General features: G+C 38.6%; 3 protein-coding genes across 5 annotated transcripts; all 3 read right to left on the bottom strand.

The window, feature by feature from the left end:
- Positions 1–35,298: 35,298 nt before the first annotated feature.
- On the bottom strand, positions 35,299–51,529 carry stk33 (serine/threonine kinase 33). Of its 2 annotated transcripts, none has more exons than XM_023331983.1 (13): positions 51,473–51,529; positions 46,243–46,357; positions 45,228–45,341; positions 45,014–45,118; positions 44,746–44,884; positions 43,663–43,745; positions 43,152–43,239; positions 42,178–42,253; positions 41,988–42,100; positions 41,823–41,908; positions 41,669–41,741; positions 40,381–40,562; positions 35,299–37,110 (listed from the first exon to the last, which is right to left on the bottom strand). In XM_023331983.1, exons 2-13 carry the CDS (start codon positions 46,327–46,329, stop codon positions 36,850–36,852), a joined length of 1,407 nt encoding a protein of 468 aa, XP_023187751.1. In that variant the 5' UTR covers positions 46,330–46,357; positions 51,473–51,529; the 3' UTR covers positions 35,299–36,849. The 2 variants fall into 2 exon arrangements, with proteins under 2 accessions (XP_023187751.1, XP_023187752.1); XM_023331984.1 differs by having other exon boundaries at positions 40,381–40,559.
- Positions 51,530–58,171: 6,642 nt separating this feature from the next.
- On the bottom strand, positions 58,172–81,272 carry LOC102236924 (tripartite motif-containing protein 66-like). Its single transcript, XM_023332527.1, has 18 exons — positions 81,166–81,272; positions 77,656–77,891; positions 76,801–77,014; positions 74,035–74,164; positions 73,577–73,693; positions 73,317–73,431; positions 72,897–73,043; positions 68,994–69,111; positions 68,143–68,891; positions 64,933–65,142; positions 62,789–62,909; positions 62,619–62,700; positions 62,334–62,508; positions 60,604–61,478; positions 60,382–60,502; positions 60,195–60,269; positions 59,137–59,289; positions 58,172–59,027 (listed from the first exon to the last, which is right to left on the bottom strand). The coding sequence occupies exons 2-18, from the start codon at positions 77,662–77,664 to the stop codon at positions 58,791–58,793; spliced, it is 3,648 nt and encodes a 1,215-aa protein (XP_023188295.1). The 5' UTR covers positions 77,665–77,891; positions 81,166–81,272; the 3' UTR covers positions 58,172–58,790.
- Positions 81,273–83,679: 2,407 nt separating this feature from the next.
- On the bottom strand, positions 83,680–143,252 carry st5 (suppression of tumorigenicity 5). 2 transcript variants are annotated; one of them, XM_023332569.1, is made up of 20 exons: positions 143,093–143,252; positions 125,604–125,702; positions 118,906–120,183; positions 117,937–118,082; positions 111,238–111,359; positions 109,151–109,366; positions 108,659–108,755; positions 108,409–108,453; positions 108,049–108,233; positions 106,852–106,961; positions 105,535–105,604; positions 102,030–102,107; positions 101,231–101,371; positions 100,917–101,065; positions 90,122–90,299; positions 89,244–89,285; positions 87,403–87,514; positions 85,975–86,214; positions 85,643–85,729; positions 83,680–84,139 (listed from the first exon to the last, which is right to left on the bottom strand). In XM_023332569.1, exons 2-20 carry the CDS (start codon positions 125,675–125,677, stop codon positions 84,105–84,107), a joined length of 3,405 nt encoding a protein of 1,134 aa, XP_023188337.1. In that variant the 5' UTR covers positions 125,678–125,702; positions 143,093–143,252; the 3' UTR covers positions 83,680–84,104. The 2 variants fall into 2 exon arrangements, with proteins under 2 accessions (XP_023188337.1, XP_023188336.1); XM_023332568.1 differs by lacking the exon at positions 143,093–143,252 and adding an exon at positions 136,021–136,222.
- Positions 143,253–144,179: the final 927 nt, after the last annotated feature.

Raw genomic sequence — 144,179 nt, 5'->3', positions numbered from 1 at the left:
CCAGGTACGCGGCTTTGATTGGGCCTTCTGTGGCTGCGCTGTTTGCCGCAGCACCGCTTTGATTAGTACCTCCATGAAAATGTATGCCCTAGCCTCAAAGAAAACTGGGGGAGTAACTACCTGTCAGGAAATTCACAAACAAGGCTACTTAGAGCACGGAGAACTGTATATTTTAAAGTCTGCTTCTTTTCATTTCATTGGAGCAGGGGGAGTTTGCCAAATCCCCACTGATACCCCACCCCAATACACCCCGCGAAAGGTCCCCCGATTAGGAGGAGGTACCGGATAAGGAGGTTACCCCCAGCCTGTCTTACACACCCACACACACGCACGCCCACGCACACACACACAAGCATACAGAAGGAAAGAAAGATACATGTGCGGCAAGGCACACAACAAAGGCTCACTGCCAGATGCTGTGAATACCAAAAATCCCCGTGACAGAAAATATATAAATTAATCAGAGTGCAGGTAAATAAATAAATAATGTATATGAGAAGCTAATTAAATGTGTTTATTCCTGTTATCATATGCTGCCCTCATTTCCACCACTTGAAGTCATGAATCATTAAGTGGCTGCTAAATTGGTCTCTGGGGCTGTCCTAGTGGCAGGGGGCGGTCAGATCCTGTCTGGCAGGAGGCAGGTGTGTGGCGGACGGACGGATGGCCTGTGCTCCTGTAGTCCTCGGACAGTGGAGCCTGACAGGGGAGAAACGGGCGTCATGCTGGGAGGTGAGCGGCCGGAGGAGAGCCTGTAGCGGCGCGGCTGACAGGGCCGGCCGACAGCGGGTCGGCTCCGCTTTGATTAATGAGGGCATTTGAAAGACAATTAGTGGGAGCAGATTTGCCTTCAACTACCTTATCAATCAGAACTCTTTTAATTCAATGTGTAGCGCGCTCTGCAGCGAAATGAGAGTGTGTAAGCATTGTGCATCAGAGCAGGAGCAGCTTGCCAGTCAACAAGAGGCGAGGCTATGAAACACAAATATCATTTCTCTGAAGACTAAAGATATTAAAATTGTTGACCTGGTAGATATTTAATTAAAAGTGGCAATTATTACCCTTTATTTTCCTATAAAGGCTGCGTACCCTTATATTTTTCAAAAATTTTTTTCAAATCACAATAACTTGTTAAAGTAAAAAAAGAACAGAGCTGCACTTTAAATTTTTCAGATATAAGTAAAATAAATAAATAATTGAAAACACATTATTTTTCTTTCACTTCTATTGTGCTCGACTTTGTATTGGTTTATCACATAAAATTTCTGCAAAATACACTGTAATTCCAGGTGGTGTAACAAATGCAACTAAGTTCCAGGGGTATGAATGTTTGTTCAGATAGTTTTTAAAAAAAAAAAAAAATTCCCTGCCATTAATGTTTTTTTGTCTGTGAGTATTGGTGTAAAAATACTTTGTGATGGCTTCCAGTCAATTATTTTCTTTACTACAGCAGCATCACAGAATGATTTAGTTTAAGTCCTGTAATTGTAACATTCATCTTCCTTATCGTTCAAAAGTTTTAAAATTGAGAAGCCAACCATGTCTTTTTTTTATCAGCCAAATTTCAGAGCTTGTTTCCTTATTCAGACATGAAAAAGTATATTCAGTTTGTTTAGTCACTGAGGGTTAAATTATCTTGTCAGTAATTCTGTGAAAATCTCTGCTACTGCTGAAAAATGAGAGCTGAGAATTTACCCATAAAGATAAAAATGCCACTTAGAAAAACAGTTTCACCTGGTTTTAGAATTTTAATGATTTTTAGACATCAACCATAAAAAGATCAAATTTATTTCAACGAGAAATTCAGAATCTCTAAATAAGCCTGTAAACAAGAGGCAGAAGCTCTTCTGTCTCATATGTACCGTCCTAATATTCGCAGCGGGGTATTTCTGAGTGAAAAACTGAAAGCATAACCATTTTCATATTTAATATACGATACTACGGAGAAGACACTAGTCAAGATGCTTGATGGCCTCAACCAAGTTCAGCTAATAATAATTGAGACTGTCTGAGACATAAAGGTCTTCGAAGCACATTTTACAACTTTCTTTTAGGAACTGACAGCTGCAAAGGTCAATATTCAGGAGATGGTTTTCAAGTTCATGACAGCTCTGAGGAGAAATGAACAAATATACAGTTTTCACTTTACTGCTGCAGCTTTTCATCTTGCTCTTTAAGCCACCTTTTTTTTCTTTTTGCACAATTTCACCTGTCCATCATGTCGGCTCTGATTACTAGCACTTCATTGAAATGATGTAGATCTGCGTGTGTGCTTAAGAGACTGAGAGACGTGTTTTCATGAAGCTGGAACAGGAGTGAGGAAGTGTCTCCATTGATCCTTCAGCCTGTAAATAAAACAGGGGCGGTGGGCAAAAAAGAAACAAACAGCTCTGGCAGAGAGAACATGGGGGGGGGGAAATCAATAGATACCCTCAGCAGTGGGTCTTCTCTGGTCAGACTATTCTCTGCGGGTTTGGCTTTGTGCAGACAGTGAGGGAGACAGAGGGCTGCAGGGAGGCACTCAGTCAACATCATCCTGATTCCCAAATTTCCTTCCTAATGAAACTGGAACAGGAAACACTGCTTATATTCAATTAATTTAAAGACACTGGTGAAGAAAAAAACTCACCAAATTGAGTAAATTTTGTAAGCTATATGATGCAGATGGTTACTTTGTTTAGTTTGGGTTCTTGAGCAATTTTGCATGCCAGTCTGTTTTTGAGCAGCACTCCTGTTCCGTAAGGCTTAACATATTAATAAAAGGATAAAATATTGTTTAGCGTAGACACTTTTCCATTTTAAACTCCTAAATGGAAGTATTTTAAGTCTCAAGACATTTTCCCTAATATTTGCTTGTCTTGAGGTGCAATAGTCAACAAAAGAACAGGTCATACTGTGCTTTGTTATCATATATTGATAAATCAATAAGACAATATGCGTGTCAGCTAAGTGCACCTCAAAATCAATAGTGCTTATAAGCTGAAGGTATTATCTTTTTGAACTTATTTGCTTCAGAAATGAAAATAAAGGAACTCTGTCCTTTTATTCTCTTTTTTTGTACTTTTCTCAATGTCAGAAGTTTACATACTCTCTCTTCCACTGTTTCACTTTGCCTTTCAAATTTGGAAAACATTTGAGTGAACTTAAAACAGATATCTGGATGTATTCCAAGGCAATACCTCAAACATGCAGTTTCCTTCTGTGAAATCAATTGAAAATGAAAACAACAGCTCAGGGAAGATATCAAGAACAGAGATGTGGACCTCCACAAATGTGCCTAATTCTTTTGGATATTTTCCAGCTAACTCAAAGTTCATGTCTTCAAGCAATTGTATACAAAACCAAGGCAATGTAAATCCATCAAACTATTCTAAAAGGAGTCTCAGAGATGAACAGGCTGTGGTGTGAAAATGTGTGTCTGCTTGCCCACTATACCCACTTGGCCATGCCCCTAAGTGTCGTCCCTTTGTTGTTACTTTCTGAATCAGCTGCTTGTGCTACACTGCCTGGTATGTCAACAGGAAATAGACATGTGGTTTTACTGATTTTCCTGTCCTTTACGAGAGAGTGCTACAGTTAATGACATGGTCAGCAGCATCTCTACAATAAAGCAATGTAAATTTCCTTGCTGCTGCTTGTGTAAAACATTTGTTTCCATGTCCCTTAACTACTGGGAAGTGAGCTGCAACCGTGGAAGTCCATCTACTTATTACATCATTGGGCTCTTGAACAAAGTTCAGTAATTTATAGAGAGGTTCATGGCTCAATCAGCAACTCCAAAGGGTTAAGTTCCTGTTGCCACCACACCTTAAAAATAAAACCATACTTGTTCTGCTTCTTTTTCTAAGTGCTAAATTAAGCTCTGTCGAATGTTTTCCACAGATTAATACATTTTTTATCACTCAAGCGTTGTTGGGATTGTAAATTGTTTTCAGACTGTCTTATTTTCTAGATTGATGGGCCGCACCACTGACTTTTCTAAGATTACCGTTGATGTCTTTTCTCATTGCATTAACACACACCTGAATGGCCTAGAGCATTAAACATCTGCTCTTAAACACTTGCTTATGATAAGTTAATCATATGCATTTGATTAACAGCACCTGGCTGACGCTCGCCCTCTTACTTCCTTTGAAAGCAAGATGTTTGATGTGCTTATTTGATTGTCTCTTTGTCTGCATTACACATGTGCACTCTTAAAGGTCAGAGAGGAATTGAACAAATGAAATTAATTTCAAACATAGACATATAATATTGTCAAATATTTTAAAAACCAAGCACTCGATTTGGTCTTACTCAAGATCAGAAGTCGTACAATCTGTTTTATTTTGCACTTATGATTCAATTGGCTCCTGTTCGGTCACACCAGGCCAGTTGTAGACATTTGGTTCTGCCTTTTTGTGTGTGTTTCAGCTTTGTGTGTGCAATAAGGAATGTTGCCTGTCCCCCTCCGTTTCCCATTAACTGTTTTATTTCACGGGAAATTTGCTTCCTGCTTGCTGTAATTGGTATGTAGCTACCTCCTGATGTGGGCATTACGATTTTTAATACAATCTTACACACAGGTGAGAGTGTGCATATATTACCCTTTTGGGAGCACATTATTTGATTGCCATTCACAATTATTTACCCATACTCTGCGTGAAAAAAGTCAAAGATTGTGGTTGATGTTATGAGCTAATGTTATTTGGGCAGGCTCACTGCCCGAAGGTGAGAAATATCTGAAAACTCCACAAACTTTGATGTGAATGTTTCTCTAGGAGCAGTTTTATTGGTTCAAATATTTGCAGAGTGAGAATTTGCACAAGCTACAAGACCAAGAAAGAGTTAATTCAAACGGCAACAGTAATTAACTCCACCAATGTCCTTTGAAGTCATGACATTTTTAAGACTTTCACTGCTGCAAACTCTTAGTCAACCAAGTGTTTGGAATTCAAGACACATGCTGGCAAAACTGCGTCAAGTCTTTCTCCAGAAGAGGCCAGAACTGAGTGCCATAATGATATTCATTTTCAAACAGGAGAACATTCTAATGGGCAATTAAGATGATCAAGCCTGCCAAGATACACGTGAGGAGTGCTGGTGCCAGCGATTACGTGTCCTCCGCCCCTGCCTGCTTCCTGTGCTGGCCCCGGACTTTGTCTTATGTGTGTGCATAAGTAGGAAGGAGGGGAAAATGGGAAAAGGCTCCAAAAGCACAATATAATTGAACTTTCCACATTATTTCTCGCTAATATGTGCTGCCACTTGGTCTCATTAGTGGAATGATGTGCTCTGCCATTCCAGAGTGAACTCTTTGCCCGAGTAATTAAGGCTCCTAAAGTTTCCAGTCCTTTGTTTAAAGAATTCGTCCTTGTGCTCTCCATGCCCCATCAGCTGCCTAATTAGCAGGGCCTTTGTGTGATTAAAAATTCTCACAGAGATTCCGTTGGATATTTTCCTCTGTTAATGAGTGTTTGTGGACAGCTGGGAACGGGCACCGGCTCCCTCCTCGTTGGACCTCCTGTGCGTCAGGCAGACCTCTGTCAAGGCCCAAGAGTGAGAGCTGTCATTTTCGTAATGGGGATGGAAATTGGTCAAAACCCACCAAGGCCCCCGCAGGAATGGGAATGCCTTGAAATATAAATGAGGATGAATATTCATATTTCTTCCACTTCAATAAGAAAAAAAAAAGTGCTGAGTATTAATATACATGTCTGTCAGTTAAGGCAGTGCTAGGAGCCACTGTGTGTGCCCATTAAAGCAGCCTTTGGCTTCATTTGCTATTATCCTCAGGTTCTTTTCCTCCCTAAAGTTGGGGTCACCCTCTCCACTGAGAATTACACATTGGAGGCTTTCCCTTTGTTCCAGTTCCTCCATTTAGTGTCTCAGAGAGAGAAAGAGAGACGGCGTAAGAGAAGGCCCTGAAAGAAACAGAAAGACATTTAATGAAGCCCACTCGGAAGGAAGGTAGGAAGGGGTCAAACCCGAATGAAACGAATGAGCAGAAATCCAAAGGGAGAAAAGCAGTAATGCAGAGAGGAAATGGGGTAAAGAAGAGGAAGCAGTCCACATGGGTTTGGACCCTTTAGCCTCGCAGCCAAAGCCCTGCTTTAACTATGCTGTCTTTTGTCTTGTGGCAAAGTAACAGCAAACAAAAAAAAATGTTTAGCCACTGCCGTATATCTGCGGTATATTTTAAGACTGAACTTATTTTTGCTTTATGTGTACTGCTACAGTAAAATTAAATACGTTCAAGGATGACTCAAGCAGAAACCCATCTTTAAATATAACATTTTAGATTCGAGTTATACTTTTCTCTGGCGATTCTCTAAAATAGCAACGTTTTAAAGGCCGACTGCATTAATTAAACGAGAGGAATTCACAGGACAGTCTCTGTCAATTCAAATAGATTTCTGTTTGATAATCCGCAAGTGCATGAGCTTCAAAAGGGATTTTTTTTGGACCTACTTAAGGGAGATATGTGTACGCTCAGCATCTCTTGTGAATCAGCCAGGGGAAGACTGTCAGAAATCATTGTGAGTTAAAGCTTATTATTTTTATGAAAAGCATTTGGTCTGTTGTTTTGGTGAGGCTGGAGCCAGATAATTTAACTAATAACCAAAGCAACAAGAAACACAGAGACATACTGTGTATGGATTATATTTTATTGACCTTATAAAGTCAAGTGTATAATTGGTTAATTTTGTTCAGAGACAAAGAAAAAAAATCAAATAAAGAAATCTGAAATTTCTAATTAAGACCACTAACAACATTATTAACCTTTATTTGATATTATTTATTGTGGGAATATTAAGGTGCCCACTATGAAGGTTAAAGCGATTAGACAGATTATCAAATAATAAATCAGCTAATCAGTTTGCTGGGCATATAAAATATATTTGCTGATATTTAGAGCCAGTCGCCTAATCATATAATGGACATCTTATCACAGATTATTTGCATATTTTTTGAACTGTAAACTCCTTTGATGTATTAAACCCCCTCTCAGCATTAATAAATATTTTGTGTATCTGCAAACCTCTCACAGGAACCATTCCGCTGTTAAAAGTTGGGTTCTATTTGGATGGAGTTAAATTTCCTGGATGCATAAAGCTCTGGGTAATTTGTTTGTTTTTAATTAAAATCTAATGCAGCTTTCTCGGGGCCTGGCAGCTCTGCAGCTCTGCCCAGTGACTGGGGGATATTTAATAAGCTGCAGTGCTGAAAGTTGTTTCATTAGGTGTGAAAAGGGCTGATAACTCAATAGCCAACAGCCAAACATCCTCTCAATGTCGGTTTCCTGCCTCTTTAATCTGTTTTTCATTCTGCCTGGCATGCTGCAGCAGTGAAGGGGACTTCACAAAAAAAGGAAAAAGGCATTCATCACCATCGGGCCTCCACCAAACTGGGGTGACAGAGACCCAGAGTGTTTGGCTGAGAAAAGAGGTGATCAGACTGCTGAGCACGAAGTAAACAGTCCCTCATATAAACAGATGATTGCATGATTTAATTTATCTCTATGTTTAGTGCCATTAGGCTAATCAATAATTGCTTCACTTCTGAGTTTTCCGAAGCTGAATATTTTTCAATAAGAGTTTCATATTTTATTTTCAATTATTTATTTGACATCAAATCTTTCAGCATCCTCATTGCTGTTAGATCCAACCTGTCTGACCCATGAATCTTCAATCCTTGTAGGTATCAAATATACATAAAATAAGGTATGGTAATGTCGTTAGCATTATATCTCCCTGACATTTTTGTTTTGATTTGGTCAAATTGTCCCAATGGTTTGCTGGCACTTGTTTATTGTAACTGAAAAAGTCCATTATGGTAAAAGTTGTGTTTCCGTTGACAAAAAGTTATCAAAATATCTCAGTCAAAATGTTATTGTGACATTCTCCAGTGTTCAGTTATTTGGGCCAAGTTCTCCTTCTTAATTTCCCTGTTAATTTTGAATTGGATAAAAGGTAAGTGGATAATGCTTTTCCACTTACTTTTTGGTGTTGCAGAGGTGTTTTCAAGTTTTTGAACAAATAATACATCCTTGTCAATTTCTAAATATAAATGCTTTCCACTTGGAAGGCTGGAAATATTTTTATTTGTCCAAGAATGGCAGCAAATCATGTATAAAACAAAATAATTTATAAAACCAGAGGTCAGAAATAGACTGTGATCTGCATTAATATCTGTATAATTATCCCTTTTCCAATGACCAAATATGTCAGAAATTTAAAAATTCGATAAATTCACAAATTCACTTTAAAAGTAACAATTTACTTTTAAAGCAAAGCTTTTAAGACTTTTCCGTTTGTAGCTTCCTGGATCAGCTTTCTTTGTTAACATTATCCTTTATTTAGTCAAGAACAAGTGGAGTTTCACTTTTATTCAACTTTATATTTGTCCTCATTTGTAGCAGTATCTCCAGGCAACATTTTTGTTTTCTTTATTACAGAAGAAAAATTACATTTTTCTTTGGCATTTCTTGTCAATGTGCTCGTAAAGAAAAAACAAAACAAAACAAAAAGCACTGTACATGACCAAACAGGTATCTACAGTCTCTTCTTCCCACTCTGAATAAAGAACATGGCTCCTCATTTGCTGCAAGAGATCTGTGGCACACTTGAGTTCCCCTTCATTCACTCCTTTGGGGAGGACTTCTAAAGCTCTTACAGTAATAAGGTGACAAGTATACCTTCGCATGTTGAACTACATCAAGCCCACTAATCCAGAGTGAAGCCGCCCACTGATTTAGTCTGTCATTATGTGTTTCATAAACGTTCCACTCCGAGGTGTTATATTGCAAAAATCTGGAAAGGTGGAGATGGAATAGGCGGCATAAATGGCCCTTCATTAGTGTTCATCCCTCTGTACGCAGAGTTTAAACAGGGCAACATAAACGTGTTGGCTCAATGGCTCTGTTCCACCTGAGATAAAAGGCTATTTACATCCTGAGATGATGATGACGATGGCTGTGGGAGCCAGCATCATTTCCAGACGACTGCGGCTCGCCATCATTTGAAAGGCTTTAAGGGGGAAAGCTGCGGGAGCCATGCAGGCTCTGTGACCATCACACCTAATTAAGCAGCGAGGCTGCGCCTAAAGTGAAACATAACTACAAAAATGAGTTAAAAATGAATCTCCTTCTCTGCAGATAGACGCGACATTGCAGAGTAATCGCAGGTCACTTCTTGATAGGTGTGATATCATATAATTTTCTAATTTGAGATTGACTTTCAAATGCAAAAACTTCAGAAAACTGGACCACAAGATAGAATCCAAACCCAGAAGGAATCTTTTTTTTCTTATTTTTTTTTCTGGTGCTGGCTGCTACTTTCTGTTTCATGCAGCGCTGATAAGTTGATCAATGATAAGTGTTATTCATTACAATGAGTAAGCCAATTAAAAAGGCAGTTTTATCTAATTTGATAGTTAGACGTAATTTGCAAAAGAGTTTAGACTGAAAACTCCCAGCTAATAGTATGGTATAATTCAATTTTACACTTTTTTTTGTGGAGCATTGGATTAAAGGATTGAAATTTTGTCTACTACTTGCACAACTCTATTGGCCTATTTAATTAGCCATTTTGCTGCTCAGACGTGTGCATAAAGCAAAATCCCGACCGTAACCCAGAAAATAAATGAATAATTAAAATAAATGTATGCTTAAAGGCAATTAAACCATTTCAGCAGCTACATTAGTACCACTTGTGTCTGTGAGGAGAGGAAATGTGCATGGCGCAGCACTGACTCTTAGCCTCGTGTAGGTGGAAAATGACTCCACAGCTAACCTGAAGTAAGGAAATGGAGCAAGAGAAACGGGCCCTTCTATTTTTCATGAATAAGGTCACTTATCAGTGAATGTAATGTCACCAAGTTCTCTTCATCAATTCAATAACACACTGTGTGAGGGAAAAAAATAGTTGGGTCATTTCTTTGTAAAACACCCCTGGGCTTTTTATTATGACTTCATTTCCCCTTGTAATATTGGAACGTCTCTATAATTGTAAAAGTGTAATAGACTCTAATATAATTTCATTTTGAACCCTGAATGGTCTATGCCATCTCTGCTCAATTTGAGTAGAATAATGATTTTTAATGTCCACACATGGCTTCCTGTGACCTTATTCAATCTCTGGGCTGATCAGGAAATATATTGATTCAATTACAGTGCTGATGACAAGCGAACAGAGGAGAGGAGGGAAAAAAAGGTCAGCATATATTTGAAAATGTAAATCTTAAGAATGTCTTTTGGGTTTGCTGGGGGAAAAAGCCATTATCAAATGCCATTTGGCTCTAGTGGCATGCAGCCTGCTGCCTCTTCCCCCTCACACCAATGGGAATAGTTGGAATATTTAGAAAATCCAGAGTGGATTTTTCAGTTGTCAGCATGTGAGTTATATTCAGAGCATGCGTCTCTCTGTTGCTGTGATTGTGTAGAACATAATGGTTGCATTATTTCTTGAACATTACATGTCCAAAACTGGCCTTTAAAGGAACTACCTAATGACCTTAAGTTAATGACTTTACATTGTTTTATATTAACCGCACTAGTCCTTTTCCTCCATAAGCTGCAGTATAAGTAAATTAGCCTTTCTGTAGTCTGAACAAAGCTCTTGAGCTCATTTCTTCTCAAATTGCATGCACACCGCAGCAGGCACTGCTAATTATTTGTTTGGTCATTAAAAACTCATTAAATTTAAACTGTTCATTTGCATACCACTGTGTGTTGCATCGTAAATTATTAATTGGAGATAAATAAATGAATTCAATTAGAAAAATAAGTAATGTAACATATGCGCCAACAGAGATCCCGTGTTTGCCTTTGTTTTTGACATTGAGATTTGGCTTTGGATAAACAGCATATCAGAGTTGATTTTTGCAGCTTTCAGTAAAAACTGGGTACAATAAAATGGATGCTTGGAAAAAATGAACTGTGTGAACAAAGTAAAGGTTTTAGGACTGCAAAGTCTTAATGCAGACAAAAGTGCTTTTTTTTGCCATTTCCCTCTCTCATTTACACATTCAGCTGATTAACCAACACATGTTTTCTCTCATTGCCGAATAAAAAATTATCAATGTCCTCAAGAATACTCATTACCCCACATCTGTGTTTACTTAAATGTTCCAGAGTTCTGGTTCCAGAGTTGGAATATTTTTGCATTCTCACAACTCTTCTGTTTTTCCTTAAGACTGCAGGTATGGCCCTCATTGTTTTGCCCTCTTTACATGCACTATTTTCTTATTCCAGGAATTGGTAAATGTTCACCCTTTTTCAAATCACTTCATTAATTAAATGGGATTGAGAAAGGTTGCGAGCTAATGGATTAGACTGGGGCTGGCTTGTCCGGGCCTTTTACCAGAGGTCACATTTCATTTGCTGCCTATGTCAAGCGACCAGCAGCAGGGCCTCAGAGGCAATCTAATCAATGTCTGCGTGCCGTAGCCCTTGAATGAATCCATTAAAGTTATGTGGATGCATCCTGCTCATGGAGGGGAGGGAGGAAAGTCCCCCGATACCTCAGATAGAAATTAGCCATGAATTAGGAGAAAGGCTGGACTCGTTCTGGATTCCAGCCAAAGCAAAATTAATAGGCCATCAGAGCCTCTTGTGTGTTAAATCCCATTTGTCCACCGGTGGTTTATGAAAGCACCTCATCCGTCACTCCATGCCTGGTGTGAGACCCCCAGAACTCCCACCACAAAACTTTACTCATTAAATAATTTTCTGTGGGGTGGGAAAGAGGAAGAGAAGTCAAGGAGGGCTTTAGATCAGGGACAGAGCTGCAATTTAGGCTTGTGTTGTAAGAGATGATTATTGCACTGAGCTTGGTGTGTGATTGCATTTGAGGTTTGGGTGGGCTTAGAATGGAGCTGTAACAGGACTTTAGTGGGACACCCGGGAGAGAGGAGGACAATAGTCATATGGGCTGCAGCAGTACCAACTTCATCTCAACAGTGTCCACTAATCCCACAAACTGATCCATCCAAATTATGTGTTCAAGTCCAAAAAAAGGTACACTGTAAAAAAAAAAAAAAATCTGTAGAAAATGGATAAATATGCTGTAGAAAACTGAAGGAATTTTCAGTTATAATTTTTATTAGGTGTTTCTCCTATATTTTCAACTGTACGCATTGCATCGTGGGAACAAGAACCATTGCGAAGCACGGAAACTGGCTTTACAGAATCAGACGTAGTTTCTCACTCTATCATCTTTTTCAGTCTCTGAAAACATTAAGAGGGCTGGGGGGCTTACAACATATTTGTGACTTTTAAACATGAGCAGTTACTGATCTTCTAATGCTAAGTATATGCAATGCAGATCTGCTCATAACATACATAGTCTGCCCACATTTGAGGCATCATTAATGCATTTACTGGAAAACCACGCGTAATCATATATGATTTGTATAAATTAATGCGAGACCTAAAAGCATTGCACTCTGAAAGATGAGACTTGTGTGATTTGTGCAGAAAAAATACCACCAGCTAACAGCTGGTGTTAATTTTGGTGAAAGAAAATTAGAAATTAGAAAGAGAAAACAGCTACCTATTTTAATCCTGGGAGGTCAGATAAGATTCAGAACAAAGCCTGCATTCCTCTAGTAATTTAAACAATAACAGAAAATTTCTCTCTTTGTTCACATCAGCATCTAAGAGTCATGAATTGACTCAAAAAAGGTGTAAATTGCAACCAAGTTGTTAGCAACTTGGTGACTTGCGTGTGTGAAAGCACAACTGAGGTTGTGCTTTCCCACAACATGGCATGAAACATGATTATGAGAAACAGGACAAGGGTCTCACTAAAGGATTAAATGAATCCAGCGGGTGTTTATTCTGAGTCAAAATAATGGCTGAAACAGACATGTAGAGTGGAAAAACCAAAACCAATCTGAAAAACAAAAAAGACAAACACAGAGCATCAAAGAAATCAAAAAGAAATACTAAAAACAGGATTATCTCAACAAAGCCAAACAGAGAACCCTAAAGACAAAACGAAACACAAAACCACAAAACCAAAGTCACATCAAAACCACAGGAATACGACAGGAGATGCAATGGAAGACGAGGTATTATGGCAGCCATAATATCCTGTCTAACTGAGTCATGTATAGCTCAAGCGATTTTTTTTTTTTTTAAATATTCTATGAACCTAACACTGAGAAGATTTAGTCTCACAAAGAAGGACCTTCACAGTGAGCTTGCAAACTGAAACTACTTGCTGCTCTGAGGAAATAGGAATAATGGTGAGTGACACCAATTTTCTAGCCGGGCAAAAAAATGTATTAGAACTTATCAAGTGCAAAAAAAACAAATCATTTCTTTTAATTAAACAAATTATTTTTGACATCTTATTTAATTTAAATTGGGATTTTTTGGATTGTGTAGGTAGGAGATGTAGTAATTGTCTGACTCCTCAGTAACATAGCATCTGATTCCTGTTTGGTGATGGCAATGCCTTGATCCGAGGTCAATCCAGAATATAGCTGTTAACACGATGAACATCCAGAACAACAACAATTACACCAAGAAAAAAATATACTCATATACCGCTTCCCATATGACAAGACACAGGATGAAGTCTTTCACTTGTAAACTTAAATGGCATGGCTTGTTATGTAAATAAAAGAATAACTGGTAAAATACTGCCTGAACAGTAAAGCATTTGCTGTCAGGGAAGCAGCAGTAATATAATTTTACTCTTGTCTTTCAACAGCTACAATGTGTCTCCCTGCAGAGATTGTTATCCGTATGCCAGACTACTTTAAATGCCTGCAACACAACTCAAGCAAACTGTTAAACAAGACTCTGTACACAACAATAAGACTCGACAATAAGTATTTTGATTTTTGTGGAGAGATGTGCAAAGAACAGATGAGCAGACAAAGTAATAATCAGCTCCAGTCCTCAGAGTAGTATGTAATATAACCTGAATGAAAAATCACCTCAAAGTTTTGTCTTTTTTTTTTGGAAATAGAAAATCCTTTTGCTTACATCATGTGATATCTTATGGGAAATGAGCAGGAATGACAACAAAACAAAAATCTACTGAACTTTCACCATTTAGCAAATCTCATGCACATGCACTCATCCATACTTTCATCATCTTTTTTAGTGATGCACCCGTGACTCAAGTAGGGATAGAACTAACCAAATGTCCACCAATCACCTCTTACTGGTCAGTGGAAAACTAAAAGAATCAGAATTTCAGATCTATAGCTGCTCCTTCAACTTTCAAAGATTGGGAGGAAAACCTCGAGAAACAGCCTCTGACATTTCATTCTTACACGACTGGCTGCTTCTTCAATTACATTTTCTAAAAATAATTGTATGCAGACCTGGTGTTTTCCATACAGTAAGTTATTTTTGTGTTTAACTATTTTGTAGGGGAAACTGTGAGTTCGAGAATGTGTTCAGTGTCTGTAAAGGCATAACTACTTAATTCATTATATAACAAACCAATCATAACAGATCTAGTTTCAGAAGCTGATGTGTTTTTGTGTGGCGAAGTCAAACCCCTTCTGGTGGTTGCTGTTTAGATTTGGGTTCTCATTTTTTTGGTAAGGAATAACCAATTTTAGGAACCATCCTGTTTCACTTTGTGTGCATGTTCAGCACTCACTTGTTGAAGCAATAAGTAGAGCTTTGTCCGATTATCAGTGCAGACCCAAGCAGCACCAAATGTATCAGCTCTTCAAGGGACAAGTAAGGTTGTGATTATCAAAACAGACAAAATATATATATTCAGCCAAACAATTAGCTGAAAAATAAAGCTTGTTTCATTTGATTAGCTACGAAAACAAACTACTTTACTGCAAGACCCATTGCATTCACACTCAATTGATGCTACAGCAACACTGCCATTAATGAGGTGGATAGTGTTTTGTATTGTTTGGTAGACCTTGTTTGCTTGCCTTGTTTTGAGTCTTTCTCTTGTGCTTGCAGTGGAGCTTAGCTCCCACTAGAGTGTCAGACGAGGCTTCTGTTTGCAATAACACCACCTAAAGCTCGTTGTCTCTACCACCCTTATTTCATTTAAGCCTGGGATTTTTAACTGCCTTTGTCAGATCCCATTATACCATGGTTGATTAACCTGGGAGTACCTTGTTATAGTTTTTTACATTTCTGTTCAATTATTCTGATTAAAGTCACCCTGCCGGCTGCCTGCCTGCCTTTATGGCCCTTTAGACCATGGTTTCATGACCAATAATCAGAAACAGCAGGTCCGATCAAAGTAAACTAACGTCTACATCATCCAGAAAACACCTTAAAGGGTTAATTTCTACTTTTGTACATATAAATGAGCTGAAATACTAAAGTAACTTGCAAAAGAAAGAGCTTGTGATGTTTTTACCACCCATGACGATCTTCTGTCTGAGCATCTTTGTCTCATATTTAGCATAACATTGCTTCAAATGCCTGTCAGTTTAGTATAAATATTGGAGGTTGTGTTTGACTCTGTGACTGAAAGGAGCTCAAATATTGTGGTTTTCAAGACAATAAATGCAGAATATAAGTTCTGATGTGTTGCTTCTCCAAACATGAAACTGGATTCACATCAGATCGTGATGAAGCTTCCTCCACTGTGTCGTGTAGAAACATCCTGTCATCCCTGCAACAAGAAGCTTCACAGCTGAGAGTAAAACTTTCTTTCACCTTTAAGTGTCCCATATTTGGACAAGTTTTTAACAAGGAAGGAGGCGTGGCAATTTAACGTGTTTTTTGTTTTTTATGCCTTTTTTTAATCACAGATTCCATTTTATGGTAATTAATTTGCAGTCAGCATCAATAAGAGCCTAAATTTGGGTTAAGGCACTTGGGTTGTCTTCTCAGACAGTTTGTCATCAGGTTCAGTCTAACCATCAGGATCTTTCAATAAATTTCCAACAATTCCATTTAACCTGTGCAGTTGGAGGTCTTGCCGTTTAACTGTGTTCAAAAACAGAAAGCCTTTGTGCTTTTTTTCATCTGTGGGTCATGAGTCTATGAATGATTACAAGAAATTACATGAAAGCCATTTTGCTTTGAGATATGATAAATATGGTTTTATGGTCTTTTTAATTTTTCAAAGCTCTTTGCAGTCATCTGAGGTGAACTTCACCTTTTCTTGTGGCTGGGTGAATGACTGCCTTAAGTCTTTTCACACATGTGAATAACCTTTTCAGAGTTGAATGATGAGCTCTAAATTGGTAATGGCCTTTTAACCCTACCGAGATTGATGGGCTCTAACAACTGCTTTTCGAAAATAATTGATAATGCCTTTTTTTTTTCTTACCATACATGATTGCACCAGACAAACAAAATGCTCAAACTTTTTAGCTCCATGAAGCTGGTTTTATTTCATATTTAAGAACTGGTTTAACATTTCTTTCTCAATTTTGTGCTGAAGGATTTTAATTAATACCACAACAAGAAAAAGGGTAAGAAAAGTTTCCTCTTAACTTCATTGGAACCGGTGAGTGCAGCAAAAACATACTGATTCACCTTGACAGAACAGCGATAACCTCTAAATGAACTGGTCCCAAACTAATCAAGCAGCCAACTGAAATAACACAGGGATGTGCAGCTCAGAGGGGAGGCCCCAGAGTTGCTGCTCTGTGAAGTTTGCACACTGAAGCTTTGCAGCTTCTTTTCTCTGCGCTGATAAACAACAATTCCCAGAGTCTCTGAGTCATCGACTGTCCAAATTTACTTGAGGGGTTACAAGCTCCAAAACATATGACTGTCGGAGGTCAGAGCAAGGCATTCAGATAAACACACAACACAGGTAAACATAACTTTCTCTCAAATGAAAGCTGGAATACCACATTTTTGGTGAAATACTTCAATAAAGCGCCTGAATATACTGCAAAAGTTATTTCTGCACATAAGTGAGATGTGGACATTGCATCTCTGCGTCCACACAAATAGGATCTCAATTATTATCATGTCATTATAGAAAAAGCCTATGTAAATGCAATCCAAAGCGATTCTCATGCGTGCCCTCTTCCTCCAGTGCCAGAGTCACGCATCATTGTCAGCAGCCGGCAAAACAAGATGAAATAAAATTCTAAGCCGTCCTGGCAGTCAAGGACACCATTCCCTCACCGTAATAGCCTGTATCGCCTCGCCACTCCATGTGTAGCTTTTCCTTATTGCTCCGGGCTTTTATTCCTGGCAATAAGCTCTTTATCACTCCTCAACACAATTCTTTTAAAACCACCGTCAAGAAGCAATCAGACCTTAAGTAAGAGGATTCAAAGTCAGTGTGTTATTGTTAAGCAAAGCGGTATTACTTCATTTCCATAATGTACCCAGACAGAGATGCCAAATAGGTAATAATAAAGAAAGAAAAGCATGCAGGCAAATAAACAGTTAATACATTTTGTTTCCAGTTTTTTCCAAAGAAAATAAAAAATTCAAACCCAATCCCATCTACACTCTTGTTTCCTCGTTCTTCTTGCAGTTGCTTCCTTTTCTGCCTTCAGAATGACATTGTGTTTGGGTTGGTTGTCTTTGTGCTTCAAACACCTATGATTTAGCAGTTCTTGACATATCCATTACACCTCATAGATTGGCTGTTCACTTTTCCCTGTGTCTTGGAAACCTAAAGAAATGACATGTAACCTTCCTTTTTTTTCCCCTCCCTCAGATGTCCTCGATTCACAGGTGGTGCGTTCAAAAAGAAGTGGATTCTAATTTCAGAAGTGTTCCCCTACTATTAACCATAGCTACATGAGGGACATCAATCTTGACAAGGACTTTTTGAACCACGTCTGAAAATGCAATACTGTTGTGTATTTTTCACCTAGTCTCCACAGGCTAACCGTAGATGGGCATTTAAACTGCAGGCTCTATGATTTATTATCTGCGTTATTTTTTTTGTTTGTTTGTTTCTATAACTGTGCTTGGAAAATTGTTCATATCTCATCATCATGTATTTTCTAGATGTAGACTGTTCTTTAAAACTGAAAGTGGCAGCATCACAATCATGGTTAAAAATGGCACGTTTTATGTTAACACAAATTTTGTATTTTATCTCCAGGCCCTAAGTCATCTTTTTCAAATTTTGAGTTGAATATTGAACCTGAACCCCACAAATTAGTTTACATTTGCTGCTGTAAAGAGTAATTGAACTAGAGGCAGAAGAAGTCCATCGGCCGCAGCCACATCAGTGTGTAGACAGATTCTTCAAAACCACAATGATCAAAAGGTCACAATGTAACAATCTGCAATCCATATTAATTATGCTGCAATTTCCAATACAAATAACTTTCTAGTCTTTTGTTATGCCAGGAACAGTCAGAACTCGATGTTAAATTAAACTCAGCATATTAAATTCTGAGCAGCTTTTCCAGAAATCCATTAAAGTGGTTTGTTGTTGACGTCAGAACATTCAGATATCACTCAATTAGGTCTCAGCACAATCATATAAACAACGTTTTACTTATTAGATTTTATTAAGGAGATTAAAAACACTTCTGAAAATATTTTCAGTATATCATTTATGTACACATTTTTTGCTACCTCAAGTAAAAATGTGTGAAAAATTTAAAATTCAAATGTAAAAAACTAAAACTTGAGAAAATCTTGACCTTGGACCATTTAACATTTAATTAGTGGAGGGGAAATCATATATTAGGAAATAATAACAAACCCCTGGTGGAACATTTCTTAGCATCTATTTCTTACAAAAGAACAGCAACTAGATAATTTTTTGTGATTTTTGCTAAGCTGATCAAAGTGTTGGTGAGTTTTCATTTAGCAATCGGTAAATGTGACAGAGAAGTCCATATTTCTTAGTCAAACTTCAAAATGGGAAAAAGAAGAGACCATGTCCATTTCCATGTTCTGATTTCTAGAAGTCAGAAGATGGCTATAGGAACCGCATGCAGTCTGCACCGAGTTACAAAAATTTAGAGACGCATGACCAGCTATCATGACAGCGCACAAGACCAACCCACAGGCACGGACGGTGCGTTGGTCTTGTGCAAAACACACAAGGGGGCGATTGGCACAAAGGTTCAATGCATCAACTATAAAACTAGTTGACCCAGTTCAGTAGGTTAACTGTATACCTAGCTTTACTCACCATAGCTTTAGATCTAAAACATTTCTGTATAAATTTTTGTCCTTATGTGGTGACCCCACTGAAAAACTCTGGCACCCCCTAGGGGAAGCACATCCCATACTTCTGTGGTGCCCAAATCTGGTCCTGAAATACTCCAACCCTACATTAATTTAAGTCAAATGTTTGGAAGAGATGAGACACAAAACATGCAGGGTAAAGGTACTTCAGGACCAGGTTTGGGAACCACTGACAAAGCAGTGGTCTCCAATAGCCTTATGGGTCAATAAATTCAAGCTGAAAATACTACTGGAACCACAAAATTTATATATTTTTTTCAAAATCTTTTTTAAAAAAATGCAATAAATATCTTCTTGTCAGTTTTTATTTTCACTTTTACCTGATCAACAATTAATCAGACATTGAAAATTTTATGAAAACATATAAAATAGTCAGTTTTTAGAAGAAAAGTTAAGGACTGTAAATCCAAAGCATCAGTCACAAATTTGCACCACTTTTAAATTGTTTTTTTAGACTGCACAAAGTCATTCAGAGTACCGCAAATCTCCACACTATGAGCTTAAAAAAAATTACTTTAGGATAAGATAACTTTTTCAGCTTAAGATCTAAAGCTTTTTAGAAACTTGCAAAATCATCCACTTGTAGGCCTCACATGTGACTGGACACATCATTTGTGGAGTGGTGTGGGCTATTTGTCATTTTCCCATCGAGAAAAGCAGGTAAAAGGTCTGGAATTGATTTGAGACGCTTTTATTGTATTTGCATTTTTAAGCTGTTGTGAACTCACTACATGCAGTCAAAAGAGTTTTCAGCGAAAGTGAGACAGGCGATTTTGGCTGCAGCAGCACATCCATTAGAAAAGGAGTGGGGACAAGGTGAGTGGCCAAATTAGTAGTTTGGCACATTCCGAAGAAAAGCAAATGTATGGCTAAAAACTTAGAATAACTGAGTATCCTGTACGTATTAGAGTATTGGCATTTGCCCATGTGAGGAATACAATCACCGATTGGTTTTCCATGTTGAGACTACTGAAAGACTTTACAAAAGCTAAGACCAAGAGTTTTTTAAACCACAAAGTATCAAGAAAACAATATCTTTTATAATACATGTCAAGATGTTATAGACACGTGTGTTTTGTGGATTTCAGTAACAGCGGGTCACCTGTGTTTATTGGTAATGTGAAAGACAACAAAAGCAGATCAATTCTGTGCAAGTTTACTCTTTGTTCATATCAAGTTGATCCTATAATGGCAAATGGATTGTACTTCAAAGTACGGATGGACAATGCACCAAACTGCCACAATACAACTGAGAAACCTAAATAGTCCCAAAACATTCAATTTCAATCCCTACATCTCAGTCCAACAGAAACAAAACTGAAAACTGAAAGGACTTAAAGTAAAGACATCCTAAACTGTGTCAGACTCGAGGTCTTTGGGCCAAATCCGCCCGCCATAGCTCTTTATTAAGACCTCTATCATCGAGGGCCACATAAATACAACCTTGAAGACAACAATTGTGTGCTTAAATATTTTTTATCAATCAAATCTTGTTGGAATGGAAATGTCGTTGAATTCTGTTCAATGACAATAAATGCTATCTATCTTTTTATGTGGCACTAAATGAAGATGAATTTGACACCTCTGTCTGAACCAGTCACCTAATAAGAAATCTGTTTCTTGGAGATCCTGCAGTGTTTCAGAACATTAAGCAGTTACTGGTGATTACTGGTGGTTTTTAATCACAAAATAAATGTATTTTGTTGGGATTTTATATAAGAGAACAAAGAAGTTTTGCAATAAAACAATAATTGCAAGCAGGTACGAAAAAGAAATGGTTTCCAAAAGGTTTTACAAATGTAACTCAGAAAAGTGATGACTATTCTACTTACGTTTCATTCATTCACAGATTTTAGGGTTTGTTTCTATAGGCTTTGTTCATCCAGTGACTAAATTCATTAAATACACTCAAAATTAATGGAGGTATAAATTCTCTATTGGACACAAGTTTGGATCTTTAACACAAAAATGTGTTTTGACATAAACCATTCCTATTTCTTCCATTCCCTGCTGAAGAAGTCACTCAAATCTGATGTTACCGACACCATGTGATACTGTGGAGGTGGTGTGTTCAGGCTCATGCGCACTTAGTTTCGCCATGTCCAACATGTCCACTTTTTTCCTCCCTCTTGTCCTTCCCATTTAATACATTAATTTCACACCAGGGAGATTGAAACCAACGCCTAAAGGAGCAAAGACCAAAATTGAAATGAATTAACTGTAATTAGCATGCTAACAAATGGCATTATAAACGCAATTGTTATATATTTGCCTGAAAATTTGTATTACTCTTGAGGGCCTTTTTAAAATATTGGTGATTTTGGGTTGAAAGATCTAAATATTTAATCAATGCATAGTAGGAAATAGACACAGTAACAGATGGAAGTTTAAAACACTGAAATGTTTCTCAATAGATTAAAGTACCACTGAAAAATTCATGCATTATACTCTGTGTTAACCAAATAAATATACAGTCCAACTTTTACTTTTTAATTTTAATTACTGAACTGTTCAACAAACCATAAATGTTAAATTGTTCTTTCAATCAAGCTTCCAAAAGCAGTAACTCCACTGTCATAGTTTTATACTTATGTTCTGATCATCTGTTTGAGATGATCAGAATGTTCTACATTCCCAAAAAAGCCTGGTGAAATATTGTACTAATTTATGTCCTCCCCAAATTCAATCCAAATAAACCTTGTTAGATTCAGGCTTGGACAGCCAATTTGATCAGTCGTATTAATGTTCAGTTTACTTCTTTATGTGAATGGCTTTGCACTTTCCAACAATATTAAAACATGTTTTACAAGGACGTAAAATATTGTTTTAATGTGTTTCTTTGCACTCAGATTGTTTGTGCCATGACGCTTTTTGCATTTTTCTCTCCTTGTGTTTTTCTTCAAGGCCACATAAGCAATGCGACAATCTGCAAGCCAGCCATCGCAGACAGACAGCTAGTAGTGAATTGGATTTATTGGCTCTGATAGTTATTGGATGGAGAATTTTTTTTTCCCCCCCATGCTTTCCCACCTTCTGCTTGTTGTTGTTACTATCCTCAGAAGGATCTTTCCACCCTGACAGTAATGAAAATAATAATAATGGTGAGAATAGCATCACTTCAATCTCACTTTCAGTGATTACATTGTTCCACCCGTTTCCGTTTCTGCTTAAATTATATTTAACTTCATCTGCCGTGGTCCGCAAACAGGATTACTGGTACTTATCTGAAATGAAAGTGCATTTTTAACGCAGTTTAATAACGAGAGTGGAAAATCCAGTCCACAGCAATAAAGCTGAAACTAATTCATTCCAATGGCTGTTGGCGCAGTATGGGAGGAGGGGGCTCAATTCTTCCCCACATGGCTCAAAACTTTAGAAGAAAGACGACAGCCATTTGTATGTAATCTGCTGCGGCTTGACACGAACATGGTGATCAGAGAAATGCTAAAGATTTTCCATCCGGTTTTTTAAGAGCTTCTTCAAAGAGGAACTACAAGTCCAGATTTAAAGCAACCGTGTCAAACTCTAACTTTCCGTAGGAGTTTTGAGCAGAGGCAAGGTTGAGCTAGCAGGAAGGAGGAGGGAGAAACTTCCACATGCCCTCATGCATCTAAAGTTGTCAGCAGTTTGAACCTGTCCATGCCTCCTGTTCCATTATGGAATAGTAGCACAGGAGCCTGTTTGTTCGCCAAACACAATTAACAAGGTTTCTGCTGCACATCAATACTGCTATTTGCATAAGGTATCGATCTGAAGTCCTTATAATCACAAAATGTTAATTGCTCCAATTAATTCTCAATCTGTTTGTGCCCTTGTCTGGCTGCCTTGAGCCCTGAAGGTCAGTGTGAAAATGAACTGCTCTTTGATTCTCCTCCAGGAAAAGATTTTTTCCCAAGACAACACAGTTCGCTACTCTCACCATCAAAAGGCCTCACCATCCGTTATCATTATTATCATTCAGTGTGAGTAGCAGCTAATGGGTTTGAAATCTTGTGATCTGATTTGTCCTTTTAAACAAGGTTTTTCTTGTCTCGTTCATTAACTAGGGCAGCCTCCTCCTCTCCGCAGGGCCATGGCTATTTAAACTCAAAGACACAGTATCCCCCCCTCTTATTGACTAATAAGTCATTTTCAGAGACAATGCCTTGCCTGTTTGATTCATGGCTCATATGTGCTGTGTGTGTTTTCCTGTGTCTCTTTTCCTGCTGCTACAACGTGTTATTGCACGCTGAAGCATGACCTCCTGGTTTATTGTCTGTTTGAGATGATCAGAATAATAAGTCAGAGCTGTCTATTTGCTGCTCCTTTGGCTGTGATATGTGGGTGGCCTAACTCCTCTGCTGTGTGTTGATGCTTCATACATTTCCTTCATAAACAGACTGTAATTTTAACAAATGTATGGATGCTGCAGTTATAAATGCTTTTGCTATCTCAATACAATCAATAACAGTTTTAACCGTAGTTTGTGACATAGGTGATATAGCTCTTCTTTCTGGGCACCATGTTCGGTGGGCACGTAAAAAACGTTTTTGGTCAGTTGAGTCAAAACTTTATATCAATGATTTTCAAGTCTATTTATTAGGGAGTTCATACAGTTTAGGTCTGATGTCTTATTTCAGACTCATTTGTTCAAAATCTTAAATACCTTGAATGAGCATACCTAAACTGGATTGTTGTACACCTGGGATGCCCAAGTCCAATCCTTCAGAGCCACCAGCCTGAAACGTTTAGATGCTTTCCTTCTCTAACACACTTGGATCAAATGGATGGCTCGTTAGCAGGGCTCTGCAGAGCAGAGTTACTGCTAGTCAGCAAAGTCAGGCTTTTGACTCAGGTGTGTTGGAGCAGGAGGAACAAGTGGCAGGATGGTAGCTCTCGAGGACTGGGCTTGAGCCCCCCTGACCTACAGTAAACTGAGATTCTTCAAAAGACTGTTTGAACCAAAAGAAACATTCAACATTCAGTTTTTTCCCCATTGTTTTCTGTGTTTTGGTATTAAAACGGCTTTAGACTAAGATAAGTGCAAAAATGCAATAAGGGAATCACGTGAGAATGAATTTGCTAATTACAAATAGTTTGGAACACACTTATTATTAACCTACTTGAGTTAATAAAAACTAATTGAAGAAGAGATATGTATTTCTCAAATTTGTTTAATCTCTCATCTTACAACTGGACTGGGGGTAGTTTGTAAAAACGAATTAAAAATGCCTATGTCTGTACACCATTACACCTTTGCACTTGAAGCATCTTCTGACTCAGTTTTTTTTATAAACTCTTACTAAGTTCACATCTACCATGAATTGGGTGAAATATGGTGAAACTACAACAAAGTTCTGCTTGGATTGTTATGATTTCTCTGCATTTGCATCCTTTAGTTAAATCCAAGTTGGCAGACAGTTTATAAAGGTCTCAGTCAGGAGAAAGGAATAAAGAAGTACAGTATCATATACATATACATACACACTGACTGTTGAGACTGAATCCAGAGATGCCTCAACAAGTTTAGTAAACATTGTGACTTTTTCATTCTAACAATATTTTTGTTCCGCCTGTCTACATTATACACGTGAAAGTATGTGTAGTGTGTATGTGGATGTGCTTGCTAGAGGGCCATCACCATCATCATCATCATCATCATCATCATCAACAATATGGGAACGTTTCCTGGTTCTAGGTTTAGTGACATGTTCCTCTCATATCTGCACTCAGCATTACAAAAGGATCTTTCCTTCTGTACATCCCAACCATCCATGTCTGAACACGGCCAAATGAAAAATGAGCCTCCCTGTGTGAAAGATGAATTTCAATCCACTACACCTGTGCCACCCCAGCAAATGAAAGGACTGATTGCCTCCAATTGCATATTTAAAATGCTTAATTCCTCCATTAAGGAACCTATTTACATGAATTAGGGACAATTAGCATTTTCAGACCCACTTCAACTTTGTTCGCCCCCATCCATTAACATTTGAAAGTGTCGGCAGGCAGACACAAAAAAGCACCTCCATCTGATTTCTGCTGACCCTCCCTCCTCCCCCCATGACTGCATGGATGGACTTTTTTATCAGCAGCACCTCAGCAAGAAAAGAATAGGAAGAGGGGGAGGAAAGGGATAAACTAAGGGACTATAGTAGGTCACCTCATTATGGTTAATCAACAAAAGCCAGTGGAAGTAAGACAACAGAGTGAAGGGCAAAGGAATGTCTAATCTAAAGAAGCAAAGGTGAAAGTCTTCGACCTCACACACCTTTTATCTAATGGATATTACATTCATTTCATGTGGCAGAGCTCTTGTGTTGTCCCTCTAATAGTGTGTTGCACACTGAACAGTCGAGGAAAAACGAAAAGGAAAATCTGTGGCCTCTGAGCTGTCAGCAGTTAAGTGGAAATAATGAGGGGAAAAGTTGATAAAAGAGAGTAAGATGATTTTCAGGGTGTGCACCTGTCAAGTTTCTGGAGTTATTGGGCCTTGTAGCAAAATCTAGTCAACACAATTAAAACGAGGCCTCTGTGAGGACTTTGCACAGCCTTGAATATTCTCATTGGTCAGCAATTACAGTCACTGTGATTCAAAGCGCTTACACATCCTTATGATGAGCTTTTTGATGGAGAAAAGCTGTCATCTTGTAATGAAGATGACAGAGGCTGTCACACTCTCCAGAGAATTTATTAGAAAAAAGGGGCCTCACATCATGTGAGTCATGTGTAATGCTTTTTATTGCTGCACTCACAGGCGAGAGAGGAAGAGAGAGGAAGAGAGAGGACTTGTTTGGATGATTATATTCACTCTAGGAAGTATATTAATATCTCTTTGAGCTGCATAATCTCTGTGTGTTTGTTCATACTTATGCAATCAAAGAAGGAAAATGCTACCTTTAAGTGAATGATATATTTTTTTTAGGAAGTTGTCTTTTTAATGGGTTACACAACAAAGAAATGCTAGTTAACAGAAATGGTGGAGGTCAAGTTAAAGTTTACAAGATCTAAAATAGTTTTTAACAGAGGTAACAGGATTCTTGGAAACAAAATCCTTGAAGCAAATATGGAGTGTGCTTACTAAAATGAATCAATACTTACTGCTTAGCACAAAATGAGTTACTCATGGCAGATTTATTTAAACCATTTTCAATTTGAACACATTTTTTCTAACTGGAAGAGGCCCAGTTACAGTTCTGACCACAGCTTTGGAGGGCGCTAAAGATTAGGGTGATGGCAAGGAGGATTTTCGACTTCAAGGACTCCAGAGCTCATTAAAAACAAAACACTGTGGAAACATACAAAAATGTAAGTATAAGATTTAATTAATTACTGAGAAGGATATAAGTAATTGTTGAACATGATTTTTTTTAAATCAGTGTGATCAAGATTAATGCTTCCTTTTCATTGTTTTACCTTCTGACAGATGTCTATTTTTCACTTCAAATAAAAAAAAACTTCTTGGTTGAATTAAAATAATTTTAAAAACAAATCATCCAGGAATATGAATAATTTTGGACTATAGTAGAAAAAACTTTTTAGTAATCATAACTTAAATAAAAGTTTGTTTCAAAATATCTTACAAAACGAAAGTCGGGAAAAGAGCAGAAGGATGACTAGCATTTTTGCTTGTCATTTAAACTTTGCCTTAAGAATTCAAGTCAGTTTTTATTTACTTAGAATTTCCCAAGGATGGAAAGTGTGTCAAATGATTATTTTTTTTATTATTACTTTGGAGGGGGGACTTATCGTATTTGTTACTGACACTTTACTCAGCAGGTTTATGCATCACAGTGCCACACTCTGCTTTTTTCCCTTATTGCTTTGGGTCATTTGCATATTGAATTATATGTCAAGACACAGATGGATGCAGACAATTAGCATAGTCAGAGAAAATAAGGAAGAAATTTCTTGATAAATTACATTTGTATATAACCAAACTCAATGCAGACCTGAGGCCTGAAACTTTGTCAGGCGGTATTGACTTTAGGTCAAATGGCAGGGCTCTATCTGCTACATGCAGGAACCTGGTACAGCAAAACATTGTGGATGTGAGGAGGTTAGCTAATACCCCTGCAAAACATACATACATAAGGAAAGCTTAAAAACTCATGCATGGAGATGATAATGCATTTAGGATTATAGACCTTGCATATTTTTGGATGGAGGGGGAAAGTCAGGATACCCGGAAAAAACCCACGCATACACAAAGAGAACATCTAACTCGACAGAGAAACAACACAACTGTGATTCATACCTTGGACCGTTTAGCTGCTAGGCAACAGTGGTAACAATAGCACCACCCTGCAGCCCCTAGTGTTATTTCTGCTGAGTAATTTTCAGGAAAAATATCTGTTGTCTCTGGCAAGAAGTTTCACTTTCTGTAGATTGTCTGTTGAACTGAAATGGCTTCCTCGTGGGCTCAAACACCATTTGTACATTGAAAGGTAACAGTAGAATGGATGACACCCGATCCTGAAACAGTACGATCTGCTCTACCACTGCACCACAGAAGAAGAAAATAAATAAACTAGCAGATGAGGATGGATGCAAAATGTCTCTATTAGTTTTGTTTGTAACACCTCTTATCATGCATCACATCAGAAATCAGAATTAATAATTCTCTTTCTACAGAAGCTACAGCTGTAATAAAAATACTGTCTGTTGAAAAGACTTCACTTTCTGTATTGTAGAGAAGAGAGCCCTATGAACAATCATAATTGGGCTATTGATTACACATAACTCACTTTGTCTGATTATGATTACAGTTTAATATTGACTTTCCATGCACGACGAAGTCACCCTCCTGGTGTCACTCTTGTTGACTTGTATGATCTATGATTCATCAATACCATTGATCCTTCCAAAGTTCATCCATCCATATGTGACTGGCACACCAGTATTTTACATAAAAGAGATTGAGGGGAGGCAATCTGCATGTCAGCAAAATGTCACCATAATTGAGCTTGGCTGATGTTATTGTCCTTTAACGAAGTTCTGACTGTTTTATAAACAGGCCTGGGACAAGACGTATCAGTCACAAGGGAGACCGGTAACGTACCAAGGACAAGAGGAGGGCTCATTTGAAAGGAGCAGCTGATATTCTGACTATATGTATTTCTATCCATATATCAAAAATGTCCTGAGAAAATAGAGAAAACAGAAATGTTATTTAATTTAAGAGGGAAAAGAAGCGGTGAAAATTAACCTTGTCTTATGTAAAAAAGTAACTCTCCATTGGCCCACTCTTTGTTTCACAGTTGTTTTAATTCTGCAACATTGGAGGGCCAGGAGCCTGAATGCCTTGTCAGATTTCAGTCTAGACTTTGACTAGTTCACCCCAAGTCTCTTTTTATAATTATCCTGCTCCATAACCAAAATGCTCATGGTCAATAAATTTATGTTGGACATTCTCCATCAACAGTTTATGTTAGAAAACAGAAGTCAGGTTTTCATCAACAATGGAAAGTCATCTAGATCCTGAAGCAGCAAAGCAGACCCAGACCATCACACTACAACCACCTGTCATGTGTTGTTACGGAGATGGATCCACAGGCACACAGCAGAGCAAGAGTCTCTTGTGAAGATTTATTTACAAAGAACTTGGAAATGGAAAAAAACAAAGAGGAACAAGAGAAACTCTGGTGATGACAATAAACAGGATAAACAAAAGTAAACAGGTGAGAGAAGAGGTACACATGAAAATAGACATGTTATGTAATAGATGTGATGAGGAGGTAAGAAACTGACTGGCTAATAACTGTATATCTAAAATTTGACTTAATATTAGGTAAAAGTGCATCATCATCTCAGAAATTGAAAATCATATTATAATCCACATAGTGATCTAGTCCAAGCCTTTGTTTCTTGTACTTTAGATGATTATGGCCCATGGATTATGGAAACTCATGGTGTCACAACCTAATCAACTAATTAACCCAAAACACTTGCAAATGCTTCCTGAGCCTTTAAACATTCTCTCCATTTGAGTCAGTCATCAACATCAATCACAAGGAGGGAAAGCCACAAAAGATCATTCCTGAAAGAAGCTGGTTGTTCACAGCATTTTGTTTCCAAGCATATTTACAGAAAATTGAAGGGATGGAAGAAGCGTGGTAGGAAAAGGTGTAAAAGGAAGATTTGAGAGGACGGTGATGCAAGATCCATTACAGAAGAGCCACCACACAGACACAAATTCTAAACATGGGCTACAAATGTTGCATTCCCCATGTCAAGCCACTCCTTAACCAGAGACGTCTTACCTGAGTTAAGGAGAAATGGAACTGGTCTGTTTCTCAATGGTCCAGAGTCTTTCTTTCAAATGAAAGTAGATTTTGCATTTCATTTGTAAATCAAGGTCCGAGGGCCTGGAGGAAGAGTGGAGAGGCACAAAGTCCACGTTAGGTTTCCACAGTCAGTGATAGTTTGGGGTAACATGTCATCTGGTGGTGGTCCAGTGTGTTTTCTAAAGTCCACAGTCACTGCAGCCGTCTACTAGAAAATTATAGAGCATTTCATGCTTCTCTCTGCTGACAAGCTTCATGGTGATGCAAGTTTTATTTTCTAGCAGGACGTGGCACCTGCCCACACTACCGAAGGTACCAAAAGCTGGTTCAGTGATCATGATGTTCCTGTCCCTCTCTAGAACCCCATAGAAAATCTATGAGCTAAGGGAACAATGAGACTCCAGACCCAACGAAGCAGATAATGACCTGAAAGAAAATATTTCACTGTTATGGAATATTCTAACAATGAAATATTCCATTCCAAATATGGGTTGTGCAAAAGTACAACCACCTGTTGGTGTGGAGATGAGTGACATGGAAACCAGGTGAGTCTATTCAACAGAATGAACTCCACTATAGATGGGTGATGAACTAAGAAGTTAGGAGAAAATGAGTTCTGAACACAGAAAGGATTACACAAGGATCTTTCCAAATCAAAAGCTGAAGACTAATCCTAAAATATTAATAAGCCCAATACACATTGTATCAAACTGATGCAAGAACCAAGAAACTCAAAATAACAGCATGTACAAGTACAGCATCTTTGACAGCATGTCAAAGATCAATGTGAACACAAAGTAATCCAACTAGAAAACCAAAAAGACAATCAAAATATGAAAAGCCATGGATAATCACAGCACCATCTTTGATAGGCTGATCAAACTTTATTTAAATTCGTACTTATATTGACAACACTAGCCACCCATATGTGCAAAAGTCTTGTACTAGTCTTCTCACACAGCTTCTTTGAATATTAGCTAGCTTTTAGCTCATTTTCAGCCCAGTACTCAAGCATTCTTAGAATTTTTTTTATTTATTTTAATCAAGCCACTTAGCTTTGACCTATAAATCAATTCGATGTCAATCAAGAATTGAACCATTTAACATAATGCAGACAGTTTAACAAAGAACCTGTTCTTAATGGGATCTTTAGGCATTTAGTTACCACCCTATCAAGAAGTCCCAGCTTGCTGCCATTTCCTCAGCTTTGTTTGAATATGAAAGAATAACAGATTAAAAGCACCAGCAGAGTAATTCACTAAACTACGACTAATGCAGTTGATTAATAAAAGGACAATGCGTTCTTCAGGTATTGTGTCAGGTCTTTGATGTTCTGGCACTTCTTTGTCCATCACTTGTCCAATATTCTCACATTTTAAGCTCAACCTGTACAAGATCTGATATTGACCTGGTAAGAGTACTGGCCAGAAAAACAATACAATAAAATCTGACAAAGTCCAAAGAAGAACTTCAGCAGAAAGCCAAGAAAAACTTTGATCAGAACAACTTTAAGAGGTTAAAGGAATGTCTGGCGGCTTGCAACAAATCATAACTTAATTAGGGGGCAATTTACTTTTGTGCACAGTCTATCTGTCCGTGTCAAACCGACAGTAGACGTGTCCTGACACCTAAAATAACCCCTTAAACTAAATCAAAAAGAATAACAGCACATACAGGCTAATTGGAAAAAGTGTGTCAATGATTGAAGACAAACTTGTGCTCTATGTGTGTGCCTTGCATGTGTGCACAGCTGTTCAGTCTGCACACACCTGCACATTCCTTGCAATTGCTCTGCTGCTGGACACCACAATGACAGTGAGCTGCCCTCAGAGGTCTTTGGATATCCAGTGTAAATCCAACCTAGTGGATCAGGGGGGCGGGGGAAGCTAATAATATGTTATTGCAGACTAGGTCCCCCCTGTCGCCCCTCCATCAGAGCACCACTGTCACCTTACACATGGACCACGGTGTGATAATGGACAATAATGTGGAGGAGCTGAGAGTGAGAACTCCAATCTGCCTCCTGAGTGGTAAAAGTGCTGAGAGGAAAGTACAGGCCGGATGCTGCGGACCAGCTTCTGACTGTGAGGCTGCGTGTCATCCTGTCATGAACCGCTGGGCCCCTCTTCCACTGGCTGATCATACCACTGTCTATTTTCATCAATTGTAAAAGTTCAGTCTTGAGTGAAGAGGGAGGGGGGCTTTGTGGTCTTTCTTTGCAAATTACATTTCTTTTCCACAGAGAAGTACGCTTAATTGATGAAACCTACTCTGCAGCTTTGTTTTTGTTATTACCATTTTCTTGGCATCCAGAAATGTAAACCAGCTACACACTGAGGACCATTGCCTAATTGTTTCATCATGATGTGTTTATTCATATTTAATGTAGAGGCATTTTCTCCTGCAAAACATGGTCATTAGTGGGAGAATCAAGAAGAAATAAATACCTAAGTCTTCTGTTGAATCTCTCAAAGAGAATCTCAAATCATGACTGACTTCAGGCATGTTTGCAGTTAGTTAAAGCACCGCTGCACACAAACCCATGAACTATTGTTATGGTTTCTTTGCTTAGAACAAAGTTTTGTAAAATATCTTAACTGTAACAACTCGGTTTTCCAACCTAAACATATTAAATATGCTTCCTTTGATCAGCCTGGTGTTTATGGATTCCCTGCAGAGAAATGTTAAAACACTCACAACAAGAGCAGGAGAAAAACAGTGCAAATGTAAAAAGAAAACTTTAAGCCAGAGTGAGGCCTCTACTGGCAGATAAGTGCAACATCACTCCTTTGAACATGAGCTTATTAGCAAAGACGAATTGTTGCATATCTTCATCCTCCGAGGTGTTCTAAAGGAGTTTGCACATACCGTAGATATACATTTTACATTTACTTTAGGGCAAATATAATTAAATTTTCCAGCAGCTCCACATCATTAATAAAAGCTTTGTGATTAACATTAAGAAAAAGTTATCACATTAAGCATCACAGCAGCTTCTACATTCATCAGATTAAAGTATGTTTACTTCTGCAAATTACATTCTGCCTTTCTAATTGTAATTACTGTACGACTGAAAGGGCACAGGGGCATTTTATTTTCTGTCTGATGATTGAATTCTTGACTCCTTAGAGTTGTTTTTCTGGTGCACGGCCACAAGCTTTGTGATTTCTCGAGCCTCGTGGGACCAATTCCCATTATTTACTTGACTATGACCCCGTATCATGACCTCTCGAGTCTCTCATTCTGGAGGAACCTACTTTCAAATCGCTCATCTAATGGCGACCTGCATTTTTTTTTCTTTACTGGACTGTAATGAATGTTCCAATTATGCTGAAGGTGATGAAGGCGATTTTCTTATAATAGAGAAGGTGATTGGATCTCACACACTCCATTTCACTGTCTCTTTTCCTCCCCTGCTTTTCAGGCATTCCCACGGACCCATGGTCACTAACTTGCTTTTGGGGCGGAAGTGAAGCCTCCTCTTGTGGTAATGCCTCCTCTCAGAGCCCTGCCGAGCCATGCAATGGTCAGGTTCCTGTGAAATTAAGTGCTTGAAATAAATGTATTCTTTTTGGGGCAAAAATGTGTCAAATGACCTTTCCGCTTCTCGCAACATTTGGTACATGTTACTAAGGAGAGACAGCCCTGTTGTAAATACTTGTCAAAGAAAAATGGTAGCTAATTGAAATCATTTGCATATGTAAGGGTGAAGCAAATCCTTCTTACTGTGTCATAGCCTATGATAGGGGTCGATAGATATTTGGAGAATAAAGAAGAGTCAGGTGATAAGAACTCCGGTCATACTGTGCTAAATGACTGCCAAAACTCCATAAAACCAATTCAAGGGCAGATGAGTATGAGGGCAAGGAGAAGTGGAAAGAGATGAGGGGGAAAAAGGCATTGTCCCCAGTGAGCTGCATTCTCACAGCAGTAACGACAGTCACTATCCTTAGAAATTGCGCTGTTTTGGATCATTCAAGGCTGGGCACATTTTTCATTTTTCCACTTCCCCTGAGCCCCCCTTACTCCTTCTGATTAAAAGGTTGTTTGTGGGAAACTCAAGAGTCTCCTTGGAGGTGGCATCCTCCTGCTTGACTGAATGTGGGGCATTTCACCCAGCTCGCCGCGGCTCAAGAGAAGGGAGCTTATCCGACGGCAGAGGCTTGCTTGTCTGCCTGCCAGGGAGGGATGTGGCTTTAAGAGGGCCATACATGCCGTTGATTAGTTTCACCAAGCTCGTATGCAGAGACCAATAAATTAAATATGAATAAATTAAAAATGTACTCTAGCAGAAAATTGCTTGGAAAACAACCACCTCCCTATTAAAATATGTATAGTAATGCCTTTTATGTGAAGTAACTTGGGATTAGATATCACTGTAAATTAACACACCACCCAACCGTAGTCGAGGACTTTTCACTTTTAACAAGGACTTATAAAAGAGGTATTTACTCCAGTGTGTTCAGTAATTAATTTGATATTCAAATGAGGTTACAGTATGCATTATAATTGCAAATATCCTAAATAAGAGTAGTTTAAAAAAGGGGTAGTGTCAACAAAGATTGATGAGGCTTGCTTTGAAATCGCCATCTGTTTCAAATATTTGCTTGACGTAAACGCAGCCCCTCCCTTTTTCTTTTTCTTTGGGAAAAAAAATGCTTTGTGGATAGTAGCCATGTTTATATTTAGTTGTTTTGTTTTTAGAGAAGAGGAGGTCCCAAACTGCAAGGCGTTTCTGCCGCTGACGAGATCAGCAACATCAGGGTATATGATTGATAATGTCTCTGCAACGTTTCCATGACATTGTAGCCATGTTAGCTCATTACCACAATGTCATAGCAGCAGTGTGAGGATGTTGTGTTGGGGTGACGGTAGTCGATGGTGAGAAGGGGAGGGTGTGTCTGGGTATGTGTGTGGGTGGAGAGGGGGGTCAGCTGCAGGTATCGGGCCTGTGCAGATGAGCTGATTAATTAAAGAGAGCTCTATTAGGTTATGGAGATGCACTCCCCCTCCTCCTACTTGCCGCCTTCAAGCAGTTCAGTACTCACTGGATAAAAGTGGAGGAAGCCGAGAGGGGTGCACAACAAAGGGAGGGGAAGCATCCTTGCTTCTTTTGACATTAGCTTGTGCACACTCATTTCCACAACTGTGCGACTCTAGCCACAAGTGCCCCTCTGCTCCCCACCTTTGCAGGGAGTGACACTGTGTTCAGGCTCCAAAATAGGGCTGCAGAGTTTTAATCCCTTCACCCCGTCAATCCACCCACCCATACCTCCATCTGGCAGGGGCTCTGCTAGAGGAAAAGAGTGGGAGGGCTTTTAGGGGTGTGGGTGAAGGGTGGCGCCGGGATTGGGGGGAGCAATCGCATCCCTCGTTGCATCCCGACGAATTTTCTAATTTTCTTTGCCTCCGTGCATTGTCCTAAATTCACGCCCCTAACCTATCCCACCATACAGCCTCTCATGTGGCCCCCCTTGTTATCTCCCACCTCTGTTGTTGTTTTGCCACACTGAGGAACCAAATAACTGGAAGCTAATGTTTACCTGCTTCAATATGCGCAGACAGATTTTTGAATCTTTACAATTTTGAAGTTAGCACAAAAAAGCTAAAATATTCCCATATCATCTTAGAATTGCCCAACCCTAACACACACATACACACAAGTATTGTTTGGATTTGTTGTATGCACATTTTGCTTTGAAAAAAAAAGAATTAATATAGGTGAGCATGTGGAGAAATGCCATCTCCACTAGAACACAATTGGCCCAACAAGCAACTATGTAAATAGATTTTATGCAAATGTGAGGTATGTTTAACTAACTACACAAATCATTATTTGTGTGCTTTTTGTTAAATTCTCAAATTATTTAAAAACAAAATTACAAGACAGCACTCGACAGGAGTCACGTCTTAACAATTTTATTTTAACTACATGGACCGTCGAGGTATAAGCATACAACATATTAATTAGAGACAGATTACATGGAAATCACATATTTTAATGGGCAGTGGCTCAAGCACTCAATTCTAATTACACATCCTCATGCTGAAAATTAGGTAGCTTTAGGTACAGCTCAAATTAATGAATTCAGCAACTAACTACAGCTCCATCTGCTGTTTTATAGCAATCTGAGTAAACCAGAGACATTCAGCATGTCAGTAATTCTGCAGTAGCAGAGCATTCCTTTTTTTGTTGTTTTTTGGCAAGCAGCTTTTATCAACAATCGCTTGTGTCCTAAAAACAAATATAAAACTGATCAGGCTACATTCTCACATGTGCACTAAAACATAAAGCCTGTGGAGGAACACGGGCCCATTGTTGGCACTCATTCACTTCAAGATGCAAATGGGTGGATTTGAAATTCACCCTCTGTGTGTTATGCTTGGATACGTTAATGTTGTATCTGTGCTGGGGATTATTCTCTCTGCAGCGGGGGGAAAAACCTGTGCTTGAATGGCAGTGCCCTCAAAGTAGCTGCTGCTGCTTTCAGTGGCCTCCAAACGAGATTAGACCCGTGGCTGCCCTCAGTCCCAATCCTCTGCATTTAGATGGAGCGGAACCAGCCTGTGTGACAGTTTCTCTGTTTTGACACTGAGTGGGTGCAGTCACTGCATATGCAACGCTTTGGGATTGAGAGGTCAGAGCACAAAGGGAGCAAAATCCCTTTTGCTTAGATCAGTGTTGTGAAATGATATCCAAACTAATCGTTTGTATTCTGTTTTAGTGTCTCTGCAGTTAAATATGTAATTCTTAAAACACAAATCAAACCCTGGATGTGTACATGTGCCACAGTAGCATGCGCATATGTAAAATAAAATTCACACACTACATTTAGCCTAGTGCCAAATCTGTTTCGGTTTTGGTTCATTTCAATCTTTTTATTCCCTATCTGTGCATGTAGCAGTGAAACAAGATAAGAATACAATATAAAAAGGGAAATATTAGCAGAGAGTAAAGGTAAAAAGATAACATTTATATTATTTGCTAGCAGCAATAAACAGATGACTACTGCATTCACTTTGTGTAAGTTTCCAAGGTAACTTTTTTTCACTGAATCTGTCTTTCTGTAAGGTAATTGTATCGGTAGACCCTGATAAGAAAGTATTTATTCTCCCATGTTAACGTCTCTTGAAAAAACAAAAAAAAAACAACATGTTTTACCTGTCTGATGATTTTACTTTTGTCTAGCTGGAAAAACAGCTCAGAGTAGAGCCTTCGCATTGGCACAAGGTAGCACTGCTTAGGCTGCACACCCAAAGTGCAATGGGTTTAGGCATATTGAACTATTGTCACATTACATGTGAGGCCCGTTCCTTTGACACTACAGCCCCTGCTTCTTCCCCAGCCAGCACAGTTGGGGTAGCACCACATCTGCTAAAAAATCAAAAATAAAAAAAACAGAAATGCATAAATATTAAAATTATCAAAACACTACAATTCCCTTCTACATTTTCTCATATGATTGATTCGACTCATTTTTTCCCCTTTATTTCTTTATCTTTCGTTTTGCTTTTTTGCTCTGATGAGGTGGATTTATCCTTTTTTTTCTTTTTTTTTCTGTGTTGCTTTTTTGCTTTGCCATGTGGCAGAGGTGTTTCTGTTTTACGGCTAGATGAATGGCCCTTCTCCTCTGACTTTGTTGAGAGACTGGTCAGCTTCTGTGTTGTATCCGTCTTGTCTGAAGATTTTTCCGATATTGCACTCAGCTGGGTTGAACTTTTTCTACTAAGATGCTGTAAAAATCAGATACATATTCATCTCAGACAGCTCAGACATCAACATAAAACAACTAAAAGTCTCTACTTTTAACACCATCTTTTTAAGAGGAAAATCTGGCACCATCTAGTGGTGATTCGGTGTCAAATGCAATATGACAGAATAAAGCAATTGAGGACAATTACATATCAGAAGATATTGGCAGTCTTAAGCTAAAAATCAAATATGTGACATAATAAGAACGTAACAATGAAGACTTAAATAGAAATTGAACTGAAAGGATCTGGAAGTTCAACAAACCTTTGCAGTGTGTGGCAGTGCTGTTGTCTCAGAGCTATCAAGGTAAATTATAATGCCTCACAAAAGTATTCATATCCGTTAAAAACGCTGACATCCAGGGCTGCCAAGTGAGGAGCAGCTGTTAGCTCTGTTGCCTGGGTTTGAATCCTGGCTTGGGGTCTTTCTATATGGAGTTTGCACGTTCTGCATGTGTTTGTTCGCCCAAAGTACAAAACAGGTCTCTCTAAATTGTCCTTAGATGTGAGTGTGCATGTTATTTTTGTTGTGTGTGGGTGTGTATGTGCGGAGGTGGGTGTGTGTGTGTGGGTGGGGGGGCGGGGGGGGGGTGTTTGTATTGCCCTGTGACCGACTGGCGACCTGTCCAGGGTTTACCCCACCTCTCAGCCAATGATGACTGGAGATAGGCACCAGTCCCCCTGTGACCCACGATGAATGAATGAATGGATGGATGGATGGACTTTAACATTATACAACCATTAAATTTAATTTATTTCAATGGGACACTAGGCTTTCAAACATTTTTAACCAATAAAAGAACTCTTGCATTTAGTTGTTCATCCCCCACCGTAGGTATACCCCTAAAAAAATCAGGGGCAACTAAGAAGCTGTATTCACCTTCTTAGTGAATACAGCCAACCACAGCCAAATTGAGTCTCAGTAGAAGTAAAGGTATTTTGTGAAGGCCTAAATGCTTTGCTAGAGAACATTAGTGAACAAATTGCATCCTGGAGAACAAGCGACACACCACACAGGGCTAGGATAAAGCTGCAGAGAACCTTAAAGCAGGGCTAGGTTTTAGAATAACATCTAAAGTTTTGAACACAGAGGGCTATTCATTCCGATCATCTAAAAATGGAAAGAGTATGCCCCTGGTGTAAGCCTACAAAATCATGACAGTGCATCTAAACTATAAAGACAAGCATTAATCAGAGAGAGCTGCACAGATCCACAGCTCAGGTGGAAGAATCTGTTAAACCATGAGAAATCCACAAGTCTGACCTCAACAGAAGTGTGGCTTTTAAAAAAAAGAAGAAAGTGTCTGGTCAGTTCAAATTTGAAATTGAACAGTGTGATATGGTGTTGGCAGTATCATGCTGAGGGGATGCTTATTTTCAGATGGAACAGCACAGTTGGTCAGAGTTAGTGAAAAGATGAGATAAACGTAGACCAAGCCTAGAAGAGCAATAGAGTAATATATGCTGCCAAAGATGTTTTAAAATGGCCCAGTCAAAGTCTACACATTAATCAAATTGAGACAACAGAAAATGACATTGGTGCTTGTGCTGGTTTGCATTAAAGCACAAAATTGGGCAAAATTGGGCAATAATAAGTCCCAAAACCAGCAAAACTGGTACAAGGGTATCTGAAAAATATTTTTGTTCACTAACGTTCTCTATAAACATTTTTCAGTATTAGTTAAAAAAAGGTAACATTTTTCTTTCACTTTGCAAATATTCACTACTTTGTGTTGGTCTATCACAGGGGTCGGCAAACCGCGGCTCTAGTGCTGCATGCGGCTCTTTAGCGCTGCCCTAGTGGCTCTCTGGAGCTTTTTCAAAAAATTTTTGAAAGTGGAAAAAGATGGGGGTGGGAAATATATTTTTTGTTTTAATACGGTTTCTGTAGGAGGACAAACGTGACACAATCATTCACAACATTTTCCAATGCTATAAAAATGTGTCAAATAAATATTAAATTTCAACATTTCTGTCAACGAAGATTTGCGTCATAGCCTGTGACACACATTTCTTTCAGTTGGGCGGGGTGCGAGGCATGTGGCTGTTGTAAACAACCTGACGGGTATGTGGTGGGCCCATGGAGAGCAAAGGGGAAAAGAAAAATATAGCTGAGGAGAGATTCTACAATTCTTGGACCAAATCATTTGTATTCATTGTCAATGCGAAAGGATTACCTGAACGTTTGCTCTGTAGCGAGAAGTTGTCAAATAACCAAAAGAGTATCGTACTTTCCAAACTATACAGCGCACCTTACTATAAGCCGCACCTACAATTTTTTTTGAAAATCACTGAAACGTACATACATAAGCCGCACCTGGCAATAAGCCGCATGGTTCAAAGCGTGGGGACAAAGTAGTGGCTAATAGTCTGAAAAATATGGTAATGTGGAAAGACATTTCCAGGGAAGGCGCTACATTAGCTGCCGCGTCAGGATTAAAGTTGCATCTTACATGCCCGATGTTGAGAAGCTGTCCAGTGATGTCCGTAAACAGAAGTCACATTAAACACTTAAGAACACAATCCTGCTATAGGCACATATATTGAGTAACAAAGTGCTTGTTTTTATAAATGATTAGTGATTTTTGTCAGTATATATTTAGAATGACATAATGCGATATTACTGTGTTTTGTTGCTCAGGTCCGAGGATGGTTGCGTGTCAAAAGAGAAGAGGATGCTGCTATGTTTTACCCTTTCACTGACTTGCTTGGCATTTGCACAGAAATCAAACTTAAACTGTATTAATTTAATTTTATATACGTTACCTTTTCAAATGGCTGCTGTTTTATATTATAACTGCAGGTTGTGTTTTATTGCACTCCGTTTGTTGCCCAGATAAGGGGAATGTTATGCACTTCCGTTTTGTTGTTTTTTCGATCACACACTTAACGGCGATTATTTACAAAGAGCGATCGTTACGCAAACTGCATTTTGGAGCAGATTTTCCGAGTTACAAAATTATTATAAACCTTAGATAAGGCTTTTAATTTTTTGTGGCTCCATACAGATTTTTTTTTTTGGTTTTTTTTTTTGGTCCAAAATGGCTCTTTCAACATGTAGGGTTGCCGACGCCTGGTCTACTACATAAAATCCCAAATCTAATCTAAAAGAGTATAAGAGGTATGAATACTTTGCAAAGCACTGTATATGAGAGCAGAAACAACATTAGCTATCACAAACAGCCCTTGAACACATGAGAGGTTTCTTAGATGGACAGTATTGCAGAGTTGTGTTAAACAGACAAACAGTACCAGGTTGGTAGATGTGGATGGTCTGGAGGTGCTTCTCTCAGGGGAACCCTGAGCTGTTGCAACCTTTGGGGACTCACAAAGGCTGCCTTTCGTTGAGGGCAAGCAGATAATGTCCAGGCATTGCTCTTCAGCTTCCTCCGAAGAGGTGGACAGTGAGTCATTCTCAGTCTCACTTCCTTCTTCTGAAAAAGATATTAATCAGCAATAGGACACCTAAACTGCAAAAACACAAAATCTCATCAAGTATGTTTGATCTAGTTTTGAGTAAAAATATCTTACTACACTCGAAATTAGACAAAACTGACTTGTAAGTAACTTTCCAGCAAGATATATGAGCTTGTTTTCAGTAAATAAATATTAAGGATGAATCCTTAATATTGACCAAAAGTACTAGTTCCACAGTCAGATGTTATAAGTGACATAATCTGCCAGTGGAACTAGTACATTTTATAAATATAAAGAAATTACTGACTTCAAACAAACTCTTATGTCTTGATAGAAAGTTTATTGTAAGTTAGTTTTGTCTTATGTCAAGAGTACTAAGGTATCTGCACTAGAAACTAGACCAGAAATACTAATAATTTTGTGTTTTCGCAGTGCAATTTTCATACCAAGCTATTTGAGAACATAAAGGTTTCCTGTATATTTATATAATAGTTACATTTCATATTTTATTTGGGCAAGTAGTAAGATCAGCTTTTTAACTGTACGTACAGTACAGACCAAAGGTTTGGACACACCTTCTCATTGAATTCAATGAGAAGGTGTGTCCAAACCTTTGGTCTGTATTGAGTACAGACCAAAAGTTTGGACACACCGTTGTGTCCAAACTTTTGGTCTGTACTCTATATCCAAACAAATCAGTCATCATTTTTGCTATGACATTTTTAGAATTTTTAATCGTTTTTATTTTTATAAAAAAAGGAAAAATACAAATCCACAGAAGGATCTAGTTCAACTCTGTGTCTAACCCTATCAATATTGTTCATATTATTAAAGGTGAACTTTGGGATTTAAGTTCACCTTTAAGCCTTAAACGTTTAGTATTATGACTGAAATTTGTGATTATGAATTTGAGAATTTATGCTCTGCTGATTGCTTAACGCTTATGAAGCCTTCAAAATTAATTGTGCTCCAGGATTATTTCATCTTCCACACACTAGAAATACACTGATATGCATGTTTTGTCCATTCTGCTCCATTCAGCAACATTTACCTAATGTCAGTTACTGGAAGATTTTGATCATAGCTTGGAAAGAACAACATTTGAATTCATCTTCATTTTTACCTTCTTCATTTCCCAGGTAGTGACTCATCATCTCCAACACGTTGCTCGGGCCCAAAGGCACAGTTGTATCGCCCTGTTGGAAAAGTCTCCCATAAGACCTCCTTGTGTCGGCCATTTAAAGTTCAGAAATGCAGAAGAGGAGCCGGTGCCCTACTGTAATCCAGGGATGATCAAGCAGTTGATGAGCAGACATGCGGTAAGCAGGGTCAGCCTTTAGAAGGCAAGTCAGGAGATATTTTCCTGTTAAGACAGAAACCAGTTGGCTAAAGTGGGTATTGTTTAACCATTGTTAACAGTGAGGTTTAAGAAAAAATTTCACCTCCATCACTAACTGTGGCCCAAATGGGTTGAGTAAATTGTACTTCCTTGTGCATAATTTTCTTGAGCAGTCTCTCCTTTGATTTGGAATGAAATGGAGGCTCTCCACAAAGCCTACATGGAGAGATATTGCAGTCATGTCTACTTCTAATTCAAGGTGATTAGGAAGTAGTTGAAGTGTGCCTACTTACAGCATAAACATAATGACTCCGATGCTCCAAACATCACACCAATGGCTGTAACCGCGGCTACTCATCATCTCAGGGGCTGAAAATCACACACGAATGGCTTTTTTTTTCAGTTACAGAAACCTTGGGACCAAAACATACACGTTAAAACACTTCTGAGTAGTAATGATCCTTTGAAGCTGCTTCTAGAAAACACACAAAGCTGTAGTTCTAGACGTTTGAACAGCCACCTTGATGTGGTAAAACTACAACAGAATTGCAGAATTTGACAAATCAGATAAAATTCAGTGTATCCACTGGAATGTGGTGAAATTTGTACACTTTGTCGGACGTCTCTTTGATTTCCTTAAAAATTTGAGTGTTTTATCTTTCACACTGACATTCACAGTCAGTCTGGGACAGACTAGTGCAGGGGTGGGCAATCCTGGTCCTCGAGGGCCGGTGTCCTGCAACTCTTATATGTCTTCCTGGTCCAACACACTTGAATCCAACAGCTGAATCACCTCCTAAGTGCAGTGAAGTTCTCCAGAGTCCTGTTAACGACCTCATTATTTGACTCAGGTGTGTTGAAGTAGAGATAAATCTAAAAGTTGCAGGAGACCGGCCCTCGAGGCCTGGAGTTGCCCACCCCTGGACTAGTGTCTGCTATAACACTAGTAAAAAATGATTACAAAGTTCAAAGCCTACAACTTAGTTTATGAAGTAGGCAAACAACTCCTGTAAGTCCTGTCTGGACACAAATAGGTGGAAATCCAAAGAAAAATTATTTCGAGCCAATTTATCAACAAGTCATATGACCTGTTGATACATTACGCATATGTACACTTGCAAATAGCCATATACAAGTAAATAAAAAAATATGACTTTGTTTCAATATCATCCAAACAACTTTGTAAAAAAGTCTTCAGCAGTGGTTGTATATATTCAACTTAATTTATTGAGCATAATATGGTAAATATTACTTATAGAGAGAATACCCATATAGAGAAGCGTCCCACAGGCATCCGTCAATACCTTCCTAATCCCAACACCGTCTGCCTTCACTGACAGTCCAAAGTCTGCCACCTAGGTGCACAACAGCACTTAAGAAAAAGACTTTCAATAAATGTCTCAGGTCTCCTGTTTTGGTACTACAGCATGCAGAACTTATAAATAAAATACATTCAGACACACTTCCTATTCTTAATGTGTTTATAATTACGTACTTGAGCAGAAAAAATAGACTAAGAAACTACCTCCTTTTTGCCTCTGATATCAACTGTATGTTTTATGAGTTCAGACAAAATAATGTTATTTGATGACTATGTGCTGGGAAACAACTTAATCTTTGCGAGAATATGGGTATCAAAAAAGACATTAAATCAGGCCTTTACCTATATTAAGATTAATTAAATAAAATGGGTTCTAATGAGGCTTTCTTTAAATTCATGGAGAGAAAGGAAACCACGTGATGAAACATTTAATTACATGTTTATATCACAACTTTACCTTAATGTCAAACCAGTTGTCATTATCATCAGGACAATTCTTCACAAGAATGTTTTCAAGTTTCAGGTCCCGGTGCACTATATCTGCAAAGGAAAACTAAAGATTAGAAAGAAGGAACCTCTTTTTATTAAATGTCAACCTTATTTAGTTATTGTACCACTCTAATGCAAATACTTAGCATGAATAATAAATACAAAAAACATGTAAAAAAGAAAAAATAATAATCACTTGTAAGTGTTCTGATGAATATTTTTCACCACTTTCTAAATTGCTTTGAGACGGCTACACTTTAATTGGTGTATGTGAAAATGTATTATTTATAAAGTTAGTGAATGAGAACAATATTTTCAATACAAAGGTGGTGGATGTGACGAGTTCTGGATTAGTATAAAAATAAGAGAAAACCAAATCAACACTTAAGAATATTCAAAACTTTGATAAGTCATTTGCAAATAAGGGATTTGGTTCAAAGCTAACAACCAACATAAGTACAAATATCAGTGAAGGTGAGAAAAGTCAGCCATGCAGACAAGGAACAGGGATCAGGACAATAGCAAGTAGTCACTTACAACAACGCAAAGATTTAATCATAAGGTAAAACATTTTCTTCTTTTTTTTTTGCAATATTATGTCACATGGCTAAAGACACTAATTCTCAAACCTTTCTTAATGAGGAACGAATGATCTCTACATGAAGCATAACATTTTCATTAATCAACATAATAAGTACTTCTTATAATTTATTTTCTATAAAATATGTTGTTAGAGCTCACTGCCTTAATAGAACCATCTTGGACCAGAACCTTTCAGACTGATTATTGATAGACTTGTGGCTATTAGTTTATTTCATGAGATAATGAGGTGGCCTTCTCAACTACTTTATTTAATATTGAACTGATCATTATTGTTTGCTATAAGGACTAGTTTCTTATATTTCTGGTGGTTTTCGAATATAAAGATACCAACTAAGCAAATGGAATGATCAAAATACACTTTGCATTTTCTGTCTATTACATTATCTGTCTAAGTCATGTCCGTAAACTATATTCACACACTACTGTTAGTCTGCTAAATATACATCACCTCTTTTATGAAGGTAGACGACTGCATCAGCTAAATAATATATAATTTTTCTTGTTTCATCCTCTGTAAAGAATTTTTTTTGATGGAGCTGCTGCTTCAGGGTGCCTCCTCTGCAGAGCTCAGTGACCAGACAAATCTTCTGGGAACAAAATGGGAAACAAGGTAATTTCAGTTCAGTAAGACTTAGTAGTAAAAGATAAGTATTATCAATCGTACATTTGATGAGAATTTATGTTGAGCTCGAGACCCAAGGAAAAGCAGTCATTACCGTAGGTGTATTGTAGGTTACTTCAAGATGTATTATGTGAGCATGGTCTACTTGCTTGAGGATGTTTAATTCGTTATCCAACATCTTAAACTTTGAACTTCCTGCCTGTGACAAAAGTTGTGGCAGAATAAAAAAGTATAGAAGACTTGATTGCTCTTGTTACATGGGCTTCTTTAACAGGTGTAGCTTTTTAATCAGTAAAAGCAGGACTCACCGCTGGTTTGCGAACCTCCTTTATCGCCCATTTTGTTTGTGTCGCGATGTGAGTGGCTTCATAAACAATTCCAAAACTTCCTTGACCCAATGTCTTTCCAAATTCATAAATTTTCTGAGTGGAATAAAAAAAAGGAAAACATTAATGCATTTGTAGCAAATTGTCAATAGCTCAGTCTGTGATTAGGACTCTGCAAACCAAACACTTTCACCTTAACTTTGATACATGGCCTAATTTGAGGTAAACATGCCAGATTTCTAGTTTCTAGCGCTGCAGCATATAGTATTTTTAATCAACTCACAAATGATTAAGTTGCTGCTGCAGTTCATTCAATCTCAGGTCTAATTAACTTGATTATTATCTGTGTGCATGCAAGACTGAGCACTGGCTGCTTTGCATGTGGCAAACAGAGCGGTCAAATTCCCCAAAGAAAGCGGCCTCGGCAAAAGAAAGTAGAGATTGAACTTCTTCTGGAGCAATTCAAGTTAATTATTTCAGTGACACAAACACACACAACCATTAGAGCTACACAATATGTCACACATTTATCATCATTGCGGTATCAGTGCATGAAATATCAGTATTGTAACAACTAATATGCTCATAATAAATATTTCTTTTTCATACCACACATTCATGCATTAAATAACTAGAAATATGTTTAATAGTATTTATTGTTTAATGCAGCAAAATAAGATATTCTGCAAAAGTCCAAAAGAAAATACATTGCAGCAGCTGCAGACAGATTCAAGTTTTCAATAAAAAGATTTTGCTGAAATTAAAATAACTAATTTAATTTTCTTTCAGTACCTGGATAAACTCCCAGTTATCAAAGGTATGTTTGCAAAGAACTCAAAGCACAACGGCTTCAACACTATAAATTCCACATTGGATTAATTATCACAAATCATATTGTCATTGCAATGTGGCCTACTATATCACATGTCACATTTTTTCCAGATATCATGCAGCTCTTACCAGGTCATTAAGACTTCTAAACAGAAACTTTCCTTACCCACAGTTCTGAATCCGATTGGAGGCGTATAACAGGAACCTCCCTTTTAGATGTAGCACCAGGGGTCGCTGTCGACTGATGCTTCATGCCTTCCTTAATAACATCTGCTTATATCCTACATTAAAAAAACAAGAAGGTATGAAGTAAAATGTTATGTTCAAATGACTAAATTCAATGTTTTTCCAAAAACAATGAATACCTGTTTAAATAATTGTGTTTTCAAATTTAACCAAATGCCAACAGCAGCATGACTGGACAACAGATAAGAAATACCATCTTTAGTCTTTATTTCCCTGAAAACCTGACTGTTGCCTCTGCTTAAGCCTATATTCACTTTAAGCCCAATTTAGCCAGCTTGAAAAACAGTCTCTGAAGCCAAATTAAATGTAAAGCAATTATCAAGTGACGACTAGGAGCGATGAAGTGGATCCACCACACGCACAGCAATTAATTATTAACAAGGAAGCAGTGTCTTTAACCTCCTCACTCCGACGCATTATTTTAGCCCTGACAGGGCTCTCATAACAGGCCTGTCTCTCCCATTATTTTATGTCTATTTTCCAATCAAAATGATTGTGACAGCCTCTGGAAATTCCAATCATCTCAATCAGAGCTCATTTGTGGAAGACAGAGGAATGTGATGAGTGTATCACTGAGAAACCGAAGTGACTCCAACAGGGTCTTATGTGCCTCAGGTGTCTTTTGAGACAGAGGTGAATGATCCTTGCCCCTCTAATCTCTGATGCAAAGGAAATGGGACACCAAGGTCAACGTAGGGTGAGAAGTTGGACGTTAAAAGGGGTCACAAATTGCTTTAAGTCTCGAGTGCCAAGCTGCAATCTTCAGACCTGTCTCCCGGTAGCCACAGCTCAAACTACTGGTTAAAAATGCAAAACTAATTACTTACTTAGCTTTTTTGTTGTTCTTGTGTATAATATTAGTATGAACTTGCAACATTTGCAAGAAACCTAACCATAATCTAAAAATCATACTGACCAAAACAGCTATTTTTATTCTATCTGTCATGATTTGGAGTAAAAGACAGAAATCCAGTGGACTATTATCTATAAAGAATGCAAGTACTCTGCAAAGATAAAAGTTTTCACAGTATTAAAGTAAAGCTGGTAAAAGGAACACTAAAGAATTGTTAATGAAGACACAATCAGTGATATGCAAGGCTTCAACAAAAGAGCATTTTGGATGACCAGATTGCTAAATGTACAACTGGGATTTAGACCACTAAGCAGTCATGGTTAAGAACTATGCCCTAGTGCCACATGTGGACCTAAATGCTTCCCATTAAGAATGCACTTTGTACTCATATTGTGAGATTTAAAACACTCCCAGAAGGACCAACTCCAAGGACCCTGTTTCACTTCATTAAGTCAGCACAGCCAAATTCTTTGTGTGCCCTTTCTTTCTGTCATTTACGTAAAAAGATAATGAGCCTATTTAAAAAAACTACAGAACTAGGTCATATATTGATGACATAGATGACAAAGATTAGTAAAACATTTAAGCCACAATAGTTTGTCTTCACTCTCGCTCACAATTAGAGACAAGTAAACACGAGTACACACCTTAAGCCCAGGAGACACACACTGCCATCAACCTTTTACACTGTGTTCACCTCATCTCCAGTTTCAACAGGAAGTAATTAGAGCCGACAGACCATCACAGGTCAAGTGCATACTTCCCTTACCTCTCCATCATTTAAGGGAGAAATTTCCACCTTTCTTTCATTAGCACAAAATGAACATGCACAATGGCTGCAAATAGCAAGTTCTTTAATGATTTTCACACAAACTAAAGATATTTTCCAACAAAATAAACCATGATCACAAGGAATAGATGACTCTCATTTTTGTAAGCTTTCTCTCTTCAGATCTGCTTGTGTTTCATTTGCTGAAGGTAATGTATATTTATCATGCCTCACACCCTCAGTGTCAATAACACTGCAACAGGGACTCTAAAAGCCAAAGTCAAACCATACATTTTTCATTGCCAATGGATTGTTGTAGAGTGCACAGCACATAAGATGGCTATGCCCCATATGGGTGCTAGTCCATACGGTACGGTTCTTGTACGAAATCTGATGCAGTTACAGGGTTCAGAACAAAATAGGATCTATGCACTTTGACAAATTTTACAAAATTTTGTAGCAAAATACAATGGACATTCGAGGCATATAGTGTCAAGTAACTATTGTGACTTCAGTTGTTATAGAAATGCTGCATATATCACCTCTAACTTAAAAGAAATTTGACACCTTAAAATGAGGCTTTTGTCTCTTTAAGAAGCTCCTGCTTTCAACATGACATTACAATTCAGCCATTATGCCGTTGACAGCCGTTCTTTGCAATGTCGAACTGCAAAGTGTTTTGTATGAGAAGCTGCCGCTAATTTGGGACAGCTAGGTGAAGAAGCTAAGGGGGATGGGTGGTCTCTGAGGCGGAAGCTTAGCTGGATAGTGCAGCTGAAAGGAACTTTGTGGGAGCAAGCGTTTAGGCACCTCCAAATGGCTGCTACAGGAAATTTAAGGATTCCTCAAGCATGCATGAAAGAATCAAAGCAAGACTCCAGGTATGTTTTTGATGAGGGAATAACATTATAGCATGATATAGTGTTGATTTCACATAAAACCCCTTCTTTGACAAATGTTATAATGGTTGGTGCCAATGAAATCAAAATGTCACAACAAATTTATTTCTGTGATTTTGTTTTTTTGAGAGTGTTTATTTGTATTTTTGAACATGTTTATTTTTTATTATTTGTTTAATAAAATCTTTCCTGTTTTGTTGTGTGATACTTGGTACTAAAGGATCACTGTACCAATGCTGTGAATTAATCTGTTGAGGTATGCAAGACTACAGGTAAGATATACATTAAAAAGGCAGTTAAAAAGTAGTTACTCTTTGCATAAGATACATTTAAATTATTGTATTGAGGCTTGCTTCCTATGAAGACCATGAGGATTAAAGCTATGTAATGTTTTCCTGCTGTAACACAAAGCTGCAAAAATATATCCTGGAAAATCAAACAAAAACTAAATTGCTGCAAATGTAATCAAAATATGCACTATTATCTATTTTACTCAAGCCCTAATATTATATTTGACTCATGTGAAACTTAATCATTTATTGACAGCTTGGCTTTTATGACTAATGATAAACTTCACAGTCCTAATGAAGCGTGGAATTACGTTACCTGATGAGGCAAGAAATTGCATGTTTAGAATGCAAATGTCCCATCTACTTCAATAAGTTCTGGAGGGAAACCTAATATTATGCAGCTAGATTATCAGAGCTTGTGGGCTAAATATGATATACCAATAACACATCAGGATTAAGGCATTAAAGCTGCCAACTCACTAAAGAGCTGTAGAAGTATATTGTAATTGACAGCTCAAAAACAATAGAGGAGATTCTTTAGGATAAAATCAGAAAAATATTGTCATACAGTAATATGGCATATTCAGACCACTCTCAGTTCTTTTTCAGCCTCTAAGAGGTTTTATCTCAGGATCTAATCAGCTTCTTCAGTCCCTTCTGAATAAAACCATGGCCATGGTATACTGCCGTCAATACTGTCTTCAACCATGGAGAAGGTTTGGTGTTAGGCAAAGTGTTAATTTTTCTGCACAATTCTTCTCCACAACTATATTACTGACTTTTCTGCTGTGTTCCTCTGTGCAGTCTCTAACAAACCAGAGGCCTTCATAGAACAACCATATTTTTACTGAGATTACTGAAATACAGTAATTTGTAGACACTGCCTACAAATTATATGACTTTGGAGGGGAGTTGCTTGCTCTGGATTTTAAGAAATCATCTAAACATTCTCTGCCATATCAGTGTTTTGGTAATGCGTATTGGTGTAAAAATGCATAAAATGGAAAATACAAATAGAACTGTACAGGAGTTTCAAATCAACTTTTTTTTCTTGTTTGGATGTCTGATGTTCCCTCCTGGAACAGTGGATGGATGGACAGATGGATGCTATTCCTTCCACCTTTTACGTTAAAACCCAGTAAAATACCACAATGTTTGTGATTGTACAGTGGCAAAATATAAAACAAAGTCAAAGGTATGAGAATAGGTTGCAAAGCACTGTGATTTTCGCTTGTATCCAAATGTTTTAAACTATATGGTAGGCATATCTAATTGAAGACTAAACTATCTGTTGATCAACAAACTTCTCAGACAAATAGCACCAGTGCACTGTTTTTAGGCTCCTATTAGAAGGATGTCAAGGGGTTAAGCTGTAATTCTGATGCAGCAAACAAGTGCATGTTGTTTCCTTATAAACAAACCATTTAAAAGCCCCTCCCACCCCTCCTGTCTTCAATGGTCAAGTATGATAAGTGTCTACTGGGGGGGGAAACACATGCTTTGCTATTGGGAAGCAAAAGATCAAATTCTGCCATTCGCTTAGGGCACTCCACATGTTGCTAGAAGATAAGGGCCAACAAATTCAAATTTTCCTCATTGGTTTAATCCTGGTTAAAGCTAATCTCTGCCCTTGCTGGGCTCAGCCTTGGGAAGCGAGGAGAAGAGACGGGTAAAAAAAAAAAATTTAGGCCACTGCAGAAACAAGAGCAAATCAAATTCATTTCCAAAGGTAACTTGGAGGAAAATACAGTCCATAAATAAGACTGCAATGCGCCACAGACATTGTCCTACTAACGCAAATGATCATTTTTACGAATGGACAAAAATAATATAGGTCTTCAAAAACTCTGAGGAGACATTTACATGTGAAGTAACTTTAACACGTTGTGGAACTATTTTGGGGCCGTTTAAGTGTTTTTTGTGACTTTAAAATGTTTTTTTTTTTTTTTTTTTAGCAGAGTACATAACAGGGAAATGCCAAAAACAGCTTGCGCTAGCTAGTAGTAAACATTGCATGATTAGTTTAATAAAATAAGAACAACTAAAAAGAGGTTATTAATCAAACATCACTGCCGTCCGGTTTTTTGTGTCGTTAGAATAAGTGGCTCCGACTCATAGCCACTATTATTTTGGCATAAAACAATCTAAACGCCTTAGTTTTATGTTAGGAGGGCATTCCCTATAGTTGCCATGGAGACGGAATGTGAACATTCCCGGATGATTTTAGCTTTTATAAATAAGACTAAAAACTAATTGGAACAAAAGTGACACACATACGGAATAAGTATTTTTTTTTTCAGTGACAGCTGCTTCTTATAAAATTCACCAAGTGCTCTTACCTCTTCGAAGTAATCATTTTAGCTCACTACGTTGCTCATCAGGCAAACTTTTCCGCCGGTGGATGACTAAGGAAAGCGAAAAGGGACAAAAGTCCTAAAGGTAATCCACTCTGCTCAATACCTGACACCTGTTAAGTATATGCCCAAATATTGACCTAAAGTAATTTGCTAGATTTCTAGACATTTAGCTTAGTACAACAACTAACCTTCAATATCTAAATATGAAACCAGTTATTCTCTGTGGCACCTGGATTTATCTTGATGTTTGTCGCCACCTGGTGGACAAATATTATAATAGCGCCTTAGATCTTCGGACTGCTTGTCTGAAACAAGAAGCCAGAAGATGTTATAGTTTGGTTTTGTAAATACAAGCTTCACCGACATTGTGGGTTGTCTAATTAGAAATAAAACTTGTAAGAAGAAAGATTGAGAAGCTGCAATCAGATTAGACCCAGTGTGTTGTGTGATTCTGGGGCTTCACTTCTAGGAAATATCATGACCCATACCAAATCGCCACTGGTATCTCATTTAATTTATCCGTATAAGGTTTTTTCACACAACAACGCATTGTGTTGCATAGTTAGTTGCATAATTAGTTATACCACAAAATTTTAAATGTATTTTATGACTGAATAAGTTACTATTTTTAGAGCACCTAAGATAAATCCTATTGTAATTGTAATTTATTTTTGCACAAACAATAAGAACAATACGACAGATTAAAAAGCAGCTGTGCGGGATAGGCTAAGAAGACTAAAAAATCTTAAAAGACCATGTCTTTTAATTTTAATAGATTGTAGAATTCATAGCAAGCAGGTATAAATAAAAGTAAAACATAACACAAATCTATAAGAAACAACATAGTTACAGAAAGAAGAAAGTGATTTTAGTTATCGAACTACATTATGGTAACCTGATCTGTTATATTTCACATCAGGTTGTAAAATCACTTTTGGATTTAAGTTTCTGTCATTCTGCACTGAAAAGAGAAAAGATAAATGTCAGTCTATAGCAAGGTTAAGCTACCCAGAAACCCAATAAAAATGTATTTAAGGTTAACACAAGTCCAGCTTTGTTCAGAGAGATAAACAGCATTCTTTGTGACATGACTTCAACAGTGATTAGAATCTAAAACCACAGATTTCTCCCATCAGACAGGCTTTTGCCTTTTACCAAAACCATTATTGATTAGTTTGGCCATTGACTTGGCGCCACTGTTTGTCTGCCACAAGAGGAGTATTTCAGGCACTCCATCACATGACAAATGAGGTTTGTCAGGAGGCTGGAAGTTGTAAGCTACTTGTCTGCAACAGATGAAAAGCAAAACAGAGGAGCTCACATTTTTTTTTTTTTTTCTTTTTGTTCCCAGGAAGAAGATCATATACTTCCCCCTGCCTGTCATGAAATTGTGAAGCTGAGTGGTACATGAGCTGCTGCATTATTCTAGCAGTTCAAATTTATAGCAGTTAACCGTGTAAGGCAAGCTATCTAAAACATTTCCTTCAGAAAGTTGTTCTGACAACATAGCACTGACAGTCTGACACAGAAAGGAATAAAATATATCTATTTTAACCTCAAAACTGATTTTTCACAACATTTAGCAAATACTTATTCCCCAGCTATCTAGGTGCAAGCGAGGATTGTACAAAGGGGTTGGCTCCCTGTCCTTTTTGTTATGATGAGATTGGACTTGAGGTCTAAACTGGACCCAGCCACCAAGATTAATATGAATCAATCTTTTTGATTCATATCCTCATTTCAGTCGGTGATCATGGTCTTTTGCCTGTACTCCATAAAGAAAACATGCCTTAAACACCCACGTAGCAAGTCTATAATGTTGCAATTACCAAATTACAGCATAAACTATACAGTTAAAACTAGCAGCATGACAAAAATGCTGCCTCCTTGTGTGACCTTGCGTAAAAACAACATTTTAAACAATTATGTTGGACCTGCAAAAGTGTGGTTTATGTTTGGGTGTCATGCCCATAAGTTCAAACAGTTTACAGGAAAATCACCAGGGGACTGTCCATGGTGGTAAGAACCACTTAAGAGGATGACCTAATCCACAGTGAAATGGGTGTTGGATGACAAAGAAACCCTTACTTTAAAATAAACAGAAAATAGACAATGCAATTTTCAGACGCACTCAGAGAGAATGACTTCAGTTTTTTGAGACATGTCCCGTAGTCTTATGAAGCTAATATAGAGGAGTTTAGCCATAATGACCATCTTGAAATCTGGAGACAAAAAAACACTTTGAAATAATTATCCTCTGTATCTTTTACTGCAGGAGACAATGGGGCACTTCACAAAATGGTTGGCAGATAGAAGAAAGAGCTTTATGTGGAAATGATGCAAAGTCCCAAACATTTAAACATTAAGCAAAAGCTTGGGCACAATTGTTTGCTCTCCATTTGACCACAGAGTTAAACTGAACTTTATATAAGTCGGCTTTATTTAAAATGCAATCCGTTGTAACTTTTATGAAAACATGTTTTTCTTCTTAAAACTTTCACAACATAGTATGAAATGAGACAGATAATCTGTGAAAAAAATCAAGCTCCTTTCCCTCCTCAGTCTGGTCCTACTGCCATCTGCAGAAATTCAATGCTCTCTGTCAGAAACAACCAATCAGAGCAAGGTGGAGGGTCTTAGTGCTATCTATCAAACTTGGGCAGTTGGGCTAATTTTGTAACACAACCTTTTGAGGCACTCCAATCAAAGGATTTCTGTAACTGGTAATTTGACATTTCCGCACCTGTCCACAAGTAACTTGGCCCACTCCTCATGGGCAAACTGCTCCAGCTGTTTCAGGTTTGCAGGGTATCTTTTCCAGACAGCATGTTTCAGATCCTTTCACAAATGTTCAATAGGCTTTCAATCCAAGCTCGCAGATGGCCAGTTCAGAATAGTCCAATGTTTTGCTCTTAGCCAATGTTGGGTGTCTTTAGCAGTGTGTTTTTGGTCATTATACTGCAGGAAAGCCCATGACCTGCGACTGAGACCAATATTTCTGACAGTAGACAGCACATTTCTCTCGAGAATGCCTTGATAGTCTTGAGATTTCTTCGTAACCTGCACAGATTCAAGACATGTTGTGTCATGAGTAGAAAAGCAGCCCAGAACACCAGTGGAGTGGCCAACATTTTTGAAGGAGGCGCTACTGCCTATTTGGGCGTTTCTATCACTAACAGAAGGGCATTGACAATTTTTTGTTATTTGTTATTTGTCTGTACATGGACAAATAAACAATGACTGTTTTTAATACAGAAAATTAAAGACTACTATGTGACCAGAAGAAAGAAAAGGAAAAACATGTTTTAATGGTAAGTAACACTCTGTTGTAAGGTATGTTCTAATAAAATAAATGCATAACAATGACCACCTTATTAACTATGGCATATAATTGCTCAAAGAAGGCAAACAAACATATGTTGAGTGCAGCCTGCACTATAAACCCTGAGCGACGGTAAAATGTGCACACTATTGATTGACTGCAAAGAAGGTTTTCTGGACTCCCATTTAACTGATAAAATGTAATTACTTTCAGGGGGGAAAAAACCCTGCAAAATCCACAAGAGTAATATCCAATATATGAGATAACAGTGTTACAGTTGCATTTACGTTGCTCACTTATTAACTTGGACAGGTAGCATACTCACCTATTGATTGTATTGTTGGGGATCATTGCAGAAACCTGAAACAATATAAAGAATGTAGGAAAGATTCCTTATTATCTCAGCTTAAATTTGAAATTGTAAACCCAGTACGTATCTTTATGCAGCAAACTAATGCGCAAAGAGAAGGCATCAGTTTACCAGATTGCAGTAAATCATTTAAATCCTGCAGCAGAATAACCTGCACTGCAGTCCGGCACAAACAATGTAAAAATTTATTCCTGTTCTCTGCAACAAGCAGAGACTGCCTCCTCCTCATTGATCTCACATGAATAAAAACTTGTTCAAAGTAAAACTGACAGATAAGCTGTAATCTTTTATCTCCTGTCTTTCAAACCCCACCCAGGGCATCTGCTCACATGGCCCATACCAAAAACCACAACTGCATCAGTAGCTAAATACCAGTTTAAGAATAAGTTCGACACAAAGACAATCCTTATTAGGAGTAGTTAGATGTTGCTGAATTTTAATGAATGAATATTAAGTTCTGTGCATTTCATAAAAGAAATACAAATTATTACTAAGCATTCATATGTTGATGAAGTGTGGAAATTATTCCACACTTTGCTGATATATATCAAGTAATTTCCTTTGCTTCATTTTGTTGGAAACTTCTTATTAATTTCACTTTATCACTTTGAAGCAATTCTTGTCAGAAGTTTTGTCAAGCAAGTAATTTCCTTTTCTATTTATGCTCACACATGATGCAATATGGAGAAAAATAATTATGTAATAAATGTACTCCAAAATTTATCAAATAAGACCTTTCCTCAACGGGTAAAGCTGAATTCTTGTATTCAGAATGTTGCGGGCTTGATTCCAACTGTGCCCTTGGGCAAGGCATCTAACCTCAAGTTGCCTAACAATCTGCATGTTCTGGTTTGTGGGTATGAACGGGTGAATGTGGCTCTAGTGTAAAGTGCTTTGAGTGGTCAACACGATTAGGAACGTGCTATTAGCTCAGTCCATTACCATTTAGAAGTTTCTGCCTGAAATCCTTTCTGCCTGAGAGCTTTTCTGGCACAAAACATTCCAGCGCCTGATTAACGTAAGATGCTCTGTGTGACCAAAACTTTTATCTCTTTAGGAAGCAATTAATTTTGTGGCCAAACTGAAACTAAAGACCATGATGTAAAGGAATAAAAATCTATCTCAAACCAATCTCAATCAAACATAATAATTTTCATCTTTTTATTATGTGAAAATATCTTAGCAATATATACATATATATATTGTATATATGAATATATACAATATATACATATATATTGTATGTATATATAGAGAGAGTTTTGGGGGGTTTTTTATATTGTCCATGATGATTACACATGTGTATTTCACATCATAGCACATCATAATCAACAAGCAATGCCTGTCAGATTAGATGTAACTTTTAAGAAGGTACTTTTTTTTTTAAAGTTCAAAATGTTGCTAACTTCATAAGACTCTTGTGCATTAAAGAAAATACCATAATTTAATTTCATTTTTTTACCTCATCTCTCCAGGTACTCCAGTTTCTTTCCCACAGTTCAAAAAGTCTTACCTAAATTGCAACAGCCTCTGTGTATGCTTGTTTGTCCTCCCAGAGTCTGTGGTAGGCTGCTAACATTTCCAGGTTTTATAACACACTTCACCTACTGACTGCTGGAGATCGGCATCGTGTTCTCATTTACGTCACAATTTGAAGAGCAGCGAGAAAAATTGGTCTCTGGATGGTACCACGATTATAATGCAGGAATTTAGTAAATGTGTTTATCAAATAATGTTTCTAGACATTTTGATTTTTCTAAAAATGCTTCAATAATTTAATTCAGTTGAATTCTTTGTAAGAGAATGTTGGGTTTATTCATTTTATAAAAGTTGCTTAAGCTGCCATTTACTGTTGAAATTTTTCGGGGAAAAAAGATGACAAAATATTTTTATCCTTCATGCTAAAGCTTGAATTTATTTTTATATAGTTTATATTTATTTTTTCATTTTGTATGTATATCTTTACCAGAGTTGACAATAACAGTGGATGTTTCTTAAGGCTTTTATTTACTTTCTAAATATTCGTCCAGGTACAAATCCTGAAGTCAGTTGCTGCTCAGGTTTAATTTCTGAAACTCTTGTTAAATTAACTCAAGGTCTAATGGGAGCATTACATCATAAAAATTTAATCTCTCTTAAATGTTTAAAATATTTTTGGGAGAAACAAGAGAATATACAAGGTAACCATATGCAAACATATTTGATAGGGAACTATATTGTTTTGTGGCTCTTCATAGATAGTGTTGCCCCACAAATAAAATAAAAATATTTTATTTGAAGTTACCCAACACTGGCAAGAGTCGTAAAACAAGTTTTCAAATATCCCATTTATTGTAGAAATGATGACACTTGTAATGGGTCTATATTTCAACAAGCTAGTATATTCTGTATGCATTCAGTTGAAGCTTTTACAGTTAAAAATAATGAAAAAAAAAATCAAACATAGATTTTAAGTAAAGTTTGTCCGCCTTCCTCAAAACAAAAAGAAATACTATTTTTAATACATTTCTCTATGAAGTCTATAAATAAAAACAGGCTATGTCTAGTTTGAGATGCACTACAGTGAAGTACTTGTAAACAGGGAGTGATCTGAGGAGTTATAAATTTCCATGTCCTTATAAACAGAATTTGTTGTACAAATATTGCTGGCGTTTTAGAACTATGAATAATGTATTTTTTTTATTCAGCCTGAGGTATTTAAATAGGAAAGGTTCACACGTTTTTGTGGAACATGGATGGATCCTGTTTCACGTCTTTATGATTCAAGAAAAAGCTCATTTTTATTGTTTAACACATAAAATCCTATGTCAATATTCTTATCCTTGTAGCTTTAACAGAACGTATATTTCTTACTCTTTCACCCTTTATTTCTTTCTGATCAAAAAGATAAAATGAGAGACTTTTTTGTTGTTTTTGAGTGACAAACTAAAACTCAGGTCATGTCAAGAAGCAAACGTTCTTTTTGTAACTGGAAGCAACAGCAAAAGTGTTTCTATGCAGGCAAACATTTATATTATGTAGAACATATATGAGTAAAAACATTACAGAATTTGCTAGCATTAACATTTTAACATTTCTTTTATACTGAGGACCATGTCACTTAAAAAATGTCCACGTATTACAAGGTTTCAAAAACATCCAGCTACAGCATCCTGTTTGTACAATACAGCAAAAGGCAGAAAGCGTGCACCGATTACATATCTACATGTAAATAAAGCAATAAGCAATGCAGTGCATCAGAGGGTTATGTGGTGATATGATAAAGAAGCTCTTACAGTAAGTAATACATAGAACATGTTTATGGGTACAAGAGGAACTCTGTACACTCTGCTGCGTTCCCTCTGCCAACGAAACTATTTTTACACATTCAGCTTCTTTGATTAGCTGCCTGCAGGAAGAATAACTAAAGAAGATATGTTCAGCTGCCATCGGATGGTAGCACTGACAATTTACAACAAACCACAACATTGGTCATCGAAAGATGAATCAGGGAATAAAATCTCCGTTGTCACTCCACAGGCTGTCACTTCTAAATGGACAAATTACAAAAAAAAAAATTTAAATAAATAAAAATTCGTGAGCACAGTTTCTTTCTGATCGCCATCCAGTTAGAAGTGATGCCTCCTCGACTTGAGCGACTGCCTCCTCTTCCTTTTCCTGTGACACTGCTCCCTCCTCTCTGGCCAGAGGAAGCCGCCATTAGCGGCCCTGCAGGTCTCGTCATACTCATCGCTGTCAGAATCGAGCTCAGCCATCGGGAAATCTCTATCTGGGAAAACTTCTTTCAGTTTTGACATGAAGAACACCTCAAGGCTGTGGCCTGCTTGGGCCACCTCGGAGTCAGGCTGCGGTCAGAGTAAAAAGAAGGCCTTTTAGAATGATGCCAACTTTAGTTAGCACTTTTATATGTTTTTAGAGATCAATTTAATATGGTTTAAAAATTGTTTAACTCACGTAATTAAATTTTGCACAGTTGCGGAACATGAGACAGACATCAGCAACAAACTGGTCCGGGCAGCTGTAATGCCTGGGATTCCCTTTACTGAGCTTGGCTCTGATCACAGACAGATCCATTGGCCTCTTGATGATCTGGTAGTAATGACGAGCCTGGAAGATAAAGCAGTGTTATGAACTTCAACCTACACACTCAATCTTTGTGAAACAGGGCTGCCAAAGTGCGGCGCTGGAGCCATTTAATTTTGTTCGGCTCCCCAAATGCATTAGAAGGATGACGCAAATTTGCCCCGCTATCGCAGGTGATTAATACAGATGGACAAAATGTTTTTACCAACAAATTAAAATTTTCTTGAAATGAAAAAAATATAGTTGCAACACACAATATCTTTTTTTATTTAGGCACAATTCTGGAAATTTAGGAAATGCAAAACAATTTTTGTTTTACTGATCAATAGAAATGACAGCCATTGAACAATCAGTTTGTCCACTTTATGAAATCGTTGCATTTTTAGTTTATTTTAAGGAAAAGGAAAAAAAATTACAATGAATTTACTATTTTGTTTGGTACTTGTAAAAAAAAAAAAATCAGACTTTAATGACGCTCACACTTCCAACTTGACAAAATTGGCCCACATGGCAAAACATTTGAGCACCTCTGGTGTACACCCAAAAAGGAAACAACTTCTTGACTTGTATTGAGATCTGTTGTATTGTGTTAGAAATCTGCTTCAGTCTATTAAAACATACTTGCCAAAATGTAAAGCAAATCATCCCTCCTGAAATTTAGCACAGGAAGCAGGGGGTTAGTAAGGATAAAAAGAAAGAAAACTAGCACAGCTCCATATAATGTTGCTGGTTCTGTTTTGTTTTTGTAAAAAGAAATCCATAGGGGGGAACCTCCAAGAATCAAAAACAGCTGGAATAAAAGCATGTTTGTGCATCCAGAGCCCCGACGTAACCTCCTGAGGGCATATCCGTCTGCCTACCACTATGATGAAAGACGAATAACATGAGCTTCATTGTAACTGGGTTGTAGGAACATGATGATCACTTACAAGTGGACTGACGGGCTCGTGGAAAGGAGCACTCAAGATGTTGCTGAGAATCAGAAGAGCCAGTCGCTCACATTTCTGCAGCCAAACAAAACATGAAATGTGTTAGACATTAAAAGAGAAAAATCTATAAACAAGACAGAAACTGTGAATTATTGATCTGAATCATGTAGCTGGGAGAAAATCATACTCTCTGATCGCAAGCAGAGAGTCCGTGCGCAGTGTTCGCTGCAGATGATCTCTCATTCTCACAGTCATATTCGACTTCAGGCTGTAAAACATCTCTGCAGACACTGCACACCCAGTCTCCTCTGAACAAGGTAAAACACAGCTTAATATTACCACAAGTCTGCTACAAAATAAAAATGAAAGAGGACGTGAGAGCTGTAGAGTGTATACAGAAGCAGCTTACGTGGGGAAGCTCAGAAGAGGTGGCACATGGCATGATAAGTGGAAGACCTTTGGACAGCGATCACAGCACAGCAGCTCCCCTCCAATCAGGCAGACTGCACAGAAGTCCTCACTCTCCATCTCATCCACGTCCTGCTCTGTCTGAATGTCCTCTTCGTCCCTCTGAGCTGCAGGGTTTGCGATCAAAAGCTGCCTCGGACCAGGACCCATCTGCGGTTCCTCCTCCAGGTCAGAACGTAGCGGCTGGGGGTCGTCAGTTGTCGGTTCGAGTTCAGACTCCAAGTCGAGATCGGACTCCCCGGAGCCCTGAGAGTCTGGAGGCTGACCGGATACAGCATCAGAGTCGGTTTCAGCCTGAAAACTGGGATCATATTCAGGCTGGTTGTCAGACTCGGTCTCAGCATCCCCTGATTCTGTATCAGCATCCAACCCCTGACCGTCCTCTGATCCTGCTCCTGCATCCGTGTCTGGCTCCGCTTCGTACTCAAGGCTCGGTTCTGAATCCACATTCTGTCTCACCTTACCTGAACCTGCTGACTCCCTTGCAGCAACAAGTTCAAACTCAGCCTCGGAAGAAGATGCTACATTTGGATCAGAATCCAGTGATCCATCAGAGTTTAGCGGTGGATCTGGGTCACTCGGATAACAGATGACGTCCTCCGAAACTGACCTGGGATCAGAGTCGGTGTCCAAATCGGGTGCAAAGTAACTTTCTGGCACATATTTGGAGTCAGTAGGAAACTGTGTGGATGCTGTGTGGGTGCTGAGTCTCCGGCTAAAGTCACAGGTGTCAGAGTAGGCAGCAGATGGGCTGCGAGTGGATCGCTCTGTGAGTGAGCGGGTGGTCCTTCTGGTGTCAGACCCCCTGGCTGTCCCCTGTTGTTAAAAAAGAAAGGCTTCGTTACAATTTTTAAAAGCTCACACGTACATTGTTGTCAATATATATATACATACTTTATTCCAGATATTTAAAGTATGAGCATTCCTTTTACTTGCTTAGATTGTATAATACCTGAACAAGTAAAGCATGAATAAAGCAATTACTACAACAACAGAGATGTAGTTACCAGAAGCTGTTTGGCTTTGTTTGCAAAAACAGCTCGAAAATTATGAAAAACAACAAACCTCATTTGGTTCAAAACTGAAAATATCTGGTTTTAATCTAATCTAGAACTTAAGTCTAACAACAACAAATATATCAACAGGTTTGGGTAAGTTTGGTAAGTTATTGGTATTGGGATAACTGCAAACTCTCAATCTGTGGTGCAGTTACCAATGGACATGACTTGATTACCTTCAGTCATACTTAGACTTGTGTTCATTACGTGTGAGGTTAATATGAATGCATTAAGAAACTCCAAAAGTCAAAGCAGTAAATTGTTCAGACACAGATGACAACCAATAAATTTTACTTCTCTGATTTGTTTTTTTAAGTTGCACATTGTTCTTTAGATTCAAATCATTGCCATAAAAAACTTATCGCCCCCTAAATGAAAAATAAGTAAAATAATTAATAATAAACTTTTTTTTAGCATTCAATGTGAAACCTCACTTTTTGTGCTGCATCTGTGAGAGATGCATCATCTCTCCTATACAGTGAATTTTTTTTACAGAATATCACAAAAGTCATGCAAACATTTGTGATCGGAAGTTGTATTTTGATGTGATTTTAAAAATATGAATTTGTAACAGTTTGGGATGAAAAGAAGTTTGTCAAACGTGTTGCATTACTGTGTGCCATGTGCTGTGCTGGGGAAGGCCTTCACTCTTCTCTGTCTCACTGGCAGGCAAAGGGTCACTTTGTCTTCGTCCATGTGGGGGGAGCTGTGACACGAGGATTTTGAGACGCTCTAAGCAAACCACTGGAACCCTGGATCTCCCCGAATCTTTCAGAGCTTCTCCATTACTTCACAGGGAAGCAAAGGATGGATGATTTAAAAAAGAAAAAAGAAAAACTTTGTTGCCATGAAACATGCTGGAAATCTGAAGTCATTTTTGACTGAAGACACTACTCACCTTGTGATGCTGTTTTGTGGTAGCCTGTGCTTCTCCTTGGCTCTGTATTCAACCTCTTCATATACAAAAGCAGTTGGGTGATCTGAAGAGAGTAGGCGGTAGGCATTCAGTTTTTCCATATTAAATAATTCATTTAAACTTCATGAAAGTAACAGATGTAAATTCAGCACCTGGTTCTGTCTTATAGGGAGGTGAAGGAGACAATCCTTTGGATTGGATCGAGTCGGTTTCGTTGACGACACAAAGTCCTCCATCTGAAGCTCTCCTTTGTTTTAGATCTATCATGTCAGACTGAAAACAAAACAAGGAGATTCTTACACTGAGTTACAAGCTTCTCTGACTGAAAAACTGCTTTTCACCTGCTTTCTAAATGTAAGTAACATGACAATAGATTCTAAGTCGTCTGGATTAATCCTTTTTTATGGTCGACAACAGAGCAAGGCATGTTTACCTACATAGAGCACCATTCATACATAAAATAATTCACAGTGTTTTCCAGGAAAACTAACAAATAGAGAATCAAAGCAGGATCTCATGCAGTCATTTAAGGAATAGGGTGATATGATATGTTTTCCTGATGTTGGTCAGGACTCTAGAAGCATCATTCTGAATGAGCAGCAGCTGTAGTTTTTTCTGTATTCTGTTTTAATAAGAACCCCTTTATTCTGGCAATGTCTTGAAGGTGACAATAGACATATTTATTTATATACTTTATGTGGTAGTTAAAGTTCAGGACCCAGTCAATGATAACATCTAAGTTTTTTGTTTTTTTCTGTCATTTTTAGGTCAATAGAACTTAGTTAAGTTTTGATTCCTTAACATAGATGAGACAAAGTTCCAGTACACTCATTAAATCAAATGTTTCAAACGCGAAGCATACACCACAACTGTCATCCAAGAGCTTCCTACAATACATTGCTTCCTCCAGCAGATGACATGCTGTGCAGTCTAGTCTGAGTCGTTTATTGTGTTCTCACCATTTTAGTACACTTAGTACCAGCTTCATTCAGAGGCAAACATTTTAAACTGAAGTCAAAATCGCGTATGCTGCAAAAACAGAATAACAACCAGAAATGTGACCAGAGGTTCCACGTTTGCTCCTGTTTGTAGACAGCTTTACATTTCCTGTTTGCTCAGACTCATAATAGGCCATGCTTTCAGCATGTATGCAAGAAGAAATATGTTTTAGCAAGAGAAGCGAAACAAGAACGAAGCATCAGCAGTTTGTTTGCAGCAGTTTGTAGCCATGGGACAAGTTGATGTCAGCAGATCATTTATTTCTTCTTAATACAAATCTGATTCCAAGCTAAAATTAATCTTGTACAGTGCTATTTCTTAACCAAGTGGAGTGATGCTTGAGCTGACTCAAAATAAAAGTAAATCACTGAAAAATCTGGCCATACCTTATAAGTAAGCAAAAGAAAGTGTGAAAAATCTGTATACTACAGTAAAATATTTTTAAAAAAGAGTAGAAAAATGTCAAGTAAGTACCCTCTTTGCAACATATAAATATGAACTTCAACAGTAGCATTAAGAGATGCGTCAACATCTTTCCAGAAGTTACTCATTTTAGAAACAACAAAAATAGAAATCAATCTGGAGTTCAACTCACACACTTCAACTCTCACCTTTCCTCAAGGTATAAACTCAGACCTTAATAAATGAATAACAACTAAGTTATTTCCTACTGATCAATGTGTACACTATTTTTAAATAATTGCATACATTATTAGAATTATAAGCCTTATGTGGACACCAATAAAGTTTTAATTGTCTTTGTCAAATTCATCCTTCTTCCAATAGAGGTCATTTGTAATCTAATCTAATCGATCCTATGCACTCTCTGTGTGAGGTTTTGACTGAATAAAACTCAAATACGATTTTTTTTTTTTTTGCTTTCTTAAGAAACAGGAATTGAGACTCTGTTTAACAGTTCTCTCATCTTTCTCACTAACTTTAGGTCAGTGTGAACTGGAGTTCATATTACTCACCAGGCCACAAACCTGAGCTTCATAATCTTAGGCTGAATAAGGTCTTCCACAGAACGATAAGCAGGCTCTGCACATTTATCATGCAGTCACTTCTTGTGTTGTATCGTTGCTGCTATAATATTTGTTGCTTATTATGTTAAAAAGGGAAGAGTGATTCCATGATAGAATACACTGTACATACATAGTCTATACATGTTGAGGTGTGATGGGAAACTAAGCTTGTACTACGTTAATGATTTATAAATTGCTGACTAACTGTGCAGGAGGACTGCTTCTCTGCAAAAGTTAAAGACGAAACTGAAAGATCCTCATGCAGGGGTCACCTTCTTCGCTGCTCCTGCCTCCTGGCTGTTTGTGCATCCTGCAGCAGGCCTTTCAGTGTAAGGGCTGGAGGGCGGGGCCACCAGCTCGGTTGGGATGCTCCGGGAGCGACGCTTCCTCGTTGTACACACCAAACTGGGGCTGAGCCTGCTGCTCTGCACATCAGATGCCCGCTCGTGGGCTCTGGCGGACACCTCCAGGGACGTGGACCTCTGTTGGAAACGGTGAGAGAATAGAATTTCAAGTTAAATCAAATACAGAGATGCACCTGTTCACACCATTAGCAGCTGAAAGGAAAAGGAGTGGGATGTGTGTTGTGCACAAATGAATAAAACACAGCTGAGAATCTATTTGGGGAGCCAAAAAAACTCAGTCTTTACAAACACACTGCATGAATTAGTGTTATAATACAGGGAATGAAAGGTTTGGCTACCACACCAATTATCAAATGTAAATTCAGCAGCAGGTTTAGTGCTGCTCTTTGATTAAACTAGACCTGCTGAGCACTTATTACCCCTCTGTTTTACATTTCAGTTTAACAAATGCACAGATTTCCTTAAACCCCTCAGCTGTGTCTCAGAAAGTACGAGGAGGAAAGCCGGCGAATCGTTTAGCACCAGTTTTTCTTCCCTTTTTTTTTTTACCATCATACATATTCAGGCCAGACTAAAAACGGTGCACACGCTCCCAAGTATCATGCGATTAAAACACTTACCTGATCTCCACCCCCTGGGAGCAGGATGCAGGATTTAGACTGTGGAGAAAAAAAAGACTCTAATCCCTCTCTTTGGAAGCTGGGGAGCAGGAATTCATCTTTGTACAAACCGGGGCTAAAATCAAACTGGCAGCTCCCACTATTCCCACAGTGGCTCATTACTGATAGGTTAAGTACATAAATGAGTGAGCCCAAGTGGTTTTATATCATTTTCAGATGCAGTGAGTTGAAAAACGTAAAAATAACATGTGTCTTTGTGCTCATAACCATCTATCTCAGAGAGAGAGGTGATTATGCGGCTGCTAACACTTCTGGCATTAAGCATGAGGTTGATGATGATGAGTGCACTACTGCAATTTTAGGAATGCGTTATTTTAATTGTCAGAGCAGCTCTTTGTTTTTTCATAATTTCTTCATGAAAAGCAAGAGCAGCTTTATGGTGTGCCATCTGTTAATAGCAAGCTGTCAACTTTCACAAGTCAGTCCTCTGATTTAAACTGAGAGCTTTGGTCATAAACTACTGATATCTGAAGCTGAAAGCTGCCTCATATTCAGCACAACTTCATTTAAACTTTTTTCAATATTTAACAAATTCTCTTGCTGCCTTTAAATATTGATAGCAATGCTTTCTTTATTGTGCTTTGTTGCCTCTAATTTCTTTCTTTGGTTGTCTGCATAGCCGCTGAACAACTCTGCTTTTACAGGAAATGAGCTTGACTTGACCGATCAGTGGTGACTTTCGAAAAGTGCGTCTCAACGGCTTTGTGTGGCTTACCATGTTGTGATCTGAGACTGAGCCCAAATGGATTTATTTTGAGCTTATGTCGCCTAGCCAGAACCACGTGTGAAACAAAAATGAGAAGACAGACGTGCAAAAACACACAAAAAAGTCCCGCCACACACTTTGCTTTGATGTCTTCGCAAACTTGAAAACATATTCACCTTTACCTCATAAAGTTATGAAGTCATTTCCAACCAGAAATAGGTAAATATTTTAAGATGTATTGAACCTGTGGACTGTAAAATGTAACACTGAATTGTTTTTTTGTTTTTTTAAAGGTGAGTGGATATGACTTGACTTCAGACCTCCGGGTGTATTGTGAAGCTAAAATAGTGAATTTAATGGACTGAATCAATTAAATAGCTTTAAATTACTTTTTCAAGTACTTATAATTAGCACTCAATTTAAACAAGTTGAGAGCCCCTTGAGGAAAAAACGTTTTAAAAATTGATTTAGTTCATTTGAAGTATGTGGATGTTGTGTGACAGGAAGGATTGGCCAACAAGTTATCCCAGAATGCATTGCACCACCAGTGGCAGGAAGCGTACAAGGTTAGTGTAGAAAGTTTTCACTTCTTGAAACACGTTTGCTTTGTCACAAAAATTGGTTTTAATGTGTTTTTAAAAGTAGATTCAAGTAAAAGAATAGTGAGTTTTCAGAAAGCTTTAGTTTTTTTGCATATGCTAATTAAAGAAATATGTTTTCAGAGCCACTTGAATAATTAGAATATATTTAGATTTATTTAGTTAAATTAAAACTGCACATGTTAGCGCTACTCAGTCAGTTAATTTAATGAAAACTAAAACTTTTTGAACTGATTTTACAGTTACTGGCCTGAGATGTTGCTACTGGCGCTGTAAGACGCAGCACTGGATGAGCTCATTTCCCCCATACCTATTTATTGGGCTATGAAAAAGCTGACTTGCTGGTTGTCATGGTGCTTTGCAAAAATCCTCTAATCTCTTGAACATTTCCTCATTTGTCAGGTAACCAAAAATATCCCCTTATTATTTTTGGATTGTATGTCATAGACCAACACAAAGTACTGCAAAACTGTGAAGTGGAGTTTGATACATTAGTTCTAATGTTTTTTTCTAATAGAAATATAATGATTTCTATTAGAATTGCCTGTAGGGCGTACAGTAATTGCATACAGACAATTCCTATTGCCTGTATGCCCTACATACAGGCAATAGGAATAGGGTGTCTTAAAGTCGCTGCCCATTTAATAACATTCTGTATCAAACCTCAGCGGCCACAGAATATTTGTGTTTCTGCAGGTCGACTCTACTTACAAATTAGATGTCTCCTAAAGATAATCTGCTATTACCTTTAGGAGACATTATATTTACCGTTATTGGAACAAAGGGGACTGCATGCACATAAACATGGTCAAACTATTATTTGTAAAGAAAAAAACAAAGTTTGAAAACTGTGTACCTGTTTTCTTTAAATTCACAATAATTCTGTACTTTTTAATTGAAGTGATGTTTGCGGTTACTGATTACTTTGTGTGACTTACTGACCAAGGAAAAAATATTTAACTCCAAATAGTTACATTTAAACAACTGTGCTAACCCTTGTTGTCACTTTAGTTTGACTTTTACTCTTAATTTGCTTAAACTGCTATGTAGTTCACACACTGTAAAGCAAGTGCATATATTTACATTATTGTAAATTCTTGTCAGTAAGGTCTAATATAATAAAGTCTCTCACCTTGCCATTTCTATGCATTCTGAGGTTGAGAGCTGGTCTGGTCCTCTGCTGGTCAGCAGCTAAACACGCCTGAAGCTGGACCAGACTCTGCTCCCTTCTGTCTGCCTCCAGATCCTCATCCAGCTCTCTGCTTTCATCTTCTGCCGACTGTCCACAAGTCTCCCCCCTACACCTCTCCTCATCTTTGTCCCTCACATTGTGGCTGATCTCTTGCTGCAGAGCCGGGCTCGTAGACAACTTCGCCTTACACTGACCCAGAGCACCACGGTCGGCACTGAGGTGAGTCTGGCTGTCTGGAGCGATTTCCTTCTGACGTTGGTGACAGGAGACGTACGTTAAAGACTGAGGATCTTGGGATGCGGATCCTTGGCTGCAGCCGAGCTGGATGGGTCCTGGCAGAGGAGATGTAGGAGGAGGACACTGAAGGGAGCTCTCCGTCTCCCAAAACCTCTGGAGCTGCTGACTCTGGTGCAGTGAAGCAGAGAAATGAGCAGGCTGAGTACAGCTGGAGTTAAACAGAGTGCTCTCCATCTGGCTTTTGTCCAGAGTGGCCAACTCCTGCTGAGGGGGCATGCCATGCAGGCAACATATCTGAGGCTCGCAGCAGGTCTGGTAGCCGCAGCCTGGCTCTCGGCCTCGGTGAAACATGGCGGGCAGAGTCAAGCAGGCGACGGGTTGGGGCCTCAAAATACTGGAACAGGCCAATCCCGAAGGATAAGCGCAATTTCCCCCATCGACAGTTAGCTGACCTGAAAAAAAAACAAGTTATTTCGACATTAAATTCTATCTTTTTTGAAAAGCTTTAACATTTTAGTACAGATTCTTCACTGCCTATATACAGCAGGGTTTACCGAAAGAGGAAATCTGCTTTGTCCAGTAACTGGCATCCCAGTTAAACTTGATCTTGACAGGACTCCAGGAGTTTGTGTGGAGAGACGACTCCAGCAGCTGCTGCATCTGAAGAGAAATCTGAAGGACAAACACAAACACGATTTCTATAAAAACAACTGAACATACACATGCTTCTCAGAAGATGATTAAAAGTCTATTTATTTAGTAATTTAGTTCAAAAGGGGAACTCATGCATGCATAGATTCATCACACACATTGATGAGTCAGCGAACTTGTTTATTTCATCCATCCATCTATTGTTTATACCCGCTTAATCTTGTGGGGGGGCTGTTGCATGTCTCCAGAAGTCACTGAATAAGAGGCAGGAAACACCCTGGACAGGTCCAACTTATTTATTGTTAATATTGTGATATTTTTAGAATAGAATAGAATAGAATTACTTTATTCATCCCAGCAGGGAAATTATTTCGCAGTTACAGCAGCATAGAGACAAGACACACAACATCCACCACTGAGTAGCAATTGTAGACAAGATAAAATAAGAATTAAAGCTGCAAGCAGCCTCGGGCGGCCCTCGCAGCAAGCGCCGCTCCGGCCTATTGGCCACCGCGGGGGTTCCGGCCACCGCAGAAGCTCTCGCTCGGTTTCCAGAGCCGCAGCCCGCTCCCCACCGCGGAAGCTCCGCCGCAGTTTCCAGCACCGCCGCACGCCAGCCGCCGCAGGAGCTGTCGCGCGTTTTCCCCGCCCGTCCACCGGGCGACACGCGTGAATGCGTTCGGCGGCGCTCCCCGACGACTGTCGAAAAATCTGGCGCAGATCGGTCGATGCGTCGAGGAGATACGGCCGATGTATCAACTTAGGGGGCGCAGTGGAGTCAAATTACATCTCAAATCCGTCGGGCTCTTTAGAGGTGAACAAAGGTCATACATATCCAGTTTGGCGCCAATCGGATGATCCATGCGTGAATAAGAGCCAAACGTATGCATATGGCGAGGGACTGATATTCGCCCTTTGGCCACGCCCACACGGTTCAGCCAGAAGCGAGCATTGACAGAGCTCATCATCTGAATTACCTTGATTAGGTCAAGAGAGCCATAAACGGAGCTTTCCAAGGAAAAAAAAGACACTTCCTGTTCTGAGGGGGCGGGGCTTAGATGACGTCATAATATGATGACACAGGGTCGTCAGGGATCCCACCAGGGTCACTCGTGCAAAGTTTGGTGCAGAAGCTATCGACCGTTCACAGTAAAATACAAGACTTCCTGTTGTCAGGGGGCGTGGCCTACGTGATGTCATCATTTAACCATTGGATATTATTGGACACAAGATAATGATCAATAACTGAAGGTTTGGTGTCTCTGTCAGTTTTTGTGTTAGAATTACAAATTATTTAATTTTTTCCTCTTTAATTCAACATTGAACTGTCATTCCGTAGGGCAATGCTGCCCTCTGGTGTCGAATTACTGAAATAATGAAACTATTTCAGTGGGCAGCAGAGGGCAGCATTGCCCTACAAACAACGAACATGGACTGTTTATTATGTAATTACACAGAAGATCTCTCTAATTCATTCTGAGGGGCGGGGCTTAGATGACGTCATAATATGATGACAAAGCATTGTCAGGCATCACACCAGGATGAGTCAGGCCAAGTTTGGTGCAGCTCGGTCGAAACATGTGGAATCTAGAAGCAAACGTATGGCATCGGCGTTACAGGTCACTTCGCCACGCCGCCACACCCAGCTGCTTCATCGCAGCCGGTCAGGGCTTGGATCCACAACACACCAACATGTCTTCTGTCTCTGGACACAGTTTCATGTTGATTAGGTCAAAGGGCTAAGATAGCGACCGTTCACAGTAAAACATGACACTTCCTGTTCTCAGGGGGCGTGGCCTAAGCGATGTCATAATTTCACCACAGGGTATTTTAGGACACCTATTGATGATCAATAACAGAAAGTTTGGTCCCTCTATGTGTTTTTATATAGGAAATATAAGAGTTTCGTGTTTCATGGCGAGTAGGTGAACTTTGACCCCTGGTAACCCCCCTTCAGCAAGCTCATACAGTCACCAATTTGATAACTTTAAATCAGACATGCCTTATGATCAGACTGACCGAGTTTGAAGCCGATCAATCGAAAACCCTAGGAGGAGTTCGATCAAATGCAAAGGCTGTAAACGTCAAAATCGAGGTCAAATGAACTTCAATCTAAAATGGCCGACTTCCTGTTGGGTTTAGAGCATGGCTCTAAGAGACTTTTTTGTACGTCCCGACAAGATACACATGTGTACCAAGTTTCGTAATTCTAGGTTTAAGCATGGCTTGGGGCTGTTCATTTAAAATACTCTAGGGGTCGCTATAGAAAAATTAGGCCACGCCCACCAAATATCGCTATGGATTCCTGTTCGGGGATGGATAAGGATCCATCCTAGTGAGTTTGGAGCAGCTCACCCCGAAACTGTGGAATTCAGAGCCAAACGAAATTCGATGGCGTTCGCAACGCCGCCACGCCCACCTGCTTCATCGCAGCCGGTCGGGGTTGGAATCCACAACACACCAACATGTCTTCTGTCTCTGGACACAGTTTCATGTTGATTAGGTCAAAGGGCTAAGATAGCGACCGTTCACAGTAAAACATTACACTTCCTGCTCTCAGGGGGCGTGGCCTACATAAAAAAAAAATTTCACTGCAGGGTATTTTAGGACACCTGATGTCGATCAATCACTGAAAGTTTGGTCCCTCTATGTGTTTTTGTATAGGAAATATAAGAGGTTTTTGTTTCATGGCGTGTAGGTGAACTTTGACCCCTGCTAACCCCCCTTCAACATGCTCCAAAACTCACCAATTTGATAACTTTAAATCAGACATGCCTTATGATCAGACTGACCGAGTTTGAAGCCGATCAATCGAAATCCCTAGGAGGAGTTCGATCAAATACGAAGGCTGTAAACGTCAAAATCGAGGTCCAAAATGGACCTTCAATACAAAATGGCCGACTTCCTGCGATACTTGCACTATGACATTACTTGTAAATTCTGAGCGTCTTAGTGCGCTCTACAACTGTACCGAATTTCAAGTCTCTACGATGAAGTAAGTGAATAGCAATGGGTCTTTTGAAAATTGCTAGTTGCCGCCGTTGAGCAATTTTTTTTGCGATTTTTGCGGCGACCTTAAAATTCAAAATTTTTAAACCGCCTAGTCGCTTCCGCCAAGTTTGGTGAGTTTTTGAATATGATAAAGCCCCCAAATGGGCCCACGAAATGGGTGGAAGAATAATAATAAAACAGTACAGATACAATAGGCCTTCGCAGCGCTTTGCTGCTCGGGCCTAATAAAATATGACATGCTGTCAATATAAAAATATAAAAAGCAGCTTAGAGCAGTCCTTGCAAGGATTCAAAATGCAGAACAGAATGTATATGTAAATATATGTACAGCAAGTGTGAATATACAGCATCTGGTCTATTTTTAGACATGCTAGAATAATGGTAACATCTCCGTCCTTCAAACTTGTTGCTCCAGCTAACAAATGCTATTTGGAGTTTCTGGCCCTTTTGCTGAACTTAGTCAACTTTCCTTAAGCTTAATGTCATGCATACTCTTCATACACCCAAAGGACACTATGAACTACAAATGTTCCCACAGGGTGATCTGCCATTACTGACACCGGCATAATTATTGCTTTACTTCTAATAAAGATGTGGCAGAGGAGTTTCTTCTTCCCTTTCTTGTTGTTTTGTTTGCACATTTTAATATTCCACATGTGTGTGTGTGTGTGTGTGTGTGTGTGTGTGTGTGTGTGTGTGTGTGTGTGTGTGTGTGTGTGTGTGTGTGTGTGTGTGTGTGTGTGTGTGTGTGTGTGTGTTACAGTGGTACTCTGGACATCTGCTTATTGTCTCACCAGAGCCCTGCTGAAGAGCACGGGACCTCTGCAGTGATGGGTTGTGGCCCAGGTGATGAACTTCTGAATGTGGTCCAGCTGGCCACAGATCTCTATTGCCCCCTGCAGCTGGTCCTCCAGACGCTGCTGGAACTCCTCCGTAATCTTCTGCACAAATAAAATGAAAGGAAACAGGCACAAAGTTATGAGTATTTACTGGAAGACAGCTTTGTTGTGCCAGCAGTGTAGTCTACTGTATAATCAACAGATGCTTTTGCTTTTAGAAGCCCAAGATATCGGTTTTGGGAACACCGGCAGGTTCTAATGGGCTCCTGTTGGATCTGTTTTGGGGGCTGATTAAATCAAGGCTGCTATGGATTCTATGTATGAACACTCACAGCTATCTGAACGATAAGAGGGAAAGAAAGAGAAAGTAATTACCTCCAGTTGCTCTATTAATAGGTTGGCTCGTTTGTTAAGCTCGTTCATCATAATCATCTTTGCCATTTTAATCTGGTTCTCTGCCTTCCTGTGTGCGATCTTTACTCCATGCAGTCTGCAATCAGAGACAGAAATAGGGGTTTCATTACTTTTACAATGCACAAAAAATTTACATTTCAAGCAATATTTCATTTGTTATTACAGCAATATTCATGCTCTTTGACTGTCTGCTAATTAAAACCGTGTGGGTTGAAACTAACCTGTCTTCTATTTGTTTTGCACTGTTTTCCACTGAAGACCGCCTCTCTTCCACTTGCATCATCAGGTTTTCGAACAGCCACTGCTGATCCTGCAGGGCCTTGCCAATCTGCACCACCCTAATCACATGCACACAGTACACAGAAGGTTCTCTAATTTATTCCTCAGCAGGGCCAAAATAAAACCAGAATTTCATGCATTTTCCCCGAGGATGGCTTATTATGCATGTGACCTTGCAGACAGCAAATGCACTTTAATGTCACAGAAAACAAACAGGTATGAATAGCTAATGAGCGTCCGAACGCCAAGGGTAGTGTATGCAGATGCCTGAGATAAAAATGACAGGGCAGTTAACGAGTTCTTCAGCTCAGAGGAAGTGTTTAACCTGTGGTTAGCCCCCTTTGAGTCCCGCTCCCCTCTCTCTCTGCAGTGCCCTTGTGCTACATGGTTGAGGACTAACCTGTGGTTTTTGTGGGAGGACAGGTGACAGCTGCTGCAGCACAAAAGGTCACATGACTCACAAAAAAGTTCCAAGGGCTCCTGTCGGTGAGTGTGGCACATGAGGAGAGAGCAAGGATACGAACCGGGGCCTGAAATGCATGGAGAGGGAGGGGAAAGGGACGACACATCAAAATCAGAAACAGTCAACAAGCACAACACAGCTAGAGACAGAGCAGCACAGCACGCTGCATCGTTGTGAAAGCTGCTTAGAAATTCATTAGAATGAGAAAAACATTCATTGTTTCAAAGTGGTGTCGACTTGAAAAAGGCAGAAAAGTGCAAAGGTTAATACTAAATTCCTCTTATATTAAGATCCAGAAAATGTCATATTTTCTTTAGAAAAATCCCTTTATGCTCATAGGATGGGGAATAGGCTGATGAATTAAGCTATGTGAGGCATTCCTGCTGCCAGCCAGAAGCTCTGATGGCAGAAAACGCCGCAGAATGGAGACAGAAGTTCACTTATTGATAAAGATGTCAAAAGCACACCACCATCCTCATCATTACAGTCCTGGCTGATAGTTAACAGAAGCTGAAGGTCTGCAGAGACATCACCTGAATCATTGTAGGAAGCAAGAATTTATGCATTTTCTTTTAGATTCTCTGCTTGTTAAAATGCCAGAAACAAGACGATGTGAGTTGCAATCTATGATCATCACAATTAAAGAGAAAATAAAAGCATCACATTTTATAAACCGTGGGGAAAAAATCTATAGCAACGTGCAACTTCCTGTTTTGTTGCAGGCAGCTAATCTGTTCTTTGAACTACTGCTTATAAAACAGCAAGATTATACAGTAAAGCCTAAAATTATCTGTGTCACACACCTCTGCTGGTGGGATTTAACTGAGGGAATTTGCCACACAAAATTATTTCTCAAACTCCCTGCAGGCTACCTTAGACACCCCTGTTTCAGTCATCAAAAATACTTTAATATCATAGTCAATCTATGTAAATGCAGAAAACTGATTTCTAATTATTGTTTTACTGATAAATGTCTAAAAAAAAGGCAATTCAAATTAACTTTGCCCTATTAGGAAAAGTAATTGCTCCCTAAATCTACAGCTGGTTCTTCTAGCCTCTGTTGCAACAACTGCCATCAAGTGTTTAAGATAGCTGACAATGTCTCCTTAACATTGCTGTGGAGGAATGCTCTTTGCATAATTGCTTTAACGGCATCAGATTGAACATTTCTGAGCATGTACGGCTTCACCTTGATTGGATCTAAGTTCAGACTTTGACTGGGCCTCTCAAAAAGATTTTGCTTTGTGCCATTCAGAGCTGGACTTCCTGGTGTTCTTCGGATCATTTTTCCTGCTGTGTAACTGATGGTCAGAGATACTCCTTCATATTTTACTACAGAGCAGAATTCATGGTTGCACCTATTTGGGTAATTTTGTCCTGGTCAATGGTGGGGATGTTTCTCACCATTCTATGTTTTCTTATTTGAGAATAATGACTCTCACTTGCCTACTTGTGCACTTTACTCTGTCAAACAGGTTTTATTAATATGATTCCTATTTTTTTAAGTTAGGCATTAATCAGTCTCAGTTGTAGACAGCTAAACAAAAGAAAAATTCATGAATTATCAATGGGAGTATTTACATATAACCCACAGAAACAAGTTGATTTGGATTGATTTTTTTTAAATTAAAAAAATCAACATTTGAAAATACATGAAAAAAAAATTGTAGTCAGGTAGCACTCCTGCAGAAAAAAACTGAGATTATTTCTTTGGGCTAGAAAGGCAGTAGATTACACCATGTGTTGTATATTAAACAGCACAATTGTCTAAAAATGACATGGACAATATAATAAACTGCTACATGGTGCTACAGCTGGGCCCTTCAGTAGCTATCAACTTAATCTGAATCAAGTTAAAAGTACTTGTTATGTTAAAGCTGGGCTGCATCTGCACTATGATACAGAAACAATAATACAGATGTGGTAAATAGGTTGAAGCAAAAGGAAGTTGAGGTTAAACTAGGTCTTGTGTTGAGCGACAGAGGAGGTAAATAAACAAAGTGTCGGCGCAGGGCCTTTGAAGTTCCATCAAATATGAAATATGCCAAAATACGTCTGACACACGTTTAAACAAGCCAGCAAATAAACGTTTGGCCCACAGAACCTGTGCCTAACAATAACTCAAAGGCTGTAAAACCAAAGCCCTGCTGCTCTCTGCTGGCCAGCTCACCTCATCCATACATCCCCCCCTCCACCCCCACCCCACCCTCCTCCTGCTCCCCGGAGCCTGCAGATCATCACAGATCTCTGTGGCAGAGAGCTGAGCATCACCTCGGGTGCATCAGCCTGATCTGACTGACCACATCCTGTCTGTCAGCACATTCACACGTCTTTTCTCACAAATACACAAACCAAAGAGAAACACTCTCTTGTCACAATTAAGAAGCCGAGAGGACGTGCTCGTTATGATTAGATGTCGACCTGCAAATGAAGCTGGCACCGAAGCGGCACACTGGGGGCACACTTGACGGGCTTTAAATAGCGAGACACTAAAATTAGCAAAGATGAAATCATCCCAGTCCCCCAGAATCTGGGCCATGCGTTAAAGATAGGTACAACAAAGCGCACAGATCTCCAGGAACGATCTGCAACCGTCGGCATCATCATACATTATTCAATGCAAAAGACTCAGGCTGAAACATTAAACACACCGAACAGAGCACAATAACAGCAAATGTAGGGGCACAGCAACTAAGTATCCACCTTGTCCAGTAGGAGGCAGTGTGCTGGAGTTTCTCTGGTGCAAGTCAGGACACTGTGCAGCACTGGGCCTTTGCTGCTGCTGCTGGAACGAATCAGCATACTGGGAGGAGGCTCTCTGGTGCTGGTGCACGTCGGTGCACTGGTAGCACAGCCACTTGTTGCACAGCGTACAGAGACTCTGTGCAAGTGTTGGCTCTGTGCACTCTGAGCAGATCTGAAAGTAAGAAAAAAAGAATCTACCAGGTCTAAAATAAACACATTTATTAACCCAACACTGGGTGATGAGAGCATATGGCTGCAAAACGAGAAAATATATTCTTGCTGCTACCCGTTAAATTGAACTTCAACGAGCTGTTATATGTGATTTTGCATTTAAAAAGCTATTATTAAAAATAATATTTTTTTAATAAAAAAATATTATTATACTGATTTAATTTTCAATGTAACACCCTTTATAGATGTTAGATACTAAAATACTGAATGGATTTGAAGTGTCTCACCTTTAAAATATTCCAAACTTGTTTTAATCTCAAGTGTCCTTTATTTCAGGTATGATATTTCCCTTTGGAAATTATCAAAAACTGCAGCTTAGAAACGAAAATCAGCATTTGAACTGCATCTAATCTCAACCAAAATTATATCAGGAGTTTACCTACCATCTAAAATGACTTGTGAGGTGAGAAAAGAGCAAAGAAAAACCCTGTCAATTCCTCAACTTTACACAGAAATCCCCCCATAAACCCCCAAGTGCAAATTCAGAAACTGCTGCACAAACTAAAACAAGCTTCTGCCGTGTCAGAAAAAAACAAAAAGTTCAATATTTAATGGAATCAATGCCAGAGAGACGTCTCTTACCTTCTCCATTTTCGTTCTTGGAGCAGAGGATGTTTTGCCTGCTCAGCTGGAGGGAGCAGAGAGAAGAGAGAGAGCAGCCCTGAAGCTACCGGCAGCAGAAACACTGCTGCCACTGAGGCTTCTACCTGAGGCAGGAAGCAGCGCGAACCGAGAGGAGGCCCCCAGAGGAGACAGCTTACATGACAGCCTCGCAGCGCTCTCTCCTCCCCCGGTTCATCCAAGTGTAGGACCCCTTTCTGCAGAGGAGCAGACGAGTGTCACGTTCAGATTCTTTCAGCTCTGCTGCTGCTGCTGCTGCTGCTGCTGATGCCGAAAAAGACAGGGGGAAAACCTAATCCTTTTTCTTAAATAAGCCTGTGCATAATAATTGGGAATTAGGGAGATAACATAATTATTTTTTTTGTAGGACATAATATACCCAGAAGCCATTTCCAAAATGGAGGAAGGAGAAAGACCAAGTGACCTACAATGAGGCAGAGGGGAGAATTTGTAACGCGGTGCAGGTTCTTTCAGGAGGTGACGTTAGCCCTGAGCTGTGCCGGGTCAGTGTGGGTGAGCAGTGGCCTTCTCCCACCTTCATCGCGATGAGGAGGGGACGTGTCCCAGAGGAACTACACACCGATGCAGAACACTGAAACCGGGTCAAGCCTGGATAAGCCCCAGCTGGGACTACAATACACTCATGCAGCTCCCTCTAACATTGTAAAAATCAATTAAGATTTAGCAACACCCTGCACTTTGAATAAACAGAACATGCTTTAAGAGGTGAAAAAAAGTTTGTGTTGACTCAAAGTGAGATGCAGATTCATCAACGGTGATATTTATAAAACCCTACTCAGAATGCTGTTTGATGATGTGACAGTTGAAAAGGGGAAGAAGGCTGTAAGTGTGAGAACAATTAAAACTCGATAACCAACATCAAATATAGCCACACGGACCTTAAGAGTGGGTCTGCCTAATGACGAGCCTTAGCAGCCTGACCTACAAATCTGACAACTTTCTTATCCTTGGATGTTTCAGTGGGGAGCTCTGAGAAATCCCATTCCCCATTGTGCACCAAAAGACCCAATTTTAAGCACAATTAGTGCATAGCAGCTCACCCTGCTTCGCTCTGTATCGTGTTTAACCCAGGCAAGCTCCTTCTCCGCACCTTCACAGCATTTATCTTTCACACTGAAACTTGCCCTCCGCTTTGTGATCTGCTAAGCAGGCACCAGATATATGCACATCATCTCAAGAGATGGCACAATAATAGAAAGCTGAGCAGCAATCTGTCCCATGCAAGCTACTTCTTTGTAACATCTATTAACACAGAGGTGATAAGGTCACACAGGGCATAGCATTAAGGTATTAAGACTGAACCTTCAGTACAGCCTTAAGATTTTTTTCCTCAACTAATTTGCTTTGTAGTAAGCTAAGAAATTTACAGAAAAATAGGAGCATCCGTTTCTTATAAAATAGTATAGACAAGTTGTTAGAATTGGGTTGTTAGAAAACAAAAGAACTGACAATGAAATGCTTCAGAAATATTACTGTGTTTAGTTTTCACCAGGCCAGAAAAATAACTCTAGGTTATGAAAAAGCCTCATTAAGTTATATCATTATTATCATAAAGGATTAAAATTAGGCTTAATGAATGTTTAGACTGAAGCTGTTGTTGTAGCTGAGTGCACATCCATCACTACAGGCAAGGACATGACTAAGGTCGACCTCAGAAAGAAAAACGTTTTCAAGTTTGGCAACAACCAAATGTTACAGCCAGCAGAGATGGACGGATCAATCAGCTAGAAATCAGAAATGGATGGTTTTTCCTTGAAAAGTTTTGATCAGCAAGCTAAGATGAAAAAAAAGTTGTTGGTTTTTTCTCTTCACTTTTTATTAAATTTGTTTAAGTATAATTCCTGCCAGGTTTTCTTTCTATAAGATCATCAACAAACAATATGTACTCTGATGTATTTATACACAAATACTATAAATCAGATAAAGACTAGGGACAAATCTTTTCATTAATGGCATTATTTAGTTGTTACAGTCCTTAGAAAGAAACACTAGTAAAAATCTAAATTGGTCAAAATCAGAATAAGTAAATCAGATTTCAACAAAAACTGAATGGAAGTCAAAAGGAAATGCCTGATCAGTGACTCTCTAAAATTCATGATCCATCCATTGCCCTCAGTGAGTTTTCTGTACCTTCAGACCACACCAAGTCCTGTTTAAAAAATTCATGGTTGCAGCTAAAAGTTGGTCTAATAATAAGCGACTGTAAGAAATAGTTCTGTTTTCTCTTGTATCAAGCTCCCCCAGCCCCACCTGTTGCTGCGGGCTGTCAGTCTGCTGTGTATAAACTGAGATCATGCTCTTATTTCCATTTGCACACCTTCATAACACAGTGCAAAAAAAAATATCCTGGAGCTAATTTAAGTGTTCTTAGGGGATTCACAGTGACAATGTGACAACTACATAAATAAAATTAGATTTAACGTTGATGTCACTGTAGCGAATCTGAGGATGATCCTTATATTAATTTAAAATAAAAATAATTAACACTGGTCAGAATTTTAATATTAAACCTTTCATGCCTCATAAAAAGATTAAACGTAGAAACTCTGCAGGTTTTGTGTGCATTTGGGATATAAAAATAGACTCTTCTTGGTACCCCAACTTGTTCCATGATCAAGGTTGCTTTATCATCACATTGGCATCTGGATTCATTTTAAACACTGAAAAAATGCATCCAAGCATGATGACAATGACTTTTCATGCAAAGCCATTTAAGGAGATCTTTGGATTAGTAAAACACACCAAAAAAAAATAAATAAATAAATAACCCAGCCAAAAAGCATTTTATATCATCCCTCCAATCTGTGTGCATATTTTATGTTCAGACCAGAAAATCTGCGTTAGAAATGAATACATCGTTGTAGTTCTGTGACATGTTATTCACTCGGCAGAGCTTTGGGAATCTGGGATTTCCAGTCATGTTCCTGTCATCATACACATTTGCCAACCTGTTCCGTCTCCTCATGGATGTGTCACTCTGACAGCACTTTATTAGAGCGTCTTCGATTAAAACAAGAAGCCTGACAGGCATGCAAATCGCATGCAGTGTGTCTACCCCCGCATCCTCAGCCTGCCTCTGCATCAGCAGCCTCACCTCCAGCGCATCACTGAGCGTGATATTATTTTTTAGAAAGTGCGCAGGAGATTACGCCCCTATCATGGCATCGTGGTGCCATCCAGAACACAGCGGCTCAGTCCGCAAAACAAAAAACTCCGTGCAAAAACAGCGCCGTCTCCGTCAACGCTTATTTGCACTTGTGCGCCTGCAAAACATCCTCCCAGCCTAAACAGGAGTGAATCTGCGCGTCTGAGGCTGTCAGAGTGATGTTTTCGGTCCAGAACAAACGCGACTGCCCGCCGACAAAACTCAGCCTCCCGTAAGTCTGACGATCGCCCTATTAAATGTGCAGCAGCCTAAAAGTCGGGATAAATCAGGGGTTTAGTTTTTACCTTGACCCGAGCATCTCTGGGTGGCCATCCCCCCTTGATCGGATGTCGCTCTTTGGTCCGGACAAAATTTTGGAGATTCAAAGTCTCGCAGTTAATCGTGAGATTTTCTCGTTGCAATACTTCTGACGTTTCTCAAAGCTGAAAGTGTGCCGTGGCACCTGGCAACAAGACTTTGTTTCTCTGTGAAAACTTTACATGGCTTTTTATGGTCGCTTTCGTTATAACAGCACGACAGCGGTGGGGAAATGGCTGGTCTATATATTAATATAAAAAAATATAATGGAACTTTTTAACTTATGAATTATGCTGTATTTTCTTCTATCTGACAAATGCCAAGATTTTTCAACCAGTCAAAAAAAAAAAGAAAAAGTAAAATCAACCACTTAGAAGTATCTTTTAAACATTTTCTGTATATTCAATCTTTTATATTTAGGAGGTGGCAGCTGAATATGCTTTATATATTTTCTATATCCCTTTCCCAGAATGATATTAATACTGCAATAACTTGCAGAAAGATACACTGCCTGGCCAAAAAAAAAACACTGGCCACCTGGATTTAACTAAGCAAATAGGTACAAGCCTCCTATTGGATAAGTACTGCATAGGCGATTATCTTTCAGCTGGCAACAAGTTATTTAACCCAAGCTGATGCAATGAGTAACTCCTCATTTCTTAAACAACCATGGCAAAAGACACATCCTGTGGTCGTGGAAAAGACGTTAGTCTGTTTAAGAAGGGTCAAATCATTGGCATGCATCAAGCAGAGAAAACATCTAAGGAGATTGCAGAAACTACTTGAATTGGGTTAAGAACTGTCCACCAACTGGAAGGATGGTGGGGAACCATCGTCTTCCAGGAAGAAATGTGGTCGGAAAAAAATCCTGAATGACCGTGATCGGCGATTACTTAAACGTTTGGTCAAATCAAATCGAAGAAAAACAACAGCAGAACTCAGGAGTATGTTTAGTTGTGAACGCAAAAGCATTTCCACACGCACAATGCTAAGGGAACTCAAGGGTTTGGGATTGAACAGCTGTGTAGCCGTCAGAAAACCTCTAATCAGTAAGGCTAACCAGAAAAAAAGGCTTCAGTTTGCTAGGGAGCATAAAGATTGGACTCTGGAGGAATGGAAGAGGGTCATGTGGTCTGATGAGTCCAGATTTACCCTGTTCCAGAGTGATGGGCGCATCAGGGTAAGAAGAGAGGCAGGTGAAGTGATGCACCCATCATGCCTATTGCCTACTGTACAAGGCTGTGGGGGCAGTGCTATGATCTGGGGTTGCTGCAGTTGGTCAGGTCTAGGTTCAGCAACATTGTGAGCCCAAAGAATGAGGTCAGCTGACTACCTGAATATACTGAATGACCAGGTTATTCCATCAATGGATTTTGTCTTCCCAAATGGAACAGGCATATTCCAAGATGACAATGCCAGGATTCATCAGGCTCACATTGTGAAAGAGTGGTTCAGGGAGCATGAGACATCTTTTTCACACATGGATTGGCCACCACAGAGTCCAGACCTTAACCCCATTGAGAATATTTGGGATGTGCTGGAGAAGGCTTTGCGCAGTGGTCAGACTCTCCCATCATCAATACAAGATCTTGGTGAAAGATTAATGCAACACTGGATGGAAATAAATCTTGTGACACTGCAGAAGCTTAGTGAAACAATGCCACAGCGAATGCGGGCTGTAATCAAAGCTAAAGGCGGTCCAACAAAATATTAGAGAGTGTGACCATTTTTTGGTGGCGACGTTTTTTTTGGCCAGGCAGTGTAATTCAACATGTATGGATATTTCACCACATATTAGCTGCAGCAGACAAAATTTTAATTAAATAAAAAACTGCATTTAAGCAGGTAATTTTGAAACATTTCATTTTTACTGTTAATTTTATTCAGTGTTTTGTACTTTAATTTTGTAAAAGAATAAAATTTTGATGTTGGTTTGTAATGGCATATTTGACAGGAAAACCAGAAAAGTTGAAGTTGTTTGAAAAATATTTTAATTGTGTTTCAAGTCTTACCTTCCTCTTATTTACACATGAAATGCATGCAAACTAAAACTAGCTAAACTTAACTAGCACTTCACATAAATTCAAGGACTTTATGAGAAAATAAAAACCTCGTAATGTTGTGTGCCTTTACCTTTTTTCTTCAAACATTCCTTCAAGTGGCTTTTGTGGTTCTGGAGCCTAATTCAAAACATCAGATCGCTCCTTCCTGGTAAAGGACACAGACAGAGGGGCAGTAACATGGCACCTGGCACCCACAGACAGCCTCTCAGTGAGGGGAACTAATAACAGCACGGCAGTGACAGCAGCCGGAGTGATGTGCAGAGACGTAATTAGGTTATCGGCTGCATGTGGTGGCTGGTGCTCGACTATGGCGCCTTTTGGGATCCTGCGAGCGCCTCCTAATGCAAACCTTTAAACAACGCTGTCATTGAGATGACCCTTATGTTATTATGAAAATTTGTGAGATAGACAAGCAAAGAAATGCTCAAGACACATTCATATATTTAAAGCACTTAGATGACTATATTTAATAACAGATGCACAAGACTGTTAAAATAATCTGTCTTCATTATCTTGATGCATGTACAGTTTTCGAATACACTCCTTAAACAGAGGACAAATAGTGATGCCAAAATAATGACGCGTTAGAACACATGAACTGTACATCTACATCCGTATCAAGTAACACACACTCACTCTGATAACGCTCCTCACATGCACACCCGGATCTCAGTGGTTACTCTACGACTCAGTCGCTGTGTACCGTCCTGCTATCGCTGTCTCATATAGGAACTATAAACATACACTGAAGAGTATCACAGCTTACAGTGAAATATTATGTACATATATTTACTTTTTTAATAATAAAAAAGAAAAGGCACAAAATGTCTGAGAATCATCTTGAAGCAGAGACTTGCAGGTCTTCAGTTCTTTTTGTGGAGAAACTTCATTTTATTTCCTGGGAGGAAAAAAAGGTAAAACTAATTAAAATGCATTTTGCTTAATCTCGCATATTCAAAACTAACATAGCTTTGGAGATCTAAATTGAAACTCTCCACTAATAATACAGATTTAGGAGGTTCTGAGTTGCAAAAAATGTAAGAAAAAAAAGTTACACGAAAGTTAATTTTTAACAAAGGAAATGACTAAGCATGTAGAGCAGAAGCTAAGAAAAAATCAGCTGTGTTCAAATGATAGCAGCATGATTAAAAAGTGAGTAAAGGTTTTTGGGGGTTTTTTTAAACAGGTTTAATTTCCCTACATGCAGATTAGTGGTGGAGCGCTACACACAATCACTCCACCACTCTGGGCAGGTTTTCAGTACGCTTATATTAAGAAAAAAAAAAAATCTTCATTCAGTAGTGAATAAGTTCTCTTTTTCAATTTCTGAAATTATTTTAGATTTTATGTTCTATAGCCTTAAAAATTGGAAAGTATAGAATTGGATTAAGATTTAAATGAAGTATAGCATAACTCAGCAACAACACATAGATACTGCAGATTTTACAACAATACAACTATTTGAAAACATTCAGTGTTAAAGTTGAAACCTTTTATGAATGCAACTCTGTCCATATTTGAGAATAAAACACATTTAAATCACTTTGGAGTTGTTTTTCTAACTAATAGCAGAGCTTAGTGATCACTGGGAATCCTCTCTGCTTGGTGTCACTTCTTAAAGTTACCCAAACAAACATTGTTTTGTGCCCTTAGTTCCACATATTAACTCTCTGCTTGTTCTATTATGAAAAGACGATGTATTTATTAGGTACATGTGTGTACTGAACACAAGGGTTTAGTACACCCATGTACTCTAATAGATATTTTTGGTATTATTACATATTGCTACACCCCCAATGCAAGTGCATTGGGAACACCTAATATTATACTCCAAATCAAAAACATCACATTTGTTATTAATCAATAGGAAACGAGGGAAAAATATTATATTGCTCAAAGAAAAAAAACTATCTGAATATTTTTTTCCCAAGTCCACATTTTTTAGTTTGTCTTCAGAACCCGTATGCTTGCTTAATGGTGTGTGTGGTCATTCTTGTTGAAACACCAATTTTAAGAGCATTTATTCATAAACACAAAAACATTTGACCTCATCAAATATTTTTATGAAATTAAACTGATATATGATCACAGGTATGCATCACCTAGGCCTGATTCCATCGAATGAGAAACATTGACATATGATGGCTCATCCACCATGCTTTGCAGTGAACTGTGGGTTGAATTCAGCATTTGGGGATTGTTTGACAAACTGTCTATGGCCTCTTGACCGAAAGAGAACCATCTTGCTTTCATTAGTCCATAAATTCTTGTGCTATTTTCCTTTAGGTAAGTCAATGTGTTCGCTGGTGAATTTTAACATCTTTTTCTCCAATAGGTTGCTTCTTTCAGGCTCCTGAAATCTGAGACTTGTCTTGTCCAGAACGTCTGAAGCAAAACTCACCAAGGCCTTTGAGGAACTTGTTGACGCCGCTCTGCTCTGTATCTGGTAGCTCTTCCAGATACTGATCCACTCGCTGCTCAAACAGCCCTGGCATTTTAACAACAGAAATCCAAACAAAAAAAGGTTACGGCTCATCAACACGTTCCAGGAAGCTACAACCTCTTTGTTTGCCAGGAAGAATTCAGTGAAGTGAGAGACGGGTAGGTAAAAACATTCCTCCACAAGAGGGCAGTATCAGTACAATGCTTACTGCAGTCCAGGGACTGCTAGAAGTTCAAGAGAGGAAATCAGAAAAAAAAGTGCTCAGCTCCACTAACTTGACAGTAACCCACCTTTAGCCCGTGTCTTCCTCAGCTCCCGGTCCTGAATGAACCCAGCAAACATCTGAGACTCCATGAAGACTCCCAGGAAGCGACGGATGCTCTTGGACGCCACAGACTTGCGAAAAGCCTCTCTTTGGAAAACACGCTCGCCACGTTCGTTCTGAGTGATAAACAGGGAGTAATGTCCCATCGTCTCCAGGAAGAAGCGGATGAAGGCCTCTGACACCAGGCTGTTCAATGAGTTATATTCTACATATATGAGGAAAGCACAAAGAAACATGGTAGATATTCTGCTTGAATCCAGGAGATGAGTGAAAAGAGAAGATCTAAAGCAGCTGAAATGTCTGAGACTCTGAAAGAGCTTGAGCTTAATTTTAAAAAATCTGTTTCTTAGAGCTAAAGACCCAAGTCCCTAGCCACCTCTTAATAGTTACTTGACCAATGAAACTTTGTTGTCTGCCGCAAAGGGATATAAGTTATATAAGCAAGCATCTTTGAACTGCAGAGAAAAGTCAACTGACTGTGACTGACATGCAGCAGACGTTACGTAACCTTGCAGAAAGGCATCCCGAAGCTTGTAAAGTTGCGAAACAGTTATAATACCTTCACTGCGACAGGTCTTGACTTTTTTGTAGGACATTTAAACACCAACCTAGCGGTCGACAAGGTGATGTTCTGACAAAGCAGATTTATCAGTTTTACTTTCCCCATTTGCTTTAGCATCATTTACTAATTGAGACAGAGTGTACTTCAAGTGTTGATTTAATTTGACACAAGTCATAGAAATTGTAATAGTAGTTGGACTAAATACTCTGTTAAAGGTTTCTCTTTAAGAAATGTGCTTTTAAAAAATTGTTTGTAGATGTGAAAAGGAAATTTAGGTTGACATCACATGAATAAAAACAAATCTGGTTGAGGGAAACTTGGAGATTTCAAGAGAAATTATTACTTTAAAATATTCAGCAGCAGCTGTGTACCTGTAATCAACCTAGACAGTTGGATTATTGAGAAATTGTCAGAGTAATTTCCAACAATTGTTTAACCAAACTTGTAATAAATCCAGAATTGGTTACTAAGAATTACTATATACCTGTAGAGTAAAACATAAACCAGGAGATCTCTGGTTCTAACAATTTATAAAGGAAGAAATATATGTAGCTTGGGACTTTGTCAAGAATAGAGAACTCAATACGAGTTTCATAATCAATGTGTGACATAATCCTAATGTGGCAGCTCATCCAGCACACTTCGCCTCCACTACCTTCAAAATCTCATCTCTATGTCAAGCCTCTATGACAAACCGCATGAGATGTCTGAAGAAAAGATGTCATCTCCCAGAGAGTTTCCCAGACAGTCAAACTGAGTACAGCACAGCCTGTTGCTCCAATTAACCAGGAGAACATCTGCCTGTTAGATGATGATCTGTCACTTACTCACCTTCATCTGACTCACTGTCAGAGTCCTGGTTGATGATGTCATTCCTTTGCTCAAGCGCTTGCTCCAGAGCTGCTTGAAGTTTTCGTGGCAACAGCGAGGCCTCGTCATCCATCTGTAAACAGTTGAAGTCAGCAGAGATAAACAGAAACGATTGGAAAAGACATTTAAAAGGTCTGCTCCAACTGCGAACCGCATGTTTAAAAAAGGCAAAATAAATAACACAATCTTCAGCTCTAGAGTTATTGTTTCTGTGTTACTTTTGTTCAATACGAGCTGCAAGCTATGGCTGATAATTGTCTAGTCTCAGATGGATAATTTTATTTAACAAACACTACTGATGTAGTGATTAAAGCTAAAAACTAACAAAGTTATTTCAAGTTTTACAGGAATTGAAAGAGGAAAATCTGAGTGTGATTTAACTGTACAGTTATCCTCAGGCGTAGCTCCTTCAATGAGTGTCCATCACAATTTAACTTTGTCACATTTTGTCTTGTTACATATACAAACTGTTTGTATTGTTTTTTTATTTTTTGCTCAATTTTAATATAGACCAACACAAAATAGTTACTAAAAAAAAAAAATTCATACATGGCTTCCAACACCTATACTGCTAAAAAATCTGGAAGTTTTTTATCTTTGAGTTTATGGAGCCTCCAGTTGACACACTGTGCAATTGTGTCAACATATTGTTAACTTAAGATACTTTGCTTCCAAAGACATGAGAGCATTTTTCAATTCCCAAGCAATGCCAACGGGATTTAGGTCTGGACTTTGACTGGACCATTCTAACAGATGAATATGCTTTCATCTAAACCATTCTAGTTTTGCACTGACTGTGCTTAGGGCAATAGTCGTGGAATAATGTGAATCTCCACTCGTCTCCAGTCTTTTGCAGCCTCTAAAGTTATGTTTTTTCCATCTGTTTGGTTTCATCCATGTTCTCATAAACACTAAACAGCTGAAAAACAGAATACCCACAACTGAATGCTGCCACCACCCATCCTGGGGATGGTGTATTTTAAGGTGATGTCCAAGTGTTTCCACAAAACATTCAGCATATGTGATAAAAAGTTGATCTCAAGCATCTTCTTTTGAATGCTTGCTGTGTCTTCTACATGGTTTATGGCAAGCATTGAATGGAACTTTGTATTCTTTTCTTTAAATTTCTTCCTGCATCTCTGCCATGGAAGTAAAATTTGTGACATTCATGACCCAAAAGTTATCATTTCAACAGATTAATTATCCCACCTGAATAGAAAATGTCTGAATCTCCCCCAAAGTTATTATGAGTGAAATTTTTTTTTTTTTGAGTCCATTTTTGGAAAATGAGCTGAAAAGTGCCATGTGGTTTGCGCAAAGCCTGGAAAATTTCAGAATCAAACCCTGCTTTAAACTTCCCCACAACTTTACTGCTGACCTGTCAGCTGTGTTCCTTGGTTTTCATGAGGCTGTTTATTCACTAACGTTTTCCATCAAAGCTTGGAGACCTTCACAGAACAACAATGTCTAGTCTGTTGCACAAAGGTTTTCTCATTTTTACCAATGAAACTGATTTAATTTAGGGGTAGTGGAGTAAAGGGGCCTGAGTACACACATATGAAGGAATTGTCCAAGATTTATGTTTTATTTGTAAAACATGTTGAAAACCCCTTTAACTTTTTGATTTCTCTTTCTCTTTATGGTTATGCACTACTTTAGGTTGTTTTATCCAATAAAAAAGCAAAGTCTGAAGTTATAAAGTACTAAAATGTAAATTAATTTCTTGGGATTTACTGCTTTTGCAAGGGACTACACATTGTTTTACATTATGCTGGTTTAAATTCAAATGTATGTGTACAAACCTGTCGGATAAAGCGATCAGTTCCCAAATCAACCATTAAAGCCTGAGTGAAGGAAAGAAGATCAAATTAGTACAATTTCCATAAAAGGAGTCATCAGATAAGGCATGGTACATGCCCAATATATATTTTCAGTCAACAGCAGGAACTGAGAATAAGTTTTCTTTTTAGAAAAAAAATACAGATGAGAACTACTGTACATGCTTGTCTCAAACTGGGCTTCTGCTTTTCTTCAAAATATTTATTGGCGCTGAAACCAGAAACTGAAGGAGGGATCCCATTCTAGACACCAGCACTTTACTGGCTCCAGTTCCCAACACCACTTAGCATCTCCTACTGCATATCTGTGGCTGTGCATGCTAGTTTTGTACCAAATATGAACTTCTGGGTTAGTAATTTTAAGGTTCAGAGGAGAGGCGGGTGTCTGCAAAAGGAATGTCCTCACATACTTTAAGCTGCTGTTACCCTTCATGCACCATTTAGTCTGCCATTTTCTTGATTAGTGGGTTCATCATTTTGGTTTTTGAGATGTCATCAAATCATTAAAACATTTTCTTCACATTTTGCCAATGACATGAAGACAATTTAAAAGCTGAACACTTTATTGTTCAAGTCTTTAAAGAAAATCTGAAACTACATCAAAATGTTTCTGTCTCAAAAGACATTAGTGTCTGAACAATGTATTTCTTTGTCTAGACGTAAATAGTAATGAAAGTGAATAAAATAAAAAGATTTCTGAGACAGACTTCAGTCAGAGGGATCAAAAACCCCAGACCAGAACAATAAAAAAACACGTAGATTAAGGATGTTGCACTCTCAGTCTAAAATTTACCTTTTATATTAATACAACAAGATGAATAGTCAAGACTTCTTCTACTCACTTCTTCTACAGGTAACTCTTTAAGTTTTGGCAATGAGCTGGACAGGAGTCCTACTAGGAAAGGGGTTGGACAGCACACGATGTCCAACATGGATGCTGGCAGCACTGGGATGAAGGTGTGTTGCCAGGAGAAGGGGTAGAGCAGCGCCACCACTGCATGCATGCAGCTGGACAACGTACTATTGATGGGAGAAAATTAAAAAATGACAAAATGTTACAACTTTCACAGTCAGCAGAGTTGCGGGTCCAATTAGGTTAATTGGTCTTAAACAGCTTTATTTTACACAGACATCAGAGCATTTCTTTACTACACAGTTCAATATATTAACATTGGGCATTTTTTATTATTATTGTAAGTTACTGCTTTATTTAAAATAAACAGTTTCCATTATTTAAAAACAAGATAATCTTATTTAAGAATGGCACACTGACTTCATTATGGTGTTTTTCTAAATCAAATCAAATTTTATTTGTATAGCACCTTTTAACAACAAGGCATTTGAAAGTGCTTTAAAAACACAAAAATACAAAATCATAATTAGATTTTCTAAATGTCGGGACTACAGTAATTGCTAACTTTAGTCTAAACATTGTTGTTCTTGTACTATGTTTAAATGACTACTTCATCATTGTGTCCTTCACAACTGTAATGTAATATTAGGCTTTTAGCTCAGTTAGATACTTAAATGCTTTTTTCTCTTCCTACAACTCATCTCTGATACAACAGAGTTAAAAAAAACAGAGGGGCATTTTTACAAGCTACAGCAGCTTCCAAAAAATAAGTCCTTGTGTTCTCCTACTAGTAGTTTAGTTTACACTTCAAACCACAATGACAAAAGCCGGCTCCATTACAATGCATCTTTGAGATCTTCCTGAGCTCCATTTACAGGGGTGGCATGACCGTGGCATGTTGCTATAGTTAAGCCAAAGGCTCGTTGACGCAATAAGTAAAAGCAGGAGTTTGGTTTTGACGTCGACAGCTGCGGTACAACACGAAAATCCCAAATAGCGGCCCATCTTTCTCACGATCCGTCGCTTGTTGACAGTGGCTGACCCCTCCTCCTCTCTGTCTTCCACACAGTGTTCAGTTCATGTGTACAAAAAACAGTGAAAATAAACTGTGGGTCTAATCGTGCATACACACACACAAGCACTAAATCAGTATGGATCAAGAACAAGACCAAGGATCAAACATGGTATGTGATTGGCCCTATTTAAGGGAATAATTGTGAGAAATATTTTCCACAGTTACTGTCCTCATAGCAGCACACTACGGTTCACAGTGGTTACTGCTTTTTATTTAAACTCATTAGATTTAATTCAAGGGAAACTTAGCTGTCCTTAGAGAACATGCAGAAAGCAAGGAGCAGAAGCGTGATTCCCGAGCTGAGAAAAATAACTCCCTTAGCCTTTCGCACGGTGTTTACTCAGGCTACACGTTTGCCATGGTGGCTTTTCATCTCCTCTTCCCATGAGTCAAATTGCCAAGATTACAACATGTTTTCTTGACAGGCTAAAACAGAATTACTAAGCGAAATCCAAAGTCTACAATAACCGCAGCGATCGGGGACTTTTTCTGGCCTCCTTCAGTTCACTCCGCTAACGGAACATTTACAGCTTCGCTTTGGCCAGGCTGATTTCCATTTGCCCGGGGAGGGCTTGATAATTTCAAACAGATCCTGTCTCCGGGGTTTGACAAGTTCCAACAGGGAGCGATGGGGCACAGATCTGAGAATAACCTTCGCCACAGGCTACACATGGCCCGGTGCTCCACCAATACCAAAAGGATCCGTTACACTCATCCGCCGACCACAAACTCCTGGGAGAAAATGAACTTACAATGAAAACACTCTGCTCCACCAGAGGTTGCCACTCAACTTTGGAAAGAAAGAGGCAAAAGCACAATGAGAAAAGTTATAAAAAAGAATTAAGTGAGCTCCATGCTTCAGACCAGGTACAGTAACAACCAAGTAAATAACCAGAAACATCCTGAGATGCAGCTTTCTTTCAGCAGGGCCAGGAGGAGCAGATCTTCTTCCGTTGTAGGTGGTTATTAGTTTTCAACTTGTTCCGAATTAAAAACATAATCTAAAACATCCTAAGAAGTTGTAATTCTGCCTTGGTAAGTCAGTAATCCCCATGCTGTACAAACATTAATAACCAACATGGCTGCCTCAAATATAATGCATAGTTGAAACTTCCAGGTTATGCAACAATATTCTGCAGGAATTAGCAACTCACTCCCACACAGCTTGTGTTGAACCTAACCCTGTTGCTCTTTGGGACAGGCATTGGGTCCATGTGGAAGGATCTTTGGGATATTTTTTTGGCCTGAGCCTCAGTAACCACCAAAAGCAAAGGCAAAATTACCAACAAAACTCACCCAGCCTGAATCCAGGAGGGTTCGCCAGTCCTCCTATTTATTGGAAGATTCATCGAGACGACTGAACAGCTTTCAGTTCGACTTCTCCTAAAGTGCGTTTGATTTTGTTCTGGATTTATGCAAGCCTCAAATTCAGCCATTGTTTAAAAGAAATTTATATTGAATAAATGAATTATGTATTTCTGTTTTGTTGCTGTTTTGAAAATATGTTTTCTAAAATATTGCGTTTTTCTTGTGTTGCGTTAGCTGATTATATTCAAATGAATCAATATGAATCGGAATGAATAATTAGATGTGACCAGTTGCAAGGAAAATAGAAGTGTAGTTTAGCAATTCTGACGTCAGTGCAGGTCTGCTTTGTGTTAAAGTAGGACAGCTAATCCTGATATATTATCTGTCATAGTTTTGTCAGGCCAGGCACAATGTTAGTGAGGCTGAAACGGCAGATACTCCAGGAAAGTAAGTAGTCTGTGAATCCCGAAGGAGGAGGAGAGAACATTTTAGTGTTTAAGGAGAAGGGACTTGGATTAATGCACTATGCTTACACTCTAGCTCATGTTTTGAAGGTCTGTACTGTGCAGATCACAGAATAAACCGGGTTTGCAGAGCTTGGATTAACATCTGTCCACATTTTTAACTGTGTTAACACGTCACATTAATATCATATATAAATATTTGTCAGAGTTGACTACTAGTAGTCTGCTCTACATTAACTCATAGGCATCGTCTGGAGGGTTTACGGGACATGAACAAAAAAACATTAAGTGACGTGAATATTTCTTTGACATATCAATAAGCTTAGCTAAGCAACACATGTGAGACTTAAAAAGTCCGTAAAGAACTGATGTGTGATGTTTTAAACAGACAAAAACATTTTTAATGATCAGTTTTTTTCCATTTTCCATCCAGATGTTTGCTGAAAAGAAATGACAGGTTTACAGGCTGTAATGTAGCCATAAGTTGTGTCGGCTGTGTTATGTGTAGCAAAAATATGACCTGCTGCCTCTGACACTCTGACTCAGTTTGTTCAATGTTGCATTAAAATGACAGAAGAGGAAATATATGAAGATTGTTAAAACTTCAGGCCAAGATTGGATTAAAGGTAACAATCAGCTCAGCGGCCATCATTGTTTGAATAATGCTCTTCACATCTGGAAATTAAAAGAGACATACGTTATTTAGACTTGGTTATATTTCAATATGGCTTCAGGTTATATTTGGCTTCACCAGAATGTTTGAAATGCTTCGTAGCTCACCACTGAATGTTGCCTGAATAATCACATACTACTGTGAATATCTGTGGTTATTGTCACCCAATAGTTAAATGTTTTTGGAGGGTCTTAGGTAGGGGTCTGAATTTATGTCAGACAACAGCTGTGCCAAAAAGCTACAAAAACAAACAAAAACAAAAAAACGTGTCTATGTTTCACCTCTTTCTGTGCTCAAAATAACATCTGGTAAAGTACACGCAGACAGAGCTGCACATGATGTATTTTTATCCTTTAGCATAATGTTCTCTCTTTGCTCCCTGACTCCCTGAACAGTTTTCCCTCACTTCCTCTCTGTGAGGACCTATAGCCACCAACTCTCTCATTTTGACAGCAAAAACTGTTTGACACAAAAAATTCCCTCCCAAAGGAAGACCGCTGATTTTTCCTCTTCCAGTTCAGACCTCAATAATGCCCAGATTCAGTCAAGTTTGTAGGGAAAGTGCGCAGGCGCGCCACAGCGTCGGTTTGTTGTACATTTTATCGCTCACAGCAAATGAGACTGATGTGAAAGTCAGCTGGTAAAGCAGAGCACCTGCGGGTGAAGAGGGTGAGATCACTCCAGGACCCACACTGAACAGGGGGGCCTACATAAAGCTACATTTTGGCTGGAATGAAACAACAGATGTAGGTTAAGCCATCTGCTCCAGCTGCAGCTGCGTGCCATGAGGCTGACTGATGGAGAAACCGTGTGACTGTGGCTTTAAGTGATGTGTTTCTAATCAAGTTGGAGTGTAAAAAATTGTGCTCCTCTTACCTCCTGTTATCTAGAATGAAAGGTTGGGAACTGCTAAGTGTTGTGGTATTTTGCAGAAATCAGTTAACATGTCAGATCAATCCGTTATATAAGTTCATATTTTTAAAATGACTGCATACAGTGCAATTTGTGCACCATCTTAATTCTACAGCTGTGTCTTCTTGTCTTATTGTTATGTTTAAGTTGTTTTCCTGCTAGTGTTCATCACCAGGAGAACATAAACCAGATCATTTAAACATTTGTGAAATAAGTTTTTTTCTGATCGGGTCTCAAAGGATGAGATAAATAAGAATAAATAATCTGAAGCACGGCATAATCAAACGATATGATATTTTAGTAATGAGAAAGAGAAAGAGCAAAAACTGTATCCTAAGCAGAGCTTTATAATAAGAAAATCTCACATTTCCCAAACCACTGTCACAGTGATCCCCAGGACCTCTGGGAAATTATTTTGTGGACTGACGATGCACAAGTTAAACATTTTGAAAGGCGTTCATTTGCAAGTTCACCTCTGAAAGGTTGAAAAAAAGATGAAACTTAAGATTCTGAAGTTTTGCATTAAATCTGATTGAAATGCTCTTGCATGACCTTAAATAGACTATTCATACCTCCCAATATGACTAAATTTAAATAATCCTGCAAATTTATTTTAGTTCCTCCGCAGTGATGTGAACTTATAACCAGATATTATGTGTAGGGAATAATTACTTCTCATACACATGGCTAGGTTGGTCGTATCTTTAATCAGTTCTTCTTCAGTCAATCCTGGCCAGACTCATCTTCTTTAGCACATACTGTTTTTTGGAACCACCTAACAGGTGGTGCAAACCGGACCTAGCTAGGTATTGTACGCAGGTGATTTGATTGATTGGCAGCAGACTGCATTCAACGATTGGCCTGCGGATTTACGTCAACAACATCCCAATCATCATTTTCAATCTGAGACCACCATAGTTAACAAGATGCTGAGCAGCAAATCAATAATTGTCAAATCAAATGTGGTAGAAAAATACAAACAGCGTCAATTGAACGGGGGCAACCAGCAACGCACAAATACACCAAGAGATTTCAGAGAAACTGACTACCTAATGGTACACATGTAAAATGGCATCATCAGAGTGTCAAATACAGCTCCTGCATGCACACACGGCTCACCCGCATTCCCATCAAATTCCCCCATATTGAGGAACACTCTGCCACTGGAGACACACCCAACTTGGCTAGAACCGAACCAGACATTAACTGTCTCTAGAGTGAGACTTGACAGTGGAGAAAGGGCTATAGTAAGATCATAAATTAGTTTGATAATCTCTTGGCAAGTATTTTTTTCAATGCAGAGTAGATGTTAATCCTAGCATTACCAAAGCTCAGTTGGCGTTTGGAAGACATTGTGATGACGAGGGGAAATAAGAGAATAAAAAGGAAAGCAAGTTGTGTGGGTTAACTCCAACAATTTTCAGGCAGCAACACTGAGCACTAATATAGCTGGCATATATTTCCCAAATATTTTGTAGGCCTGTAACAGATCATTCTCTGGTATACATTGCCATAAGAATAAAAACAGATAAAAATCAAGCTTAACAATAACTAAAATGATGATGACCTGACAAGAATAAATATATACAGCAGAAACGATTACTGACACCGGCTGGGTGTGATGAGTGATAAAAGTTGGATCTGTTACATGTAGGAAAAAGAAGGCAGATCAACCTGAAATAAACCAGGTTACAGAGAAACAGAGCACAGGAACAAACAAGTAGACAACTTTGTATTTTATTATAGACAATAACATTGCTAATCTGTCACACTGTAAAAAAATAAATAAAATAGACCCGCTTTAGTGCATCAGATGCTCAGCAATAACATTGACGTTGGTACAGCATGACAATGAGGATGACTTTAAGTTGTTCTATTTAATTATATTTTTATACAATGATGGCTGTGATATTTGGAGATTTTTAATCCAAAGGCTTTTAATGCATTTTTCTGACAAAGTTGGAAAATCAACTTTGTTAGAAATCAATAGCTAAAAACTTCAAAATAAAATCAAGTAAACTTCTACACACAGAATAAAACTCCACCCTTCTGGTGACATCAATGTCTTGCTCAACTCTTCGAAAACCGTAAACATTTCTAATGTTTACTGTGTGTCAGTCCCACTCAAGTTCACAGGGAAACCGGTTAAGTTGTTCAACATGGTTTTGGCTTTGAAACAGTTCTTCAGAGCACGCTTGAGAAAGTGTTTGTCAGGAACAGAGGGGAAGAAAAGACGATGACCGAATCCGAACACACAAATCTACCGGCATGAAGTTTATCCTCCATCACAAAAATGCATCCATTTTTTTAAAAAATGGATTAGAACAAATATATAAGCTGACATGACATCTGCAGTACACATTTAGTTTGTCATTTTTAACATAGCTCTGCCACAGATTGTTTTCCTGCAGAAACCCCAGGAGCTTTTTGTACTCCCTTTGTGCTGCTTTCCTAAACCTCTCAGATTTCATTTAATTCATCTCTGTGTTTCTATGTTAGCAGAGGACTTCCAGGACTTCCAGTAACAAGATAATACAACAAATACAAAGCCACTGCTACACGTCAGAGCAGCTTCCTGATTCCTGCCATGAGATCAATGCAGACACACACATACAAGCTGCTAACTGTTCACAGCTCCAGCCTGAGGACAGATAAGGAAGTTTGCCACAAAAAGAGAGAGAAAAATCTCACCAGCCACATTGGGGTCAGTCAAGTTGAGCAATTACAGAGTGACAGAGTTGATGATGTGTTTATCTGATTAGGCTTCAAACCTGTTATTACTGGCAACAAATGGCAGATGAACGCTTTAAGAGAAATTGTGTGTGCACGCTTTCATCTGAAGGCAACAGAACCTTTATGGAATAAACACAAGAGTTGACTGAATGCAGCTATTGCCTAACATGGCTTTCCTCTCCTGTTTCTTGCTTGTATATGTGCTACAAGTAACACGCATCAAGCTCTGCAGCAGAGGTAATTTAAGCATATGTAATAAGACAGAGTTCCAGAGGGGGAAGCTCTGTTATCACCAATGTCATTAAGAGTGCAATGAGCCTCTGTGACAGGTCTCAAATGATTAGCAGCATGCATGTGTGCATAAATCTTTACCCTGCACATCTAAGCACAAAGAAATCACAGCACATATAATAGTGTACAAAAAAACAAAGATGTAACACGAATGTTGGGTGTAAATGTTTGTTTTTTTTATCTCTACTATGTGTATTTGCGCAAAACTGCCAGAAAACTCTGTCTAAGTTTTTCTTAATGATAACAAAAGATGAGTAGCAGGATGAACTCACTTTTCAACTTCTTTTCAATGGCTGATGTCACTCTTATGACATCAATGCACTCTAAAAAACAAAGTTAAAGAAGGAGACACTGAAAAACATACACATGTCTATTTACTACTGATATGCTTAGTTCTTACAAGGAGGTTAAAATGAAATATTATCTCACTTCCATTATTGTGTTGTAGACAAATTGAACTTTACAAGAAGAAAGATAAGAGCAAGATCTCCCCAGGTCACCATAAACGATGAGAAAAATTACTGTTATTTCCTATGACTTTTAAAGTATTAATTTATATAAAGTATTTTGAAAGTAGTTGTAGAGTATATAAGCTATAATCTACATCCTGGTCTCTGATTTTTTTAAAATCCAATATCAGTTCAAGTTACTGAGGTTTGGGCCTATTTGTTTATGAACAGCCCTCTTAAGGTTCAACTACAACGTTTCACTCAGTGGTAGGTCTAGATTTTGACGGGAACAAACTTTGACAAATTGAGAGTTTTCTTTCTCAGCCTTTCTGGTAAGAATTTGCTGTTGTGTATGGAACATGATCCTGTTTATCACCCGATTCGAACCAAAATTCTGATACAGATTTCAAATTGGATTCTGTGTTAGTTTGGTATTTGCAAAAGTTCAAGGTTGACTTGATGACTGCAAGACGCCCAGGAAACAATCTTTTAAAATAGCCTTACTGTCCTTCTGACGTCAACAAGCAGCAGAAATTGCCTTGTATATGTTGTTGCTGATGTCTTTCCTTCGGGTAAAGACCGGATCATTTTAAGTACATCCTGACATGTTAAAACCTTGAACTGCAAGAAGGTTTACTTTTTTTCCCTCAACAACAGCATGTAGTGATTATGAGATATTATGTTCTTTAGTGCTTTGGATATTTGTATATATTTTTTAAGATAAACAGATATTCTCTAAACCATCAATGAATTTACATCTAAAATATAACAAGCTATACAATTACTTACTTGCAATATAAGCTTAGGACATTTGAGGTCAATTTCAGACAGGCCTAAACAAAAAGGTCACAAACTAAGTTCACCAAAGATCTTAAAACACTGCAGAATGTGTTGACTCTGAACAATGAATCAGGATAATGTATCTTGAGTGAAATTCATGATTCCCTCCCAGTGACTCCTAGATCCTATCACCTCTTGCAGTGAGCAACAAGGATTCATTTTCTCTAGGGACACAGACAGAGAGGTCGCTCGTACGCTGGGAGTGAACGGGGGCATCATAAGTCAAACGGCGACAGCTGAGCCACAGATCACAGAGGGCAGAGTCGTGCACACAGGAAGTGCATTCCTTCCCCTCACAGTCACTGCCCCCACTGATGTTTGTTTAAACTGGGTTCTGATATGTGGAGAGATTACTTCTTGGTTAAATTCTCCACCCTCGTCTCCACTGCTCTAAAAGTATCCAGCTCCTTTCTGTAACAACAGGACAGAGTGGGACAGGGAGTCCTTGGGGACTCTTCACATCTTATCAGACCCCACCCTGGATGTACTGCTCTGATGGTGTCCCACTTTCCTGCTGGTAACAGAGCTAACTGAAACACCGGACACAGCACTGCGTCAGACGTCACAACCAGATTTATGCATTTGACAAACTGAGAGTATAACAGTGTCTGTACAAGTCAAAACCCAAGACTAACGAGGCTTTTTTTGTTTCATTCATAGTCATTTATTTGTTTCATTGAGTCCTGAAAATGGAACTTTGAGAGAAAAAATAATTTTATGTATATGGTGTCACATGGCTGTATGTACATTATGTAATACATTGTCTGTATTATGTCTTGACAATGTAATTCAAAGAAAGTACTCAAGCAGGACTGAATGAAAAACAAAAACCTAAATGTTATGACTACCTGTTAATGGCCAGAAATGTGTCTGTTCTGAATGTGATGCCAGCAATATAAATCAAAATAGTTGAGACAGGTCAGGATGACAAGAAAAATCTTGTTACATTAAAGCTCCTGTCACAATGCTTTCTATCTTAGTCTATTGAAAAATGCACATAAGGGTCCAAAAGAGAGAAAGCAAAAAAGATTTTGTGAAATATCAATCACGTATGTGTATCGCTGTTGATGCGCTCCCACTGTCAATACTGCATTGAATTGGGACGAAGGGTGTGGGAATCACAGCGCTCTACTGCACCTTGACTGAGTTTATTTTAGCAGAACCATCAGATTTACTTTCAGCTTCAAACATCCATTATGCTGAAGTAAAAGAAGAATATGTATATGTTTAGCTTAGCATTAAGTCATGCTATTATTATATAATTGCCGCTGCACCTCAGGTCATAGAGTGATCACCTGTTGCAATCTACAATGTCAACAGCTTAGAAAGGTGATGATTTTATCTTCCTATGGCATCTTTCACCACAGAAAGTAAGATATGATATGGGTATAAAAAAAAACATTGATTAAGCTTTTGAGAGAGGTTATGTTTTCGGAATCAATATAGAAAAGGATACATGATATGTAAAATGTAACATTTTCTAATTTAAAATGTTCAAAAATTTGGGGATTTCTTCTTATCTGGGGTTTATTATAAAACATCCAATCATTTTGTGTTCCAACAAACAAGACAATTTGAGAACTATCAGTTGAGTGTCCAAGCATCAGGTAAATCTATTAAAACAGGTATGATGACAACACAAACATCAACAACCAACAGCCAGTAAGGGCCCATACAGAAGGCTTGAGATGAGCATTGTTTGTTACATTGGGGCCCTAATCTTGAAACATTGTAGCTCTGCTTAATTAAAACATTAAACTGTCCCACTGCAGCATTCATCTACTACCAGGAGAGATTTTGATTCCTTTGAAACAAATAATGAAAATCATTTTGTTGAAAAAGTTACCAGTACTTGGTTTTAAAATTATTCTATAATGTGAACAAACTTTGATTTAAGAAGAAAAGGGTGGACAACTGAAAGGAGAACAAATCTATTATCTACTGACAATTACAGCAATTGTTCCTGTAAATGTAGATATTGCAAAATTCTGTGTATTTTTCACCCAGCACCCATATTTTCCATTGTAGTGGAAACTCACCTGAGTTTATCAGCCACAAAGATAACTCTGCGTTCCAGGAGCAGCGAGGCAAAGACGCGTAACACCTGCCGTACGCTGAGGCACCTGAACAGGCTGTCAAAGTCAACATGCTCCAGTCTAGAGTCATTGGGTCGCCTCAGCTCTATGACCTGAATCCAAGAAAAGATCCACACATTAAAGTCTAACTTCTTAGCATATTTCCTCTTATGATTACGAATATGCAATTATCTGATTATATATTTCTGGACAGGAATTGAACCTGCTTGTTTTGTATCATTGATGAAAATTGGTGTTGCTTTGGCAACAGTACTGACCTCATTTCCTGCACCGGGCAGGAAGGTCTTTACTTTGATAATCTTCCCTGGTGCAGGAAAGGGCGACTCCATCAGACTCCTCATGAAGGGATAAACCAGTGCTGCCGAGACTCCTCTGCGTCTTTCCACTTCATCCAGAATCTTAAAGAAGCAAGAAAGAGGACAGCTCCCTTCACAAAACTGACCCTTTAACAGCCATTAATTTTATGGACAACTGAGGGCATTTACAGAAAAATACAGTTTTTCACCAATGATAGCTTTCCAGATAAACGTAGTCATTTTTTCTTTTGTTAAAAAAAATAAAAAAATCTGTTTCCATGGCTACTGTAAAAGAAATTTCCACACAGAGCACCGTTTGGATCAGAGACGTCTCCTTTCTGGAAAGCTGATTGGGAAAATCATTCACTGCTCTCATCTGTTACAAAAACTCCCAGTAATCTCAGCTGAATGCCAAAACCAAAAGAAAGCTCTAAACCATTACATTATTCTTGTCAAAGTTCCTAAAATAGAATCACAAGCAGAATTTCCAAGAATTCAAATTGATAGTAATGCATATGTGTTCATTGATTAATAAGGACTTCCTCACTTTGAATTCATAAGGCTGGAAAAGCGAAAGAATGACTGCTGTGAGACAGAAGAGTCTGGGAAATTAGAAAACCAAATGAAGTCTGCAGAGACACGACAGACAGTCATTTCCATCATCTGTCAGATTGTTAAACACAGCTGCAGCACCACACTGATCAAGGTGGATGTGAATCTTATTGTGTGTGGGAGTGTGTGCATGCAAGACTGAACTTACTGTGGAGAACAAGTCAAAACAACCCAGCCGGCTGATGACACAGTACACCTCTGGAAGACGAGGTCCTTTCCCAGTCGGCTGGAATAACGAGAGAACACGGATCAGACGTAAGCAGATACATCTGCAGATGTTCCTAAAACAGGTTATAAATACACTCACCAGGCCTTCCATCAGTATAACATTACACATTCATCAAGTCTGGGGATTTATAGGACTTTTATTGTAATAAAAAACAGCTGAGTCAAAACGATCAAGAAATAACTAGATCTCACAAGCAGTGAAAAATTCACAATTTTACAAATTTAGACTGCTGTATTAGCAGCAGCTTGAGATGTGAATGCAGCTAACAACTATAAATTTGTAGCTTTGGTGTTGAGTTTTATATGTGCAGTTTCACCTATAAGGTTGTATATGAAACACAAACAGTTGAAAACCTTTAAGACACACAAGTCACGAACAACAATTATTTTCAAAAGATGCCAGAAATAGCCAATTCCTCCTTAAATATTGACAGGAGAGAACTGTCTTATCTTCTAAATGTTTATTTGAAACTTTTGTTTCAGCTGTCAGTGTTGTTTTTTATGACATCAGTGTATCAAAAAGATAAGTTGCTAGAAAGTGAAACGTGCATCTCCATAAGGCCTGTCAGTATAATGTGTGCTCTCATGGAAGATGGCAACATCTACTTTGTAGTTAATAAAACACAGCGGACCAACAGCGGCTGATGTCTTGGTTCTTGTCAGCACCACAACTTGGATTCTTCCTCGAGTCTCTTCCTCCAGATTCTGGGATCTTGTTTTCTAAATCAATTATAAAATTTACTTTAATCTGAAAAGTGAACTTTGGACAGATGTTTTTCTTCAAGCCCAGGTAAACCTCTGAGATTGTCTCAGGTTCCTTAGCTTAACACGAGGAATACCACAGCTGTAACCGATGTTCTGCGGGTGTCTTGAAGCATTTATTGCAGCTTTAGTCACCATCTTGTAAATTTTCACCAAATTCTTCAATAGGCTTTGAACAGTGTCTTTCAAGGTAGCAATTTCTCTGTATCAAATTTGTCCTTCCATTCAATTTTGCATGAATATGTTTGGAAATAATACTCTATGAGCATCCCAGTTCTTCAGAAATTACCTTTATTGTCTTAGTGCAGTTAGTAGCAATGTTGCATTGCAACAAGAAGGTCCTGGGTTCGAATCTCAGGCTGGAGTCTTTCTGCATGGAGTCTCTCTGTGCATGTGTGGGTTCTCTTTGTGTATTTTCTCCCACAGTTCAAAAACAATAATTGCTACATTAATTGGTCTCTTTATTTGTCCACAGTGGTAATCTGTACACTGCCTCTCACCCAATGAGAGGCAGTGTACACACTGTCATACACACTGTCCTCATATAGTGTGTATGAGAGGTAAACTGCTGTGTTGTACTAGCCCCCATTACTATTTAGAAAGGATAAGCAGGCAAATAAGGGTATAGGACGGTTGGATGACTTATTGCAGAGGGTAACTATGACTACTGCCTGTAAAGTCAGTAAACTTCATCATGAAAGTGTAGGCCACAACGTAAAGTTTCCATGTCAAAAATGTATTTATTTGGAAATATCTTATCACTGTTTCTGTATGACTTCATTTAACCAATGAATTCCAAATGTTGAACTGAGTTACTGAGAAAAAAAATAAACTTGTTCAATGAGATTTGAATTCGGCGAGATGAACCTGAAGATTTTGTTCCATAACTGTGTTTCAAAGAAAAGAAAGACGATCGTTAATTTGAACACTGTCATTTCATTATTTGAGCCATGGTCTGTGATTTGTCCTTCCCTGCAACACAACGAATAAGTGATGAAGCATCCTCCAAGAGGAGCAATTTAACAATTTGGCCTGGAAAATATGACAAGGATTCAGTTAACTTTAATTAAAGTCTTTATAGAGTGGATTTCAGATATTGCCGCTGCCTTTAGAGAGCGTCTGCCTGTCTGGTGGTGACCATTACATTTTAAAACACCACAGTCTCTCTGCTTAAGATTTGTTGCCTCTTTGCAGAGATAATGAGATTCATTAGCGTGATTCTTCAGGCTCCTTCAGAGCCACAGTAAACCTCTCTGTCCACAGAATGAAACATAGCCACAATGAGTAAATTAAATTTTATGAGACTAATCTGTGTGTATGAAACAAAAAGACATTATATACAGGGTCATCGGAAGAGCTAGGACAGTGCACAGTGATAGTATAACACAGGGATGTCTTTTAATTTCATTTGCCTCCCGATGTGAGTCTTTTATGTGGTTACCTCCCTCCTAAATACAGGTTTATCTGTAGGGGACAGTTGATCATATCTGCTGTCCCCTGCATTTTCCCAAACCATTATGTGTCTTGAAACAACAGAGACTCTCAGTGAGAAAGACACAAATGAACACAGGCACTCTACAAGCGCCAATCCACTTGTCCATATTAGGCATACAATTTTCCTCTCTTGTTTCTCCTCTGCTTTTCCAAACGGATGATTAAATCAACTGTGTGGGGCTTGATTCAAGTCCTTAGGAATGCTCGGCTACTGCCAACTGCTGGACGGATGGCGGGCGGGAAGCAAAGTTACTGAAGGAGCGCAGTTCCCCTCTCTCTGCCTTTGTGAAAATCTGCTTCCTTCTGGGTGAGTCTTATACCAAATGAGCGCATCAAGCACAACTGTTAGCAGGAAGCTTTTTTTTTTTTCACTAAGAAATACTATTATGCTGGACATCCAGGGTAAACACTCACAAACAAGCAGGCTGAAGATGTGAAAAGACGCACAAAAACAAGAATCGGCAAACAACATCATCTGTGCAGTCACAACATCCCACACAGTCAGGCTCTCTGCCCTCAAGCCAAATGGGAGGCTCAGCAAAACCCTTCAAAGCGCTCTGCAGCCTCATTACTGGGAGGAAATGCTCCAGAATGACAAGGTTTGGATTTTACCTGGTTTTTCTTTGTCTTGCCCTCTCCTGAGAACGCCTTGTTAAACTAAATGTCTAAACTTGGGTTTTCATCTTTGGTTATTATGTTTTTATTACATATTTTATGGCATTTTAACAATGAGTTATTCAAATGATGTGTAATTTTTTTTGTCATAACGCATGTAAGGAGAGAGATTTACAAATGCAATTATATGTTTTTTTATTCCCATTTGACATAAATCATTCTTTTAAAAATGTGGCTTGCATGTTTGTTATTCTCCTGGTAACTCTGCAGAGCCATTTCCTGTCCTGAAGCGCACTCCGATCAGCTGCTAAAACAGATACTGCCGCTTTTCCCACTGGTCTCAGTCTCTTTAATCTGTTCAGCTGTGCATGATTTTCATGATTTTATTTCCTGTTACCACAGCAGACAATCAGGCAGCACATGGACATGTCTGCAGGAAAACAACATCACGTGTGCAAAGAAAAAGGCCTGTCACAACAAACATGGCTGATTGAGGTGTGGGGTGGGTGGTAAAGAGGGTGAAGGGGAACCGGAGACAAACAGGAACTTCTTACCAGAAGCCGTCTGCAGTACCCAAACCGCCTGCTGCCGTCCTCCCCGGTTAGCATGAAGGAGAATGTTTCACTGCAACACAAAAAAAACAAACATCACTACAAACCCACTGACATCTAATAAGAAAATCCCCTATTTCATGATATATTTGTCTTGCTAGAGCCAGACTTTCTGGTAGTATTTTAAAACTGTCTTGCAAAATATTTTTGGGGTTTTCTGACAGTTTTTCTTTAGAGGTTGGTTACTTTCTCAACTGACTGGTTTCAGAAGTGGCTTTGTGGTTTTTCACATTTTCTATATGAATTAGAAGAAACCTATTAATCCTAGCAATTGGCTGCCTAAAAAAAGATATTTTAGCACAAACAAGGTGCTTTCTAAAGAGCAGCCAGCTGAAAAATTGCAGTAATACAATAAATAATAAATGTTCAAAGGAGTGGGTGGAACTATAAACTTATTAAAACACACCTCATCTCCAGAAACAGCAATATGAAAAAATCCTAGTTTCAAAACTACCTAAATATTTGGTGTTCCTGCGTTATAAGCATTTTTATTTTGTCTGCTCACAGATAAAGTGCAGGTCAATTCCCACCAGTCGTGTGTAGCTGCAGTATCATGACCCCTCCACCTGCACACCTCTGCATAGCTACTAGCTCTGCAAGTTCAGGCAAGTCCCGTTAACTCTCCCACAGCAGCACACACTCATTTCCTACTCCTGCTAGGACTAGGCTCCTTGGATGCAAGAAAAACAAAATGAGTTGGTATAAAACTTAAGCATAAAACTGAATTTGTGTAAAAAGTCAAAGCATAAGACATATTGGTATTTATTTAGCAGGCGCTAAATGGTGAGTCATTCAAACAACCCTTTAAGATTTTATTAAAACTGTGTACAGTGAGAAACATGGTGAAAAGAAGAACAATATTTAAAAATGAATGTGGGCCATGTCACTTCTTCTGCTTTTTGAGCTTTTGCAGCTTTGGTTGTTAAACAGACACGTTTTTATGAAAAGTCATCAGGATGTTTTATAACCAAACTCGTGTCAGTTCATACTTTCTGTTGGGCATTATCTACCAACTGGTGAGCTAAAAGTCATTTATTAAACTGGTTTAATTCAAATTAAGTGATAGTAGAGCTTTTATTCTAATTATTTACATGTTGACTTTGGAGAAGGAGTTTCAGTTTTCACTAATAGAATTTTTTCTTTAAATTAAAACTTTTATTAACACTTAATAGCAGTTCTAACACATATCAGCTATATAAATAGATGCTTCTGTAATAACCTAACAGAGACGAGTAAATAAAGAGAAAGCTTGGAGGATACCTGGTGTACTCGGAGACAGGACTCCAGTCTTTTGCGTCCGGGAAACAGAACTGAGGAATAGCTTTGAGCCTCTGCTCCGCCTCCCTCATCTGCTTGGTCAGCCTCTCCAACTGCAAGGGGACACAACAGGAGGACTCCACCTTATCGTTTATGAAATTACCAGTTGATATTTTACAAAAGGCTACAATAAAACGTGTCATAAAAGTTTAAACCTCTCGACCTTCAAGGCTTCCGCCACAGAGTCTGCATCCCCCAGGGGACATTTCTGCTGAACTAAAAGAACCTTCAGAATTTATTTTCTAATAAAACACTTGCCTGTCACATGAATGAGATCCAGTTATTTTTAGCTTAAAGTAGAGTCTGCAGCTACCCACAAAGATTTAAATGATCAAGAAAGTGGACAGTCACATGAAAAAAATACATGGAACATTTATTATTATAGCTATTAATATAGCAATTAGTCAGAGAAACCAGAAAACCTTTATATAATCCAGAGCTGGTAGTGGCAATAGGAATGATAACAACAGAGTGTTTAAATGGCATTTATTACTCACCATGATGTAGTTCAGACCAACTGAACCGTTAAAAAGTATTCTAAAATGACATCTGCCAAAAGTAATATCTCAGTCAAAGCTCTGGAGTGCTTCAACGCAATTTAGCGTTTACACAATTCAGTCAGAAGTTTACATTCACTCATTATCTGCATGAATCTCATGTCGTTTTGGATTGTTATTGACGTGTTTGAACCACATCACACATGCTAAAACCCCCCCAAATTAATACAACCTTAATACCCATGATAACTTCCTGAAAACAGATCTTTATTAGACATGTGTGACAAAAACAAGGCAACCCAAAGCATTTCCTGAGAGCAGATATAAATAATTTGAATTAAGTAGATCCTTTATAGTCCAGTGTCAAAGAGATTTGCATCTACATCTTTATGACAGGAGCCAACATAATAAAACTTTCAAATAAGAACTTTGACTAGAAATAAAAATTCACAATTTTATTTTTTTAGACTTTAAACATAATCGCTGATTTTGATAGGTTTCAAACAATGTGAGCCATTTAACTGCTCATAGTACAAAAAAAAAAGTTGACTTAAATGACATAAAATGAGCGAGCTGAACTTGTCATGCCAGGTGTGAAGTTTGCCTCAAAGGACTGGTTGCAGGTTTCAGAAAAAGCTTTTACCTTGGGGAACTGATAGGAGACCTCTGGGGCGTAAGAGTTCTTTCCAGGTTTCTTTTTCAGAGAAACAACAACAAAATACTCAAAGAGTTCTCTCTCCTGCCACTCGATGAGCTGCAGCTCCAGCGTACGGTAGCTTGGGGCTCGTCGCAGGATGGACTGCAGCTTCAATAACCTCTGGGTGTGCGCTGAGCAGGGAAAACGTTTTGCATGAAATAAATAAGCAATATTAGGTATAATTATGTGGTTTACTACAACCTAATACCCATAACTCAATCCTTGTATTGATCATAGATGCAAAATAATAACTTTACAGCTGTGGGGAAAAAAAACTCAGAGAAAACAGATGAAAGTATTGCTCACCTTTGAACCTGTCATCTGAGTCACTCTCACTCTCACTGTTGTCATCTGGAAACAAACATTGAAGAGAAAATGATATTTTCCTATGGGTCAATGAGGGTACTTTCAGATTTGTGTTTTTGTCATGAGAAAGACACACAAATAGAAGAGGGAGAGAGAGAGAGAGAGAGAAGGCTCTCTGTGGGTAGAGGACACATAAATATTTACACACTTATCTGGCCTTGGGATAAAAGGGAATAAGGAGCAGCCTTACCTCTGAGAGATGCCGTCTCAAGATTGGACATGGACAGCTTCTTTAGCCTCTTCTTCCCTCGTTTAGTGCAGTAAATGGAGTTGATCCTCTGGACCAGCTGTAAACAGAGACGAGAGGAAATTCTCTGTGAGGAACTTGGAGTTCATTCTGTTTGTCTTTTGATCCTAAGTATAGAGGAAGCAGGCCTGTTCCTGGCCAAAAGTAACAGTCTAAAGCACATTGCATATATTTCAAGCATTGCAGATTATTAATAAGAAATGCCTCAGGGAGAGCTCTTTAAAAAGCACCCCAAGGGTTGATTTTCATGCAAAAATATCTAACTGGATTAAAGCCCGGTGTCATTACGCCTCTGTTCCAAACAGAGGAATTATAAATGATCCATAACCATCCAGACTCTGACTTGGTCCCGACAGAAACCTGATCAGGTTTGTGAAAGCTGGAGCTCTGAAAAGGCCCTTTGCAGCAGTTTGTGTGGGATCTGGCTGTGTGTACCTTGGGGATCCTCCAGTGCCTGCGTGAAGACAGGGAATCACTGGTGCCACAAAGGCTATCGTCCAGCAAGCCACAGGGGGACGATGACATGCCCATCTGGGGGATGAGCAGCATTTCATCGTGGCTGTAGCGTTTGGACAACTGGGACATGCGGTGACTCTTCCTGTCGCTTGGACAGGGGAGGCGGAGAGACTGGCTGCTGGGTTTGGAAGGCAACTGGGCACAAAGAAGAGAACAGATGCAGTCCAAAGCAATTCATGCAGATGAAGATTTACTGTTGACCTAATGGCTGCCTGATTCTATTATGAGCAATAACAGGAAATAATATGACCAAGTTCACCAAATACAGCTTCCACCTTTACTTCCTGTATAAGACGCAGGAAAACAAAAAACAAAAAGGCTACAAAAATAAAACTTGTCCTTTTCACATCATTAGATTCTAAATGATTATTAGACTTAAAAATATTTTTTAAACGCTACAGAGTAATAACCAGCCGCTATTAATCATGTGGTTCCTTCAGAAACAACCTCTTTCCATTGCCAATACTCAGTTACTCCTTGTTGGGATAAACTGTGGAAAACTAATATTGTTCCATAATCTACTGTTTCTCGAAATTTATTAAAACTGAAAACTTTTTCACTTTTCCAAACTGCACAGAAAGCCAATAAACAGCTGAAAGTAATTTAGTAATTCAGATAAATGAGCTTTTTCTGCTATTAACCTGCTCAGACTGGAATGTTAAGTAGAGGAAGCATATATGTTTCCACCATTTAACATTCCAGTCCATTTAGGTGGTTCGTTTACATATAAACAAGACACCTAAACATGGGTGTTTTCTACCATAAGTCACTGGTTACTTCCAGACGGACTAAACTACTGAAGTCTTCCTTTTTTTGTGCTGGGTGTTACAGCATGTGAAGCCTTTTCCTAAAGTAAAGGTGGTTATCGTTTCTGTTTCATTTCATTTGGGAAGATGAAAGCCAATTTCCATTTGTTTGCATAAGCAGCAATAATCTGATATCATCCTAATGTTGGACATTAAACCACATAAAGAGAAGAAACATGAGTAGAGCTGTGTGTTTTTGATACAAATTGGATTAATATTAATTACTTCATACTACATTTCCAAAACTGAGTTTTAGACTTCCTGTTCCTTCAGTTTATATTAAATCTATATATTATATATTATTGTGTATTAGAATATTATTATACATTAATAACATACAAATTATCTACCAAATTATATATCTTTAACCCACTAGACAAGCTGCACAGATAAGATTATTCTTAATATCTATGGATAAACAGAGTGTTTATAAAAGGTAATAATCAACAGTTTTATACAAAATGACTGATTACAATCAAGCAGCAACATTTTTGTCTTCACTTCAACACCTGTATTACTCTTTTGGACATGTAGCAAAGTCTGTAGATCTGCAGTAACAGATTGTGCCAGTGAATATGTCAATCATCAAGTTGACCCAATTAAAGATATTTCCATTTGCCATGTGGCAAATGGAAATATCTGAGAGCGGATGAGTTTATCTGGTTATCTTTGGTCACAAACCAGCCCAGGCTTGTCAGTGGCACTATTTACAGTGAAAGGCAGGATTAAAATTCAGGTCAAGTCTTCTCGGTTATATAACAGCAATACACAACATCTGTCACAACACGTTTCATTCAGTCAAGAAAATTCAGTTAAGTTCAATTAAGTTCATTTCAATAATGGTCAAACCAAACTCTAATAAGTTTCATTCAAATTCAGCTGCAGAAATATGCATCTGAGAAAGCCCAGCTGATTAAATCTGCCATCAACTTTGCAGCAATCCCTGATCCTCCTTACCAGCACATTGCAGTAGAGAGGAACAAATCCCTTCAACAGGAAGAAACCTCCAGTAGAATTGGGTTTAGCACTAAATTATACACATTTCAAGTTGCACATGTAAGTATACTGATACAGTTTACATTTATTTAAGCAATTTTATCTCTGGTGTGAAGGTTTTTTGGTTTTCTTAGGTTTTGATCTTTTTGCTCACCCTCAAATATTACATATCCAGGAGATAATGCTGACAACCGAAGGGCTTACCTGAGGCGGGGAGTTAAGCTTCCTGTCCATAGCGGCCCAAGATCGGCTGTTCTCCGACAGACCAGACTTCCTACTCAAACTCCTCCGCTTCAGGTCAACATCCTCGTATGGATTCTCCTTCTCTGTGAAAACAAAAAACAAATTCAGCGTCACCTTGTAACTCGTTGTGAAAAGAGGGTAGTATTCGATCAAAGACTGATTAGGCTCAGGGGTCAGAGCGGGCAGTAAAGATGTCCACCGCATAATCGAGCCTTCCCTTTGGACGGTCTGAAAAAGAGGTGAGTCATGGAAGGTAGGTCAAAGGTCATTCCCAGCTGATTCTGGTGAACTCCCTTTTTAAAGTAGTTACTGTTGGCAGCAGGCCTTGCAGACCCCCATGGCCTCATTGAAACCTGTGGACATATTGCTGCTGGTGAGTCACAGTCCAGGCATGCAACATGTCTGCAGAGGAAGAGGAGGGTCTACTCCTTAGAGATTTGAGCAATAAAAGTGTTCGGTTAAGACATATTTTAAAGAATAGTTATATGTCTTTTACAGTCCGTGTAATGCATACTTCAGAAGCACAAGTGAGCAAAGTAGTTTATTCATCTAGTTGTTAGTTTTATATAACTCCTTAACACAATGTAATAAAGCACTTCTTAATTACATATTCTAAATAAATATATTCTACAACTGACCGCAATTTTACTTTCTTTCCAGGTCATTTATTCCACATATATGAGGGAAATATTCTTTTCAGAGTTCCTATGATATCTCTATATCAGAATTTTTCTCCCACTCATTGTTAAAATCTATATTTGTTGTTTTTAATGATATTGGAGTACAAAACATTCATCCAAGTAAAGTTTATTATCTGTTGCTTATGGCACAAATCATACAACAACACAAGACTGAAGCCAAAGATTTTGATCTTTTAGAAAACAGGAAAAACCTGGTTGTAAATTCAACCAAAAAGTAAGTTTGAAAAATCAAAAAATACTTACGATTAAATTGCAAGCTTTTCTTAGACAACAGCAATTCTCTGCACTAGAGTACAGTCTGAGAAAGGATCTTCAAAATGTTAAATATAATACAGTGCAATCCTAACTAGAGCAGAAACTGAATATCAATACTTGTTAATAAATCAACACTTATTTTCTCACTATTTACAGTGAGAAAATAACTCACTATAAAGCAAAATATGCTTTTGTCAAGCATATTTTGTATGCTTGACAAAATAGGTTTGTCAAGCATACAAACCTATTATTTCATCAAAATCAAAAAAGGCTTTAAAAGACAAGTCAAAATGCTTTTTGCAACTTGTATTATCTGAATTTATGTTTCAAAGTCTAAAGCTATACTTATACTTTCATGTCTAATTTAATGCAAACAGAAGTTTGTATCTAATTTAATTTGGCAGATGTCATTTTAGAAGTATTTCTGTGTGTTTATTTCTATTACTACATTCAAAAAGGACACTAGTGTTGACCAAATAAGCTATGCTGTTACACTGTGATCTTAGCTGTGGATGAGACTAGCACATGTAGCTACTGTTCTATAGATGTTCCTCAGACAATAAATTATGTTGGGAAAAAGGAAACGAAAGAGCAATACAGCACAACCAGCAGCTTTCACTGATGTCACCTGGCAGAGGACCAACATTAATAAAGCACGAACTTGTGTAAAGCTGCAGTTTGTTTCTATTCAGACGTGCCCTGAGAATGGCTTTTTTTGGCAGTGCCTGAAAAAAAGGTTGTGAAAATGAGAAGAAACTACAGTGAAAAACAAAAGCAGAGCCAGATGGAGTAAAAATGCATGAAGGGAACTTTTATAGGAAAGACAATCAGCGCTATCTGTCAGTGGAGTTTGAACAAACAAGTATCTGTGTGGTAGCCATGGTCCAGCTTCCTGAACATATTGATGGAAAACCCAATGAACTCCAACCAAGAGGGAGTGTTTTTCAAACATCTGGGATTATAAAGACAGCCAGAGTTTCGTTCACTTATCTATTCTTAGGTTAATTATTGAGCCGGCGCTCATACACAGACAGTGTGAACTGCCAGCGGCTCCTGGAAGCGTCATGTTGGGTCTCACAGTAAATTAGCTGAGTGCAGTAATCTTCTGTGCATCGTTAACACTGAGGAGAGAAAGAGGGCTCAGTTCGGCCCCACGTTGTGCGGCTGCTCCATTAAACCGGAGCAATACTGTAATGAGAGCCTGCTGGGAAAATGACATGTCTGTATAGCTACTTATATGCAGCAGGGTACTAATCTACTCCTCTGATTACAAACATTTCTCTGACACGCTCCCAGATACGGTATTATGTAGGCAGTGGACACACCTCTGCTGCATGCTGTGATTGTGCACTTCTATGTACACAATGGACTCTGTGGGCAAGGCGAGGCACAAAACGAACTATACCAACAATGCTGGTATCAGCTTTCACCATGAAGGACATAAAGAGGTGAGCTATGTTACAGTTGCTCTGTTGTAAAGGCAAAGTTGTGGGACTGAAAAACAAGTACAAGTACACTGCAAACCTTTAGAAAAATGCGTGAAGAGGTTTCATAAGAGAATGTGCAAAAGCTTAGTTATAGTGTCTTGCAAAAGCTGATCAGCTTCCCTTTCCCTGAAGAATAACATCTCCATAGAATCATACTTTTATCATTTTGGACTGCTCTACGCAAAGAATCTTCTTCTACATATTTGCTGTTCTTTCCACATGACTTTAAAATATGACTTTAAATTAATGTTCCTATAGCATTCTTAAATGATGACTTTAAGTAGCACTCTACTTGCTCAATTTGTGGAGTGCACTACCACGGGTTTTCCTGTCAAGATTTTCAACCCTGAGTTCTGCAGCTCCTCTATAGATCTCATAGGTCTCCTGACAGCTTCTCTGATTAATGCTCTCCTTGCCCAATATGTCCGTTTAGGTGGAAAACCATGTGAGAGCTTTGTTTTATAATCTAACTCTGCTTCAAATTTCACAACTTTATTTTTGACCTGACTGCTGTGTTCAATGGTTTTCATGATGCAGTTTTTTATGAATATTCTCTAACAAAGCCCTGATGCCTTCAAAGAACTGAAGAAGCTGCATTTATATTGACATCAAATTATACAGCGATGGTCTATTTACTAATAAGATAAGTCCTAAACATAGAAGCTTCACAGGTTTTATTTTGGTGGTGTCAGAGTAAAAAGGGGCTGAATACAATTCATTTTCCTTCCACTTCCGGATCATGTACAACTTCCTGTTGGTCTACATTCTCAACAAAATACATCGAAACATGTTGAAAATAAAAATGAAATGGTTCAAAGGGTGTGAATACGTTCGCAATGTACTTCAAATCTTGCTACAAAGAGTTGCAAAATTATAGGTTTGTCAATTCATCATAAGGTTAAATCATCCCTGACGCAGTCTCCCACATTTGCTTACAAGCCTAAGACCAGACATTTGTATCGAGTCACTGCTGTACAGATTCATGATTCATGACCCGCTAAGCAACACATCACTCACCACCACTCCATTCATTACACCGGCTAAAGGCACTTGAAAAGTACTTTAAGATAACAATCTGCCATTTCCTTGTATTAACACAATAGGCTGACACTCCATAGGTAAACGTCTAACATCAAACACAGGTGCAAGAACCACAAATGATAGGAAATGATAAAAGCAAGCTGAGCTGTTTTGGTGAAGTTTAGACCATATCTGGGTCAACTGTGGGACTTTACACACAAAGGGGTATGGAAAGGTTGCTATGGTTTGAACAGTTTCTATGGTGGATTGACCAAAATCAATCCAATAAACCCTAAAACACCACATATAAACTCCAGCTCATTTTCTGTACCCACTGAAACTCTTTCATAGCCTTTAGGGGGCGGAGTCTATCCCAGATGTCAATAGGTGAGAGGTTGGGTACAAACCAGGCAGGTCGCCAGTTCATCATAACACCAATACAGAGATACAAAACAACACAGCCACACCCAGCTGCAAATACAATCACAAATTAGGCAAAAGAGATGTTCTTTGGATTCCAGAAACAAACGAACCAGAAGTTCTCTCTGTTCACGGAGAGAACATGGAAACATGGAAGCTTCACATAGAAAGAACTTAGCTGAGTCTTTAGCCAGAGATCTTCTAACTGTGAGACAACAGTACCGATTACTGCAGCTATCGTGCAGTAAAGGGCGAACTGTCTAGAGTTTGTTGCTTTGTCATTTTTGTCTAAAGCTGTGTTGTGCTTTCAGTTTTATTGTTGGCTTTCCTGGAATGTTATAATTTTCCAAATGCCATACTGTCCTTTATAATGTTGGGTTTACATTGTGAGCTCCCCAAATGATGCCTTGCTTAAACCATGCTGTCTGTCTCTTTTCTATAAATCCACAATTTCTTTGTTTTGTTTTTTGCTCAGTTGTTTATCGCTTCTTTTTTTTTCCATTTTAATCTTGTCTCACTGCATTTTGCAGTTCAAGGCCACCACTGGCATTACTCTGTGGGACACAATTTTGGTCAAGCACAAAGACTGCCGAGAGAACGTCTCCAAACTGCAAAGTCTAACCCTCGCAGCGCCGGATGAACAATGGGAGCTTTGTTAAGATTCACAAGAAAATCCGTCATGCCCTGACATTCACTCCGGCGCTGCACATCCTCAGTGAGGGAGAAACAAAAAAAACAAAGACACTTATGAGCAAGCAATGGACCGTGAAGTAATGATATGCTTGTATATAAAAAAGATTCAGCCCTTATTTGGTAATCATTAAGTGTTATAGCATGAACAATATTTCAGAGAAGAGAGCTTTTTTTCTGCGTGTGAAACCCAAGCTACATCATGGGCCTGTGTGCTCACACTGACACACATTTTCGCTGCATTGAAAATGCACCGGGGGAGTCAGCAGCTGAACTGGGCAGAAGGCCTGGGGTCATTTGCTAGTGGAAAGGAATTTGGCTTTTCAACATGTCCGGTATTTCATACACACATCATCTCTCAGAACAAATTACTGCATTCTTCAAAGGTCTGCAACCACCCTAACTATCTGGTGCCTCTGTTACTGATTACAGCAGCTTAATGAACAAAGTAGTTAGCGTGTAAGAGACAATATGATCATGTTTTTATTGGAATGCCGTAATTATTAGACTATAACTCTGTGCATCACCCATTAATCTTACACTAAAGGCTGAGTGTTGACAGACTGAATCTATAATGAGAGTTTTAAACCTGGAACGTCTACAACAGGAAGAGAAAGCAGCAGTTTGTCTCCAGCCTTATTATATTAGGCCTCCTGCGTCAGACTGCAAATTTCACTAAACATCTAATTATTAAACTCACGCAGTCTGAGATTTTTCTTTTCTCAGAAAATATCCAAATTTTATTTTGTAGCTCAAGTTTTCCAATATTTTAAATATAAAGAGTATGTTAGTAGCTTTTATTTATAATAAATAAACAAAAGTTAATTAGTCCTCTAATTATCTTTACCATCCTTTGTGGGCTATGTGTTAAAGTGGCAGCTGGCTGTCTAAAAACCCTCAGTTTGGAGAAACAAGGTTTAGTTCTAACTAAAGGAAGTTAGAAGGACTAATCCAAAAAGAAGATTTCTGCTTTCTTACTTTATCTTATTTGAAAAATTGTTGCTGAGAAAAACATAATAAAAACAGAGGGAACAGAATCAAAGCATATTCGCCAACAGATCATGTACAAAGCACAGGGTAACACAATGCTGCCCCTCCCCAATATTTTTCTGCACACTGCGAGGTAAAGTACAGATTTATGGCCTGAGCCCGATTCAAACTTGACCCGAAATTCGGGCTGGGTCCGTTCAAATTCAAAATTATTTGCTTGATGGTCGGGTCCGATTGGGCGTCAGCGGTGTGTTTAATAAGCCTACAATACATATGGAACAGAGAAACCCAAATGAGACTGCACGATGCAAAAGGTTTACTGATCTACTTATTAAAGTCTAAATAGAGGCGTTGGCAGTGTACCCTGTAGAGGATAGAAAGAAATATCCTGCACTTAGACGTCATTAGACTCTAAGTGCAGCGAACTGCACACTAAATGCGCATGCAGCTCCGCCCTATTCCGCTCCTATCAATCACACACCCCAGATGACTTGCACTTTGCACACCCTGTGGTGACAACAAGCAACAAAATAGAGATGGGAGATGTTTGACAAAAGCTAAAAGTGGGAGAAATTACATTGCTTGCCCAAATTATGGTGAAAAAGCAAAAGCAGCAACATTTTAATTAAAATGAAATGTATGTTGACTACAGGCTTGGGCATATAATTAAAGTTCATTTGTCGAGTTGGATCAGGGTACGACACAATGTCTACAGGTTCAGGTTGGGACGGGCTGGATATTTTAGGCCTGATCTAAACTCTACTTTCATCTGCTGCTTCTTTTTCAAAACAAAGTGCCTGGTGCCAAAACTACCGCCCTTATTCAGGTAACACTGTTTTAAAAGAACAGTTGACAAGATAAGAGCGGCCTGACAGCTGACTGTTAGTTTGCTAGATTCTATGTTTTTATTAAAAACAAGGACTGAACAAGTAGTTTTTTCCTCTGCAATATACTTGTATACATCAAAGCTGCAACTAAATTTATTCTGCAAACATTTTTGTCTTCCATCAATTTAACTGCATAGAATACATTTTCTTTCATCTCATACCATATCAGAGCATTGCTGTAAGAGAAAAAAACAATTGAGCTGTGCTTACCTACTATGTCCTCATAGGCATTTTCCTCTAAAGTGCTTTTGGAACTGGGCCGACTCTTGGGGTCTGCGGTCAGCGCGCCGTTCTCTGTGGGGGAGGAAGGGTATGAAGATGGCAGGCTGGCAGCATCCTCCGATTCACACAACTCTCTGAGCAGGAGTTAGAGAAGTAAAAACAAACAGAGATCCATAAGCAAAGCTACAAGTAAGAATGAGTCATTGAGTGTCATAAAATGAAAAAAGTAAATAAAAAATAGAAGAGGAATCCCATGCTTCTGGAATACAAAAAACAGTCGACATGGGGTTGTTTAACTCCTCCAACAGGTGGTTTCATCCCACAAGAACCTTAAAACTAATCACAAAAGAAGAAATGTGCTTCTATCATTAGGAAAGTTCCAGAAAAGTAAACATGCAGGTAGCTTACTATCTCTTAGAACACATCACATGTCAAAACGCTGCAGACAGATGATAGCTGGGCTACATTTCTGGGAGAATCTACTGAATCTTCACAACGGGCCATCGACATCATGTGGTTTTAAGGCCCGTTCTGAAACGGTTGCAACCGCAGGAATGTTAAACAGAGTTCATGGGATGAACGTTTGAGGATTTCACAGAGGAACGATCTGGTGAGGCAACACCCTCACTCAAAAAAGGTCTGACACATGAGAGTGAAATAAAAGGAAAGGCAAAGGTCAGCTGCAAGATCTGACTGCAGCTGGTAAGTGTGAGAAACCATGCACTTCTCTAAGAGAGAACATAGTTCAAGAAATTTCTAAATCTGTTTTGTAGAACATCAAAAAAAATCTGGAACGGGTCTGACATTTTAAATGTTGTGTAAACCAACGCAAATCAGATATCTCCAGCATGAACAGTTTTCATGACATACACTAAGGAGCCAAAACCACTTTACAGGGAGACAGCAGGAAACAGACCTGAGCGATTAGACAGACATAAGAACATGAGACGTCCTCACCTGTCCGGGATTCTCACTGGCTTGCTCCCCTCATGCTTGGTGGTCCGCGTGGTGCTTGGTGCAGGAGTGGAGGGTAGGGGTGGGGGAGACTCTGAGGTTCTGTCCGGAGGTAATCCATTAGCTGACAAAACGTCCTTCTGGTCCTGTTTGGCATCATATTCAAAAGTGCGTTTGGGTTTAGGTAAGGGGTTCACTTGTGTGCCAACAGAGGTCTGTTGACTCTGCAGTTCCGGGCTCTCGGACCTGGTTGAGCTCACGCTAAACCTTTGTCTGAGCCTGGAAAGCTTATCAGAGACCAAAATAGTATCTGGTTCTGTGGCCACAGAGCAGATGCTGCTGCGCTTACTGGCACATGTACTGTCCAAGTCATCACCTATCACAAAGGACTTCTGTCTTGTCTTGTCTGGAGCGTAGCAGTTACTGAGATATCGTGGAGGAGGAGGGCTGGGATTCTCCTTCAGGGCTTGTTCTATCTTTTGTATCCTGTTTAGGACTGCTGACGTCTCTTTACGAGCAGACAGGGTACGCACAAACCCTCCAGAAGACTCTGTCTTGCTTTTCCTTTTTTGGAAACGACCCAGGCCATCTTTGTCTGAAACTCCCTCATCATCCTCCGTCCCTGTATAGGAGCATTCAGAAAAAGCCGTGCTCATCCTACGGACTCCCTTAAAATCAAAGGTTTTCTCGCTGCAAGGAGAAGAGAGCAGACTTGGGCAGCCCTCACTACCGCCAACAAGCTCCCCTCCTCGCTTATCCAGACACAGGCTCATCCTAGGCAGAGATACCCTCCTGCACTCCCATTCTGAGATCTTTTTACGGATTGTGGTGGGGGGGATGTCTGCTCCCGAGTGGGTGAGGGAAAGGGTGCGTTTGTGGCCTTGATTTGAGGAAGGTCCCAGAGAGAAAGTGCTCCAGCTCAGAGGCCTACCATTGAGTTCTTCCCCTGCGGGGACTTCCCCTTGATTCTCCTTCTGTTCCTGATCCCCCTGATCCTCCTGACAGGACTTGGTCGGTAACGGGGGCTTGTAGATTGAGAGCCTGTTGTCCAGGCAGCTGATGCTCTTCGATTTGGAGAGCCGGCCCTGGGGATCAGTGTCACCTGTGAGAGAGACACCGCTGCAGAGGCTAGCGGTCTTGCTGCTCCATCCAGCTCGAAGCAGGAACCTGCCGTCAGTCCTCACGTACTTAGCCTGTTTGGTCTCTCCGTCACTAACAACAGGCTGCTGGTTCTGCCCTTGGCTGGCAGAAAGTGCTGGGAACGAGGATGTGGACTGGCTCCTAAAACAGGACAGAGCAAGCAGTAAGGGTTAATAGAAAGTAAAAACCCATTTTTCTCACGACTGGCTATGACCAGTGAATGCTAGATCAAACACAGAATTAGAATAATAAGATTGTTTCCAAACTGAAAATTCCCGCGTTTTAAACAAGCAGTTCTTTGACACATTTGTAGATTAAAACACAAGAAAGTTTTCTCATGAGATTACAAATCAATATGTGAATGTGTCCATAATCATTAAAATATGTCTAAATCCTTTGAATTACAAACAACTTCCAAGACTGAAGACTGGTGAATATTTTTCTACGACAGTCAATGTTTGGCACAGTTAATTTTTCATAAAAAGAAAGTTCATTCAAATGACTTTGTATGTGTTACTGTCCATGCTTTTCAAAATAACATGGGTAGAACAGACTTTGATTTTTTTAACAGATGGTAACTGTGCTGCATCTCTATGTAGCACACTTACAGATTTTAATCAACCAAAAGAGACAACACATAGGGACTGCAAACATGTCTATTGAATCTTTTTAATAAGAAGCTGACTGTGGAACAGATGGGACAACTTTTCCAGGATCAAAGCCGGCATGAAAACCTGAAGCCACGTATTCAGAAAAACCAGAGGAAAGTATTCAGTGTTTGGCAGCATCAGAATAAAACCAAAGGCAATAGGAAACACACACTTCATTTAAATGACACTGCGGATTTTTCCAGGTAATTGAAAAATTACTTGAAGAGATTCACAGCAGACCTCACACAGAAGGCATTAAGCGCAATGAAGATTTATGGAAACCACCTTACCTGCAAAGTCTGACTGCACCTCTCGGGTTCTCACAGCCTTTTCTGATCCCTGCAGCTACAGTAAGTGATTCTGGACTCTACCACTGTCTCACACAAGTTTTCCCATGCTGTTCACCTCCTTTAGGAAGACATGTACCCACACAGTCACAGGACACTCCAGCACTCATATTCTCCCAGAAAGCCTGTGATTATCTGGAAGCTGACTAAGAGTTGTGAAAGTGAAGCACTGGGAGATCTGATGTCACCGTCTTGGTTAGAATAACGACTCTTGGGAGGAGGAAGCTGAAGGCTGCTGACTGTGATCCAACAGTGCAGGTTAGGACAGATCTGGCTTCACACCTATCTGCCCTTCCCATATTTCACTCTCTCTGCTTCAGGCTGGAGAGAAACTCACAGCAGCTCTATGCCTGCAAGCTTGGAGCATGATGGATGAAACTTATCTTACATCCCTTCCAGGAAGCATGAGAGTCATTGTCTGCAGATTTCTACAGCCGGTTTTCACTTTGCAAAGTAAACAATATATCCTCACACAATGCTCAGGTGTTTCTGCAATAGCTGTTATATGAATTGGACTTCTCCTAGTCCTTAACATATTAAATTAAGGACTTAAGGAGGAAGTCCTTAAGTTTGCCATTATGTTTGGATTCTAAATAATGCACAATGAAAATGAAACAAGTTAACTTAGATTTAGTATATACTATCTACGGTAACACTTTACTTGACGGGTTGTGAACAAGACTGTCATTACACCGTCATAAACATGACATAACACCTGTCATGAACATGAGTAAGTCTTCATGGATATTTATGACTGTTGTCATAAAGTGTCATGACACTTTTAATACAAAGTTGACATTATTCAAAATGTCTTCATTATGACAACTTGACATTAATCAAGAAATCATGATCTGACATAAATTTGTTATAAAAGTAATACTGATTAAACTTTAGCTTTAATAACATAAAGCTACATAATTTTTAAAGTTTAATCAGTAATACTTTTATAACAAATTTATGTCAGATCATGATTTCTTGATTAATGTCACGTTGTCATAACGAAGACATTTTCAATTATGTCAACTTCGTATTAAAAGTGTCATGATTTACCGAATGACACTTTATGACAACAGTCATAAATATTCATGAAGACTTACTCATGTTCGTGACAGGTGTTATGTCATGTTTATGACGGTGTCATGATAGTCTTATTCACAACCCGTCAAGTAAAGTGTTACCCTGTCTACCATAGCAGATTACCCATCTAAAACAACTGTATCATCATCTCTCAAGAAAAAGTCCTTGATTAAATAATAATTTTTCAGCTTTATGGTCTCCATGAATGGGAAAACAACAATAAATTCAACTGTTTCACTATATTTAACTCTTTTCTCTGTGGAGTCTGCAACATCTCCATAGTTGACGTATATAGGTGCAAATCTCTTTGTTTTCCCACATACAAATTTTTCTGGTTTACAGCAAGTTTTGTCATCAAGTAAATAGTTTATTCAAAAAGCTTCAGCAATGAGCATCATTCCTTTCTTTAGAATTTCCTTCAAATAAACCAGACTTTGTTCCAGTCCTCAACAATGGAGCCAGTGATCAGTTTTTCAGGCTTTCTGAAGGGTTTTTTTTTGGCCTTTGTCTGCTTAGTCACTCCCATCTGGTCCCATATTTGTAACAAATGGCCTAAAAATCAATCTACAGCAGATGAACACTATAAAAGACATGTCCCGAAGAAATATAAAATATTCTAGCCGAGTTGAACCAGGAGCCAAAAGATGTCTTGTCCTTCAGTCAATCTTCTATGTATGTATCCATGCAAGTCGTGGGGTTTTGGGTTGACGTTAAAGGGTTAAGTTATTTTTATATATATTTGTTGATATTTGTTAAATTTATGTTATTGTTCTCAGAACAAAAACAATAAATGTCAAAACTGGAAAATTGGAATGTATGTAGTAAAGTCTGATCTCTGCATCTACAGGGAAAAAAAATGTAAAAAGTAGCAAAAGCTCAAAGAAAATGTTTTAAACACCTTTCATTTACACAAAAGAAAAATAACATTCATGGGCAGTTTAAAAGATTATAGAAATGTTTCTCTACTTTAAAGCAAAATTACAGATGGTTTACACCCTTTAAGCAGTACTCTTCATATGCTGGTTTCAGGTGGAGTACCCTCAGTCTAAAATGCTGATTTGACAAAAGATCTAGTGATAGATTTACACCTGATTTATTTTCAGATGTTGATTTATTCAGCCATACCACGGCTTTGCTTAGTAAGATTTACTTTCAGTGCTGTAAAATAAATGTGGGCTGCCACATGAAGTCCTCACAATTAGAAACATTTATAAAGAAATGTGCTGATTTCTTTCCTTTTTCCATATTTTCTTAGGGGTTCCTAGTGAGGTGAATAAGCTTTTGTAGGAATAATAATCCCAGTTTTGTCAGTTTCAGCTGGGTCGGCCACACGTAAAGTACTACACAAAGAGCTGAACGTCAGTCACAGCCTGGCCTCTGGCTTTAACTCAGGCTTCCAGGGCATGCTAAACCACAAGCCACATCCCGTTGCTAACCAGAACGGGGAGCGCGGACTGCTCACAGAGCCAGCACTGCTACTGCTGGGGTTCACAATCCACCAGCTGCTTGTCACTTCTTCATTTGTTTACAACCCGGGATCCAACTCCTGTCTGAGGGCTTTGAAAAGTTCATTCAGAAAGGGAAATGTGTATTTCTTACACCTTATAACAACTTGTTTAACATGTGGTTTGGCACCGCAAACATTTCTCCCTATTACTTTTTACAGTTAGCTGAAATCCTTCACCGTAAAATACACCTTGAGATTACCAACATGCACTGGATACATGTTTTAATTGGAGAGGATCACAGAGTCCACAAAAAGCCGCAGCATAATTTTTGCCTGAAAAATATCCGAAGTCAATTTCATATTTTAGAGGAACATATTGTGAAGCATCCTCCAAGACAAGCAAGTGCTCTCCATCTGTCAAAACATCCAGCTGCAAGGAACATCTCTGCCAGGTTTCAAGCACATGAAGTTGTATAATTATGTATGTAACATGAGCCCATAAGGACCTGTAAGGCTCTACTGATAAATGTACATTTATCACATATCGCACATTGAAAACTATATATGTAGAAAAATAGACTACTACTAACAACTACTATGTTCCTTACTGTCAAAGTCTGGTAATTTGGTTAAGTACCTCCAGTAAACACCATCTACCACATATTAGAGTTATTTTGGGTTGAGCAAGAAGCACAATCTTTGATAATTAATGGAAATTAATGTAGCTGAACTGGTATCACAACCACAATGAATTGAAATATGGTGTAAAATATAAATTAAATAAAATTATAGGTAAGAGTTGGTTATTTATTCGTTGCAGTAACTTACCAAAAATACTTAACTACAAGGACAAACTAACTGACAGGGAAAAGGTTAAGTCCATGGGTATAAAATGGTTTTCTTACTGGTAAGAAATGGACATACGCTGGGGGCGTATGGCGATGTGAGAGTAAGAAACTGTCGGACAGTGTTTCTCATCCTGATCAGCAGGGCTCACAGTCCTTCATGCTTTGGATGTGACTCAGCTCCAGCACACCTGATTCAAATAATAACATTACCTCTTCAGATCCCTGTTGTAATTACCTTCTCATGTAAATCAGGTGTGTGGCAGAAGGGATCAACCTAAAACATGAAGGACAGTGGGACCGAGAAACAGTTGACAATGAGATCCTGAAATGTTGACAGAGAATTTATGATTAATGTAAAATTATACAACGCTCAGGTGTTTGCTGGTTTTTGTTTTTTATTACATTTAGCCACCTATAGCCACTTCTATTTTCTCTTTTCTTTTTTTTTTTGTACACAATATTCAAAATTGTAAGGATCAGAAAGATAGTTGAAAAGCCTAGAAATAAAATGAGCTCATATATAGCAAAAGCATCCAAAAACTTTTGAAAAGCCAAAAGAGATACTGATTAAAATCTCTGTGATAGATAACAATTAAGTTTGGTTTCTAGGTGGAGGAGCAGCATACAGAAATAATGGCTGGTACTGCAGGTTTATGCGTTTGCCTCATAAACAAAATGACACAGACAAACACAAATATTACAGAAATCAGCATCTGTAAAATACTTAAAGGTTTCTGGGAAACGTTTACCACCACTGACTAAAACTGAGCAGCAAACCGCTCAGCAGCGCTGTTAGCTCCAACAACAATCATTCTTCATCAAAATAATCCCAAAAACTTGTTTTACTAATCCACTGGATTGGTTTAAATGATTCACATGTTAATAATAACTGCCTTTAGAGCAGGACACTGTCAGCTTTCAACATGCTAACACAAGCTCAGCACTCACAGTTCAAATATGGATGGGCCCTTGTCCTCAAAACAGGATCACACTTGCAGATGGTTTGATTGACAATCTTTGATTATTTTTCCCAGAAGTTCAACAATAAAAAAATAAAGCAAAGAAAATCCAGCACAAACTGATATCTGACAGAAAGACCTGTTTGAAAATGAATGAGCTGGCAGGCAGAGTGAGATGACTGGAAGTGCAGGTTGATTAAACCTGCACTTCAACTGTCCCAGATGTCACTGACCTATCGGGGACGTCGCGCGCACATTTACCCCCTCCTGCTCGGGGCACAGCCTTCGAGTTCTTGTTGGCAGTCATGTTTGTCTGCAAACCATCCACTCACCTGCAAGGCAAGAACATGAGACATTTTATTAATGCATGTCAGCAAAATCAGGCTCGCAAAATCCTTTCAGTTCGTTTTCATAGTTGTTGAAGTGTAGATTTAACAGAGTCATAACTAAAAAATAAACGACATCTAATGGACTTTAATCCCCATTTCCATCAACAACAAAAAAAAACAGGTGATTGAGATTCCTCTGAACCACAGCCAGAACTCAGGACCAAACACAGAGTTTCAGCTGTATGAACAGGTAAAGTCAACACACCTCCCATGAGAACTCAGATAGCTGAGAGATGACTGAAAAACTACTGGGAGCTGATTTCAGCTTTACAGATGTACTCAGGAGCAATCTCTACATCTCAGCATTGCCTGACATGTAATATAAAAAAGGGTTTGTATGGTAAAGATGACCATAAACACACCAAGCAGATTACATAATATTTTTTCAGCAAACAAAGCTAAGCTAACAATGAAACAGATTTTTAACATTTATCAACATTGGCACAAAGTTGGTGGAAATAATAAATGGTCAGTATTTTAAAACGTAAAACCACATGGTTAATGTTACCAAAACATTTATTAATTTGACTGTTTTTCAGTTTATGTATCAGCCACAACATTAACCGGTCATCTTAACGGTGACAAGTAAATCCTAACATTCACTTAGTTTTTGGTTTCACACTAAAGCTCAGAGAAACAGAGAAACATTGTAGAAGCTATGTACACATGGCACTGACTGCAACCTGGACACGACAATGCATCCTCCAACACTGAAAAATTAAACCTAAGTAAGAAACAAACAAACAAGTAAACTGACAGGAAAGAAAATAGTGAAGATCTCTTCAGCCAAATCATTGTAATCAGATTTTTTGTCACTTGATGCACATAGAAAGAGAAAACAAACTGAATGTTTTACACTCTAAGAAAAGGCAAAAAGGTGAGGACTTGAGCATTTTTCTATTCTATATCTCATCTTTTTAAGGGGAAACAATGTGATTTTTTTAATCACCTTGTGATTAAAATATGATAGGTCTATACGACCGATCAATATGATAGGTCGTATAGAAAACCCAATTAATAAATAACCAGAAAATACTGCTAACTTACAATCTACTTGAATTTATATAAAAACAACATTTGAGGCACATAAACAAAACTCCATACAGAACTAGAAACAGCAATAAGCAAGAAATAACAAGTCTAAAATCCAGCCAATAATCACACAAAAACATTTATTTGAAATAGGTTTTTAAAAATGATGAAGCCATTGCTGTTGTCATTACGGTGATATTTAATGGACTTATTTTAAAAGTTTCTATTCTTCAGCCTGTTCCAGTCGGGGTCACAGGTTGCTGCTGGTGTTATTTTTGAAACATTTGAGAAGCTTTGTTTTAGCTAACACTTTTGGTTGGTAATATACAGATGGTTGGATAAAATGTCATTGACTCATTGATTCTCACTGTAAGAACTAAAACTGACAGATTTATTATACAGGTTAACATCTTATTGTGTTTAAAAAGATGCGAGAAGAAGATATACATCAGCGAAGCACATAAACCATCAGTGTAATGTTTGCTTAGGATGGCAGGTAAAACAAAGGAGGGCATGACTTTGTTGGTGTTTAGTCCTCTCTCATCAACTGTCAGTCAGTCGTTTCCCTGCTGCCCAGCATCCTCTCGTTTCATACCAACTGAGGTCCTTAGAACAAATAAACCATAAACAATGTAAAGACGTGTTCCTTGCAGGAAACATTTCCTGGACCTTATCTCTCATCAGACCAAAAGTTACTTAAAGCCTCCCCTCAAACTAAAGGCCAACGCTCCTGAAAACACAACTTGGATCCTTTTATAAGTGGGCTCAAAGCAATTGTTCTGATGCAAAAAGGGGGTCAAACAGAGACCTCCGGAGTTCAGAGGTGGAGGATAGGAGGCTGCTTGGCAGCAGGACTTGTTTACAGGAAGTTGTTGTATGAAGGAGCAAGCCAACCAGGGCTGAAGCTGATTCCTGAAGAGACAGATGAGGAGAGAGAATAAGCATTCCTGCTGTCAGCTATTTCCTGTGACTGTGGACTGAGCTGGAAGGGCACAAGATGCATCGTTTTTTCATTAAAACACAAAGACTGATGTTGTTCTGTGCAGAACATAAACCTCCAGCTCTTCATCTTCTCCAGGAACCACAGCAACTCTGAACTGAGTGAATTTAAATAAAATACAACACCAGAATGGGGCAGAGATGGTGTGGATAAACACTGATCACAGCGATGTAGTTGGTGCTATAGAATTTAACAAAAAACTTTTATGTCAAATGTTTTTATCTTTAAAAAATCTAAAAAATATATATTACCAGTTAAGACATTAGTATTGTTGACCTTTATGCAGAGAATTATGGATGACGTTTGATATAATCCTATAAAACATATGCCATGCTCAAAATCTAGCTTCTGTCTTGAAATAACTCTACTAAATAAAGAGACCACAACTTTTTGAAACATAAAGCTGTTAATCGGAGCCACTTTTACTCATTGATTCATATGGATTCATTTGAAAGTAACTTTTAAATTAATCCTTTTTCAGCTTTCTGCAGCTGGAAAAGGCGCAACAAGAGAATTGGGTCACACGGACCCAAGATGGACCCTGCATTGTGAACACCAAGGCGTTAGCCAACTGACTTCCTGAGGGCTGATACCATCTTCCTACACAAAATCACCAGCTGTAAACAAGGACTACTGAGAAACCTCCAGAGTACCTTTAAAATGCATTCAACCAGATTTAAGAGAAAGTTTCTCCTGAGATATCTGAGCCAAAACTGATCAACAATTGCCTAAAGCTGCATAGAAAGAAATGTATTGCTGAGTTCAGCATCCTTCCTTCAAGCATCTTTTTACTTAGCATACGAACATATTATCTAGTTCATGTTAATGCTATATAAGTGTGCCATGTTGGTCTATAAACTGCAGGTCTTTCTGAAAGAGGGACCTTCCTGTGTTGTTCCTTTTCTGTCATAGTTGTGTGTTTTTCATCAAAAGAACACAACAAGTAGATTGTCCATGTTAGTATTACAACTACATGACTTTCCTGAGACAGGACATGATGCAAAAAATAACTTAGTAAGAAGTCAGCTAACTGCTCTGTGCTTTTATTTAGGCATGGGCTGCTTTCCGGTCAAGATTTTTTTTAATATTCCTGCCGCTCTTCCTGCCAGAGGTTATGACAGAAAAATTCTTAGGATGGGCAAATCTGTTCAGTTCTACTCTGAGAGAATTTTGCTTTGTCCCATTACTGTAACCTTTTTATTTAAGTGTTTATTCTTATGCAATTGAATACATCATAAAGTAACCTGTAATTGATTTGGTCAGACATGTTTTACTAATTTCCTTTCTGGTAGAGGAAAAACAGTCAAAACAACAAATCAGCCAGGCAGCTAATACCCTGACTGACAGAGTGTTTTACAGCTGTTAACAACTCTGATAACAGAAAATTACAAGCAACAAAAACTGACCCAGAAAGCAGATGACAAGTTTTAAAAATATGTGGTTTTGTGTGACTTTATCAAGATGATTTCAGTATTCACTTCAGATATCTAAATTTTCACCTATTTACTAAATGGTTGGACCTTAACTACGAATGGGAAGTAACACTTTTGGCTTAGCTGCATCTTACTTTGAACTGGCACAAGTTCTGGTCTGCAACTACAAAAATAATGCTCCGCCTTTAATAGCAACTTTGATTGTGACGGACTGTGATTTATTTATTCTATCAAGTACAACACAAAAGCATACAAATGTTGCAGGTTCTTTGATGCAGTAAGAAGATTTAAATCCCACAAAAAAAAATAATGAATTACCGGTACACCAATTATAACAAACAGCATCTGTCCTTGAATCAAACTGAACAGTATGTAGTTGAATTTTTCATTCTAATGTATTAGTGAACAGGAGAAAAAAATGGGATTTTTCTATGTTTAAGCTACTGATTATCATCAGAGAAGACCAAGGTTTCTCCTGACTGATTCTCATCTTTAACCAACGACTGGTGCACCAAACAGAAATTTTCACTTTTTGTTGTCATCTCATAGTTGTAGCATTAAGACAAAGTTTCCACAGACTTGCTTCTCTGTGCTTTAGTCCTTAAACACAAACATCTGGCCCTTAAAGGAAACTGGAAATCACCCAGTAAAATCCTGATTGCGAATCTCTACTTTGTACCTTTAAAAGGACACAAATGAGGAGCGTCTGGTCACATAGAGGGCAGGTTGGGTATATCATGTAGTCCACAAAGAAGCTGGTAGAAGTTAATATATTGTGACTCTCCATTAAAGCCACATCTTTCCTTTTTCTCTCACTGACTCCTCTGCCTGTCAGTTAGAGGTTTAATTTCTCTTACAATAGTTAGCAAAAACAAACACCTACTATTAAATTATTTAACTGTAAAAACAACTGGTACTTAAAAAAAAAAGAAATAAATCAATGAAACTTTAAACAATGACAGTAGCTTTGTATGACCAGAATAAACAGACTCTTTGTGCTGATTTGTCCTTGAGCGGCAGCAATGGTTAAAAAGTATGTTGTTTTCTTTTTTATCGGTATGTGTGTCAGGGAGAGACTGTGCGGTTAAATATCTTCTAAAGACAGTCCACATGTCCTTGGCCCTGTCACATTTAACAGATCCTCTGATACAGTCCTCTTCGCCCACCTCACTTAGGAATGTGCTAATATTTGTTCCATCAATCAGAGTTCGGCTGCACTTGTAATATTAAAGAATGCTTTCGGAAGGCAAGAGAGGGGCGCAGACACATGAAGTTGATGCCAACGGCTTTGCTGTCATTCAGAAAATACACAGGTATGCTCATGATTGCCTGTTGACTCTGTATAACAAATTAAAATAATTTTTACATTTTGTAAAGTCTCATTAACGTTATGCATCAGAGTTTTCCAGTCAGGAGCATTTTTAACCCAAAACATGCAGCAGAAGTGGAAACAATAGCATCCTTATACTGAAGTATAACTTTTTTCCCTGTATTCTGCTTTTCTGGTTGACCTGCTCATCTATTTCTGCTGATCAGCAACCTGACTTCAAGGTTTTTCAAACCACCGCAAAGCTCACAGGCAGCCAAAAAGGCAACGAGGGAAAGGAAGAGTGAAAATCTCTGTAAATTCTCAACTCTCTCCAGACGCCAGAACTCGCTGGCAGAGGAGAGCGCACACACTTATCCACACCACTGCTTCAGTAACTGCAGAAAGACCAGTTGTGGTGCCAGTTATTAAAATAATCACTGGCTAAATTAAGCATTATTATCACAAGTGTGGCATATTAAATTATTTTAATCATTCTTTTTGAACAAAACTTCAGCCAGTGGTGTTAAACAAAACACATGGCAGGCTAAATGTAAAGTGTGAAGGCACAATATTTCCATCTGATGTGAAAAAGACTGGAGGATTGCTCCTGATATTCTCACAAATTGTGCAGACAGAGAGCAATTTCAGCAGCTGTTGCAACCGCAATTACACCACCTCATGGTCTGTCATGCTGCCACAAAGTAGCTCAGTTCATTCCCCTTTTTTCAAGTTAATCACTGCATATTTTCTGTGTGTGGAAAAGAAAAGGAGGCTTTCAGTGTAACCTAGATATGAGCATGCACAGCTGCAGAGGCAGGCATGCGAAAAACAGAGTTATGTCCCTCTGAGCTGCACCAGGAGGGTTAAAAAATTTGTCACAGATTCGACCTCTGACACAGGAGTCTGGACTTTGTGCTTTTGTTTACCACTATCTTAAAGTGGGAGTTTAAAAATGGTAAACTACAGAAAAGACTGGACCACCAAAGGGGTTTTTTCTTGTCTAGAGCTCATGAGTTGATACTTAAAGCATATAGTCCTGCTGAAACCAGAATAGCCTCAATTTAAGTGTCCATCAGTCACTCATGGCTTAACTAACAGTTGACAAACCATGGTTCTCTGAAGTTTCTTTAATTGACAAATACAATAATGATGTGTTTATATCTGATGAGAATATTTTAACATCATGTATATTAGAGGGTATTAATGAGCAAAGGATGAATAAATCTGTTTAAAATGTATGGCAGTGTAAAGATTGAGTAACTATCCTTCAACCAGCCTCCTCACAGTTTCTTTGAAAATGTCCTCAGTCCTTTACAGTGGATCTAGAAACTGTAACGATCCTGTTTGAAAAGGGCTCCAGCTGTAGGGCTGAACATTTTCACTAAAGGTGGAAAATGCCACTTAAATAGTGATTTAAAATGTTTCACATTATTTTTCTTTTTTTGATTATTTCTACTTGATACTTTCTCTCTTCCTCAAGTATATTTTAGTGTCAGCATGTTGTGCAACACCAATATTTGTCATGCTGAAAAATGATGAAAGAGATGTGCAATCACATGAATAAAAGTTGCTAGAGTCACGTAACACGGTTCCTTAAACAAGAACTTTAAGTTGCTATAAGGACTTATTTTGTATGAAATTGTAAAGCAACTATAATAATCTCTACTGCCAAACGGAGCTTACATGATTATGCATATGATTTATTTGACTTATAAAAATGATATTTCATGTTATTTATGTTCAAACTGAGCATTTAGAGGTCAGCAATGGTGATTTATGATAAAAATGTTGTCCTCGACACAAAATCACCAGCAGTTCATTATGGCTGAATGTTTTACAGCGCTCTGTAAAGCAGCTTTTGTCATTTCAGGGGTTGCACTATTTATTATGAGCATCAACAAGTTCTGACAGGAGACAAAAAATATAACAGCTGGCTCTTTGTATTCAGAGCATCAACATGATGGACAATTGCTTGCATCTGAGTAAGAGTAACAGACATACTCAAATAATTAAGGGAGATCAACTTTTGTAAAGTAATGTTACCATTAACGGTGTATTGTTATTTTTATTGATATAGTGAACTAGTTTTTATTACAGCAATAATCCTCACAATATACAGAGCCGGGGGAGATCATAAATTGTTGAAACACACTGTAGCTGCATTGTTTTCTTCTGCTGACGGCAAACCTACGGTTTCTGAAGCAGCAGCAAAAATGAATGGAAAACAACATGACGGAGGTCGGAGGAGCTAACATTTAGACTCCTGTCATTTCAGAATTGTAACGCAGTGTGGCAAACTAACCAACACTAGTTGGCGTGCCTAACCCAAACACTTAAAACTGACCTGCAGCAGTAGACAGACCTGTTAGTCCAAGTCAGACTATATAATCAGACTGCTCTGTTCTGTCATTTACGTCTGCAGGGGGAAGAAATGCTGGGAAACAGAATTACAGATGTGAAATTGGCTGTGTGACTTTAAGCCATGTGAGTGAACTGTTCAAGTGAGCACTTATCTAATGTGCAAATAGTTTTTTTTTTCCTTACTTTGAAAGGAAGCTTTCTCTGTGTGGTTGACAAAGTCAGCTGAATGCAAGGGTAAAGTTTAAAGAGAAAGTCTTATGATTTGCACAAAGCCAAAGGAAAATCTGTCAGGACCACTTGTAACAGAAGTACCCAACCTTCTTAATGGTTATGTGGCTGAAAATCCTTTAAGTAATGATGATGATGGCTAAACGTTTTGGGTTTTTTTGTCTCTATTAACTCAGCGAATGACATCAATGGCACCTGGCAGGGATGGTGAAAGCTTTTACAGTAAATTATCTGTTGATACTTCAGACTTACTCCTCCCATATTGAAGGAGGTAATGGGAAGGAAGTTCCTTCATAGTTTTGTGTTGACAGTCCTGCGACAGGGAAAGGTCATTGTCTGACCTGCACAATGGAGAGGGGGTTTCAAGAGGAGGAAAAGCAGCCTGAGCCATACGGTTTGCGTTAGAAGATAAGATCATAAGGGTTAAGGCTATCTGTTAGCAAAACTCCAGCTAAGGAAGAGACAGGATGCTCAAAAAGCAACAAGAATCTCAGAAAGAACTCTTCTCCTTTAAATGTTAACATACTATCATATATATTTAGATATATATTGGAAAATAAATAGATAAAAAAATTTAGGAACCAGAACTTTAAGATTGTGTCGGATGCAGACATGGGTTGATATGATAACTTTCAGTAAAACACTGTGGTATAACAAATACCAAGAGAAAACTTTAAAATTAAGACCTTGTAACTTTGTGTAATTGAGTTTAATTAAAACAGATGAGCAACAATTATTCATACTCCTGCTAAAACAATACAATAGGCTGACAAATTTCTTATCATTATTTATTATATATCATATATTTATTCGTACTTTAATTTTAATTGACAAAATCCCTACATTTAGCAGTAATTGTCTTGTGCAGAACAGTAAAGTGTTTTGCCCTTCTGCTCTTTACAGACAACCCCAAAACATAACAACCAGATATTAGCCATGTAATCAATCAGGCTGTCTGTCTGTCCGACTAAAGCCTGCAGTCAACTGCTTAATAGATATGTTCCCAGCCTTTCATCTGTAGTTTTAAAACAGCATACCTGAATAAGTGTGATGTGTGGCGCTCCATTAGTTTCCACATCATCATGGTCTCTATTTTCACACCAGAATACTTCTAAACAGTGAGGGAAAAGTAAAGGGGCTTTTTTCATTCAATTAGGGTGCAGCAATATGTGAGGGAGACGGTCTGCTGTGTCACTCTGTTTTATACAGTCGTGGAAAATTTGTGTGAATGAACCTTGCATCAAATGAAGAGTATGATGGAAAATGTCAGCAGTTTTAAAACAGTGACTTACTAAAGCCGTCGTATTTCTTGATACCACAACTATTCAGGACAGACACAGAGATTGACCTACCTAGTTTTCTTCCGCAAATGTTTATATAAATAAGTTTTAAAAATATTCATTCATCCAACAGAATTGATACTCGTATTACATGTTTTTACTGACTTTTGACATATGCTTGTCTCTTAATTTTTAAAAGAAACTTCCTGGCTCAATGAAAATTATTTCTAAATTAATTGTCCCATGGGTATGAATAATTTTGAGCTCAGAATCTGAATTTCTGTTGTGCCTTCAAGTTATTGTGACAACTCAAATACTGTAAATACACAAATATCCAAATGTTCACAGGGTACAAATTTGGTTGATTACTGCAATTTGTTATGTTTCTCTAAAATAACTGGATCTGACTGTCTTGTAAAGAGTCTTGAGATCAAATCTGTTACAGATTGGCGCTTTATAGGCAAACCAATTTAAAATGAACTTAAATGAATTTACTACAATAAAGTAGACAATGACAATGATATCAAGGCATACCAGAGTTTTAAACAGTAAGGGTTTCAAACCACAAAACATTCCCAGTATGCTGTTTTTATGTCTTTTTAATGATTTGTCAACGAACTTCTAGGAGGAACAGTCATTTCTCCATCTCTAACATGGAGTAGCACAGTAACCCTTCCCCAACATGTTGCTGCACACTGCTGGTCAGCTGACCTAAAGAACTTCATCTCTCTTGATTGACAAAGACTAAATGAGTTGTTTTAGTTAGAAACAGACAGTTTAGTTAGTGAAACTACAGGAGGGCTCTCATGTATTTAATGCTGTTTTGAAACTGGTAAAATAAAGAGGGAAAAAAGGAAAATTCAGCACAATTACTAGAGCACAACAAGACTTAACGTGTTTTGTTTGCTAATATTATTAGCAAAGAACATGTTATTTTTGCAGTATGGTGAGTAATCGTTCCTCTTTTCTTCAAAAATAATGCAATCATGTCATGTCATACCGACAATTATTTTATTTTTGATTTTTTTTTTTTTTTTTTTTTTGTGAAATGCTACGATGCCGAAAAACTGGGAATAAGACAGCAGTCCCTCTGAAATCTGCCTGAAAGTGCTATGTCAACATTTCATCTTATCAAACAAAGCGAAATGCAAAGCTAAGATTCCCATCTTTTGTCAACTTTCTGCTCATTTCCCCCAAAGTTTGAAGTACAACATGAAAAGGGTTCAGAGGAGTCCTTCTTTTTCCTCTCCTTATCTGCTGCCGCTTTGACGTTTTGGGTGTTTATGCGATAATAGCTCGGTCTAATTACAGCCCACAAAGTAGCAGCTTGTGTCCGCTGGGACATTTTTCTCCATTCAAAGGGTCAGTTGAGAGAATAAAGAAGCTTTCTGCTTAGATAGTTCTACTTCAACACATCGATGACCAAATATGGTCACATGGGAACAGCTTTAACGACCCTTACAAAGCTATTTAAATCACCTTCTCTGCAACTCTAAAGTGATTTAAACACTCTTCTTTTAGTCTCATCCACTGCGATAAACTTCCTGCTGCAGCTCGTCAGTAACGGTTCAAAAAGCATGTGTTTTTTTTTCTTGTTGTTTTTTTTTTTTTTTTTTACCTCCGTTGCTCTCCTTACATCCATGACTGCTGGTGATATTTTCAGATTATAATCCCGTTGCGACGCTTAAATCCCGTTCGTCTGATAGAAACTTTTGGCTGGCTGCTCCGGATACCTGCCCTCCTCAGTAAACTCCGTCTCATGTCTTTCCAACACAAACCGATAAAAGCAACGGGGGGAAAAAAAGAAAAAAGAAAGAAAGAAAAGGATAGGAAGGAAAAAAAAAAAAAAAAACTTCCAGCCTTCCCTCTTTGCTCCCACAGCCTGCTCCAGAAAGAAGAGGCAGGACTTGTTGCTATGGGAACGGGTTGTTTGCCCCCCAGTTTTCCTGGGATTTATCCTCCACCCCCCTCCTGCCCTCCTCCTCCTTCAGACAGGCATTCAGCTCCTCTGCGCCTTGTTTATTGTTCCGCTGGGCTGAGCGGTGCGGATGAATATTCAGGAGTTGAGGGTTGATGATGGGATGAAACCGGGGTTACATTCCACAGCCATCAGCGCACAAAGGTGTCTTTCAGTACACCAGAGGTGAGAATGCCCACTGTCGCCGTGTGCATGCTCGGGGTGACATTTGTTGGGATATTCAAATGTGACAAAAATGAAAGACTAATCGCTAAAAATTCACGTGTAAGAATAATCCCACCCTGCAGTCATACAGGGTACAATTCATGCCAGAAGTGCCATTTGGTGTCGCTTTTTCTGTACCTCTGTTTCCATTGAGTTGTGCTGGGTGTAAATGTATGGTCAGGGTCAAGGCAGCTACATTGACTTTGATTTCTTTGTTTTGGTTACATATACATGGAATATAACCAGACTATCTGGAGAGGAAAGTTCCTCTATCCATTCTATCGCTGCTTCAAAATGTTCAAATAATAATTAGTTGACATTAATTATGTCAATAATTGCCCTACTCTTAGATCCACACTACACATTCAGCATCCAGGTGAGTAAATCTGGGTTGGAGTAGACAGAGCATCTGAATGATGCATCATGACATAAAGCACCTGTGTAAATCCTGGAGAAGCAATGCCTATTCGTTGTATAAGCGGTGTCTCTAAGTTCCTTGGTTCAAACTGCAGAACTTTTTGACTTGCCCCCCCCCCAAAAAAACAATGGCAACCTGGTTTTGCTACAATGTCAGCATAACAAGGCGGCCTTTTGCGGCTGGGTTTTACAGCGAGGATGAAAAGTTGAGGCAGTAGAACAGGTAGAACAGTTTATTCTTCTCACAGCATCAATAATCATTTCACAGGTGAAACTGTAGCCTTAAATAGTCCCAGCTGTGACGGACCAAACCACCTTTAATTCACAGGGGAGTCTCAATTCACCAACCTCCACCTATTTAAATAAAATACCTTTTACTAAATACAAACTTTTCCACTTACGTTTTATAAATATTTAATGTTTTATCATTACATCATAATGAAACACCACAAAACCCATAAACAATCTCTTCCCCCCCCACACTTTTCAATGGCCTCTCCTGGAACCTATAAATGGTGTCTGGACCCCTGGGGCAGTATTTGTCCAAACACCCTGGAGAGGACACAGAAAAGACAGGTGTCACTTCATATTAGCACTCCACACTTAACAGATTATGTACAAACATTTGCTCAGTTTTACCCACCAGTAGCTCATTGCTCTGAGTAACAATTATCCTCCCTTCACAGGCAACCACCTCACTTCTCAATGAGGAGCAGCTGTGCAGAGCCCAGAACAAAAGGCTACCTACTAATCACTAAAAATACTCAATAAATACAATTAGAACTTCTTGTGTGCAAATTGTTATTTATGTGCAAATCTATGCTTAAATGCAGTGCTAAATAAAGTGCTTGTTAATAAAGTGCAAAAAGTGCTTTTAAAGTGCTCTACAGTGACTTGAGTAGAAATAGTCCCAGTAATGAAGATCTCTTAATTACAGTCAGATGTGGGGGAAAAACACATCTGTTCTTCAGCAAAAGCAGCATGTCTGAGTTTGCCATAGAGCCATTTTGGCAATTTTGCAGTGTTGCGTGTGCCGCTGGTGGACTGACAGCACATGCTCATATCATCTGACATTCCCTATCCAGTTGATTTTTCTGACTTTATGGTCGGAAATTGTAACTTGTAAATGCAAATTAAACACAAAATTGCTGTCAGAACTTGGGTATTCTATTCTTTCTTAAGTCTCTAACACCGATCAACGTAATTTAGGATTAAGTATTTAGAAATATCAAACATCAGTCTAATACTTGCCTTTTTTAGTAACAGGTCTGCACATTAAGCGTTTTTTAACAATTCCTAAAAGAAATTATAGTTGAGCCAAGCGTTTGAAATGAAATCATCAGATAAATTTGTGATTTTGAGTATAGATCATTCACAATAGCATTGAATCTCCACTATGTAATTTTTATTAAGAAATATGTTTTTTACATATTTGTCAAAACTGTCTCTATATTGTGACTTGTGACACGTTGTTATGATACAGATAATCTTTCTACAAGCTTAGCTACATTTATATTTACTTGTCTTAATGTCGAGTAATGCAAGAGTGCCAAATGTGTTCTAGGAACAAAACATCTGATTAGCATTCAACAAAATTGTTGAGCTATCTACTTAATCCACAATAATAATAAGATTCTCTTTATACATTGATGCGATGGAAAAACACACACAAAACCCTTTTTTTGTGATTGTGTGTTTCTGATCATCATGAACCATGATGCTTCCCGCGCAAAAGGCTGAACCTCTGAGAGAAATGTCGTAAAGGTTGCCCAAACACAACCAGACTGAGCTCAGAGACATCCAATATACAGTCAAATAAACCATTACAGTTGTATGAAATAAAGACAATTGTAGGTATAACTATAGCATTAACATTGTCCTTACAAGATAAAGTTATCTTCTTTTGAAACCTGGTAAAAGTTATTTATTTTTCTCTCTGTCCCACTTTGCATGCTTCTCCAGATAAGATCTCCCTGCATCATGAACAAACAGTCTTTTAAATAATATCAAACAAAATGTGAACATACTGTACATCTGAAAGGTTCATAAATTTGTTTTACTGCTGTCATTTAAAGTTTAAAATTGTCTACATCCTCGTCTTATTTACATTTCTTGCTAGTATGATTATTTCTTTGATGGTCAATGATCCAGACCAGAGACATCAAAAGATCAAGCTTTTGTGTTGTTTTTTTTACAATACTCTACTTTGCAATTGTTTTATATTTTCAGTCCATCAGATTTACCAAGGAATATTACCAATCTAAGTATTGTTTTCTAGATAAAGATCAAATACCGTCATCATCTCACAAAACATGGCAAAATGTCTCAGGTATGTAACTACATGGCAACATATAGATTTTACTTCAAGCAATTTATACTTGTTGGATCCTCAGTCATGTATAAGTCTGTTTTAAACCTTACACAAAGGCAAAACTATGAACATTTGTATTTGTAAAAAAAAAAATACAAATGTGAAATGCTAAAACTAAATTTCTAGTCTACATCCTTTAAAAAAATTGATGAATAAGCACGATGTCCAAGAATTTTCTCTCAATCCTCAGCATATAAACAACAAAGGAACCAGGTGTGTCTGAGCACCTGCGCTTTACGTCCACTGCAGTGTCCCACAATGCGGCTGCACTGGGCCCCAGAGGGCCCCTCAGAGGGGGTGCACATGTGCAAACACTCTGAGGCTCAAACCTGCCAGTCATCTTATTACAGGGAGTTTAAATACTTAATTCAGATGCAGCATTGAAACGTTTCCCTTTAAAGTCAATGTAAATAATGAAACTGTTGTTTTATTATTTGCTGTAAATTTGCACTGTTTTTGAAATGAGCCAAATGTCTGAAATGGTGTAAAGTTGAATAATGCACATTTTACAAGGAATTTAACTGTTATCCACCAAACACTCTCTCTACCCAGTCAATAAAACCACATAAATCTAAATAATAAAATGCTCATATATTTTCTCAAGCCTTTAAATCAAATCATACGAGGCAACACAAGAAAGCCGCATGAATTTCAAAAATCCTTAGTCTGCTGCTCAGTGATTAAAATGGTCTGAATCTTTCAAAGCATTTAGACCAAAACAAGATATTTCTGCAAAGTATATCGGCATTCACTCAGATCCCTTTAATCAGTGAGATCCTGTTTTCATTATGACTCAGATTTGTTTTTTTAAATGAAGCTTTTTCACTTTTGTTTCAACCACAGCGAAAGACTGACAGCCTGTCCACTTTATACTATCAAAAAGCAAAAACAACCATAATGTGAAGCTTTTTAAATCAAATCTAAAGCTAACCTCTGCCATAAACCTGCCTTTATCTAGTCTTTTGGGCAAAAGCAAGTGTGTCTTGTCATCCCACAGGCCTGCAAAGATAGAGGAAGTCACAAAAACACAGACATTCGTGGTGGTGATGGTGATTTGTTACTTTGAGTCAGCAGGAAGCATTTCTCAGAGACCCCATCAAAACCTTTCAAGGTCTCGTAAAGCTGAAAACACTTCAAATCTCACTGTCTGAGCGCAAAAGGCTGAGCAACTGGCTTCTATTTGTGGGTATGTTTTACCAGTACTCAGCTTCATTGTTACATTGATCGCTGAGCCATCTGGACTTCTCATTAAAAACCACATCCTCAACTCCCATTATACTGGAGCATCAAAGCCTGAACTTACACTCATAAGTGAAATTCTTTCACCGAGCATCCGAAAACGATATATTGTTTTTCTACCGAACGGGAATCATCAAAGTACTCTTAAACTTGTCATGGCATTCGCTGTTTAATACACAGGCATGTCTGGTACAGCTTCAGATTGGTTTGCTTCCTCTTTATTTTTTTAGAAGTATTGTGATGGAAAATAAAACTTTAAAACATATTTTATTACAGTTCGATTTGAAGTCCTAGATGTTTATTCTAGCTTTATTTCCCCTACATAATTGTTTAGGATTGTTTGGTGATATTACCTATCACTTCTGTGCTGCTGACATTCAGCTTCTCATTGCTTTTAAAACACCAACATACTGCAAATGTGTCAGTGTTAAAGAACTGAGCAGACGTTTAGTGTTGATTTCTCATTTTTTACAACATAGCCAATGGGATTTTTGTTGCTATTTTTATCAGTAGAGGAATATTGCTGCTGAGCTCTGTTACATCCAGTGTTGTCATTTCCTCTCACTTAGATGTAATTCTTTGTTTACTTGCCTTATTTAAACTCTGACTTGCTTGCAGAATAATATTCTGTTGTTCTGATTTAGACATTTACAGTATCTCTGATCTTCTGCTACTATATGCCATGACTGGGATCCCGAGGCTAACTGCTCAGGGTGTCGGTCCCTAAGTTAAGGCTGGAAATGAAACATCACTGAGCGTGGAGCCTTGTATCCCAAATGCTCTGAAACTCTGGAATATCCTAACTTATTCAGGAAGTAGCAGAAATGCTATGGGTTTAGGCATTGAAGTAGCACTGTTTAATTGATTTTACTTTTTTTATTAGCTTACCTTATTTTTTCTTGCTAGGGTAATGAAAATGTAATGAGAAAATTGTATATATTCATGCGTGTTTTGCCACCAACACAATCAAATTCATCCCTGATATTTTAGCTTCTAGGCAAGTTTAAAGAAGCCAAAGTGCGTTTTATAACCCAACAATCTCATCCACGATTCAATTCAGTTTCTTTTGCCATGTAAACTCAATATCGCATTTCAGAAACAGGCCCGAGGCAGCCCTTTGACTTCAAGATTAAGTTGACATATTTTGTCAACGCTGAGAGAGAGAAGACACAACTTGTGGATTGAAGACATCTCCCCCTCTTTAAAACTACAGCTATCAGCTGGAAGTGCCTTATGCAGAGCAGCTGGCTCCACAAGAAGGCAGCCAGCTGTTTTATTTTTATATTCTGACTGAGGAAAAGCCATTTTTGCATTGTGCTTGTTCAGAGACAATAATGTGGGCTGTTTTCATTATTAACAGACCTCATTTGGCACTTGATGGCCTACAGTGGAATCTGCTTTCAGGGTTATCCATCTAGTCATCTGTCACCACTTGGCACATGCTCATTTAAAATAAAACTCACCCACACATTCATCCTAGTGCACAAGCATAGACGGGGACACATATCTGCTTTAGATGCAGCTGGATTTATATCCATTTATTTTTGCTTCAAAATGTTCGGCTTCAGTACCAGTTAATAAATCAGAGTGTGAAACATACGCTTCAAAGAATATAATTAAATAAGATATTGGTAGTAAAACACTTAAAAGAACACGCTAGTGGTTGCTTGATTAAGCATGCATAAGTCTGAGTGACAAATAATAATGTGTTTCTATTTAAAAGAAAATCCTCTGACTAGCTGGAGTTCCAGTCTTTTAATATACAAAGACCTGAATTTAGCATTTGGCATTTATCTCAGTATCTCCCAGATGTCACAACACCAAACTGGAAATCATTGAAAACAACTTTATAGATGCACATTGTGAATAAATGTGTTTCCTCCAGACCTGACGAAACAAGAGTCTTTCTTGCATATTTAATTGAATCTTAAGACAATAACATGGTTTGAACTTACTGTGAGGACAATGGACTGGGGTGATGTAAATCGAGGTGTGTGTGCGTGTGTGGGGGTGAGAGAGAGTGTGTGGGGGGGGGCGGGGGGGTTGTATAAGTTACAGTTTCCAAACTGACTCATGGGGGGCGGGGGGGAGAATCGATCTGTGGTTTGTTGTGGCATGAAGTCAAACGACACACAAAGAGAGCAGAGGCCATCGATTAGTGCTTGTTTCGCATTCAAAGCCCTTGACTGCCCCCTGTAGGTTGAACGTGACAATTGCATGACCAAAGCTTAGAAACTATTTTCCAACAAAAACCATCATTAACAAGAGGAGAAGACAGACAGCATCGACCAAAGTCAGTAACTGTGACTTTGGTCATAGTTTAAGGTGATAAAAAGATATAATCACGGTCAAAAGATATACGGTTATTTTTTTGTGTCTTGTTTTATAAACAACAAAACTTTAGTAAACTTTCTTAAGAATAGATGATTCCGTTAGATTTCTCCCTGAACAGCCTTTAAGGAACAGAAAAAAGACACGTACCCGTGTTTCTGTGTTGTTGCGATGTTTGCTTAATAATCCATTCTTCATAAAAGATGAGTGGCTTTCTGTCTTCGTGCAGCCTGAAAACTGATTTGCGTTTGTTGTTTTTTTTCTGCGGGGAAAACGACCTTCTCCGTCTATAACTGCATCCAATGAGTGAGAGGAGGGGGGGAACAGGGAAAAGCGGACTGCACAGGAAACGGTGACGCAGCTGGATGGAAATCACTTTTTTTTTAAATGAAAAGAAGATGGTTGCAGTTTTCTCAAAGATCAAAACTATCCAATCACGGACTTTTCGTTTACGCGTCCGGAATATTTTGAGTCCATTAAATAATAATAATAAAAAAATTGTTCAGCTGTGCCAGAACTTAAAATGGTGATAATTATCTGGAGCTACAATTGCAATAAGTTCACTTTTACATTTAGAGTATAGGCAAAACAGAATAGGATAAAAAAGCAGAATCCATTATATAAAAAGTAAAACGAGATAACGACGTTTTTGTTTACATGTGTACGTTGGGATTTGGGTTTTTTTTACACAAACTAGATTCAGAGCACAAAAGACACAGAAGAGAGTCTTCTTTAATCTGGAAAACCACGAAAGCGGCCAACACCTTTGGTCAGCAAAAATACTTGTGTGTTTCGCAAACGTGGCAGCTTATTTTATTTTTATTTTTTGTAATTACTACAAAAGAGGGCCAGGTGTGCTTAATTTTGTTTTCTTTTTACGTGTGTACAATAATTACTTCTAACAAGTGTGTACCCATCATTACTTTGTATTCTGATAGCTTCCCTTGTTGGAAAATTGCATCTGAAAACGCCGCACCTGAGGGAACAGTTTTCAGAGGTATTAGGTCCGGTGGTGGGGAAGAATGTTCGGTAAGGACCAAAACCATCCCCTACTGAGAAGTTTGCCACCAGTGCAGAACTTGCTTCATAAAAGCATCAGGTGGGGGTGAGTGTGTCAACATTAAGTGGAAAACATTTCGACAACAGCCTTGGGGCAAGAAGGGCAGCGAAGAATTCCTTTTTATTCAAGAATAACTCAAGTGGAGTCATAATCCTGCAAAAAGTGCAAGAATGGACA

Source organism: Xiphophorus maculatus, chromosome 4, assembly GCF_002775205.1.
Source record: "Xiphophorus maculatus strain JP 163 A chromosome 4, X_maculatus-5.0-male, whole genome shotgun sequence".
NCBI lineage: Eukaryota > Metazoa > Chordata > Actinopteri > Cyprinodontiformes > Poeciliidae > Xiphophorus > Xiphophorus maculatus.
The sequence above is the reverse complement of the archived record's forward strand: the minus strand, read 5'-3'. Positions and strand labels throughout refer to the sequence as shown.

Excerpts from the sequence above, each read along its gene's own strand:
- stk33 (XM_023331983.1), bottom strand. The coding sequence starts at position 46,329 with ATGAAGCATCAGTCGACAGCGACCCCTGGTGCTACATCTAAAAGGGAG. Across the intron at positions 45,119-45,227 it reads AGGAGGTTCGCAAACCAGCG|GCAGGAAGTTCAAAGTTTAA; the intron begins GTGAGTCCTGCT and ends CTTTTGTCACAG. Across the intron at positions 44,885-45,013 it reads TAACCTACAATACACCTACG|AAGATTTGTCTGGTCACTGA; the intron begins GTAATGACTGCT and ends TTTTGTTCCCAG.
- LOC102236924 (XM_023332527.1), bottom strand. Across the intron at positions 62,509-62,618 it reads CCACAAAACAGCATCACAAG|TAATGGAGAAGCTCTGAAAG; the intron begins GTGAGTAGTGTC and ends TTCCCTGTGAAG. Across the intron at positions 60,503-60,603 it reads CCTCTTCTGAGCTTCCCCAC|AGGAGACTGGGTGTGCAGTG; the intron begins GTAAGCTGCTTC and ends TACCTTGTTCAG.
- st5 (XM_023332569.1), bottom strand. The coding sequence starts at position 125,677 with ATGACTGCCAACAAGAACTCGAAGGCTGTGCCCCGAGCAGGAGGGGGT. Across the intron at positions 89,286-90,121 it reads AAGAGTTACCTGTAGAAGAA|GCTTTAATGGTTGATTTGGG; the intron begins GTGAGTAGAAGA and ends TCCTTCACTCAG. Across the intron at positions 86,215-87,402 it reads TGACAGTGAGTCAGATGAAG|AATATAACTCATTGAACAGC; the intron begins GTGAGTAAGTGA and ends TCATATATGTAG.